The sequence below is a fragment of the Peromyscus eremicus genome, chromosome 8a (assembly GCF_949786415.1).
Source record: "Peromyscus eremicus chromosome 8a, PerEre_H2_v1, whole genome shotgun sequence".
Taxonomy (NCBI): domain Eukaryota; kingdom Metazoa; phylum Chordata; class Mammalia; order Rodentia; family Cricetidae; genus Peromyscus; species Peromyscus eremicus.
This window is the reverse complement of record NC_081423.1, coordinates 50,513,704-50,618,336: the sequence shown is the minus strand read 5'-3', so window position 1 is coordinate 50,618,336 and position 104,633 is coordinate 50,513,704. Positions and strand designations below refer to the sequence as shown.

The window sequence follows — 104,633 nt, the reverse complement described above, 5'->3', positions numbered from 1 at the left end:
TTCCTAATAGAGAATTCGTACAGCTCGGTGCTAACACACTGATTTGAATGTAAAGATTCATTTCACTTGTTTAGGTAACAAGATAATTAATGGAAGGCACGCTGGCCCAGTGCAAGCAGTCCAGACTTCAACATGTGTCAGAACCCTCCAGGAACCAGTTAAAGTAGAGAGCTGGGTCCCAACTATCTATTGTAGGATTTGGTGGGCTGAAAATAGACATTTCTTGCAGGTTTCTAGGTCATGTGGCTGCTGTTAGCCCGGAATGCTCTCTCTGAGAGGCGTTGCCACGTGGTCTTCTTGGTTTAAGCCCTCAAGCTGTCACACCAGGGGTTTTTCAGAAAATAGAGAATCTCCGACTCAATTGAGACAACCCAGGCAGAGCCCGCATTATATGAGGATTCTCTGGGGAGTTTTATGCTTACAGAGAAAAGAAGACCGGGCCGAGAACAACTGCTTAAAGTCCACTTGTGTATAGCACTATCAGATTGGGAAAATGTTTAATTAACACTCACCTTAGCACCCACTGCATAATGTGTGGGTACATATGAGGTCCCCCCCATCCCCTGTGTCATGCTTTTCTATAGTTATCTCTCTTCTTTGGTCTTTCTCTCTATGTGTGTATTTTCTCTTCTTTCAAGCTAGAAAACTCACTTTAATGTCTGAGCTGTGACCTTGTTCAAGCCACTTAAGTTCTCTGGGCTCCTGCCTCATCCTATTAAAAATGAAGAAACAACTCCTGTCTACCACATCCAGGTGTAGCATGAACCTACGACTCCCTTTCCTCCTGTCCACTTCATTCCCTTTCCATCTTTTCTCTCATCTCCTCCTTGTGTTCCCCCAACACACACACACACACACACACACACACACACACACACACACACACACACACATCAACCTTCCTTTCCTTTCTCCCTCCTCTTTTCCTTCCCATCTCATTCTCCTGTGACAGAAATAAAATATAATTAAAATAAAATGGAATTAAGTTACACACACAGCACCCATATGCATCTTCCTGTATGTCTCTTAAACAGCTAATGTTTTAATATCTTTTCCACTCTATGATAAAAGGGAGGACAAGCCCATTCCAGTTCTCTCTCCCCGTTCCGCCTTTTGGGAACTACACTTCATTAGTCACTGTTGAAATATCCTTTCTGTGATTCTGCAAGATGCCGCCTTCTACGGGGTGAAGGATTTGCTTAGCTCTGGGCCTTATTCTGATGAAGTTTCGCTTTAGTTTTATTTTGGCCAGTGGCTCCCTTAAGCTAGCTGTGGCTCGTGGTTAAGATTTAATGGGGAAAAAACCCCTAGGATTTAATATAGTATCCACAAAGAGGGCTCCCAGGCTCCCAGCCATCATGCTGCTTTAAAACGACTTGGTTATTTCCTGGAGAATAAAAAGAATCATAATTTTTCCTTTCATTTCCCCGAAGGGAGCCTCCACAGTTGTGGCTTAAGTGGGTTGCATTACGGCAGCGGTTTTCCAACTTAGTGGTCGTAGGACCCCTACATACTCTCGAAATGAAAAATGCAAGGAGGTGGTATTTCCAATGGGCACCAGATGAGAAATGAGAATTGAGAAAAAGTATGAATTCTTTAAGAGGTACTATCAAATCCCCTATACATAACGTATTTTTGAAAACGGTATTTTTCAAAACCGAGAAATTACAGAGAAGAACAGCGCTCTCTTCCACTTTTGCAATCTCTTCTATGTCTGCTTAATTGTCACGTCTGTTGTCAGATTGGCTAACGTAAATGTAAGTTTTTAAGAGCAGCGCCTTACGTCACAGTATAATTTAAAGAAGGAGAGGAACAACACGCATTTGGGCCTGTCAAACTATCATTTAGTTATCTTTTCAGATAACGTAGTTATTATTCTTCGACACTTACTGTTTTACACTTGACAAGGGGTCGAGTCTCAAAGGCGTCTTGCAACGTGGAACCTGCAACCATCGATATTTTTATTTGATTACATTAGAACACACTGGTCTAGCTTGCACTTTCATTTTTTACTTTGTTTTGAACCAGAGTAACCCGGCTAGCCTCCTGCCTGGGTGACAAAGTGCTTCACCACCAAACAACCTCTCCTGCCCTTAAGTTCTGTTTAATAGACGTTGCAGGCTTCCCATTTCTGCCGCCTGGGTACAGGTGGGAAAAGTTAACAATACCTGGTGGCTGAATTATATTTAGTCTTTCTAGAAAAACTAGACTTTCCTTTCTAGGCCTCAGATCCTTACCAGTTTTCAGATAAAGACTCTGTAGCCCACCCCTTCTACCAGCTGTAGTCCAACTGTAGCTCAAGTCCCGTGTCTCCTCATTGTATCACCTGGGTGAAATGAGTTGTCTCAGCAATATTCTTTTACAGGTGTGGTTGCACACCTTCCCATACAACTTTCCCCATTTCTGACAGATTTGACAGACCAAAGGTACTTAACCTAAAGTCCTTCTATAACTTTAGGATGGTCGATTGTCATCCCAGCTCTTGATAAAGGAAAGAAAACTCCAGCTTCTTCTGCAAGATGACTCTGCCCCTGTCCCTGGCTGTTCGGTGCTCTTCGTAGCTTTACCGTCTCTGTGCTAAGTGGACCCAGTTACATCTTCGTCTGCTTCTTCCATAATGTACTTCTGTATCTCCTTTACTGTCCTAGTCTCTGTACCCAAGTGGACTCCTGTTAATCTCCTCAAGTGTGATATCCAAACCACGTGTCCTCCTCCTCTTCCTCCTCCAGAGCGCCCTCACCTCCCTTGACCTAGGTGTAACGGCTGAGGCGGTGACTGTTCATTGGCAGCCAGGTCACCCCGCTGACTCACCACTCACTGCCCAGCAAAGTCCCTCAATCCTCCCCAGGCATGCGGTTGCTAAGTCAAATCCTCTCCCCATATTTATGCAACCGCGGGCTGAGCCCCAAGTGTAAAACCATTCATTCTTGCCTGGTGAATGTCACCTCCTCAGATCTGACCAAATTCTCTTGGTACATGACTCACAGTGGCCCCCGAGCTCTCCCCTCACAGGGTCCCATAATTAGCCTTTTTCTGTTCTTCCAGCATGACCAGCTCCCACACTGCATAGCTGTGCCCTTTCAGCCACCCGTTCTGTTCCTGTCTCCAAGGGCCTTCTAATTGAGATGTTTGCCCTCCCACCCAATCCCCATCACCACCCCCGAGTGCTCCTCTGTTTGCTTTGGGTGTACTCTGTCATTGCCCTTGACTTATCCTTCTTCTAGAAATTTCTCAGCCAGTTCTTGTTGAGTGGTCCTAACTCAATGATCCTTGCCTGTTTTGCTCCGAATGCATCTAGAATTATCTCTAATAAACAAAGTTTGGAGTGAGAAGGGTTTCATTACTACCTTCGAGTAGGTTTGAATGAACTCTCCTTGTTCTTCCCTTACTGTCTGTGACAACGGCATGGCTGTGTGGATTCAAGGCTTAAGACTGTGCCTAAGGGTCAGCCACAATTAGCCAGTAATGTAAAGAGTGAGTCTTGGGTGTCATGTTCTGGGTCTACGAGGTATATGGACCTAGAACTTGCATACCGAAACTCTGTTCTTGTGTTCAAGGCATTTTTGAGCACAGTAAAAACATGGGAAGCTCTTCTTCCTTCAGTCAAAGTTGTGATTTCGTAATGTCACCTTTAAGAATCAATACTCTAGTGATCAGACTCAGCTCACTGATTTCAGCTTCTTACATATGTGGCAAGGTTGAAAATGTGTAACATGGTGTTTGCCAAACTCAATGACTGCCGTTATGACCAAACCGAAAGTAAAGCTTACCTTGTTGGTTCCCAGAGTGACTCTCAGTGTCCTTCGGGAATGGGATGTCCTCCTGAGGCTGATTCAATAGAGCCAAAACAAACAGACAAAAAAAAAAATGACTACAAGAATTTTTTAAAAATGTAGAAAATATGTTTATTCTGATTTGTGTTCATGTATATGGACACACATTGGAGAGTGTAGGATGAAAAGAAATTTTCTAGTTTGTACATTTTGATTTTGGGTTAACTCATCATTCCCCATGACTGTGTAATCATACCACCTTTTTATTTATTTATTTATTTTTGGAAAGAAACTTGTGGGTGTGGAAAGCGGCATGTAAGTTCCTTAGGAAGTTTAACAAAGATAGAACGTCTCTGACATACGCGAGTTCAAAATTCAGTGAAGGTCAAGAAAAATGCGGAAATAAATCGTGAACCAGGAAGAGTAAGAGACAACTCCATGAGTCTAGGTAAACTGTCCCGGAAACTTGTATCTGGCTAGGGGGCTATGTCCTCTGGGGAAGGATCAAATACTGTAAACTGGATGGTTGAAGCCATCTCAGGAGGGGGCTTGTGCACACTCTCAAGTCTCCTGGGGAAAGTGGAGATGGGACTTCCAAAAAGTCATCTAAGGCCAGAGAATCCCGAGTTTATGAAGAACATCACCATTTTCAAGGAGTTCTCTGCAAAATTTTAAATATCAAACCTGATTTCAACAAACTTCCCAGTTACCGAATACTGCTTAAATGGAGCCAGAGAAAATGTCATGAAATGGCTCGTTGCAGGAGCAGTCAGTCAGGTTTTGATATGCTGGTTGCTTCCTTTATTTTCAAGTCTTTAATAAGCCTCAGTTCTATCTCCAAGTTCACAGAAAGTTTTCAGAAGCATTAGCTCATATGCCGAATCCTTGGCTCAAGAGATGTAAGATGCAGAAGTAAAGCGGTTTCTGTTAAGTAGCTACTGAAAATTCTTTGGATTTTCACTCCTTTCTATAAAATGATACAAGTGTACCAGAAAGGCCTCAGGATTCCTTTCAGCCCTATAAGTCCAAGACAGAAAGTTCTCAGGTAGAGATGATAGATAGCCTGAAATCAAAGCGTCACGAGGCTCCAAAAGCTAGAGTCACCAACACGGCTGCTACTGTACTGTCAGACTAGACCCAGTGAAAATCCACAAGGTTCCCCATGCAAGACTAACACACAAACCAGTCAGTAATAACCAGGTTAGGATGCATCTCAATATGGGTTAACAGTCAAACAGTACTATGGGAATTTTTGCCCTGCAATCCAAGATTTAAGTCATCATAAAACCTCCAAATTGTTCAAGTTAATCACAAAAGTTAACACACATCGACATGTTGTTAATCTATTAATTGAATGATGTGGCGTCTACCTAAAAAAATCAGCTTTATTCTGCAGGTGAGTTTTCTTTTTTTGTCTCCTAATTGTATGAAATTTTGTTTCTTTTCCCCTTGTAAGATCTTCTAGAAGTACAAGGACTTTGGCCATGTCGCTGATCTCACTAGTAAGGGCAACTGCATTGCCCTTGACTGGTAACCCAACCAGGTTAATCATCACTATGTGGGAAAAAAAAGTGGGCACTTCTGAGTGCTTACCTTAGATGCTGCGGTCGGAGCAATTTCAGGAGTGTGGCCCCCAGCTTTCTTTATACTCCCAAATCTGCCAGCCTAGCATTCTAACTTGGCTCTCTTTGGGGGATCACCATTTACTCATTAGATGTAAATGCGTCGTAGTCCTGATCTCTCACTCTTGTTGAATTACTTGGATAAATGACCAGTGGAGGCTTTATTATGCCAAGTCAGCTGCATAGGGATTTTGACGTTGGACACAGATCTTGGAGACTTAGAGAGTCCTAGGGGCTGAGTGGAACTGGAGCAGAGTGTGCTAAGAAGGTCAGGGAAGGGCAGAAAGCTTCTCCTGGTCATTTGTTGTGCCATACATGATCAATAGCATGGGCAATAACCATACCTCATTTAGCTAACATGATACAGGGTGACCTTCATGACCAGCTTCTCATGTATAATTTTAAGTTTGCCTCTTTTTTTTTTTAATCTTTGTTTTGCTCTTTAAAATCTGCTATAGATTGAGAAATAGATTCCAAAACTAGCATCAAGTTAAAACAGGAATAAAAGAGTTTTGGGTGATGTTGTAGCTTCCAATGAGAATATATGATAAGTCCTATGGTCGCTTGAGAATTTTTTGGAGGATGGTGGTGAAGCATAAGTGATTTTGAATATGAGCAGCAGTTCGAGTCCTTCCCAGCAGTACAGTCTGGTTAGAACCAATGTTTACTGAATGCATGGATGATTTAGTATCAATGCCTCCAGATGCTTAGGTAAGCCACTTGTAGAGGACAGGGTACAGGGTAAGTTACATTCTAGAACATATTTGTGAGCAGAGGAGTAGGAGGAAATAGGAAAACTACACAATGTTTTCCCACATAGATCTGACAGAACAAGGGTAAGAAAAATCAACCAGCCGGGCGGTGGTGGCGCACGCCTTTGATCCCAGCACTCGGGAGGCAAAGCCAGGCGGATCTCTGTGAGTTCGAGGCCAGCCTGGGCTACCAAGTGAGTTCCAGGAAAGGCGCAAAGCTACACAGAGAAACCCTGTCTTGAAAAAACCAAAAAAAAAGAAAAAAAAAGAGAAAAAAGAAAAAAGAAAAATCAACCATTCCACAGGCAAACGGCTTATGAGATGTGGCAAACTACCCATTCCCGTCAGAGAGTCACACATTCCAGTCTGTTACAGATCCCTGAAGGCTTTCAATAAAGAGATGTAAACACTTTTGTGTTTTATTTTGGTTTCCTGTGCCTAGAACCCAGGGCCTCGTGTAGACCAGGTAAACACGCTACTGCTAAACTACAAGTCCAGCCCTGACTAGCTTTCTGAGGGACTTGGCATTTGCTACAGTGACTTAATGTCAGAACAGCATCTTATTTGCTCCCTGTTTTATGAAGCAAGAGAAGAATGCCGAGGGACACAACCCTTATAGAAATACTGGACCAGCACCAAGCAGTGGAGAACGAGCTGGCTTTTGCAACTGCTTTTATTCAAGCTACCATGTTCTGAGTTAGCTCAGTGAATGTTCTGTGAATGAACAAACCAAGGTGATTGATAAGAGAATGTAGGCTGAAAGAGACTTGAAGTGATAAGGCAGAAAGATAAAGAAAAAAAAAAGGATTAGATCCCCAGCTTCATTTAGTTATTAAAGATTTACCACGTTCCAGGCTTTCTCCACTCTGGCTCTTGGGAACTTCATAGCTGTTCTATTAGGTTATGTGCTTGCATTATCCCTATTTCAGAATGAAGGAAACCCGGTCTCTGAGAGTTGAAGTAGCTCCTCCAAGGCCGTAGAACTAGTAAGCAACAGGAATGCTCTTCAAATCCTCTCTGGATCTAGAACCCATGCTTCTAAACTCTTGACGTGGAAGCAAGGCACTGCTAAGTGCTCATGCAACATGGGGCTGTGTGCTGGAATGAGGAAGAGGGGTATGAGGTAGGGTCACTGTCCTAAAGTACTTGAGAATGGAAATGGGAGCGGGGTACATAGACATAGAGAGGTTAAGTCATTCTCCAAAGATTAAGTACCCAATGAGTAGGATGCAAAGTGGATCAGATTTATTTCTAAGCATCTGAAAACCATGAAGTGTCTCATACACACACACACACACACACACACACACACACACACACACACACATATATATATATATATATATATGGCATGCATATATATTATAAATATACACATATATGTACATACTATTAAACTGTCAGAATTCTTATTAATGGAGCTGGAGAAGTGACTCAGTAAAGTGCTTGGCATGCAAACACGAGGACCTGAGTTTAATCTCCGGCACCCTTGTGAAAAAAAAGGAGGCTGGAGGTTGGGCACAGGGTTGCACATCTGTTATCCTAGTGCTGGGGAGGCAGAGACAAAAGGATCTCAGGAGATTGCTGGCTGGACAGCCTGGTTGCATCAGCAAGCACCAGGTTCAGTGAGAGACCCTGTCTCCAACAGCAGCAACAACAACACAATCACACACACACACACACACACACACACACACACACACACACTACTAATTATAATTGGAGTGGAGTAGTGGTGACTGTGGATGGGTAATGATCTTTTTGTCATTCACATAAAATGTCTGTTTTGTTATGTTTTGCTATCATAAGAGAATTATACTGCTTATATTCTTATTTATATTCTCATGAACATCCTTGTTCAAATGGGGGGAAATGAGGCCTAAGGGGGCAAGTAATTGTTTATAGACAGTGGATATCTAGAGTTTCTGATCCCAAAGTGACACTTTTATTCTGTCCTTTACCTTACCCTCCAAAGGAGATGACTTTATCATCCTCTCAGTGTCATGGATTAAACTCAGGTCCTTGTGGATTCAGAGCAAGTGCTCTATCATTAAGCCACATTCCAGTCCAAAGGAGGTAGGCTTTATACAGGTTGGAAGAATGAGGATGAGGCTAGGCATGGAAGAGCTGAAGAATCACAGCTTAGAATCAGACCTCCCAGGATGTATTTTAGCAGGCCAACCAGGTGAGGCTGGATGAAGTGCAGGATGGGGTGGATAGGGTTAACACGCAGGTGAACGCTGGAGATAAAGACCAGGCTGGCTTACAGTGGACTTCTAATGCCCAGCAATGGAGCCACTGTTGTGAGATCATAGGGGAACATTTTGAGCAGAATTCATATATTATATACACAACAGATGTTATGTATCTTTTTTGAAGATGACTCTAGAACTGGTGATAGAATATAATGGTAAAAGAAGAACCTGAGAGCCCTAGATTCCCCAAGGAGTTCAGATCTGGGTTAAACATTTCCCGAGCAGTAGGGTGGCCTTCATAGTCTTTGTGTCCTTAGTGGCCCCAAGTTCAGCTGCAGATTCGAAGAGAAGAGCATTGTGTGTCATCATAGGTTGTGGTTGCCATGGTATTCCACTTAGACATAATAAGAAAAGAGAAAAAAAAAAAGAAAAGAGAACCGATTCCCAACAGGCAGTCATGCCATGACTGAAGTATGTTTGAGAATATTAAGTTCCTTATGAGCTTTAGGCTTATGTTTTGAAGCTTTACCTTCATCATGTCAATATATTAAAGTCTGTGTCATATATGTTACTTGCACTGAGTACAAAAATAATGGTGTAAAATGAAGAGGGCCTTGATTAAGATGTTGAAAAGGAAAGAGAACATCAGAGGGCTACCCTGAAGGCAGGACTCACAGGACTTTGATAACTGCAGGGTTGGAAGCAGGAGGAAGAATCAAAGAATGCTACTTTTCACACAGCCCTCCTTTCAGCCTGGTAATCTAGGTCCCTGACATCAGCCTAGAGGAGAAACTGTAGGCGGGGAAATGAGTTTAGATTTTAAAAAAAGCTGGCAGATCGAGACAGGGTCATGCACTCAAACAGGCAGAGGCTGAAGACGCAGGGCCTGTGTGAGGTGGTATCATCAGCATGGAGGTGCTGGCTGAAGCTGTTAAAGAGGATGCACACTCATGGGGAGACTGTGTTGAGGATGTGGGAGGAAGAAAAAGAACAAAACACGGGAGAGAAAGAAATACAAAGGAAGATTGCTCTACAAGGAAGCAAATACCAAAATGAAAAGTAGTTTCCCTTCGTTGGAGTCAGAGGACCCAAGTGAGTCTTCATCTGCTCTGGTTTGTGCCTCCAAGTTTCATGTGTTGGAGGCATGGTCCAAGTGTAACAGTACTGAAAGGTGGCGGGTCTTTAAGAGGTGAGTCTACTGGGTGGTAACTGGCTCATGGCCACCTTTGTGAAGGGATTAATATTGGTCTATCAGAGTGAGTTAGGTCTCCCAGGAGAGGATTAGATCACAAGGGTGTTTTCCCACTTCCTTGACTTTCTTTCTCCATCCCTCCTCCCCTCTCTCCTTTCTTTCCTTCCACAGTTGTATTGGAATTTGATCAACATATAAAAACCCACACATGCTTAATGTCTACAATCAGATGAGTCGGATCTATAGACGCAGCTACTAACCTATTGCCACAATCGAAGTAATAAAAACCCATCTCCCCCAAGAGTCTCATTCGGTTGGAAGTCTTACCTTTATCCCACCACTATGATCTCTAGTTTATAGCTTCCACATCACGCCACTCCTCTTCTCTCTCATATCTGAAAGGAGCTCTGGGAATGAAGGGTTTGTCTAGTCTCCTTACAAAATCTTTCCTCACTCTGTGGCGTAGGTAACTTTATTATTGGAGCCAACAAAGAAGTCAATGGCGGTAACATATTCAAGAGGGAGTATGTGAAAAAGGCTATTTAAAGACGCCGAAAAAGAGAGGATCAGGGATAGGGCATTGTATTGGTGCGGAGGGTGACCCGACAGTGACATTGGCAGGATGCTGAGGGTGGCAGCTTAGGCTAGGGATTTCAGAGCGAACAGGTGTTGAGGAGGAAGAAAGCATTTCCCTGATTTTCCCAGGAGAGGCTAGCCACCATTTAGAATGGAAGGTGCAGTCGGAGGAAATGGAGATCCAGACAGTGCAGTGGGAAGGACAGGAGGACCTGAGCAAGGCCAGCGGGAGAGGACTAAGGGGAAAGCGTGGTCAAGGTCATCCCTTACAGGGACACGTGAGAAGAAAGGGCAATTAGCTGTGCGGATAGTGGGATCATGCTTCACTCCTCACAACTCGGGCTAAGAGCCTATGAGCCAGATGGAATTTCAAAGAGCGGCAGGGAGTTTCTCAAACAGGAACAGAAGTTTCTGGATGAATGCCTTAGGACAGGTAAGTTAGTGAACGACACTAATTCATGTTCGAATTGCCCAGTGGAAGAGTTGAATGACACTATTGGATAGTAAAGGGAGCCTGGAACATTTTCTCTTCTATCTCTCACCTTACAGAATCAGAAGCTGAGGATCTGTAAAGGTCACCCAATTGGTGCTAAAGGTAAAAATCTCACGCCTCTTCACCCTACTGAAATCCAAGAACACAAAGTTCAAAACTTTGAAACGTAACACATAGCCCCTCCTCACTGCAACCGTGCAGCCATTTACTTACTGAAATTTGACAAGACAGAAAATTTATTTTCCTTCTTTTTTCTTTTCTTTCCTCCCTGTGCCTTCCCTTTTCTGAGCCAAGACCTCACATTGCAGTCCATAACAGCTTTAAACCCATGGTGATAATGCTGCTCAGCCTCCCAAATGCTGAGATAGAGTTATGAACCGCCAACCCAGCTGGGCACATAGACATCATAGTTTTGTAAGAGGGAAACAGGCTTGGTGAGGTTAGGGGTCATTTATAGGTAGTAAGCGGCAGAGTGGGAATGCAAACAGCTCCCCTTGGACTCCAAGTCAGTTTTGCCTTTTTTTACTACGAGGTAACTGCTTCTGGCTTCTGCAAGATCCTCTAATACACGGGTGCTTCAGAATTAGACACATTTTTCAGAATCACAAGCAAACCAGGTGACTTTCTCTGAAGATAATAAGGGAGATCGGGTGGCTTGAAGCATTCTGTTCAGAGAGGAAATCTAACCAGCGAGGTCTGTTTTGTAAACTGGAGGCTTTTGGCATGGCTTCAGGCCTGTGACATAGACCTGTCAGTTTTAGAATCTTCTTCCATTTGCCTTTGGTTTGTCTATCAGCTGTGATTTGGTACTTGGGCTGTTTAAAGCCTTATCAGAATCAAGGTCGACATAATAAATTGATACTAGTTTCCACCTCTGGGGGTGTAATGTGTCCTTTTGGAAAAGCTAGGTCTTGGGTGAACACAGTCAAAATATGGACTTGCAGCATTAAAATCTACATGATTATGTAATAACCAAGAGTGCATCTTAAGAGGTGAAATTCCAGTCTATCCAATTCTCACCCTTTAAGGTAGGAGGACTAAGCAGTAACAACCTTTCTGAGTCTTAGTTGAGTACTCATTGAAATGGTGGAGTTCTTGTGGCAACTAAACGAGTTAATGAATGCATGGTAGGGCACTGCTCGGAAGTAATGATAGTTTAGGAAAGGCAGAGGGGTTGGTGCCATGGCAACAGAAGAACCTGGGGTTTAGGAATGATGAGCTTCAGGAGAACTGGCCAACCACCGCCAGTGGCAGAGGCCTCTGGAAGCTGGGTCAGCGGCGTCTGTGCTCACGTCCTTCCTGCTGTTGTGTGGTGAGGTCAACCAGATGGCCCAGCCTGTCCATGTCTATCAGTCCTCCAGTCCTACTCACTGCACACAGCTAATATTCTCTTCCCACAGCCCTGGAGATTTTTCATCTGTTACATAGCTCTCTGCGGCAGTAGAGGAGAGGGGAAGATTGTGAGCTGATGCTGGTGGTAGGGCGGTCTCCCACCTCGGTTTGAGGGAGTTCTTGAGATTTCCAGTGTAAGGATGGCCAGGGCTAGGAAGATGGCTCAGTGGTTAAGAACACTTGCTTTTCTTCTAGACGACTTGAGTTCTGTTCCCATAGCCATGTCAGGTGGCTCACAACCACCTGTAACTCCAACTCCAGGGGATCTGACTCCTTCTTCTGGCCTCCTCAGACACCCACATGCAGCTAACACACACACACACACACACACACACACACACACACACACACATTTTAAAATCAGGATAAACTCAGCATTGTACCTGAAAGGTGGATGGAGTATAATGGAGAAGTCCTCAAAGATGGGCTCTAATGGGCCAGTTTAAGATACTCCCTCCACCCCCACTGGGATGATTTTTAAAAATTGGGTCTGAAACTGTTGATTCTAACATTTACTACAGTAATTTCAAAGTTGTTACATGGCTCGGTGGAGAGCCAACAACATAATGAGAGCATGCACTCATTCCATCATTTATTCATCCACCGTGTATTGAGGACCTACTATGTGATAGGGAATTTTTATGATTTTTATGGACAGGACTCTATAGCAAATGTCTGTCATGGGGCAGCCTACACACTGACATGTGATATCACTTAGTGACAAATACTCTGGGGTGGAATAAGATGAGGAAACAGTAGATGTGTGATGTTTAAATAGATTGAGCAGCGAAAATCTCTCAGAGATATTATCTGAGCAGACACCTAATGACTTGACTGTTCAAGGGGACAGGATTCCGGGCAGAGGAAGCAAGAGCCAGGGATGGCGGAGACAACGTGCCTGCATGGGAACAGACCAAAGGCCAGGGGGACAGAGAGAGCCAGTGGTGGCCATGAAGGGGAGAGGACAAACAGCCCATGGCCCTGAAAATGAAGAGGAGAGCTTTGAACAAATTCATTCATCACTTAATTACTTTTTTGTGGTGCTAGGGACCAACCTGGGGCCCTGCATGTGCTGAGCCCACATCCCATTACCGATCGGCCACTAGTGACAGGACTTGGCTTTAGAAGTCAGCTATTATTATAAAGCTGATTTCATTCTCCTTGAGAATTGGTTCTAGTACCTGCCCTCCTTTAATTTATCTATTTTATTAAACCGTTGGAGTTGTATCTGTTTATGGAGTATAGCTTGGTGTTTTGGGGCATGTACATATGGATATTGGAGAAATCAGAGCAGTCAGCATCTCCATCACCACAAGCATTTACTATTCACTTGTGATGAGACCGTTTGAAATCTTCTAGCTATTCTGAAATCGGCACTGTCTTATAGTTAACCACAGTCTGTTGTGAAATAAAACATCAGAATTTATTTTTTCTTATAACTTTATACCTGTCATTCCCACACTTCCCTTCTCTCCTCTCCCGTCTGCCCTTCTCTCATCCCTTCCTCTTCTCTCTTGTTCCCTTTCTTCTCGTCCCCTCCCCTGACATTCTGGTAACCATTAGTCTCTCCACTTTGAAAATATTGCTCATCTCTCTACTTCTATGCATACAACACTATTTTGGGAGCTGTGCATGTGCTGAGATCCGATCAGGCTTTGTGCATGCCAGGCAAGGGCTGAGCCACAAACCCACACCTTAAAAACTCCCTATGGTACCAGGATCTTGTGGTTATGATTATTTTATGTTCAGCATTGCTTCATTTTGTCGTACAAAAAGACTATATTGAATGTCTCCATTTTGTTTAACAAGTGACTGAAAACAGTCTTCTGGGCTTTGGGTATCAAAAGTTGTCCTTTGAAACCTCTCAGGGTCTAATTGGCCAGGGCCAGGTCTTCAAAACGCTTGAAAAGGTGGGAGGGGGGCTTGAGAGAGAACCACCCAATCATATCCCAATGGCCCAAAGGTGGAGGGAGTCACTTCCTATGCCTCCCAGAACACCTGGGAAGGGGCCAGACCGAGAGGAGGAAGGGCAGGAAGTGATGTCTACAGAGTCAGGACGGCCTGGCCTGTATGTGAGATCAGTGAGGGCGCACCAGGGTGGGCCTCATCCTTCCCACTGGGCAGTTTCAGACCCAGTGAGGGTGTGGTGCAGAGTGTGTGAAATTGGTGTGGACAGAGGAGGTGAGGACTGGTAGGTGACCTGACTGAATATTTTGGAAATTCTGGTGTTGTACTGTGCTTTCAGATGAGTTTCCACTGGGCTGCCCAGGCTGCACTCCAGCCATCCTTCTGCCTCAGCCTCCTAAATTCTGGGATTATAGCCATACCATTCAGCAAGGCTTCAAAACTGTCGCCCAAACCCCCATTTGAAAATTTCCAGGCACCTTATGTTGGTCACTTACACAAAGACCCATATTTAATGTCATAGCAAGTTAGGCCTGGGTACTGAAATCTGTGAATTATTTGAATTGTTAGAATAGTGGTGGTGGTGGTGGTGGGGAACCCCCACAGCAATCCTTGCCTAGAGCACTGTCGTCCTTATCCACTCTGTGAGCAGAATTTCTCATAATTTGAAGCTCACACTGCTGAGTCCCACGTTCCCCAAGAGTGCCCCGAAGGCACAAGCCATAGCTTCTGTGACAACCTTCAGAACACAGCCTGCCCTCTGCTTGTGAAGGTCAGCCTGGCAGAATCTAAGAAAAGCCCTGTTTTGGGTGTGATCCCTAAGGCGGGATGTTTTTCTCCTTCATCACGCAGCAGAGGCGTTCATTTGTCTTTGCAGCCTCAGGAAGCTGCATCTTGGGGACTGACTGCGGCAGCCAGGAGAGAGGAATCAAGCTGGTAAATTCCACTCTTAAGCAGGGCTTAAGGATCTGCCCCCGGCTGATTCTTCAGCTTCCCGCTTAGGAAAAAGTGACGGATAAGTCTGTAGTGAGGGTGGTTGGGGACACTGATACTGGTAACATGTGCCCAAAACCTCTGCCTCAGCCAGGAGTCAGAGTGTAAGTTCTACCCCTGACAGCTGCTGGGTCTTAGCTCTGGAATCTTAATCCCCCGCTGAAAAGCTTGCATGAAAGGCAACAGCTTCTAGCAGCTGTGCTAATGGTCTCATCCATCAAATGGCGCTCTCCTCAGTCTTTCTATTGTCTGCCATGGCCCTCTCTTTGATGAGAAGTGGATATAAAATCTTAAGGGGCAGGTTATTTTTATTTATTTTAATAATATGAGCCTTGGAAAAAATTCCAAAGTAATACACACTTGGAAAAGTAGGATCAAGCATGCTGAAGGGAAATTCTATTCAGTAAAATTTGTTGGGCTGGGGAGGTGGCTCAGTAAAGTGCTAGCTGTGGAAGCGTGAGGACCTGATTCTGTTTTCCTCAGAACCCACGTGAAAAAGCTGGACCTGGGCCCAGGGACACCTACTTTCAATTTCAGTGCTGGGGAGGTAGAGAAAAGATGATGCCCTGGGCATCCCGGTCTAGCCAGTCAGTGAGCTCCGAGCCAGTGAGAGATCCTTTCTCCCCAAAATAAGATGGATGGCTCCCCACACTCAGCTACACCACCCAAAAATTTACTAACTCAAAAATAAAACATTTAATTTAAAAATTGACCAAAATGTGTGTTTATTAAGAACAATGTATTTTGAAGTGTATGCATATATATTTATTTATGCATAATCTCTTCGGTAGGGTTATTATTGCCGTGAAGAAACACCATGACCAAAATCAACTTGGAGAGGAAAGGGTTCATTTGGCTTACATATCCTGAGCCACAGCCCACTGAGGGAAGCCAAGGCAGGAACTCAAACCAGCAGGAACCTGAAGGCAAGAGATGATGCAGGGCCCATGGAGGGGATGCTCCTTACCAATTTGCTCCTCGTGGCTTGCTCAACCTGCTTATAAATAGAACCCAGGACCACCAGCCTAGGGGTGGCACTGCCGCAGTGGCCTGGGCCCTCCCTCATCCATCACTGATTAAGAAAATACCTAACAGGCGTGCCTACAGCCATCTTATGGAGGCATTTTCTCAATTGAGGCTCCTTCCTCTCTGATGACTAGCCTGTGCCAAGCTGACAAAAAAATCAACTGGCACACACATATATATGTACATGTATAGGCATGTGTATGCATATATGTATTCATAATTGTGTGCATGTATATATAAGTCTACATTTATGCATATGTGAACATGTGTGTATGCATATATACATACACGAGTATTTAAACCTAGCTAATTAACAAATGCATTAACTTCCATAGTTACTTTGGGGTAAGAACACTTGCTACCCATTTAGCGGTTTTTCAAGAATACTAGATATTGTCACTAGCCATACTTATCATGCGGTGTGCTCTTTTGCTTTCTGTTGCTATGATAAACATCATGGTCTAAAGCAACTTGGTCAGGAAAAGACTTATTGTTTTCCCATGTCCCTATTACTGTCCATCACTGAGGGAAGCCAAGACAAGGAATTCAAGCAGGGCAGGAACAGAAGCAGGGGCTGCAGAGGAATACTGCCTGCTGGTGACTTGCTCTCCATGGTTAGCTCAGCTTGCTTTTATATACAACACTGAACCACCTGGCCAGGGGTGGGACCTCCCACAAGGGGCTGGGCCTTCCCACATCAATCATTAATCAAGGAAACGCCCCCACAGACTCGCCTACAGGTCAGTTTACAGAGGCCTTTCTCAGTTGAGATTGCTTTTCCCAGATGAACAACTTGTGTCAAGTAGACAGAAACCTAACCTGCACACTCTATGTTAAGACTATTGAGTTTATTTCCCCTCGTTGGCTCTAATTTTGTATCCTTTGACCAAAAATTGCCCAGAAATCTCCTAAAATTTTAGGATAGAAGTCTTTATCTCGGTTTCAATGTTGTTACAGTTTCTTCCCAAGTTTGCATGCACCCTAAAGACGTATAATCCAGATATGGATCTGTAAGCACAGTTTTAGATTTTGCTTTTAGGCGTGTTTTGAAACTTTCTCATGGTAGCAATCACAGATGTCTCACAGAATTGTGATGGTCATACTTTTAAATTTTTAATTTATAAAAATTTAATGAAGTGTGAAAGCAAAGCCCATTATCGTTGAAAATGGACTTTGAATTTTGATCATTTCCTGGACTGCTGTGTGGTACATTGCCCACTCGTGACCCTGGTTGGCCCAAAAATCTCAATGGAAAATAACCGGTACTCTGAAGTTCTCTAATAGGTTAGGTGTATCAAGTGTATTTTTACTTTAGCAATATTTTTGGCTAATGATAGGGTTTCCTGAGACATAGTCTTTCCTTGCAAGCTGAGGGAAATCTGCATGACATCATTTAGAGTTGCTCAGGGGCGTGTATGTACGTGAAGGAGATACATATGCTAAAAGCTCCAGGATGCTGGTGAAGAAATCAAAGCTCCAAATAAATGGAGATAGGCTGTAACCATGAATTGGGAGATATGACCAAGTTGGTAGGTTTGTTGTAGTTCCTATAGAAAGAATTCCCTTGTTTTTACATTCAATGTACACTATCCCATTATGAATTTTCCCAAAGTTTTTATAATTGCAGCATTTCCCTAGTGAAGAATTTATTTTTATTCATTAATTTATTTTTTAAAATCACTTTATTGTCATGAACTCCCAAATAAAAACATCACACAGATTAATAAAGCTACTCAAACAAACACTTGCCCAGTCTCTAGTGTCTGCATCCCAGTCTCAGGTGTGTGCATCCCATTCTCCTCAGGTGTGTACATCCCAGTCTCCAGTGTGTGCATCCCAGTCTCCAGTGTGTGCATTCCAGTCTCAGGTGTGTGCATCCCAGTCTCAGGTGTGTGCATCCCAGTCTCAGGTGTGTACATCCCAGTCTCAAGTGTGTGCATCCCAGTCTCAGGTGTGTGCATCCCAGTCTCAGGTGTGTGCATCCCAGTCTCAGGTGTGTGCATCCCAGTCTCAGGTGTGTGCATCCCAGTCTCAGGTGTGTACATCCCAGTCTCAAGTGTGTGCATCCTAGTCTCAGGTGTGTGCATCCCAGTCTCAGGTGTGTGCATCCCAGTCTCAGGTGTGTGCATCCCTGTCTCAAGTGTGTGCATCCCAGTCTCAGGTGTGTGCATCCCTGCTCAGGTGTGTGCATCCCAGTCTCAGGTGTGTGCACCCCAGTCTCAAGTGTGTGCATCCCAGTCTCAGGTGTGTGCATCCCAGTCTCAGGTGTGTGCATCCCTGTCTCAGGTGTGTGCATCCCAGTCTCAGGTGTGTGCATCCCAGTCTCAGGTGTGTGCATCCCTGCTCAGGTGTGTGCATCCCAGTCTCAGGTGTGTGCATCCCTGCTCAGGTGTGTGCATCCCAGTCTCTGGTGTGTACATCCCAGTCTCAAGTGTGTGCATCTCAGTCTCAGGTGTGTGCATCCCTGTCTCAAGTGTGTGCACCCCAGTCTCAGGTGTGTGCATCCCTGCTCAGGTGTGTGCACCCCAGTCTCCAGTGTGTGCATCCTTGTCTCAGGTGTGTGCATCCCAGCAAACTTCTGCACAGTTCCAACAGCCATTCTGAAGCCATAGAGTTAGGGTTTTACACCTTCACTGTCAAGTATATCTTTGTCGTCTTATCTACCACAAAAAAGAAAAACAAAACAATGACAGTGTGGAAACTAGAAGACCAATCAGCATTGTATTTTCTTTCATGGGCTGAAGAGATGGGTCAGTTGCTAAAGGCTAGGCTCACAACCAAAAATATTTTCTTTCAGGACTCATGTGTCTTGTCGCATTTCATTCTTCCTCATCACCTAGTATTCCCCTTTCTTGGGGGTCACTTCTCGTTTTATTTTTAATTTGGCACACATGCTTGTCAGGCATGAGTGTGGCATTCAGAGGCCACCTTGCAGGAATCTGTTTTTTCCTTCTATCACGTGGATCTGGAGAATTGAACTCAGGTCTTCAAGTTTAGCAACAAGCGCCTTTACTCTGTGGTGCTATCTTGCTGCTCCCCAAACCTTGCACTTTTACGTGTAACTTCAAACTTCTACAACTGAAACTATCACCTCCATCAAGATAATGAGCATGTTTACTAATCCCTAAGGTTTCCTTCTGCTCTTTTCGAACTGCACTGTCTGTCTGTGAACTGTACAAGCCCTCCCTTTGCATTGATAACCACTGGTCTCTACCACTGTGGTTTACATTTTCTGGGAAACTATATATTTGTGATGTGAACCTATGCATATGAATGAAACCATGCTTTGGGTGATAAGGCTGAGTCAGCACTGGTATCTTGAGACTTACTGTTGTAATTTCACTCTATCCTTTACTGTGGGATAAGAGTCACTGTACGGATACACCACAGCGTGTCTACCCATTTACCTGGGGATGGACATCTTGATTCTCTCCTGCTTTGAGCTTTTACAACTTGTGCTGTGTGCATGTCTGCGCAAGGCTTCGTGTGGCTGATACTCTCGTCTCTCTGGGGTAATTAGTAGCAGAATGGTGGTGCTATACGGGTTAGTTCCTAACTTAAAAAAAAAAATGCCTGACTGTTGGGTCATTTCTCACTGACTAACAGCTATGATAGGTCCAGCTCCTACCCCTGGACCACACTTGCAGTCATTTAACAGCTGTGCGGTGAGGTATCCCTGGGGTTTGTGCTTTTCCTAGGGCCCACGCTGCTGAGCTGTTTCCAGCACCTATTCGAGTGTCTATGTAAACATCGTCTTAGTGTGTGGCTTCTCTCCTCATTCTCTCTAACAGTGGCTTTCAAAGACAGAGGCATTGCAGTTTGAAGTCCAGTTCGTATTTCTTCCCCTTTGTGGCTCATGCTTTTGGCGTTAGAGCTGAAAAAAAAATCTTTGCCTGAGCCAAGATCACTATGATTTCCTCTCCTTTGCCATTGGTCATTTTTATGATTTTTATTTCCTCTGTGATCCAAATTTGTACTTGAGAAAATGATCGGTAATTTTTTTTCTCCTTTTCTTTCAAGCTTTTGCTGTTACTGTAGACATACCTGAGACTGTGGCTTGTGCCATTTATATTGTAAAAATTGACGCTGATGGGGTGAGGGGTTGGGCAGAGTAGATGCTAGAAGGTGGAAGGAGGGAGGGCTGTGGGAAAGGCAAGCTTTCTCTAAATTGCTTTTTTTTTTTTTTTTGCTCTGCTGCCTCCACACTGTCTGGATGCCAAACCCGGGCTGCACTCCACCAGGCTGCCTTCCCTTTGTCACTCTTCATAGCTCCTTCTCTTGCTCTCCCCCCCCCCTTTCCTCATCCTCCCCCCTTCCTCCCTTCCCTCTCCCTTCCTCTCTTCCCTCCTCCTTCCTCCCTTCCCTCTCCCTCCCTCCTCCCCTCATCTAGCCCATTCGAAAGTCCCCTGTGCTCCCTTCAGTAAATATAGAATCGTCGTTTTAATTATCTCCCAGTGCTTTTCCTCTGGTTTAATCCCTGGCCATTTTACGATCTTAGGTTTCACAGAGGTTCCTCTCTGGTCTGGTTTCTACCTGTGTTCCCTCTGTGCTGTTTTTCAATGCACCAGACAAAGAGATCCCTTTAAAATGCATGTTAATATCACTTCACTGCTTAAAACCTTCTCAGGCTTTCCCACTGGCCTTTGAGTAAAGCCAGGAGGAAGGCCTTGAGGGCCTCCAGGGCCACAGGAAGATGAGCCCCTGGACCTCTCATATTGGCTCTCTCCCTCTCCTGCAGCCACAGCCAGGCTGACTTCCTCACACCTGGAGCAGCTACAGTTCCCTGATATAGGATCTTGCCATTTTCTGTTCTTTCTGTCTGGAAAGGCTCGGTCCCCAAACACTCAGTATGCCTTGCTGTCTTGTTCCTTCAGGTCTTGAGGTCTTGCTTGGATATGTTCGAATGGTAAGATCGTCCATGACTATGTCTCTGTAAAATGCAACTGTTTCCCTCAGTGTCTAGATTTTCCACTTGCACTGATTTGATACATTTCACAGTTACTTGTTTATCATTGTCTTTCTTTCCTTATAGAGTATAAATTCCCTGAGGACTGTTTGTTCTCTGAGACACCCACAGAATTTAGGACAGTGCCTGGCTTATGATAGATGCACGATATCTAGAGAGTGCGTATATCATTGAGTCTTTCTAGAAAGCCACCCTCAGAGAGGGGCCTTCAGAGAGGGATTTCCTTAATACTTTGTAGCAATCCAGAAATATTTATTAAAACAAGATCTGGGCAAGCATGGTCCTGCAGTTTGTACTCCCAGCAGGAGGGAGGCTCAGGCAAAGGGATCTTAAGTTTGAATCCAGCCTATGAAGCATAGGGAGACCCTGGCTCAAACAAAAAGCTACACAGGACTGATACTGTGTGGGAGGGAGCTTCCGAGGTCGAAGTCCAGAAAAGACTTCTGGGTGGCAGAAAGCTTCTTGTGCCCATTAGTGCTGGTCAACTTGACATGAACCAGAATCACCTGGGAAGAGAGACTCTCAGCTGAGGAACTGCCTCCATCTGATTGGCTTGAGGGCATGTCTGTGGGTGGTTCTGGGTTGTTTAAGAAAGTAGGTAGAGTAAACCATGGGGAGCAAGCCAATAAGCAGGGTTCCTCCATGGTCTCTGCTTCAATTCCTCCCTTGACTTCCTGCTCTGGCTTCTTTCACTGATGGACTGTGAACTGTAAGCCAAACCTTTTCTTCCCCAAGCTGTTTTTGGTCAGTGTTTTATCATGGCAACGGGAAGTGAACTAAGACAGCTCCACACAACCAATATAATAATAATAATAATAATAATAATAATAATAATAATAATAATAATAATAATAAACAGCAGCTAGGTGAAAACTGGCTTTGCCAGTAAACAATTTTGCAAATAAAAAGGAAGTCTGGTTTGATTTGTAAATGTGCTGTAGTTTTTATTTAGTCAACAGTAGGTGAAAACTCAACACAGTGAAGCGAGTGGCCCGAAGTAGCACATTCTGCGCATTTCTTCAGCCACTCTGCAGCCTCGGGAGGAGGCGCTTACTCTGCACTGATTTTGGTGTGAACCTCTCGGCTCTTCACCCGCAGCTTGTTGACCTGGGACTCGGCGATGTCAGCCCGCTCCTCAGCTTCCTCCAGCTCATGCTGGAGCTTGCGGAATTTGGCCAGGTTAGAGTTGGATTGTTCCTCCTGAGAACAGAGAAGCGTTCAGGCAGTTAGATGCCGTGGACCTCACTACATGTGTCACCAGGCCAGGTCGTCTACAATCACATTCCCCTCTCATGTGCTGTTGGTCGTGTCCGACCTCCAACCTCAACCCAATCTGTAACTCCAGTGACAATTTTGACTTAAAGGAAGGAAAGGAGAAATTGTTTTCAAGTGGAAGAGACCAGACTTTTGTCAACCTGCTTACACCTCCCTGTTTTGTTTTTTTTTTAAAGATTTGTTTTTCTTTTATGTGTGTAGGTGTTCGGCATGTGTATCTGTGCAACACATTCATGCGGTGCCCAGGGAGGCCGGAAGAGGACATTGCCTCCCCTGGGAATGTAGTTAGATATGGTTATGAGCCACCAAGTGTGTGCTGGGAATTGAACTTGGTTTCTCTGAAAGGGAGAAACAGCCAGTGCTCTTAACAACTGAGCCGTCTCTCCATCCCCTCGCTTACCTTTTTTGGTGTGCCTCTTGGGTGGAAAGGAAGAAGAGACCCAGGTACCCTCAGAGACCTCAGTAAGCAAATGCTAACAAAGAGCTTTGGAAATCCCACTAGACACGGCTTTCCCCTGTATTTTAAGACTGATACAGAAGAGAGAGGAAAGTGGGCCGAAGATAATAGTTGCCTCTTTTTGTGTGGCTGTTACTATTTGTGCCCTTTCTTCCTTCCGGTCACATACATCTGGAGGAGTGGGGGCTGGGCACCGTGGGGGTGGTGGTGGTGGTGGAATGCAGCTGGAGAATCTTCCAGCATCATTTCTTTGTTGTTTGGTCCTACAGAAGCCAGGGCCTCACACCACTAGCTGGACCTCTAGCTCTTCCATCATGTTCTTCTGGTTGCTGGGATAGAGGCGGGGAGGAAAGCCTCACTTATGGAGTGAGTCCACAAGTCAGCTGGGTGTGGAGAAGTCAGTGCTTCACTTTCGGGAACACTTGAGTTTGTGTATGTGGAGAGACAGGAATTGTTCATCCCGGCATTAGTGATTCTGTTGTGTGTTTGTTGCTACCGGTTAAGGCTGGGTATTTGGAGCTTTCTCCTTCCCCAGCCTTTCTGCCTAACAATACACATCTCCTCTTGAGGCTGAGTCTACAATTAACATGGGAGTGTGTACATATATATTTATAAGGTTGCAGCCTTCGGAGAACACATGAATGGTGGATTCTTAGTCTGTGCCTTTCTTCCTCACCGATACATATTTTGTTTTGTTTTGTTTTGTTTTAAAAAAAACACGTTTCTCCCTGACAGAAGTCTGCTTCTTTCTCCAAACCTCAAAGACACTTACAGCCTCCTCAGCTTGTCTCTTGTAGGATTTCACCTTCGCCTGCAGCTTGTCCACCAAGTCCTGCAGCCTGAGCACATTCTTGCGGTCCTCCTCTGTCTGAGCATTTGATAAAAAGATACACAACTCAGTCCAAAGAAATATGTTTACCTGGTACCCAAATAAGTCGCCGATATGCCAGAAGGGGGTCCTGTATGCCGGCAGGGGGACCTGAGGATGAACTTGACCAACTACGCTGTTCTGTGTTGTTTTGTAAAGGCTCCCCTCACCATCCTAGCTTGGTGTCTGCCTGTGATGAGCAACTCTGCCTTTATTCTTTACATACGTGCAGTTAACACACACATCTGAGAGTGCCTCCGGAGGAGTCACCAGGGTCTCCCTTTCCCTTTGGGCATGATGCCTGTACATTCTAGAAAACTATTCCTCTTACCTGATAGGTTAGTTCCTTTACTCTTCTCTCATGTTTACGTAACCCTTTAACAGCCTCAGCATTACGTTTCTGTTCATTTTCAACCTCTCCTTCAAGTTCACGGACCTGTAACCAAGAAAGAAAGCTGTATCTCTTCCTCTCCAGTCAGTGCTTGGGATGTTAATTAGCCTAGGGTCTATTGCAGGTGTGGCCAGGGTGTTCTTGACCCCATGATGATAAGAGTGTGCCCCTTTTGCCCTTCCCAGAATTAGGGATGAAGACACCCACCCTGGCCTCCAGTTTCTGGATCTGCTTCTTGCCACCCTTCAGCGCCAGCTGCTCGGCCTCATCTAGACGGTGCTGCAGGTCCTTCACCGTCTGCTCCAGGTTCTTCTTCATCCGCTCCAGGTGGGCGCTGGTGTCCTGCTCCTTCTTCAGCTCCTCCGCCATCATGGCGGCCTGAAAAGCAAGTAAATCAAGAAAATAATGAGCCCTGGTGGTGGCAGGCAACACAGGTGTGAAGAGGATATGTGCGTGACACTCACATCAGTAATGGCTTTCTTGGCCTTCTCTTCTGCGTTGCGTGACTCTTGAATCACTTCTTCTACTTCACCCTGGAGTTGTGAAACATCATTTTCCAACTTCTTTTTGGTGTTGATGAGGCTTGTGTTCTGTTAAAAGACATTGGAAATTTATAAGATTTTCAAGTTTCCCAGTTGGGATTTACAAATGTTCTATTTTTGTCTAACCCAGGAGACCCGATGCCAACTAATGTGAAGTATTCTGTTTGGTGCAAACTTGTAATCATTTGCATGGCTGGAACCTCTCTCCCTGTACCCAGTCCTTTACTGCCTATCTGACTTACATAGGATGACCTCTGAAGTTTTAGGAGTGCCTGTATTGACAGGGTATGATGGTACATGCTTGTAATACCAGCAGTCTGGAGGCTAAGGCACGTGGATCATGAATTTAGGGCCAGCCTGTGTTGTATAGGAAGACCCTATCTCAAGACAACAACAATGAATGCCCGTATTAGTAGTCATTTGTTATTTGTTCTTTCTTTTCTTTGATTTATAGAATTCTATTTAAAAGGTTGGGAATAATAGTTTTTTTGTGTGTGAGTGCATGGCACTGGAAGTCTATCAAAAGAATTGTGAGTGTGTGTGTGTGTGTGTGTGTGTGTGTGTGTGTGTGTGTGTGTGTGTATGGCAGGCAGGGGAAATCTTGTCCTTTGGGGGGATTCTGAATTTGTATTATGAAAACATTTTCTTAAAAATTTCAACCCAGTATTCTCGAAGGAGAGTACTTGGAAAGGCTAGAGGGTGGTTATTTTGGTGTCACAGAGATCTTACGAGGGGCTGCTACTACATTTAATGCCTGAGCAAGAAGGGATGCTAAGTGCCCTGTGAGGCATGAGAACAGTAAACACAGAGCAGCTGAACTCCAATGTGCCCCTGATAAGTACTTCATGAAATATGTTTAAGTTTGGAGTCAAAGACATGTTTTCTCAGTGTTATTCTTCATGATTTTAAATAACCCCCAAAGCCTAACCTTGTTTCTAAATGTATAAACCTTTTCTGGTAGGGAGTCTAGAAAAGAACTAGAAATGCACAACAAAGGCACCTCTCGCCCTGTCATAACTGCAGTGGTGGTTTAGATACAGCCCCACCCCTGGTTCTATGTACATACCTACGCTCTCGGCTCCTCCCTTAGCAGCGCACCAGCATTTGCTCACCTGGGTGTGCAGGAGCTGCACGCGCTCACTGGCATCTAGCAGCTCCTGCTCTGCAATCTTCCTGCTCCTCTCTGTCTGCTCCAGCGTGGCCCGCAGCTCCTCAATCTCAGCCTGCAGCAGGTTGGCTCTGCGCTCCACGATCGCCAGCTGTTCCTTCAGGTCCTCCTGGCCCCGGAGAGCATCATCCAGGTGCAGCTGGGTGTCCTATAAGTTGAAAAATATCTTGACTATTCTGAAGAGGAGATGAACACCTAGGAAATGAGCTCCAATGGTGTAACTGAGCCAGGAGCAGGAGGTGACTTGCCTGTCATTTGTATGAGCTTAAGGATAATGGTGGCATTTGCTTGGTGTGTGAGCAAATTATCAAGAGACAGATTCTCACTCTGTCTCTACCTTTATCTTGTTGACTATCACATACATGTCACTGTTCTTTATCACTTATAGAGCATTTTCTGTATACCCCACATAGTACTTGACATCTGCTGTTTTATTTGGTCCCCACTGCCATCCTTGGGGTGAGAAACTTACTCTTACTATGTGTAAGTAACTTGCCTGAAGTCAGAGAGCGACAAAACTAAGATTCACCCTCAGGCCTGGTTTGTGGAAAGCCTGTGTATTTTCTGTCTCGCCATTTCTCCATCATTCAACTCCTGTTTGTTGTCTATACATAATTTCTGGAAATTATTATGTTTTAGACACTTTTTAATTGGCGTCCTTGGTGCATTCAACTGTATAATTTGGTAACTGGGAGGGGGTGGCTATGATAGTCAGTGTTCATTGTCAACTTGACAGAATCTAGAATTACCTGGGAGAGGACAATGGGCATGCCACAGGGGGATTATCATGATTATGTTAATTGATGTAGGAAGACCCACTGTAATCGTGGGCAGGACCATTCCCTGGGCAGGGATCTTGGACTGTATAAAATGGCCAGCTGAGCACTAGTGTGAGTTCATTTCTGTCTGTTCCTGATTGTGGGTCAATGTGACCAGTGGCTTCAGGCTCCCCCTGCCTTGACTCCCCTGCCATGATGGACTGGACCAATGACCTGCAAGCCAGAATAAATACTTTCTCCTCTTAGTTGCTTTTTGCCAGGATGTTTCATCACAGCAGTAGGAAAAGTAGCTAAAATAGATTGCTTAAGAAGTTAACTGTGAGAACGGAGACAGGTGTGTTCTGTGACTCAGCTGAGCAGCCAATGGATGTCTACCTTCAGGATGCCCTGAGTGTTCCTGTAGTTCCTCAGGCTCTCAGCAGCCAAGCGGTTGGCGTGGTTCAGCTGGATTTCCATTTCATTCAGATCCCCCTCCATCTTCTTCTTGACTCTCAGAGCATCGTTCCTGCTCCTGATCTCTGCGTCCAGTGTGCTCTGCATCGTCTCCACAACTCTAATGTGGTTTCTCTTGAGCTGGTCGATCTCCTCATCCTTCTCGGCAATTTTCCTGTCAATCTCAGACTTGACTTGGTTCAGCTCCAGCTGGATGCGCAGGATCTTTCCCTCTTCATGTTCCAGAGATGCCTTAAGGAAACAGTGATCAGTCAGCACTGAGTGGAAGAAAACTCGAGTGGTTGGTGTCTACTCTGAGTTTGTGAGGCAGCCTCTTATTGCTGTACTCTGGTTGAATTTTAAAGTTAATGTAGTTGTCCTAAGAACTTACAATTTTTTGTTTATCTGGTCACAGATTATATAGGTCAGCTCTGTAATAAAATACTTTGCACGATCTAAAGATTCATGACAGTACTAACAGAGTTATCTGATTAATTTTATATGTAATATACATAATGTTCCATAAACTATAATCTTCATGTGTAAAAACACTAATCTATCATAGAAACTATAAGTTTTAAAAATAAGTTTTTTTTCTGATTATATATTGCATACTCATTGTACAATGTGGGGACAATGTATAAAAACAGTTTCCCGTTGTTCCTCACGGAGAGACAACTATTTTAATGAGGTACATTTTTTATACTAAGGTGTTTAGACAGGCTGTCTTGCTTTGTGGTTCAGGCTGGCCTTGGGCTCATTCACGATCCTTCTGACCCCCCCTATTTCTATCTAATTGAAGTTGCATATGCAAATATAGGTCTTGCTTTTTAAAAGCAAATATTTGTGTCTATCACAAATCTTTCCCCACATTAATAATACTTTTGGAATCTTTTCACTTATTCATTTGATCAATAATTCAAAGAGGGTGAGAGAGAACACAAAGGTCAGAGATAAATCTGTGGGAATTTGTTCCTCTCCTCCTACCATGTGGGTTCTGGAGACTGAGCAGAGGGCATAAGTTTTGGTGGAAAGTGCCACGGAGCCATTTTGCTGGGCCCTTTTGGTCTTTTAGGGTGAGATTTTGCTATAAAGTTTTGGCTGGCCTGGGTCTTACTATATAGACCAAGCTGGCCTCAAATTTGGGGTAATCTTCCTGCCTCTACCCCCACGTGCTGGGATTTCAGGTATGGCCTATTAGCCATACTTAATTGTTATTTGGAATTCTGCTGTTCTACAGTTTGCTTACTCTTTTATTGGACATCTTTGTCTTAAAGTTTTATCTCCTTTTAAGATGAGTTTCTTGTGGTAAATTCTAAGAAACCGAATTGATGGGTTAGAGAATTTGTGTTTTTCTCAAATTTATTTTTTGCATACGTGTTTGTGTGGGTGTGTGACATGTGTGTGTAGGAGCTCCTGGAGGCCAGAAGAGGGTGTCTGATCCTCTGGAGCTGGAGTTACAGGTGGTTGTGAGCCACAGATGTGGGTCCTGGGAACTGTACTCAGGTCTTCTGGAAGAGCATTAAGAGCTCTTACCAGCTGAGACATCTCTCCAGCCCCAGTGTTGGCATTATTAATCACCTAATTGCCCTGTAAACAAAGGTCCCATATTTAAATTGTCTCTGCTCTATAGTAACGTATTCAGTTCATGGTACCATTACTCAGCTTGATATTTTTGTAGTGTTTGTCTTTGATTCCCCCCATAACAGAGTACCATGTACCTCTGCTTCCTCTAAGGCGGCCTGGATCTCACATTTCTCTTGTTCTACTTGTTTCTTTATTTTCTCCAGCTCATGGATATGCTTCCCTCCCTCTGCAATCTGCTCCGTCAGGTCAGAAATCTCCTCTGTGGAAGAAGAGATGAGAGGAAGTGGTGGGAACGGTGGCAACATGGGAGGGTCCAGCCAGGGCTGAGTAGGACTGGGAAAGTCAGCAACATGGGAGGGTCCAGCCAGGGCTGAGTAGGACTGGAAAAGTCAGCAACATGAGAGGGTCTAGCCAGGGCTGAGTAGGATCGAGAAGGTCGAGACTCACGCTGGAGATTCTTGTTTTCTCTCTTCAGAGTCTCGAGTTGATCCAGAGACTCCTCGTAGGCATTCTTCACCTTGAACAGCTCAGTGCTGAGGGAGCGGGACTCTTTCTGGCAGGACTCAAGCTCAGCCTGAGTTTCCTCATACTTCTGTCTCCATTCTGACAGAACCTAAAAAGCCATAGATTGTCAGCCAGGACAGGGAGAAGAAAGGCCACATCAAATTTTTGTAAAGTTTAAGCAGGTTAGACTACCTTGTCGAAGTTTCTCTGCTTCTTGTCCAGGGCAGCGCAGGCCGCGTTGGTCCTCTCCACATCCAGCATGAGGTCCTCCACCTCATTCTGCAGCCGCTGCTTCGTCTTCTCCAGGGAAGCACACTTGGCGTTCACGGCTTCCACGTGCTCCTCAGCCGCCTGCAGACGCTGAGCCAGCTTCTTCCTGAGAAATTAGCTAGACTGTCAGGATCTGGCCAAAGCCAGGAACAAAATGATAACTGCTGTGGTTCCTTCTCGCTGTCCTGTCCTATATCAGCAAAACCATCTGCCCTCCAAAGGAATGGTCACCAGACTCCTATTCATGAGTAACAAACTGGTAGAAGTCCAAAATGGTAGATATTTGGACTCCATGAAGTTCTGGGAATGTTACTGGAGTCCCACAGGCTGCTATCAGCGCTGGATGCCTTTATACATTCAGTGACCTTCTGATTCCTTTCATGATCCCTGTCCCCAGAGAATAGCTAATTTGTTTAAATAGTGGATGTTTGGACAGTCTAAAGAGAGAACACAGTTGATAGATAATCTGGACAATTCATGCAGCAGAAGCAAAGGCAAGTTTGACTTTCATTTGAATGATCTATATGCTTGCTTCATTCCCAGTGGTGTGCCAAGGCCACATCCTTAAGACACAGAAAACTCCTTTAAACTTGACCCCCAAGAAGGTGCATTAGACCAATCCTAGACAATTTGTACAGTTTAGAAACTTGACTGTACGTCTTAAGAGGGATGTCTGTCCACTCAGAGCTTAAGAAGATGACCTCTGGAATCAGAACACCAGCCGTCTCTCTAAATAAATCTCTTTAGAAAAATAGTGACAGTGACGTAACATTGCTATGACAGCTAAATGAGTGCATGGATGTGAAGCAGGTGGCACAGGAATGGAGACCACTAGGAAAGGCAAAACTTCAGTGCACACCACATACTTGGCCTCCTCCAGCTCCTCCGTGCGCTGGATGGCGTCCGTCTCATATTTGGTCCTCCACTGAGCCACCTCACTGTTGGCCTTGGACAGCGCCCTCTGCAGCTCAGCCTTGCCTTCCTGCTCCTCCTCATACTGTTCCCTCAGCAGGTCACAGTCATGGCGGGAGGACTGCAGGGCGTGGGCCAGTGCGTTCTTGGCCTGCAGAAGGGAAGGAACCACTGATTTCAATTCATAGATCCTGTAATACTTACACACCTCAAGTAGAATATAACTGGGCATTCTCAGGTTTAGTTTGTCAAGAAAAATCTTTGGTCAAAGTCACCTTGGTTTCTTCCTCAAGCTGACGCTTCAGCTCCTCGATCTGCTGAGTAGATGCCTGCTTGCTTCTTGACAGCTGAGAGACTAAGGCGTCTTTCTCATCTAACTGTCGGGAATACTCACCTAAGAACAGTAGAGTCGGGAGAACTCATGGTATAGCAATGAGCCATGTGTATGTGCATATATTTTTTATTCATTTCTAGACATTGTTACAGAAATGGAAATTAGCAAAAAATAAAAGTCAAAATGCAGATTTGCAAGCCGGATTGCCACAGGAACATAACAAACCTGTCTTTTTATTTTTGCCTCCCTGCACCTTTGTGGACTGACTGCCTTGAAAAATTCTGGCAGTTTGTTGATTTCCCTCTAAAAATGAGGGTTTTGCTGCATAGTGAGAACCCCTTTCGTGCAGTGCAGCATGTGGGGAGCCGGAGAAGGCATCCCTACCTGCTTCTGTCTGCAGGCGGGCTCTCTGGGCTGTCAGCTCGTTGATCAGCCGCTGCTGTTCCTCCTCCTTGCTTTTCAGCTCACTCACCTGATCCTCCAGAGTGCGGCACATCTTTTCAAGGTTTCCCTAAGGATCACGTGACAAGGAAGGATCAAACACTGAATATCGGCAGAAAAAAAAAAGATAAACCACAACTCTTACAGTAATTAAGATGTTTTAATATTAAAAGAATAAAATGTATTTCAAAAATCGGTGAGATATGAGTAGAAAGTTATGATATTGGTGCTTTGGCATGTGCCAGAACTCAACATACATGTTACATTGATTGTTGGAAGCTATCCATATATCCCAATGATGTTGACACTCACTTAAGTGGTTTTGAAGTCATCTTAGTGGGTTATAGTCAGTACTTTTAGAAAACGAAACTACAGGAATATATTAGGATGGAAAATATTTGAACAAATACTATAAAATGCTTGCAAACCATGTTTGATGCCAAGAACAATGGATACTTTTTTTCTGGCTCATTGCCCTTGTCTAGAGATGGTGTTGGGTACCTTGGCTTTGGCGATCGCCTCTGCATTACTACTAAGGTCATCGATCTCCATCTTCAGCTCGCTCTTCTCCTTCTCCAGCTTCTGTTTGACCCTCTGCAGGTTGTCGATCTGCTCCCCAAGCTCCGCCATACTGTCTGCGTGCTTCTTCCGAAGAGCAGCTGATGTGGCTTCATGCTGCAGGGTGGCCTCCTCCAGGTCTCTCCGAAGTTTCTGGAACTCAGTTTCCCGCTTCTTGTTTAGCTCCACCTGAGCCGATGTGGCCCCGCCGGCTTCTTCCAGCCTCTCGCTGATCTCCTCTAGTTCCCGGGAGAGGTCAGAGCGCTGCTTCTCTGCTTTGGCCCTGGAGGCCCTCTCTGCCTCGATTTCCTCCTCCAGCTCCTCAATGCGAGCCTGGAAATCAAGCAAGTACACTAACACATCTCAAATTCATTTCAATTTTAGTGTTTTTTGATGTGTAGAAAAACAAAAAGATGAGGGGCTGGGCATGGTAGTCCATGCCTTCTATCCCAGAACTCAGAATGCTGAGGCAGGAGAATTGTGAATTTGAGGTCAACCTGGACTACATAGTGTGACCCTTTTCCAACACACACACACACACACACACACACACACACACACACACACACACACACGTGAGATAAATCACCTGCAACTCTTTGATCTTCTTCTGCAGCTGGATTTCTACCGCTTGCTCATCTTCAATTTTGCTTATCAAATTGCTGATTTCAAACTCCTTCCTTTAGACAGAATAGCAGACATATTAATATTTAAATTATTTGAAAGACGGCATCACATAGAAGTCTTTCTGGAGCCCCTACTTTTTAAGCTTCTCATCAAGTTGCTGTTTGTCGTTTTCTATGTCCATTGTGGATTCTTGGGCCAGTTTGAGGTCCCCCTCCAGTTTCCTCTTGGCTCTTTCCAGGTCCATCCTCAGTTTCTTTTCTTGCTCTAGCGACCCTTCAAGCTGATGGGGAAGAGAAATCCATTACAATTGAAATGCATTTAAAGAAACACTTCAAAAGGACATTGAAAATGCGCTTACATCATCCACTTGCTGTTCAAGCTTGCTTTTGGCTTTGCTCAGAGTGTTGACTTTGTCCTCCTCTGCCTGCAGGTCATCCAGGGTCTGCTGGTGGGCCTCTTGGAGGGCCTTCTTCTCCTTGGTCAGCTTGGCGATGGTTTCGTCCAGGCCTGCCATCTCCTCCGTGAGGTTTTTCACCTTAGGAAGCAAACATGCTTTGCATTACATGTTATGTTTTAATAGACTGGCTCTTATGTTTTACTTCATAATGACCTTTAAAAGGGTCATAACTTTCCATGTATATATCTTATACCTTGTTCTCTGTGGCATGCTTCTCCTTCTCAACCTTGGCCAGTGTCAGCTCAAGGTCGTCGATGTCTTTCTTCAGCTCTGAGCACTCATCCTCCAGCTTCCTCTTCTTGGCGGTCAGCTCAGCATTGATCTCCTCCTCATCCTCAGCTCTCTCTGTCACCTCCTTGATTTTGGCCTCCAGCTGGATTTTGTTTTTGATCAGCTGTTCACACCTTTCCTCGGCGTCAGCCAAGCTGTCTGCTTCCTGTGGATTTGTTAAGACACTTAGTCTGTTCCTTATTTTGAAACTTACCTTTTTGCACAAGGTGTTTAGTGTTCATCCGAATTCTATTGAATTTCTCAGCGTGAATATGAGAGCACCTTTAATTGAATGTTTTATCTGACTTAAAGCCATGCAACTAATTAAAAAGTGAGCCTGGATGTTTAGAAGCAAAGGACCGTACACAATGATTGGGCCGGAGAAGGTATGACTGTAGAATTGTGTGCAGAACAGGAGAAAGATCTGCAGACAGGGCAGTAAGAAGCCTGAATTCTCGTCTCCAAACATCCATAGGTGTTGTCTTGGGCAAGTTGCTCTCCTCCAGTTTTTCATATGTAAATAAGGAGGTTTTAATAAATCATTTCTGAGAGCTATTTAGTTGTTAGAGTAAGATGTTGATTTAGTGACATTGGTTAGTTTTGATCTCAATCATTTCTATTTCAAAGTACTAGTTGTCAAATAGAATTAAAATAATAATAAAAATAAAAAGTAAATTAAATACATTTTCATGCAGTAGCATTTTTAGTTCATTCAAACGTTTATGATGGTCCATAACAATACTACAATGGTTTGAAGTTTCCATTTCTATTTGAAGAATTACCTATTATCCTCAAAATGAATTTCAGAGTGTATAAGAACAAGTAATTCTGGGAAATTATACTGCTCCATAAAATTTTATAAGTAACTAATTAAAGGACTCAAAAACTCAGCCAGGAATTTACTAGATTCCCCTGCCCTGGGACTTTCTCTACCTCCTTCAGTGTTTGTTTTAGCTGAGTGTTTGAAGTGGCTGAGCCCAAGGATGTCTCAGGTTCTTGTTTTTATCTTTAATAGTGATACACTTGTTAGTATTTACTCTTACTGATCTACCATGAAGAGAGACAGAGAGGATCCAGTCTTAAGCATTTGAAAAATTATCCTCACAATTTCTAACATTGTTGGGCTTGTTGAGCAAAGAAATGGGAGGTTATGTCTGGCTGAATTGCTGTAGCTAAATTCTCTTCCCACCTGGCCTCCAGCTTCCTCCTGGACTCACCAGCAGTGACCTTCAGAGACTCCTTCACATTAATGGAAGAGTTGGGGAGGATGCCCTGCCCTGTCTTCCAGGGTAGCAGTAGTTCAGCTCCAGGAGATGTAAATATGTATATTTATTAAGTTAAATCTCAAGGGTTGAGGATAGGAGGGATGGTTATCTTGATTTCTTTTTTGGCTCTTTGAGACAGGGTCTCTCTATGTAGCCCTGGCTGTCCTGGAACTCACTATGTAGACCCACTGGCCTTAAACTCTCAGAGATTCACCTGCCTCTTCTTCCAAAGTGCTGATTATCTTGACTTATAAGACAGTCTTAAGCACTTGGACTTATTTATTTATTTATTTATTTATTTATTTATTTATTTATTTATTTATTTATTTGAGACAGCGTTTCTCTTTGTAGCTTTGTGCCTTCCCTGGAACTCACTCTGTAGCCCCGGCTGGCCTTGAACTCACAGAGATCCGCCTGCCTCTGCCTCTCGAGTACTGGGATTAAAGGCATGCGCCACCACTGCTTGCACTTGGATTTTTAAATAGAACTATCCTGGCAGATTTTATTGTTGTTTTTGTTTGTTTGTTTTGCTGTCTTGTATCAAGCGAGGGACTAAACCCAGAATTTTGAGCAGATGGGAAAGTGCGGTTGTACTATTGGGTTATATCTCTAGCCTCTTTTTTTCTATTTTATTGCTGAGGCTGGCTTTGAACTTATAGCCCAGGCAGGCCCTGAACTTGGGACCCTCCTGGCTCAGCCTTTGGAGTAGCTGACATTAATGGCCTGTACTAGCAGGCTTAGCTCAGAATTATATTTTTAAGGCTGGGACAGTGCAGCTGAGCCAAAGAAGCAAACTATTGGAGTAAGACTTGGGGATTTAGCTTTGAACTACTTTCTTCCAAGTTGTTAAATTTTGTGATGTGATTGAGTCTTCCCTTTCCCCTGTATAACGTGGAAGTAATGGTAGCTTTCCTCCTCAACGCCATATTGAAAGTTAAGCAAGCTACTAACAAAATAAAGCCACCACCATCCCCCAAAAGACCTTTTCTTCCTCAAGAAAAGTCCCATGTTGTAAGAGATAGTCTCTGGAAGGCCAGCCAAGAGCCACTATAGCATGGCGATGTGATGTGTTCACATCAGAGCACTCACAGATTGAACTTGGAGTTGCAGGTCATTTTTCTCTTTGAGGAGAGTGACCATTTTTTCCTCCAGCTCCTTCCTCTTTGCCTCCGACTTGGCGAGCTCATCTTTGGTTTTCTGGAACTCTTCCTTCATGGTGGCCATCTCCTTCTCGGTCTCTGCGCTCTTCAGCAGGGGCTTGATCTTGAAGAAGAGCTTCATCCAGGGCCAGTGCTTGACATTCATGAAGGCACGGACATTGTACTGGATACAGAACAGGGCTTCCCTGGAACGTGGGGAAAGATGGTGTAATCGTTCCATTGGCAGCAATGTGGTTGACATTTATGGCAGACAATAGGCTTTTCCTATACCGACACATGTTCATTCTCACAACCAGAGTGATGGAGTCCTCAGTATTGCTACTTGGCTAATATGAGTGCTATTCCTATGGAACAATTGAGTGTTCTCAATCCCTGGTGATCTGGCAAAGACAAGCTGAGTCTGGAGGGTGCAGACTGTGTTGTCTGAGTGACCCCTGCCACAGAAAGAGCACACTCCTCTGAGAGTAGTGGTGGGGAGAGCATGGCCATTGTAATTGGATTCTGCTGACCTGCTGTTGCCACTTATCTGTGAGCGGCAAGGTGAGGGGCCATACAGTTGAATGATTTGCCTCACCCCAGCTCAGCCACTCTTTCCTTGAAACCTTTCCTATTTGATCGCCACTGAATTAGCCACTCTCCTCTTGTCATTCTCTTCAGATAATAAACTGGATTTTCTAAATGCTTTGAGTGACTCAGTCCTGCCAACTCAATAAGTCCATTAACATTGGAAGGCCTTTTTTAGCAATGATTAAACTCCAAAATTGTTATATTCACATTAGAAAATTGAAATGGTAATATTGGTATAGTTCTTTAAATGGTAGCAAGGAGCTGGCAAGGTTTGACTGGCTTATAGCAACATGTAGGCATCTTTAAGTTTATTAGCATGCAGGTTTTATTCCATTTCTATTGGTTCAGTTGCTAGGCATTCTGACCCTGAAAAGGCAGATACCATGACACAAGCTATGATACAGATGAATGAAAAAAAAAAAAAACTCTTGTAATGCCAACCTAAAAAAATACAGATGAACCAAATGAGCAGAATGTGTGTGGGGCTAGTGGCTAGAGCAATGTGTAAAAATGTTGTGTAAATAAGCTGTGTGAAGTTAAATTGGGAAAGAAGAAAAGGGACTTGTGACAAGGTAGACATGAGCGAGGTGCCAGGGTCGGCACAGACATGAGAATAGGAAGTAAACGAGTTGTTTAGTGAGGCTGGGAGAGGCTGTGTGGTTAGGTATGAAAGATATAATGGAGAATAGAAGGCCTTGACAGCCAAGCAAAGCAGCCTGGGTTTGTTGTGGGATACAATGGGGAGCTGGGAACAGAGATGTGGGGTGATGAAAACCACGCTGCAGACTGTTTCTGTGTGTGAGATAGATGGGGGGTGGGGCAGGAGAGAAGTTCGGGGAAGTCTAGCCTGAAGACACTAAGGTTGACGTGTTATAGGGGTGAACGCTCATGATAATCAAAGAATGCAAGTATCAGTGCATGAGGATGGCGGATGGAGAGTCCTTGGGGAGCCTTGTGATCCTGCTGATGTGCACAGCTGTTACCTCCTCTGCAGCATCTTCTGGTACTCCACTCTCATTAGGTATCCCCTACAGACGGCTTGTGTTCTTGTTATAATCTGGGCCAACTTTTCATCTCTCATTTCTTCCAAGAGACCCAGGAGGCCAGCTTTGAAGAAAACCTGGAGGAACAGAAAGTCACGAGTCATCCCCACACTTCAGCAAGACACAGAAATGGTTGTGAGTACATGGATCGGGTGTACAGGAGTCACAGCCATACCTTGGTGTGCCCAAATTTATACTGGGTGTGGTCAATATCAATAGAGCCCAGGAGCTTCTCTGAGGCCTTCTTGCTATCGATGAACTGTCCCTCTGGAATAGCACTTGCATTTAAAACTTTGTATCTGTTCAGTTAAACACAGAAGGAATGGTCAGGAAGGTGTAATCGCTTACCCAGCTGTCACCAAAAAGAAGTACCTGTTCAAATCCCAGAACAAAAACGGAAGTAGAGATCTGACGATTCTCTAAGACCAGATTGTGACCTAGCCTATTATTCTATCCTCTATCACAAGACTGAATTATTTGATTTCTTATTTGTGTAATTATACTAAGTAGGAGACCTGAAATATAATGGGCAAAGTACAACTAAGATGATAAATACCGATAGCGTTCAGCGTCATACAGCAAAGAGGACTGACCTCTGTTTAAAGTCCCCGTACAAGATCCTGCTGGGGAACCCCTTCCGGCAGATTCGGATGCCTTCCAGCACCCCGTTACACCTGAGCTGGTGCAGGACCAGTTCGTGCTCCATGGCACCTGCAAAGAGAGAGACAGAGTTAAGTCCCGGGCACTGAATTTTCAGATTGGTCCTAGTTTGTTGTTAATGCTCTGTGTCTTACCGGGAGTTTTAGTTTCATTGGGGATGATACATCGTACGAAGTGAGGGTGTGTACTCCTCAGGTTGGTCATCAGTTTATTTAAGTTCTCCTAGAAAGTGAGATAGAAGGGTCTTGAGAAAGTTGTGTTTTGAGTTTCTTTTTCTTTTTTTGGGGGTGGGGGAGGGGTGGTAAAAATTATACAGCACACTCTTAGCTACTGGACATAAGCTTATGAGGCTTTAACTGCTGTGTATTTTGAAGGCTTCAGTATTTAACCTGCTAAATGGCCAGAAGGCCAAAGTACTAGAAAGAAGTTCGGATAACCAAGGTATCCATTGTAACACCTAGGTCCAGATAGCGAAGTCAGTAGCCTCCATACACAGGCAGAATTCTCAACCAGCACCAGAAAACAAAGACTACAGGCTCTCTCTGCCACTAGGGAGTCAGCTGACCCTATGCCTGTCCAGTCTCCCTGGGCCTCATCTGAAAACAGGGAAGATGATCTCGGTGGCCTCTTCCATTTTTCAGCACTTGTAATGTTCACAGTAGTTATCAATTCTCAGTGAAAACCTGGCTTAAATCATTCCAATTTTTGCTGTTCTTCTTTTTAAATCATTCACAGTGTCTTCTAATTTCTTGTTTTGTTTTTTTGAAGAGTGTAAAAGTGTGAGACAATATAATTTTGTGTTGGTGGATCTTGGGTGCCTGAAAACATTTTCCATCTAAAGTATATGGGGGAGTTATTCTAAACAAATGAAGTAATTGATTATGACAGAGAATGTTTCACTCAGCCATGGAGAACACACATGCAAATATCTCTTACATATGCTTTTCTCACATCTCAGCCACTAGGAAATCAAAACAACACGACTATCTAAGCCTGAAAACACCTTTACAGACAAGTTTACAAAGCAACCATCTGTTTTGTTAGCTAATGCAGATTATATTGAGATGGGAAAAGGGTAAGAACAAATTTCTGGGGTAGGTCAAAGGTCATAGATCACACCTGCATTTTAGTTTTGAAAGCAATGAGGCATAAAAATCCTCACAAGCAGTCCTCAGAGTAGACATCTTACATGCATCCCTCAAGAAGAGCCTTGCCATGGAAGAATTATACTTGCATTATGGAAATGTGCAAGTATATAATGGAAAAGCTACACACTATTTTGTAAATAGAAGTATTATTCTTTTGTAGCTAACTGTCCATTCAGCTCACTAGGCTCAGTTTTAGGTGGCTTTCATCTTTTCTAAAAATGTCAAATCCATCTCAGGGAGAAACATGTTTTGATGGGAGAATGTTCTAAAGAATGCATCTCATGTTCATTCTTAAAGGAAACTTAAATCCCGGCAAGGTAGCACATGCCTGGAATCCAGCACTCAAGAGCCCGAGGTACTAAGTTCACAAGTTCAAGGTCAGTCTGGCCTACATAGGAAGATTCTGTCCCAAAGAAAACAAAGGGAAACTCAAGAACATTCTTAAACAATACTATTAGTGAGACAGAAATACAGCCATCACAGGGATAACACTGAGGGTCAGAAGTGCTTCCTTAAAAAGCATCCTTATTATTGATATTTGCTCTGTTCTCTCTCTCTCTCTCTCTCTCTCTCTCTCTCTCTCTCTCTCTCTCTCTCTCTCTCTGTGTGTGTGTGTGTGTGTGTGTGTGTGTGTGTGTGTGTGTGTTTTGTTGTGTTGTGTTGTATTGTGTCCAAGAAGCTTCTAAGGACATGTTGGCAATCCTGAATGCTTCAGGTAATCATAATAAGAAATAAAGAAGAAAGCATCTTACCCAAGTATTGATTTAGATCCATCCTGATGAGAGTGAATATCTAAAGTGATTCCTGTCGCCATTCCATTCCCTCCTGATTCATTCTAAATCCTATTCTAAATGCATAGAATCTGAATGTATTTTTGCAATTTAAACCTATACTTTACCCTGAAGAGGGCCGACACGGTCTGGAAAGAGGAACCCTTCTTCTTTGCTCCTTTCTTCGCACCGCCATCTGAGACAAAAAGAAAAAAACCCATCAATAGAGTAGACTCCCAGGGGACATAGCAGTGTAGGAACATTTGGAGGGGATAGTTTGACAAAGGACATAGAAAGTACCTGCTTCAGCACTGGCATATGTGGAAAAGAGGCTGGCCAGAGTTTTCATTGCGGACTTCTGGTACAGCCCCACCACGGTGTCATTCAGGGGGTCCTTGTTCTTGTCCAGCCAACCAGTGATGTTGTAGTCCACAGTGCCCGCGTAGTGAATGAGGGAGAAGTGGGCCTCGGCCTTGCCTTTGGCGGGCTTGGGCTTCTGGAAGTTGTTGGACTTTCCCAGGTGTTGGTCATACAGCTTGTTCTTGAAGGAGGTGTCTGTCGCCTTGGGGAACATGCATTCCTCTTCCAGGATGGAGAAGATGCCCAGTGGCTGAATTCAGAAAAGGAGACCTATGTCAACCTCCCTTTCTTCAGTGAATGTAGACACGATGGCTGTTGTTTGAGCACCCCCAATTAAATATAGACACAGAAGTCAGGCTCTGGGCTCAAAAGTCCCTTTGTCATCCCTAGAAGGACTTTCCTACCATCTCATCTATCATTCAGTCTGTAGCATTAGGGTCAGTTAAAAGAATAGCTGGACGCGAATTCCAAGGAATTTGCAGGTAATTTTTAAAATATTTTTTATTACCATATTTCCCCTCCCCAACACTGTTCAATGAATAAATTTGTTGTCAAAGTTTTTTTTTTCCCTCCAAAAAAATGTACTGGAACTGGGAAACTAACTCAGTGGGTAAGAATGCTTGCTGTGCAAGAACCCACATAAAAGCTAGGCATGGTCACATGTCTACCTGTAACCCCATTGCTGTGGGGCAGGTAAGAGGTCACCAACCTAGTGGAGGCCTTGTCTCAAGAGAACATGACAAAATGTGATAGAGTAAGACACCTAGCATCCTTCTCTGGTATTCACATGTGCACAGAAGATGTACCTGCATATGTCTGAGCGTGCGCATCAGCTTTCATTTAGAAAAGTGTTTATTTCTATTGATGACATCCTGGACTATAATGGGGGCAGATTAGAACTAGCGAGAGTGGTTCTAGCGAAGCTGACTGTCATGATGGAGTGCTCACAACTGCCTTTAAACTGGATATGAATCGGTATTAGAATAAAATGGGGGAGGCACGAAATGAAGCTAACCCCTTCCAGACCCGTCTCATGTAAGAGTTGTAAAGAGGAAGTGATTTCTAGATAGTGCTCTTCCAATTTGTTCAGATCTCAAGCGACAGGAAGGACAATAATACTTTGTAGAATTCTTTAAGACATCTGAAGAATCATCTTCATAGACAGACCCTTCCATGAAATTCATACAAACCTTCTCGATGAGCTCGATGCAGGCGGCCAGGTCCATCCCGAAGTCGATGAACGTCCACTCAATGCCTTCCTTCTTGTACTCCTCCTGCTCCAGCACGAACATGTGGTGGTTGAAAAACTGTTGCAGTTTCTCATTGGTGAAGTTGATGCACAGCTGCTCCAGGCTGTTGAACTACACAGAGCAGTAGAGATTTCCCAGGTTAAGTGGGTATTTATAGGAGCATATTCTGTTAATGGAAATATTCTTTATGGGAAATAATCTGAAGAGAGTGATGAGATTAAACTTAGGTATTTAAGCTGATTGCTGTTTGTTCATTATCCCCAGGAATACATGCTTTTCTCATGAGTTCTGGGCAGTCTTTAGGTACTCAGGTATCAATTACACTACAATTTTTCCTTCCTTCCCTCCTTTCCTTCTTACCTTCCTTCCATCCTTTCTTCTTTCCATTCTTCCTTTCCCTTCCTCCATCTTTCTCTCCTTTCCTCCCTCCCTCCCTCCCTCCCTGAATCTCTTTCTCCTTCCTTTCCTTTTTGAGACAGAGTCTCACCAAGTAACTCTGGCTGTCCTTCAACTCATTATATAAACCAGGCTGGCCAGGAACTCACAGAGATCTCCCTGTCTGTTTCTGTCTCCTGAGTGCTGGGATTACAGGTGTGTACCACCATGCCTGGAAAATCCACCTTCCATTTTTTATTTTCCTATCTATCTAATCTATCTATCTATCTATCTATCTATCTATCTATCTATCTATCTATCTATCCATCTACCTACCTACCTACCTACCTACCTACCTACCTACCTACCTATCACAATACAATTCTAATGGAATTCACTTTCTTTTCACCTGTGAGAATGCAAAGAAAAGAATGTGTATCAAGGTACAGCCATGACCCTGTTTTATGACTTTTACAGCTTTATGACTCTGATGCAAGAGAGAAGGGGGATGTGGTTTATTAGAAAAGCTCACTAATAGAGGTGGAAGCCTCTAGTCTCTAATTCTAAGAGAGTTTGCACTCTTACCTTTGGTCATCATGTTATTAAGGGAAAGCTATGTTAAGACATTTAGTTGATGTGTAAAATGAAATAGACAGTTTAGTTTCTCTTCTGCTGACAACAAATACCCTCTTTTCTGATCCTATGAAAATAGAAATCTGGTGTAGTATAGCAGCTGAAGATCTGAGAGTCTTTGCAATCACTTACTCTCTTACTTTACCAAGGAAAAAGCCAAAACCTATGGCTGGGCTCCTACCTCTGGGCTTTCTCCCTGCCAAGCCCAGGTATCGATCCAAGATGCCTTGCATAGGTACCAATTGCTGCTGATAGATCCTATGTTGGCTTTGTGTTACATGCCCATGGAATCTTTAGCAGACATTTGATTTTCCTTCCATATCCAATTTGTGTTGTAATAATAATGGTAACATTAATTTCTCCATATTGAAAGTTAAATAAGGCAACATTTTGAGGTCTCTAAAATAGTATCAAAAATATACTGACTGTTCAATAAATTAAGCCATTATTGTTACTATTTTTCTATTATCTCTTAGATATTTGGGGGCTAACTCTTGTACTAGGTGCAATGTTGGAGCAAATAATATGCACGATATAAATGATTATCACTTAGGACATCGAAGTTCAAAATTATGTCCCTCACTTTTTATTAATGTGAAGATAACTCACATCAAAGATCTCAAAGCCAGCGATGTCCAAGACCCCGATGAAGTACTGCCTGGGCTGCTTGGTGTCCAGCTGCTGGTTGATGCGGGTGACCATCCACAGGAACATCTTCTCGTAGACAGCTTTAGCTAGGGCACCCACCGCATTGTACACCTTTGCAGATATAGTAATATTTGTTAGTGTTATCAAGCCATGCCATGGAGGACTTGGTGTGTGTGTGTGATTCATGGAGGACAAGCACTTACTTGTTGCACAGTCTGGCCTTTGGTGACGTACTCATTGCCAACCTTGACCCTGGGGTAGCACAAGGCTTTGAGCAGGTCAGCAGAGTTCAGACACTGGAGATAGGCAGCCTTGTCAGCCACTGTGGTGACACAAATCAAGAAATGGTTAGCATTTAATATTTATCCTCATCCGGTTGTCTTTCTCTTATCCAATTACTCTGTTATTGGTAACAGAAAGGTTAAAAAACTTTAAGTAATTTCAGAGAAAGTCAAATAAGATTCTTCGTATGTATACTGAGGCGCCTGGTTGCCACAGAATGGTTTATCATTTATCCTGGCTTTTAGTGACTTGTTGCAAGTAGGATTTGAGAACACCTTCATTAACCATAGACTTGTAAACAGTGTTTATTGTGACATTCTGTTCAAGGTTTGAGACATAGCCCTGCTTCCCCCTTTAAGACTTCAGGTATTGCCAGAAGAGTAAGATAAATGCACCATAGCACTCACTGTCAGGGAGGGTAAAAGGCCGAGTATGGGGACTCTTATGCAGCTTTTACCTCCCTGGATTTAACCTGACTGGATCAAAGGTACTTACTTGTTTATCTGAAAAAATTGGGGATAATTAAACTGGGTGATCCTCTCTAAAAGCATGTGTAATGCTATATGTCAGTCTCAAGGTAACATCTGGAGAAGATTGAGGGGAAAAGGGAGAGGGAGAAGAATGTCAGACTAGGTTGTTGGGGAAGGGTTTGGGGCAGGGGAATAACTGGGTAGTGGTTCCTACATACTGAATGCTTTTTCATATGCAGAGCACGTGATTTTTCTTTGTCAGTTCTTTTTGTATCTTACTTGCTCGCTGCCTTTGAGAGATTTATATAGAGACAGCACATGCATACATACAGATGTGCCTAGGAGTACCCTTCACCTCTCACCCTATGCAAAGATCCTCTAGTGCTAGGTCCTAGGCTTTCCTAGCTAATGCTAAAACAATATGTAACCTCATGGTGTATACCTACTTACTTTTGCCAAGACAAAGTAGGAATATTATTCCACCTCATTCTATCTACATCTCTACAGCTCTCTGGCCCTCAGTTGAGCTTTTATGTGGCTTTGGGGTTTTTTATAGCTTATTTGAACTGGTAGTGATGATGAAGTGATGGAGATATGAGAAATGAGGGTGGTGAGGAAGGAATATGTATATACAACTAGGCTTTCGTCTTCAGAAGTACAGACACAAGAAGATGTGAGTTTAGGGTGGAATTAAAAGTGTTTCAGTTAGAAGATTCTGCTATTTAAACTGAGCTAGAGGGTCTTTGGGTACCTTCAGTGCCATCCGGCTCAGCCTGCTCCTCTCGCTGCTTCTGCTTGAACTTCATGTTCCCATAATGCATCACAGCCCCTGTGAGCTTATAGATGGACACTTTCTCTTCAGGTGAGAAGCCCAAGATGTCAATGGCACTCTACCAGGAAAGATGAAAGGGCAGAGGTTAGGGTAGAAGACGCTATTTATGAGAATTTATAATTACACCAAGGCGACTACACCTGTGTGGGGTTTGCTGCTGCCATTCCCACACATAATGGGCTTTTGAAAAGGTGTGTGTAAATCTTATGACTTACATCTGTGGCCATCAGCTCTTCTTGGTCATCAATGCTGGGCACTGTGATCTCCCCCTGACTGACAAAGGCGTAGTCATATGGGTTGGTGGTGATCAGGAGCATTTCTGGGTACACAGAATTCTTGTTTTAACATGAGAAATTGTTAATATAAAATTTAACCTCCACCCACAAATTTAAGTTCTTTTTTACCAATTAGTTCTGGCTTCTTATTGGAAGTGATCTGATAGAAAATGTGGTAGCTTCTTTCAGCTTTTAGCTGGAAAGTGACCCGGGACTTCTCCAGAAGATCTGGAAAGAAAGATATTGAACTAGAAAAACTATCCACTCTTTTGACATATTGTAAATGTTAGTGTCTTTGGCCAAAACTGTGGACACTACATTTGATTCCACTGAGGTGTCGTCAGGATTCTCATCCTGTGGTTACATATTAGAACCAAAATGCACATGGTAGCTGCCATGCGCCTTTCCATGTAGGTGCAGCCACTGAAGTATCCTTCCCTGGGACAAGTTTCAAATGTGGAATTCGTGACCTCTATGTGTTAGCTGATTTCTAGTGCCCTTGAATCAGCTCACATGATCTGTGGTGAAAGTCTACCTCGGAAGGATGGATACCTTTACCAAATCAGAGCTAACCCCTAGATAACCATGGGGTGGAGATTAGACTTGCTTCTGAGGTTTGGAAGTCCTCTGACATGTGAGAGGGGACCATCAGCCTTAGACTGAGATTTGGGGTACAGATAGTGAACTATGGGTGAGTCTGGCATTAGCCCACAGACAGCTCTGGTGGTAGACTGCTTCTCTGCAGGCTCCTTACACAGAACGTGTTGCAGAACGTCCCTGCAACCAAACTGGCTTGCTTCCGCATTTAGATTTTCCCACAGTTTAGTTACTCACATGTTTCAATATCAGCTGATGCCAGCTTCCCTGTGGTACCAAAGTGGATTCTAATGAATTTGCCCTGGAAAAGATAATGATGTGTTTAGTATTAAACCCTGAAGCACACAGAGATAAGAACCTGAAATATTCAGATACAATGACCCCAGCATGTAAGGGCAGAAAGGGTCCCTCTGTGACCAAGAGACTCACAAAGCGAGAGGAGTTGTCGTTCCTCACGGTCTTGGCGTTGCCGAAGGCCTCTAGCAGGGGGTTGGCGCTGATGATTTGATCTTCCAGAGTCCCCTGCATGGGAAAGAGGAATCCTCACATCTGGGGATCCAGACTCCTAGGCACCCTAACTGAGTCTGAATCCTTGTTCTGGCTACCAGGCCCACCTGCATTTTGCCAGACTCCTCCTTCTTCTTGTCCCCAGTGACTGCGATTGTCGCAAAGTACTGGATGACACGCTTGGTGTTCACAGTCTTCCCGGCCCCGGATTCTCCGCTGCCAAACACAGGGGAAAGGAGATCAGAACCATGACACATCGGGGCAATGGTTAAGACAGTCACTGCCTACCCGGAAGAAGAAAAAAGTCACATACGTGATCAGGATGGACTGATTCTCACGATCTGTGAAAGGAATAAAGACCACCAGTCAAAACAAAACAAAGCAATGTATATTCAACAGAAAGCAATGAAGTCAGGTGAACTCAGACTTGGCCTCTTCAAAGATGGCACCCGTGATTTCAGCTTTGGGTTTAGTAGAGTAAAATCTGTGAAAATGAGAGGGAAGGAATCATCTACTTTCTTTTTCTCACTTTATTATTATTATTTTGGTAAAATACATATAACATGATATCTACCACCTTTAATTTTTGCGTATGTTTCTGGTGTGTCTGTGTGTATGTATATAAGTGCATGTAAACCTGTGCGTGTGTATACACATAGAGTCCTGAGACTGGTGCAGGGAGTCTTCCTCAATGGCTCTGCACTTTATTTATCGAGGCAGGGTCTCTCAGTTAAACCTAAAGCTCACAGATACAGCTAGTGTAGCTAGCCAGCTTGTTTGGGGGAATTTTCACTCATGGCTCCCCAGCACTGTGATGACAAGCAGGCCTGGGCCCAGGCTGCATTTGCTTGGGTGCTAGGGATCCATATTCTGTTCCTCTATGTGGCAAGCACTTTATTCATGGAGCTGTCTCCTTGGTTAGATTCACACCATTTTAAGTGTGTAGTTCTGTGGTATTACATTCCCTCATGTGCATCCATCAATACCTTCCACTTCCAGACTCTTTTCATCTTGTAAAACCTACCCGCTGTATCCAGTCCATAGTGGTTCCCTTGTTCATCCCATTGCTCAGGACCTGGCAACTACTTGTCAGCTCTCTGTTGACGAATTTGACTACTACTATCAAGCCCTCACACAAGCAGAATCACACAGTGTTTGTGGTTTTTCTCCCTTAATGTGTCCTCAAGTTCATCTATGTTGTGGCACTGTCAGAACTGACTCTTTTTAAAGGAAGAGTAATAGTCCATTGTATGACTATACCACCCTTGGCTTAACGACCCATCTGCTGGTGGGTGTGTGGGTAGCTCGCACATGTTCGCTGTTGTAACTGATGCTGCTGCAATCATGGCCTACAAAGAACTCTTCGAAAGCCTGCTTCAGTTCGTTTGGCTCTCTTCCCAGAAGTAGGGACCATGGATCAGACTCTAATTCTATTCCAGTTGCTTGAGAACCTCTTTTACTCCTTTCTGTAGCAATGGTGCCGTTTTACATTCCCACCACAGGGTACGGTCTCCTCATTTCTCCACATACTTTCTAGTACTTTCTATTTTTGTTTCTTTTTTTCATAGTAGCCGTTCAGATGTGAGGGGGGCATGTTTTATTATTTTTTTTAAGTTATGTTATTAGAAAATTTAAATACACGTAAGAACAGAGACTATACTAATGAGACGCCAGATGCCCATCTTACAGAGAAAGAGTCCTAAGTACTTGGCCAGTTTCATGTCATCTCTGTGCTCTTTTAATTTTACTGGATTATTCTGAAGAAATCCTCAGGCATCAGGAGATTTTTTTGTTGTAAGAAATACGAGTCACAGGATTGTGAGGTCATTAGAGACCTGAGATGTTGCTTAGATGAAGTCTGTTTACCGGAGAGGAAAGCTGAGATGTATAGAGGAGGAAATAGCTTTTTAAATATGAATTGCAGACTGAGACAAGGCTGCAGATAATCAGGTCTTTGGGCTTCCAGTCTGTGTATCATTCAACTCCTTGTTCTCTGTCCAGCTTTTGCTGTCACTCATTTGATTGCTGGTGATGCCAAATAAGAGATGGTCTGAAGTGGTACATGTTCGTTTCTATTTATTTTTGATTTTCCTCTTAATATTATAGATGTTTACCTATATATTAATAATATATTCGTATCAATTTCCTAGTTTATTAACTCTGCAGTCCTGTAATGCTAGAGTGTGGATTTTTGAGTTTAATTCTAAGTTTAAAAGTATTTCCCCAGAAAATCGATACAAGTCTAGACGTTATTTAGATGTTTATACAAACTTTGACTTTAAAAAAACTCAGGCTTCTGTTCAAGGGAATGGGTATGAAATTTGATTAATCAGATTGTTTTCTTTTTCCTAATATGAATAAAATCGTGGACAGCCATATTGCTTCTCGTAGGAGAACAGACAAGAAAAACATCTCCCGGTCTTCCGGGTGATGTTCAAATAACACTAAGCACGCCAATGCCATGGTTCTGTACAGCTTTGTATGAAAAACGTGTTTGGGAGCCTAGATGACTTTAGATTTAGGGTAGTCCCAAACCTGGAGAGTCATTTAGGGGTGGTGGCGTACATCACAGCTGCTGACTATTGAAGCCTCTGACCAGAGCCAGCCTCCCGGGGTAGGGGGAGGTGGCTAGTTTCTTCAGACAACCAGAATACTGCTTTTAGGCACAGAATCCTTGTGAAAGTTCAAGCCAGTTTGTCACAGGGGGTCCCTGTTGTGTCCCTTCCCCCTCTCCTCCATTTTAAATGACAGCTTACAAACAAGCGCAGCAAAACTAACAGGAGAAAAAAAATGTTCCCCAGCAACCCAAACTCCACAGAGCAGGGAATGAGGGAATTAAGACTGTGTCAGAGGCAGAACATTTGGTGTGTGAAGATAAAAGCTTTTAGTGCTCTACTGGGACCTATCATGAGTATACTTTGATAAGGTGGGACTAACAGACTTGGATAGGAGAACGTTTCACCGTCTGTGGGAGAAATTTTATGGGTCTCTCTGTATCCACACTGCACCTCCAATTTACTCATGCCCAGTCCCCAAGGCTGGCAACATCCACAGAAGAATTCAGAGTTCTCTAGATACGGCTGAGAACTCATTCCTTGGACCGCTGAGGAGGTAAATGTTTTTTTTTTTTTTTGTTGTTGTTTGTTTGTTTGCTTTTCTAAGATCTATTTGAACTTTTGTATCCAAATCAGAAGAAAACATGGGAAGTAACTAATCTGTTTTCAGAGACCTGCTCTTTGCTTCTTCTGAGCTTGCATTTGCTCGCCCTGTTGGCTTGGGCAGGCCAGTGAATTCCAGAGTGTCACTGTTCACATCCTAAAGTGGAGATGGCTGCCGGAAAGAGTAAATGTCATGGCTGTAGTTGTTCTTTGGAAATGGCAAGTCCCATGAGGCAGGGGTGTCTTATAATAAGACTGGGGTGAGCTCCATTTGTCCATCCCAATTGTGTGTGCACATTCCTATAAACAGATGCTTCACTCACCCGTCAGCATGAACTGGTAGGCGTTGTCAGAGATGGAGAAGATGTGGGGCGGGGCCTCCTGCCGCTTTTTGCCTCGGTAGGCCGCCACCACCTCAGGGTTGTACACCGGCAGCCACTTGTAGGGGTTGACGGTGACACAGAAGAGGCCCGAGTAGGTCTGGCGAAGAAATCAGAAAATTCAATATAGTGCCTCTTGCTTTGTTTTTAAGAGAAATAAATGGTCTAAAAAGGGCTCTCACATAGATCATCCAGGCTGCATAACGCTCTTTGAGGTTGTACAGCACTCCGGGCTCATGGAGGTGGGTCATCATGGCCATGTCCTCGATCTTGTCATATTTGGGTGGGTTCATCGGGAAGACTTGATCCTCCTTGACAGTGAGAGTCTGGCACGGAAGCAGGCCAGTCAGAGATAGGGTTAAGTCTGCTACGATTGAACACGCTTTCCATTTTATAATTATTCAATGCCTTTTAAAGGCATGAGCATATTTGTTTCTCAGGTCTGATGCCAAGAAAGGCTGTTTCCTGTTATAATGTAGGGATTTGTACTTTTGTGAGCATATTTTAATTGTACAAATTCAGAAGGTTTAGCATGATTGTTCTTCATACACTCATGCAACGTGGGTTGATGGAATCCACCTATCCCTCCATGATCCAGCTGCCATTACTTTCCTGGTTGTAGAGCCAGAGAAAATGAAATCAGCATACAGAAGAGAGGCCCAGAGACCCCTGGTTATTGCAGCACTACTCATGTTTTAAACAAGATTTTTTTTCCTTTCCTTTTATACTCATTTTGCTAGGTCAAGCACTTTTAATTTTTTCATACTCATCACAAGAAACTTCTTTAACTACATCAATACTTTATGGAACTAAATAAGTAACCCAGGAATTTTTGTGACAGAAGGGGGTGGTTTTATTTTATTTTATTTTTCAGGCTTGGAGATTTAGATCTGGAAGTAGGGAACTGAAGGGAGATGGTAGAGGCCATAATGGGCTGAATCCTGAGGGAACCTGGGAAGGGGGAGATGCTGGAGTCTGAATTCCTTTAATTCCCAGATCTAGGACCACACACCGGGAGGAGACTCTGACAGTGGCTGTAGGCTCAGGCAGCCCTAGCCAGGGAGAGCTGGACTCTGGACTGAGCCGGGGAAATGAGCCCAGAGCATTCTCACTTACTGCTCCACTTTCTGTCTTCACGGTCACTTTGCCTCCATCCTTGCTCTGTATGACGCTTTTCACGTAAGATTCCTTGGGCTCTGCCACAAAGACAGACGTCTTGGCATCAAAAGGCTTGTTTTGGGCCTCAATCCGCTCCTTCTCCGATTTTCGAAGGTAAGGAGCAGCTTCGCCAAAAATAGCCATCTCAGCATCCGAACCCGTACTCATGGCTGCTACTTATTTAGCTGAGGTATCTGCCTTGGGGAACAGGGAGGGAGAGAGAAATAGAAAGCAGAAGTCAGACATGTGATGAGGATTTGAAGTGTGGTCTTCAGCTCAGGCTGAGACCCTCCCTTCAATCTGGCATCTTGGCTCACGTTCTAACACTGTGTGGAGGGTTAGTTAGCAGTGACAAACGTCATTTGAGGACTCAGTTTTAGAACTTGGCAAATGTCCTTTCCAGAATCTTGACTCCCAGGAGTAGGTACCTACATCTTCAATTGCCATGAAAACCTTTTCACCCCACTCTCCCCCTCTGAACTAGAGCGATCTCTGTCGTTAAAGCTGTTGAGGGATTGTTTTACAGCAACTGTCATGACTTAATCCCCTTGTCTCCTGCAGAATGTCTGCATCTGCCACAAGCTAGGACAGCCACCTAGTTAGGAAGGAAACGTTGCTTTGTGCACATGGAAGTGGGTATTTTCAAAGCTACCAGAGACACTTTCTGATTTTTTAGATGATCACTGTTTCTCAAAACCAAATGAGTTTTCATTCCCTTGGCATTTGGTGTTTCACCTCTTGGTGGACTGTTAAAAGTTCCTAACCAATTCTTGTTCTGGATTTTCGTCCTTTGGCTTGGGAGCAGGAGACTTAGCACTGCCCTGTCCTCTAAATCTCTTTTGATGTGAGAGATTTCAGCTTTCAGTTTAACTGATTTAACCACAGAGCAGTGAGTGCTTCCGTGTGGAGGCTTTTCTTCCCACAAAAATTCTGTGGGGTTCTTTTCTTTCCACTCAGGGAAAGAAAAGCATTAAGAGTTTGTCATACGCACAAAGGTTATTGACTTAGGATCGATCAGTGAGCCTCTGCTGTGGAGGCATGTTCAACTGGCAGATGTTTTGCTTTACTCTCAGGTAGTAACTTCCTTAGGGCACAGCAGAATGGCTCCTAAATTATGCATGGTATTTAGCACTCCAAGGCTGGAATACCTGCAGCTTTACAAAAGGACAGTATTTTTTTTTCTCACTAAAATTAAGTGAATCCTTACAAAATAACTCAAATATGGTTTTAACAAGATGTTTATGTCTCCAGTGTCAAGTAAGACTTTCTGGAGTGTTAAGACGCTGTCTATAAAGTGTATGTGTGTCCAACGCTTTGCAGTAGAGGACTTGGCACACAGTAGTTTATTGCCACTGGACAGTTATAGCTGCTAACTCACTGTCAAAACTCATCCTGTCCCAAATGTCCCTTTATTTTGGGCTTCAGTGAGGCTAAGAAGTCTCTGAGAATAAGGCCTTGTGGAAAGATGATTTCCAACATTTATAACCAGTCACCCCCAAACGCTTTCTGCTCTAAAAACACGGAAATGGTGGATAATTAAGAACTACAGTTCCCTTAGGTTAAATCCCCTCTGTCATCAATAAAAGAAGAAATCCAAGTCTTACCTCTAGGGTTTTGGATGAAAATGTAGGGTCACAACTGTCCCACACTGTAAGACATGAAATTTCCTGTTAGTGATGCTCAGCAATCCTGGCCTAGAGTTCAGAATAAAAAGTTCCCCTGCCCTGAAACTTCAAGGCTAAGAGGAACTGGTTCATGCTCAAACAGCCACAGGGTCCTTGCTGTTTGCCCCCAGGGTCCTTAGTGTCCCAAGTCATAGGGTCCTTGTTGTTTGTCCCCAGGTTCCTTAGTGTCCCAAGTCTCCCATCACTTACCTCTGGGCTCTTGGCGGAGATAAGGCTTGAGGGGCAGCCCTGCTTATATAGGAACTAAAGTGCTGATGCTGCAGCTACCTCCCCTTTGTCAGGACAAGGCATTTGGCAACAGGAACCCTCGGCGTAGTTTGTAGCGACATTTGGCATGTTCGGATATAATTAGAAGTATTCATATCATTTAGAGTATGTGAACCAATCTCCTATAAATAATTTGACAAGGACCATTCTGCCCTCTGAGAATGCTTTCTAGTGTGCTGGGAGGGGAATCTTTGACAGTGCCTGGTGGGACTTCTCATAAGTTCATTCTTAAGAGTTATATTCAATTTGGCAAACTGTCATGCACGCCCATCCTGTGCTGCCAAACGATCAGATGCCCAGCAACGCACTTTCCTTATTTGTTCCCACAGGAGCCCCCACACAGCATTCCCTTGGGTCATCGCCAGGGCTCATCCTTGGAGTCTGACTTGGGCAGCAGAGCCAAATCAAGAAGAGCCTTTATGCTGAGTCTCCACCATTGGGCCAATGCCCACCCAGCCAGCATGCAGAGGAACTATTATTAGAAGTTAATGCCTTCATCGTAGGGAAAAATATAGGAAAGAAAAGAGAAAATGCAGCTAGACTCCAGTCTGCAGAGATAAGATGGGGGAATGTAAGTGGGGCCATACTTTATATACAATTATGTCTTGCAACCTGCCTTAACATTCGTGTAGCTGATTTTCATGCTATTCATATAATTCACATCCTTATTTTTAAAAGAAATTATTTTGTGGCTATGCTTTTAAAATTAAAGCCTTTCTTTTTGAAGTCATCTATATTGAGATATAATTTACATATCGCCTAGCTTACCTTTATAGGTGATAATTATGATTTTTTAAGCTTCACAACAGAGTTCACTTTCTTTGTCATATTTATGCATGCACATCTTCACCTAACCACCATGAAGTGTAGGATGTGGCAGAGCTGAAGTTCCAAGAGTTTTGCTAAGTGTATGTAATTCTGTAGCCTCGTGAATCTTAACGACGTGAAAATCAACATTTTATAGACTAGGCTAAATTTCCCTTTTGATAATTCCCTTCTCTCAATTCTAGTTTGGTTTGTAATAGCCTAGACTTTTGGGGGTATATTTTCTTATGGATTTCCTGGGAAAAAATAAATTAGTAAAATTGGCCTAAGAAAATAAGCTTATAGAAAAATGGGTGCTATAAATGTTTAAAATGAACTTTAGGTAACATCGAAGCTTATATATTTACCAACTTACTTTTTTTTCTGATCTTGGTTCATTTCTGTCATTAGTACATAAACAATATGGAAACACTTCATAATATACAGAAGTATGTTAGTCTAATGAACCCATGGTATTTCTGATTGGTAGTTCACAGTCCACCTTATTTCATTTGTGGCATCATCCACCCCCTGATTACTAGACTATTTTGATGTTACTTACTGTAAAATCTGTGTGGGATTTCATATGCTTGAGATACAGTTTGCTTTTTCAAAATGTGGGCAATTTCTTATGGTCTAATAATGGTCTTAACTCTGCTGGAACATCTCTAACTTCTAGTATTTAGATCTTCCAGAAGACCTAAATTTTTAGGCAAAGTCATGAAAATATTTTCTTTATGTCTTTGCTCTTCTGTGTGTGTTGTAAAAGAATTTCTAAAACTCTGGGACTCGGGATCATACATACATTATTTTATATTTTCAAACTAATGATATTAAGAAAATCTTAGTTTTGTAGTGTGTGTGTGTGTGTGTGTGTGTGTGTGCGTGCGCGCGCGCGCGCGCGCGCGCACGCACTCACACGTATGAGAGATTCCATACTTTTCCCCATATTCCCATGCAAATAGCACAGACTTTGACGTCTATTGGGACAATTTTTTTCTCCTTCTTTATTTATTTCAATGTCATTTTGGTGGCTTTTAAAGTCTATATATGAGCTTTAGAATCAGTTTTTCAGATGTGAAAAAATCCTGTTGGATTTTGATTTGGATTAAGTTGATTTAGTAACTTCATTGGGCAAGAATTGCTAAAGTAGTGAACCCTTCCTTCCTCAAGTGTGATGGAGTTTCTGTTTTCTCCAAAACTTTACATCTCTCCTCTAGTTCTTTTCCAGGTCTTAGATATTTTTGACAATTTTTGTTGTTGTTGTTGTTGACGAGGTCTATTTTTCCTCGTATACTTTTTGCTAGTTGATTACTGACATGTGTCAGACATGTTTGCACACTTGGAACTAGAGTTTTGTTTGTGGGAGCAGTTTGCCCAAATGAAGTATTTGTTTCAGGATCCTTTGCACACAGGGAGGCAGATGACACTGTCTGGGGTAATAAGACGCCAACAGAAGTTGCTGTGTAAGGCTTCCGCAATGGCTTTTTATAAAGAGAGAGCGGACTCCACACAGCACCTTTTCCTTCCCCGTCCTCCCGTTTCCTGCATAGAGCACGGGTGAAAGTGTGGGAATAGTACTGAAAGAAGCATCGAGAGAGTTTCAGAGAGCTTAGTCTTGATGTTCCTGAGCTGACTGTTTCAGAAAGTCCATTAATTCCTTTTGTCATGCTTCTGTGTCTTTTACACCTCATGGCTTCTTTGACTGGTTGGTTTTATGACAGGATCGCTTGGGGACCAGGCTAATTCTGAGACTTGGTTGCAGCCAAGGCTGGCCTTAAACTCCTAATCCTCCTGCCTCCACCTCCTGAGTGCTGGAATTATGGGTACAAATCTGGCTTTGCTCCTTAATCAGTTATAACATTTTTTAAAAAAATTATTCTTTTGGATTTTCGGTGCATCCTGTACAAATCATCACAATTTTGTGTTTTCTTCCTCTCTTAATTTATGTTATTTCATGCTTCTCTTATTGCATTCTTTGTAACATTAAGAAAAATGTTGAGTATTATTAAAATATATTGTTGCTGCTGGGTGGTGGTAGCACACGCCTTTAATCCCAGCACTTGGGAGGCAGAGGCAGGCAGATCTCTGTGAGTTCGAGGCCGGCCTGTTCTACAAAGTGAGTTCCAGGAAAGGCACAAAGCTACACAGAGAAACCCTGTTTCGAAAAACCAAAAATAAATAAATAAATAAATTAATTAATTAAATTAAAAAAATAAAATATATTGTTGTAGTAATATGGTATTATTATATTGTCTATTCTTCAAACTTGTGACATATACTGCTCTTGCCTTCATTTTTATAAAATATTTTATTTTACAAGTTTTATTTTTGATTGACATAATAGTTGTAAATTTTCATGTGAAATAATGTATCTTGATAAATGTATATTTTATTTATAGCATCTGATCTTATCTAGTACAATATTTGTTGTATATTTTATATTTAGTTTGATAATAATTTTAATAACAAAATAAATGAAATAATTCCACTTCTAGGTATTCATCCAAGAAAATTAGATGAATGTTTTTAAATATTTATTTTATTTTAAATTATATGTGTATGTGTGTCTGTGTCTGTATCTATATGAACATGTGAGTACAGGGTAGCCAGAAGAGGATGTTGGCTGTCCTGGACCTGGAAATTACGGACAGTTATGAGTTGCCCAATATTGTTTTGGGGAACCAAACTTAGTTTCTTCTTAAGAGAAGTACATGCTCTTAACTTCTGAGCCATTTCTTCTGCCCTTGAATACAAGTTCATACAAAAGTTTGTGACTGAAGACCACAAAAACACTATCTATCATGGCCCACAGCAGAACTGATCAAATGCCCATCACCTAGCAGGTACATAAGCAAATTCTGGTATGTGTTTGATGGGACGTTAGCTCTGTAGAAAGGAATGGAGTAACAGTAGGTGCTGGAATGTAGATGAACCTCAAAGGTCCTATGAAAGGGGAACAGAGTTAGACACCAAGTTCCCATATTTAATGATTTTATTTGCATAAAATGTAGCAAAGGAATACTACCATCTTTATACTTTTTTAAAAAGGTATTTTTATTTATATGTATCAGTGTGTGTCTGTATGAATGTGCACCAGGGGAGTGAAATGCCTGTGGAGACTAGAAGGTGCTGGTTTCCTGGAGCCAGAGTTACAGGCAGTGGTGAGCCTGCCAGTGTGAGTTCTAGGAACTGAACCCAGGTCCTCTGGAAAGGTGTGAAGTGCCCTTAGCTGCTGAGCCATCTCTCCAGCTCCTCTTTATTAGTTTGCCTCAAATAATTATTGTAGGATTTTCCCATAAAATTAAATACAACTGTATTTTGCTTTCATTGATCTACAGTATTATATGATAAATACTATTATTTATTCATTCAACTGTGGATGCATTTTTTGGTTATTAGGGTATTTTTTTGCTAGAACTTCAATTTTACTTAATTTGTTTGCTTTTATTTTTATGTGACAAATAGCAATTGCCATTTGTGTGATGTTTAGAATTAGTTGAGATCCACCTCCTTAATGTTCTTAGTGAACTTTTGCATGCATTGAACGTGATCTGTTGTAAGAATACACAGAATTTGGTAGACTCAACACAATTGTACCCCTCTCTGGCAACAGTCTTAAAGCACTGTCCTTTAGAAGTTCCCAATGCTAATTTGAGATCTTCAACCCTTAACCAACTCTTTGTCAGTACCGTTTGGCCTTTTCTGGAAATTTCACATAAATGGGATTCTGCAGTGGAGCTGTTTGTGTCTGGCTCTTCTGTCCATGCTCTTCCATGTCCTCACAGTGCATCTCTCTTTGTTGCTGGATAGTAGGCCACTGTATAGAAGAGCCACACCTCGCCCTGTGTGGACTCTTCCCACCACTGTGAATACACTACAAATTGCTGGGTGGATATTTGCTTCCATTTCTCTTCCCGCAGTAGCTGTAGATTTATCAAGGGTTATTGACAACTCCCAGATCATTAGGACCAGGGAGTTGGCTCAGTGGTTAAAGTACTGACTGCTCTAGTGGAGGACCCTGTTCAATACTTAGCACCCACGTGGTGGCTCAGAACCACCTGACACGCCAGTTCCAGGGGACCAGCAGTGAACAAGGGTTCCGATTTCATTCCCTGTCACTTCTTCTTCTGCTGTGTTTCCTTTGATTATGTCCAACCTAGTGGATGTAAAGTACTCTCTCACTGTGGTTCAGATCTGCATTTCCTGAATGGACCATGGTTTGAACGTTTTTATCATGCTGCCATTTACCTATTATACATATATATGCATTTGCGATCTCTAAATATTTAGCCTGTCATGTTCTTATTATATCAACTGCTAGTCCTTTAGAGGTGCTTTATCTATGAGTCATTTACCAGACAGATGATTAATGACTATTTCTTTCCTATCTGTGCAAATCTTTCAATTTCCAAGTTAATAATGACAGTTTTTCAAAGAAGCTCAACTTGTCAATATTTTCTTTTATATGCCATATTTCTGGAGTTAGCTCTTCCAAATTTTTGTAATGTAAAGTCATAAAGATCTTTCTTCTAGCTATTTTATACTTAAAGTTCTTTCATCTGTAACCACATCCTCTTTCGAGGTAATTTCTGCTTATGGGCTGACAGCTTAGTCTGTTTCACCTGTGATCTCTAATGGTTGGTGCTATTTGTTGAAATGGCCCTCCTCCATCAGCTGATGTGCCTTGGTAACTGCTGAAGTGTTGTATTGTGTTTTCTTATTTCAAGATAGAAATGATTTGCTTCTTTAATTTTCTAGATTTGTTTATTTTATTTTATGCATCTGATTTGCCTGCATGTATGTCTGTGCACTATGTGTGTGCCTGGTCCCCTGGAACTGGCATTTCATGTGGTTCTGAGCCACTCTGTGGGTGCTGAGAATTGAACAGGGTTCTCAGTACTTTAACCACTGAGCCAACTACATGGTCCTAATGATCTGTGTGAATATATGTATATATTTTAAAATTCCAGAAGCACAGAATACACAGTGGAAACTAGCCTTGAGCTTTCCTGGTACTCAGTCCTCAGAAGTACAGGATGGGTATCAGATCTTGAGTCTTTCAAGAAGTGTTGTAGGTAAATAAACAACACACATATTCTCCTCCCACACTGCAGGCATATGAATAATATTTTGTGAGAACTTTAGATGGTGCTTTAATTTTTTTCATTATTATCCACTGAGGAGGGAATAACCTAATTAAATTAAGAAAAATAATTAAAATCTAATTAGCTTTAATTAAGTTTAATTTCTGTCTACAAAAAGAAATGAAATACTAAGGGTTAAGATTTAATTATATTCATTTAAATTTAAATTATCCTCGTAGAGAGAAATTAAATGCTAACTAATAAAATTTCCCAGTTAGTTGAGCTTCGGGAATAGGGCATAAGACCAACTATTATAATATCTGAGATTATTTTTATTCTTTCAAGAACTAATTCTCACATCTTTTCATAGGGTCAGCATCATTCCTAGTGAAATTATGTGTGTAGATATGTAGAGAGCATTTAATTTCCCTTATTAGTGCTATGAAGTTTTATATTTACCTTTTGAAAAGATTTATTCTATGTGTGTGAGAGTCTGCACAAGTGTGTGAGGGTAGAGGGCGTTGGTGTCCCCCAAAGTGGCAGTTACAGGTGGATGAGAGCCAGCTGCCTGACATGAGTTCTGGAGATCTGAACTCTAGTCCTCTGGAAGAGCAACAAGTACGCTTAACAGCTAAACCACCTCTCAAGTCTCCAAATTTACTTTTTAAATTGTTACTTGTGTTACTGAAAGTATATATGTCTTAATTTGGGGGTAGCTGGTCTGTTATTTTCTAGTGGGCACAAGTTTGAAATCCTCCCTGTTATTGTCAGATATTAGATTGGTTTGTTTAGTTCAAAGATACGTTAACCTTGTAGAAATTTCTGCTTGTTATCTCTGCCTGGTAGATTGAGTCGTTTAAAACTCAAGCATGGACTGTATTTGCTTTGTACTTGTTTTGCCTTGAATTCTATTTCCTCTGGTGTCAATAGTGCTTTCTTTGCCTTTATACTTGGCTATCACATATACAAACTTTTTTTTTTCTCCTTACCTATATTTTCAACCTTTCCGAGTTACTTTATCTTGAATCTAACTTTTAAGAATCCAACCAGCCAGTATGGTTGGATCATAACAAAATGTCTAACTTTGCATAATTAATATGTGATGATAAAAATAAAAACTGCTGGGTATGGTGACACTCCCCTTTAATCCCAGCACTTGGGAGGCAGAGCCAGGTGGATCTCTGTGAGTTTGAGGCCAGACTGATCTACAAGGAGAGTTCCAAGTCACCCAGGGCTACACCAGGTGACCCTATCTCAAAAATAAATAAATAAAATAACCAAGCTATGACTTGGAAAATCCATCGTGAGATCCCAGTAGTAGGTAAGTTTTGGAAATCAAGCTGGCTTGTGTGCCTTTTATGCTGTGTCCAGTGGTTGGTTAAAAAATCAATGTAACTGAACAGGTATCATTTTCTATGATGTTATTCAGGGCCACCTAACTTCTCTAAAGCTGAGCCTGTTTATCTTTTAAAGAAGGATTTGTTTTGCTTTTCTACCCCATTTCATTATTAATTTATTTAGTCACGCACACACAAAGTACTTTAAATAGTACTTGGCAGTGCTGAGTGTACTTACTAAATAGTGTGTTTAGAATCATGTGAAGGAGGGGCTGTGTCCTGTGGGCGATGGATTATTGGTGCCGTGTTTTAAATAAGGAACTGACTTAAGATTTGTTTTAGGCACAGCCGTGCTAGCAGCACAGAAGATGGATCAGAGGACTGAAACAGAGATGGAGGACCCACTTAAGCAGTTGTGCTATTTTAGGAAATGAGCTGAGGACCCAAGCTAAGCCGTCAGATTCTGGGGGGCAAGAAGAGAGAGACGCAATATTTAGGTTGTAGACTTGACTGACCTCTCTGCTAGAGAAATAAAAATAGTTCTAGATTTTCAGAAACCACTTGAATTGGTTCTGCTTGAAGATAAAAGAAATTTCCTTGGGTCAAAGGAAGTACTTCCCATGGGAAGAGAACAGACCTGGAAGTAATAGACAAAAAGTAGAGATTTTTCTGGATGGAAAATTGCAACGGTGAACTTCCCCCAAAAGAAAACAAGTTCTCAAGAATAAGATTTTGCCATGTCAAAACAGATTTCTTTTTAAATGTGGGGTTTAAACAGGATGAAGTTACCGTGAAGGCAGGTTGCTAATTATAACATGGTTTCTTATATGTATGATAAGTTAGTACGTGACAAAAGCGGCCATTTGTGTCACTGGGTGAAAAGGACAATTTAGTAAGCAAGGTTGAGATTTACCACTTAAAGGAAAATAGTTTCTTCCTTGCTTGCTACTATTTCTGAAAGTCAGTTATAAAGGGGTTGAACTCTTAGACCTGAAAACAAAGAGAAAAATGGTCAGAGCAGATGAGGAGAGGTAGCTTATGCCTTGAGAGGAGAGACAGCTTTTCCTTCAGGGCTAAGGATGCAACTACATCTTTTCACACGGTAGGCAAGCTGTAGCCACTGCGCTACATGCTCAGCTCAGCAAGGTCTTAAATAGGGCAAAAGTAGCTTCTATTTATGAAACTGACACTCTCAAAAACTAAAACTTTTCATTGAGTCAAAAAAAAAAAAAGGCCATCAACAAATTGAAAGATAAATGGCCTCCTGGGGGAAACTATTGGTGATGTTTATCTAACGGAATATGTGTGCACTCACATCCAGAAACAAGTCAAGAAGAAAGGGAGACCCATTTAAACAGGGAGCAGAGGTATAGGACAGAAAAGATGGCTTTCTGAACAGGAGAAGCTAATGACTGGTAAATTAAAACATACTCAACCTCAAGACATGCAAGATCGAATGCTAGAGCATGAGTGTGTTTTACCAATCAGGTTGACAAAACAAAAGAAAAAAACCAAAAGTAGCAAATGGTGGCATGTGAAGGGGTGTAAGTTCTCATCTGCTGGAAATAAAGGTGAAATAAGACTTCCAGGGCAATTGTATCGTTGAAATCTAAAGTTACATAATTTTACTTCTCATTCTCTCCTATGAAAGGACATTGTGATTAAGGCAGTACACTTAGCATTTCTCCTAAACAACAAACTTTGGGAGACAAATATCTCTTCAGTGACTTTGTAAGTTTAATTAGGTGACCACCTGTTAAGTGATGGCGCTGATGATGTGGTCAGTGGTTGGAACTTGACACTCATTTTAATCTGAGATTTGGACCGTCACAACACATTTTCCACTGATTCTCTGAGCTACAATACTGAAAACTAAAAGCCTTGTAAATAGTCCTAAACCATGAAGGAGTTCTAATGGGTCTCTACAAGTAAACAATATACCGAGATGTGTTTTGTTACCAAATAATTGTTGTTGTCTTTCTAGCCCATCTCCAATCACAAATAACTTCTACATGGGTCCTGTGTGGCAGCTCTTTTATTTTAAGTTAGAAACTCTTCCAAGGTCTGGCGCACATCCCTGTCCTTGCTATTCTTGCTAGTATCCACTTACAATTAAGCCCAGGGTAAGCGTCAAGTTACTGTCTCTAATGATCCTGAGGCTTTGAGAGGCACTACCAGACATCAGCTTGCAATTCCTGAGATTCCCTCTGCCCCAAGAGTTCCTCTGTTTTTCTCCGTCCAGTGATGAGTAAAAGTAGAGGGATCACAACCATTTCAGACATCTGTATGTATTCTGAGGTAGAAATGGGAAATTATCTTGTCTTCAACTAAAGGAAACAACTGGCTTTTCAAATGCCTCTTTGGCATAGATGTTACTTAGATATATCTGTGTTCTTGAATGTACCATTGGTTTGTTTTTCTGTTGGTGAGTAGTATTCCACTGTGAGGGTATACAATATCTTGTCACCTCTTCTGTCTCACTTTAAGTTTGTTGTTGGCTTGTTTTGTTTTAGTTGTGAGACAGTCTGACTGTATTGCCTATGATAGACCTGAATTCAGGACGCAGGAATTGTGGACTTAAGTGATCTTAATCTCCCCAGTAGCTGGGACCATGTGCGTGTACCACCATGATGAGCTTGTTCATACATCCCCTTGCTGATGAATATTTCTATTACCTTTCTGTGAAGTTATCTTTCATTTCTGTTGCTTAAATAAAAAGAAGTGAAATCTATAGATAAAAGAGCTAGAAGTACATTTGTAAGAAATAAGCTAACTTTCTTTTTTGAAAATGAAGTTTTCCACTCTCCTAACAAGCAGTGTCTGTGGGGTGTAGAAGCTCAGAAGCCAGTCCAGCATCTGCTAGGGTTAGTCTTTGTAAATTAGTCATTCCTGCAGGTTCGTGATGGAATCTCCTTGGGATTTTGTTTCCCTGGACTGATGATACTGAATGTCTTATAATATAGTTATTAGACCTTACAATATCTTCTTCACGAATTGTCTCTTTTGCTCAGTTTTGTTGGATTGTGTTCTTTCAGTTTTTTTCTATGGATTCTTTCTCTGCCAGTCATTGGTTGAATACATGTACAGCATATATTTTCTCCCAGCCTGTGACCTGCTGTTTTTGTTCTCCCAACAGTGCCTGGATGAGCACACACTGGGAAAGGGCTTCACCACTGAGCTCCAGCCCAGTGATAGCTTTAATTAGTCATATTTTTATATTTCATATTTGTGTACAGTGTGCTATTTTGGAGCTTTTGCCTGTCATCACAGAGATGTGCATTTGTGGTTCTTCTAGGAGGTTTGTCTTTTTAAGATTTTCGTGAAACCTACTATTTGTCTTGAAATAGTCAATTATATTTATTTTCCCACATAGATATATACAATCGATTCAGTATTATTTTTTGCAAAGATTTTTTTCTTCTAGAGTGAGTTGAATTAGAAATTTAGTAAAATGTCATTTTCATTTGACTATATTAGTTCCAGTTATATTTCTAAGCTCTCTATTTTGTTGCATTTATTGTTTTTTCAGTGTTTATTTCTGTCAGTATGTGCCTTGATGCACAGTGACAAATTTATCATGTTATTACAAAATGTCCATCTTTATTTCTTTTTTATTTCCATCTTTATTTCTTATAGTAGATAATTTTAAAGGCTATTTTGTCATCTATACACAGAGCTATTTTTCATTTATCATGTGGCCATTGTTTATAATATGTATATTTCCCCATTCTTTTATGTTCAATTGCTTGTATTTTGGCGAATACAGATGACCTTTGTGAAGCTTGAATTTTCCTGCCTGGCCCACAGTCAGGGCAAATCTCTGTCACCTGCCAGTCCCACAGCCACTCAGACCCGACCAAGTAAACACAGAGACTTATATTGGTTACAAACTGTATGGCCGTGGCAGGCTTCTTGCTAACTGTTCTTACAGCTTAAATTAATCCATTTCCATTAATCTATACCTTGCCACAGGGCTCGTGGCTTACCGGTATCTTCACATGCTGTTTGTCATCATGGTGGCGACTGGCAGTGTCTCTCTGACTCAGCCTTCCACTTCCCAGCTTTATTCTCCTCCTTGCCCCGCCTATACTTCCTGCCTAGCCAATGGCCAATCAGTGTTTTATTTATCAACAAATTAGCAACACATTTGCCGTACAGAACTTCCCACAGCACCTTTGTTTGGATCATGATTTTTAAATCCAGCCAGACAACCTCTATCTTTTAATTGATTGTTTAATTCATCCACATTTAATGTGTTATTTAGATGCTTTTTTCTTGAGTGCTTCATGACACTTTGGTTCTTCTCTTTTCTTTTGCTTCCTCTTGCACTGTTTTCTAATATAATTTTCACATGGTGTTGTGGATTAAACAAGGATCCTGTGCATGGAGGAAAGTACTCTATCACCGAGCTACATCTATAGTTTGTAATACAATACTTTAACTTATCTAATGACTTTTTTTATTCTTTGAGTTATATGTTAACGATTGCTCTGTGATTCATCATATGTGCCTTAACTGATCGGCTTTAGGTTTTTATTAGTTTGGTTCTTATAATGATATTTAAGAGTATTGCTCATACTGCTCTATTCCCTTTCCTCTAGTTTGTCATTTTATTTTATATGTAATATATCTCTTAACGTTACAAACTCAAAATCACATTGTTAGAATTCCTATTTTACTCTCTGTATTCATTTCCTGGCTCAACACAGCTTTGCTCCCATAAGCCTCTTTTGTGCTGTATTGCCGAGTGCATTATGTTTATTTATGTTGCATGTATTTATGACATCCATTTATGATTGCAGATCCAGTAATACATTACATGCATATTCTATTATAGTTTTTCTTTAATTAGGTAAGAAAGAGGAAGTGAGTATCCATATAGTCTTTTGGTGTGGATGTAGGAGGGAAACTGTGAGGTGGGGATATTCACACTTATGGAGGCCAGAGGAAAATGCCTGCTTTGTCAGTTCCTGCCTTATTCTTTGGAAACAGAGTATCTCACTGAATCTGGAGCTAGATTGGGGACCCAGGAAGCCTCTGTGAGCTTCCTGTCTCTGACCCACACAGCACTGAGGTTACAGGCATACACAGTCACGCTTTTTACATGGGTGCTGGGGATTTGAACTTACATAGCAAGTGCCCTTTTCTCCATGAGTCATCTCCCTTAGCCCTTAGGCAGTCTTTATTTTGCAAGTGTGAGTTACCTTTTCTCTGTTCAGTGTGAGATTTTCCTGGTGTGGTGGTTGATTCCTGTTGAAACTGGGGAGTTTCCCATTATGCTCTTGGACTCTGGATCTTATTTAAACCTTAAGCTGCAGCATTTCTGTTGTGAAAGAAGGAGAGTGGTGCCACTGGCTGCTCCCAGGGTGGAGGAACAAGTCCTCATTCCCTTCTGTTGACACAGAGGGGTCCACCCGCTTCCTTTGGACATGGGTAGTTGTCTTACTGCTGGGGAGAGGCTAAGATGATAATCATAATAGAACTCCAGCAGGAGGTCAGGAGCTTGTTGTTCTCAGGTGGTGGGCAGGAAGAGTCACAGTGTTGTTGCCTGTGATGTCATGTGACCTGTTGCTAAGCAGCCGGGATGAATCCCATCTTCCCCGTTGGCCTCCTGTGACAGCACTCCACTGGTATGGAAGTACCTTGTTCCAATCCCAAAAAGGTGAAATACAGGCTTTGCATTGGACTTTTGCTGGGAATGGGTGGAAGCGTGCTTTTGTTTCATTTGGTTTGTGTAGAACAGTTCTTGGCTAAAAAGGTTTTTTTGCTTTGCTAGGCTGCCCATTTCTTTGTTCTCTACCAAGAGAAAATGGCTTCTGTTGAGCTTTATTCCCCCTTTTTCTTCCTTTACCTCCTTTTTCAGTACCCATTGGTTGTCTGCTCCCTTACCACCAAGTCTAGGTGTCTGATGAAATGCAGAAAAGCCGCAGACCTCGCCATTGTGCCAATCCGAGAGCCTAAGGACTTTCATACTCCATCTTTACTCTGTCTGGCAGAGTCTCCTATGTTAGTGTGAAGGGGAGTATCTGGGGGTGTTAGTTGTACTTATCGGGGGGAAAAAAGGTAAAGAAACAAACTATTCCATCTCCTCAGAAGGGAAAGTTTTCCTTACTAAATGTATGAGAGAGAGTTAAAATATCCACTGCTTTTAGGTTCATTTGTAGTCGGTACATGTATAATTTAGCACTGCACACTAGACAGAGAAAATTCTTACTAAACTCTTTCATTCCTTCTGTAAGCGTTTCTTAAACATTTATTATGGGCCAGACAACGCCTGACTTACCACATACTCAACAATAAGCCAAATGTGTTGTCTGTCATTGTAGAGCTTATATTTTAGCAGAAGACAGATGAGTAATTGATCTTGTAGCATGACCGAAATAAAGCAAATCAAGGAGATAAGAAGTATGGAAGTCAAGGTAGAGGCACCAGATTCTCCTGGAGTTGCAAGCCATTGTGAGCTGCCTGTCCTAAGTGCAGGGAACTGAACTCAGTTCCTCTGCAAGAGCAGTACATGCTCTGAGCATCTTTCCAGCCCCAGGATCTTCTCAGTTGGTTAGCCAGCCACTTCAGATGAAGTGTTAATTGTAATGAGAACATTTGTATACATTGAAGTTTCAATGCAGCCTGCTTTTCACCTGTACCCTGTCTTGGTTCAGGAAGGTGTAGAATGAATGAAAAGGTGAAGAGTGTCATGTGAGCATTCTAAGATGATAAGGTGTGGCTTTATTCTAGTAGATACAGAATGGAGGCTGAAACCCACCTAATCTGTGAGGAAACTGAGGAAGAATGTTAACCAGAATAACTGTGATCTCCAATCTTCCTGCTTTAGGGTGAGGCAGAAAAATTGACCTACATATAACAGAACCCACTCTTAACTCTACTTAAGCTGTCACTTACATAGTCGGAAGACAGAATAATATGGCAGTTGCCTAGTGCTGTGGGGGTCAATAGGTTAACTCTATAGAGGTTAATTAAAATTTGATAATAAATGCCTCCTCTATGCAGGATACTTCATTAGTCTTCATCACGGCTGAGGTGAGATATTCCTCATAATTATTTTCTAGGCTTTTAAAATTCTCTGCTGCTGAAGCAAGCTCCTCATTACTAATTAGGTTTCTCAGGCAAGAGAAGACAGTTTCTCAAAGTGGCCTCCTCATTAGAACGGGATGTCTGCCACTAGGAAAAAGAGAAATTGACCCTTTACTACCTCATTTTTTCAACATCTACCCAATAAAATCAACATTTGAAGTTACAAGAAAGAATTAATGAAAAAAATCGCTCAAACAACAGCTGTGATAAAATGTTCTCCTTTTTTGACATTATAAAATGAATTCCCTTTCTCCTTCCTCCTTAAAATGTGTAAGCTACTAAGGAAAGTCAAGTTCTGTAGAAAAGCCACGAGAATTCTTCTAAGTGTTCTAGCAGTTCTTCTTGGAAGGGGAAGGGGTTCCAAGGAAAAGGATTTCTCCTGAAATGAAAGAAAAACGGATAACCAAAAAGTAACCTGATGTTTTGAACGTCATGAAACTGACCTCTTCCATGCTTCTGTACTTCATCTGTGCCAGAATGAGAACCCTGCATTCATTCTGCTTTCTTGAACATCCCACCACCACTGCCTTGAGTCAGGACTATGCCTCCCGAACAGCCTTCACAGACTCCAGTTTTTCCGAGCCTACTCATTCCTCCCCCTGCACCCTTACCAGAGTTGGCCAATTGTCTTCCTTGTGAAATTAGAGCAGATTGATGCATGCCCTAATCCTTCAGTACTGTATGAGGGACCATATATACCCTTCACTGTCATGCCCTCCCTTCTTATGTCTGGTTTCATCTGCTGCCTTTTGCTCATGATGTCTGTGGTAAAATGACGAATCTCATACTTGCTTTCTCTCATGGCGGCCGTCACCTTTTCCCTATTACCTGATAACTGGCTGCTCGTCTTTGAGGAAGGAGCTCACAGTCTCCTTTGAGAAGTCTCTCTGGACCCCTAGGTATCACTTTATATCCTTGCCGTGCATTATCTTTAGTCTTCGGTCAGAGTATGTATACCTTTCCACATCTGTCTGAAGTCTTTGTCCCCCACCCCCTCAACTGAGTTCCTCAAAGACAGGGATAACATTTCTTTGGTGACCATTTTAGTACCAGACATGTACTCAGTGCTCAGTAAAGTTGGTTGAGTGCTAGTCATGTCCCTGCACATAGTAGGTACTCAACCAATGTTTAAGAAATAAATTGGTCCCCAAAGCATCATGAATCTTCTAATTAAAAAACAAATGAGCTTTTAGATTGCAAAATTATCTGCAGATTTTATTTAGTTGATATACAGGATAGTGACAAAGAACGTCACATTTTGTGATTTCTTCTGTCACCTTTCAACAGAAGAATGAATTATTCTTCACTGATGACTTTGGTGTGAACCTCCCGGCTCTTCACCCGCAGCTTGTTGACCTGGGACTCAGCAATGTCAGCCCGCTCCTCGGCTTCCTCCAGCTCGTGCTGGATCTTGCGGAACTTGGCCAGGTTGACATTGGATTGTTCCTCCTGTGAACGGGAACGCATTGGAGAATACAAGATTTGACATTTTCTACTTGCTAATTGCCTTTGTTGCTAAAAGAAGCTACAGGATTTGCTTCTTGAATAAGAAAGTAAAGGGTCCTGTCAATTGGTGGCATTCTTGTTTGGGGGCAGAGCATCCCACGGATCTAACTACATGAATGAGTGTTCTTGCACACCCCTCCTTTGGTCTCCTTCACTTGGCTCTTTTCCCGGCAAACTGAGGATGCTATAGTGACTACACAGAGGCCAAAGAAGCAGGGATCTGAGTTAAACTTGTTTCTGCAAAACAAACTTTAAAGAGAAGACACAGTAGTGACATTGGAGACAGAGAGCCCCAAGGAAAAGTTCAGAACTTTCAGAATGAGAAAGATTAATTTTTTTTGAAGTTCAGAACCGTATTTAATCATAACGATAAGTAAGGCTTAGAATAATTCAGACCCTCATTTGCATTGCCCCTATGAATGCTGGGAATTTGGAATGTTCTAGATAGTGAGTATAAGTGCAATGGTGAAACATTTCTGTGTTAACTCGTTTGAAACCTTACTTGCTGCAGTCTCCAAGAAATCAACTAGCATGTCTAAAGCTCTAATAATTTGTAGCAAAATTTTAGTTTTCCAAATAAGTACTCATTTTCCCACCTAAGTTTGGGCTCCTGGTTTGATCATTGCCTTAGAAGAAAGCCCCTTGGACGTAAGGGCCTTGGGTGCTTCACAGAACCGGACATGGTCCTGGAGCATCCTTTTTCTGAGGAGATACTCACAGCCTCCTCAGCTTGTCTCTTGTAGGCTTTCACTTTAGTCTGCAGCTTGTCCACCAAGTCCTGCAGCCTGAGCACGTTCTTGCGGTCCTCCTCGGTCTGAAAGACGCAGCAAGCGGAGGGCGTCGTTAGCTGACACTACCCTATTCTATTTTCTCAAGGGCTGCAGGCCTGGTGGAGAAGGGCAGGCCAGTCACCTGGTAAGTGAGTTCCTTCACTCTCCTCTCATGCTTGCGAAGACCCTTGACTGCTTCAATGTTGCGCTTCTGTTCATTTTCAACCTCATTTTCGAGCTCCCTCACCTGGAAGAGAAAAGAAGGGTTAACAGTTTGCCTGCAACTGTTCACACACGCAGGCCAGGAGCTGAGGGGACACGGGGACACTCACCCTGGCCTCCAGTTTCTGGATCTGCTTCTTGCCACCTTTCAGCGCCAGCTGCTCAGCCTCGTCTAGACGGTGCTGCAGGTCCTTCACCGTCTGCTCCATGTTCTTCTTCATCCGCTCCAGGTGGGCGCTGGTGTCCTGCTCCTTCTTCAGCTCCTCTGCCATCATGGCAGCCTGGTGAGTGATAAGACAGAGTTGGATAAGGGCTGGCAAGGTCTGGCAGAATTCAGATTTGCCATGTCCATCTTGCCCTCTGCTCACATCAGTGATGGCTTTCTTGGCCTTCTCTTCTGCATTGCGGGCTTCCTGGACGATGTCCTCCATCTCTCCCTGGATCTGGGAAATGTCTGTCTCCAGCTTCTTCTTGGTGTTGATGAGGCTGGTGTTCTGTTGTAAATTAAAAAAAAAATAAGAAAACTACGTTTAATTACATTTATAACTAGTCTATTAAGTCCTAAATTGTTGATAATTAAAAATGTTCAGAATAAAAATAAAATCAGAAGTTATTTCCAAGCTTGTGTCTTTTTCTAACTATATCCTTGGTCATAAAACATAAATGATTCGATGTAAAATTTAATCTCTAGTGCCAAAGGTATTTACTTGTTATCCGTGGATGCTTGTAAACACAAAGTAAAGCCATCCCGCTTTAGAATGCTGTGTACCACACAGCTGATAAAAAGTAGCTCATTAATTTTAGCTGTTCATCCATATTGGTTGGCTCTATGTTATAAGTTCATAAATAGCATCTTTATTAGTACAAATGATTGACCAAGAATGAATCCCCATGTTTTTGGAAAGTTAACAGTATTTGAAATAGTCAATCAATTCTAGATATTCATAATTAATAAGAAAAGTGTTATATATTAATAAATTTGATTAAAAAATTACAATATTGATTTGAACATTTCCATAATTGCTGATTTTATATATTACAATGTACAAAGATTATGTTACATAGGTTTATTATTTAAAAAGTAGAGGGCATGCAAATTAGCATAAGACAAAAAATAATACATGCTTAGTAACCAGAGACAACCATTAATAACACTTTTGCTTATGCTTTTGAATGTTTCTTGTATACTTTTTTTACAGAAGAAAGCTAGGGGATCCCTCACCTTAATTTGCTTTATTCTTTTACTGTTTTGTGACTGTCTTTCTGAGGTAGTGAATGTTTCATATGATCATTGCAAGAATATACCACCATTTACTTGACAAATGCAGGGTAGAACACAAGTACACTAATGATGACTCCATGGATTTGAACCCAAGAGCTCTTTATATATCCCATGAGGTTAATTTTAGGTTCGCACATGATAATAAATATCATGATGACTTGTTATTTTTACATTTTTTTTTTGCCTATTTATTTGCTGTGTAGAGTTTCAAAAGACAAGATGGCTACCAGTGTTGTATACATATCTCCTCATGGGTGGTCTTCTGTGCTTCTTTATATAAGTTTTAAACTCTAGATCCTTTCTTGTCCACAACTGCCCCAGCCCATAAGTGGACTTGTAAACTGTCTATGTCTTGGTACATACTTAGATCCTTCTGTGCATTTCCCAAAACCCTGGGAAAGTTTCCCTGCCAATATTACGTGTACATCTTGTGAACATCCCCTCAGGCTGCCTTTAGCTTCAGGGAGTGCCTTTGATAAGCCTGGTCCTGAACCTCACCTGGGTGTGCAGGAGCTGCACACGCTCACTGGCATCCAGCAACTCTTGCTCCGCCACTCTCCTGCTCCTCTCTGTCTGTTCCAGGGATGCCCGCAGCTCCTCGATCTCAGCCTGCATCAGGTTCGCTCTGCGCTCCACCATGGCCAGCTGCTCTTTAAGGTCATCCTGGCCTCGGAGAGCATCATCCAAGTGTAGCTGAGTGTCCTGCAAGAAATCAGAGAAACTCTTACTTGTGTCCCAGTGAATGTGGATTCAAATTTACCATCAGGCTCACATCTGGATCTTACGAACTCCGAGTCTGATTAAATAGAAGCATCTACAAGTGTTGGTAAGGACGTAGTCCTGGAACCCTGGTGCAATCCATCAATGTAAAAGCACATAATGTTTTATTTCAGATCCCAAATCATAAAAACAATCATGGATAAATCTATGAAACTCTGTGTCAGGAATCCTTAAAAATCAGCTAAACTGATTATGTTATTTTACATATTTAGGAAGGGAAATCCAGGATCTGGATTTGGTGGGTCATGCCTACAGTCTTCACACTTGGAAGGCTGAACTCCTTCATCCTCTGTCTTCACATATTAACCCAACATTTTGTCTCAGATGACAAAGCAAATTCTCTCTTGGACCTTTCAGACGAAACTTAGTTCCTTTCCAAGATACTTTTTTTTTTTTTTAATCTTGCTACCACATTCCTTTGACAATTTATGGCCTGTAATTTTCCTAAAATTTTAAGACTTGAGCTCTACAGTAACACATAGCCTGCTGAAACAGCGTGTGTTCACCCCAAGGTACCTTGAGCATTCCTTGTGTGTTTCGGAGGTTCCTGATCGCCTCTGCAGCCTGGCGGTTGGCATGGTTCAACTGGATTTCCATCTCATTGAGGTCTCCCTCCATCTTCTTCTTAATCCTCAGGGCATCATTCCTGCTCCTGATCTCCGCGTCCAACGTGCTCTGCATGGACTCCACGACTCTGAGGTGGTTTCTCTTCAGCTGATCTATTTCTTCATCTTTTTCAGCAATTTTGCGGTCAATTTCAGATTTCACCTGATTCAACTCAAGCTGGATGCGGAGAATTTTGCCCTCTTCGTGTTCAAGAGATGCCTTAATAGAAGCAACATTTTGGTGACCTGACTATGGCGATTTCTCAAGGAGGCATTTAGCCCTCCTCCCCAAACTTTCACACATCTCAGCTTAGATCATTGATTCTGCATTTGTGAGACATACATGTCAGGTTTTCCCTTGATAGCATGCATTGCCCCCCTAAAGCTTACAAAATGGTAGACCTCAGTTGCCATTCTCTTTTCAGTTTGTTTATAATGGTCAGCTGCGCAAACAGCGTGTGTACCTCTGCTTCCTCTAGGGATGCCTGCAATTCACTCTTTTCCTGATCAATTTGTTTCTTTATTTTCTCCAGCTCATGGATATGCTTCCCTCCCTCTGCGATCTGCTCCGTCAGGTCAGAAATCTCCTCTGTGGAAGAAGAGATGAGAGGAAGTGGTGGGAATGGTGGCAACATGGGAGGGTCCAGCCAGGGCTGAGTAGGACTGGGAAAGTCAGCAACATGGAAGGGTCCAGCCAGGGCTGAGTAGGACTGGGAAAGTCAGCAACATGGGAGGGTCTAGCCAGGGCTGAGTAGGATTGGAAAAGTTGGGACTCACGCTGGAGATTCTTGTTTTCTCTCTTCAGAGTCTCGAGTTGATCCAGAGACTCCTCGTAGGCATTCTTGACCTTGAACAGCTCGGTGCTGAGAGAACGGGACTCTTTCTGGGAGGCTTCAAGCTCAGCCTGAGTCTCCTCATATTTCTGTTTCCATTCTGCTAGAACCTGGGAGGATATCATTAGTTAAAACTCTGAACCCGGGTATAATACCTCTTTCCCCTAAGAGGGACACTTCACGGATCATGTGGACTACCTTGTCAAAGTTCCTTTGCTTCTTATCAAGTGCCGCGCAAGCAGCGTTAGACCTCTCCACGTCAATCATGAGGTCCTCCACTTCATTCTGGAGCCGCTGCTTCGTCTTTTCAAGAGAAGCACATTTGGAATTCACAGCTTCTACGTGTTCCTCTGCATCCTGCAGACGCTGAGCCAGCTTCTTCCTGAGGAGTTGGTCAGTGTGAGTGACCAAGAGAAGAATCAATTACCACAATGAACTCTGCCTAGCTGCTGATTAGGAAAGTCTATTTTCCCCTGAGATCTTTTATTTCTGTATGCCCACAGGTTTTCCCAGAATTACTTCTTAGAGCCCATTTTATCTCTTTCTGAGTTCTGATTTCCCTGGTGAGTTCCTCTTCATTTCAAATGTTATCAAACATATCTACAACACCAGAGAGAAGGAGGAAAGGGGAGGACTCTGAAGCTGAGTTAACCCAGACAACTCAGTAGAGGTACATTTCCTCAATAAGGTTATAATTGAATGGGATCCTAGACATTGTGCAGATGGTCCTCTTAACTGTATAGATATGGAAGTTGTGAAATTATTTGATGATTCACCATGGCATGAATATTCTTTCCTAGTTTCCCTTCTTTTTTGGTTTCTTTCTGTTTAACTCATTGAAACTCATACTTGGCCTCCTCCAGCTCCTCCGTGCGCTGGATGGCGTCCGTCTCATATTTTGTCCTCCACTGGGCCACCTCACTGTTGGCCTTGGACATGGCCCTCTGCAGCTCGGCCTTAGCTTCCTGCTCCTCCTCATACTGTTCCCGAAGCAGGTCACAGTCATGGCGGGCTGACTGCAGGGCGTGAGCCAGTGCATTCTTGGCCTAAATAACCCAAAATTATATGATGTGAATTTGTGTTCTGATCACTGATAGCCTCTTTTGAAGTTCAGTGGTGTGTCAGGTTGCCCCGTTTCATGAATGAAAGTATCAGCTGAGGATTCTCACCTTTGACTCCTCTTCTAGCTGTCTTTTTAGTTCCTCAATCTGTTGTGTAAATGCTTGTTTGCCTCGGGAGAGCTGAGACACCATAGCGTCTTTCTCATCCAGCTGTCGGGAAAACTCACCTGAGAGAGAAAATATGAATGATTGAATTCTTTTGTCTCGGCAAAGAGTGAAGTGGAATAGCATTGGACCCTCCTATTTCATATAACGCAAACTATGTCTCCAGAGTGGTAGCACGCTGCTTTCTTTGGTATTTTAGGACTGATGTAACAAAACTCTTCTAAACCCAAGATATTAATCTCCCCCTGCCCTCAGGTATAGCTTAGAGTCATTGCTTTGTAACAATCTTATACTCTAAAGGTGAAGGAGTAAAAACCATAAATGTGCACACGCTGGACAAGGTGTGACCCATGCTTCACAAATGGTCCCGACCTTCCATGCTTTGCCGTTCCAAAGGTAGTGATGCTCACGGACTGACCTGACTCTGTGTGCAAGCGGGCCTTCTGAGTCGACAGCTCATTGATCAGGCGCTGCTGTTCCTCTTCCTTCGTCTTCACTTCACTCAGCTGATCCTCCAGGGTGCGGCACATCTTCTCAAGGTTCCCCTGGGGTGGGAAGTAGAAAATAAGACAAGATGACACATTTCTACTCTGAAGGCTGAGATTTAAAGATCTGGAACTATGTATGACAGGCACAGAGTATTATTTATGTTGCTGTCAAAGCCTCGCACCGTGCATGGGAAGCAGTGGAGGAGCATAGGTGACTGATTGAATGAATGTGGAATTCCTGTCTTTGGGGAAACATGAGCATCATTTATGGCCCGCATCATGGAGAGGGGACTCTTCCTTGTCATTGCATTACTACTGTGGTGGCCATAGCAACAAAGTTTAAGGTGATTTTAAAAAATAAGATGTGTAAACTTGAGGGCTTCTATTCAAAACAGTGATGTCGATCAGAAAATCTCAGATGGCATGCAGTGTGACTAGCTAGAATCACATACAGTATATAGTCACTTTCAAGTATTTCAGATAAAGTTGAGAAGTTAGGAAAGACCTTGGCTTTGGAGACAGTCTCCATGTTACTGGCGAGGTCATCAATCTCCATCTTCAGCTCGCTCTTCTCCTTCTCCAGCTTCTGCTTGACCCTCTGCAGGTTGTCGATCTGCTCCCCAAGCTCAGCCACACTGTCTGCGTGCTTCTTCCGAAGAGCAGCTGCTGTGGCTTCATGCTGCAGGGTGGCCTCCTCCAGGTCCCTGCGCATCTTCTGGAACTCAGCCTCTCTCTTCTTGTTCATCTCGATCTGGGCTGAAGTGGCCCCACCGGCTTCTTCCAGCCTCTCACTGATCTCCTCCAGTTCCCTGGAGAGGTCAGAGCGCTGCTTCTCTGCTTTGGCTCTGGAGGCCCTCTCTGCCTCAATTTCCTCCTCCAGCTCCTCAATGCGGGCCTGGGGGTGGTGGAAAGTACAGACTCAGCTTCTTGGGTCAGTCATTTTTTTCCCCCGATGAGTTAGACTGATGGAAGTCATTTACTTACTTGCAGCTCCTTGATTTTCTTCTGCAGCTGCATGCCAAGGGCCTGCTCATCTTCAATCTTGCTTTGCAGATTGCTCATTTCAAACTCTTTCCTAGTTTAACAGCAACACATTAGCTTATGGTCAATTCTTCCCACAGCCCCATCTATGTATAACTGAACTTTTTCATACTGATGGCCTTAAAAAAGAGAGCAGCACGTGTTTCACAAGTCACAATGTGCCATTCTAATTAAATAAAAAAATCAAAGTTGCCATTGTTTATTTTACCCCAAGTGTCATGAGGCAATAATTGGGAAACATTTAAAGACATGTTTCATCTGCGCTGACTCAGTGAGAAGCCAGAGCTGAATTCCATCACACTTACTTTTTGAGTTTCTCATCAAGTTGCTGTTTGTCATTTTCTATGTCCATTGTGGATTCTTGGGCCAATTTGAGGTCCCCCTCCAGTTTCCTCTTGGCTCTTTCTAAGTCCATCCGAAGCTTCTTTTCCTGTTCCAGTGATCCTTCAAGCTAAATTATAGTGGATTTTGTTTAGCTTCTCAAGTATTGAACCATATGCTGTTAGCCAGAAACTCAAGAAAAAAAACCATATAAGAGAACAAACAGCATGAAGACCCAAAGCCTGACTTTCGAGGCTCATGGACAACACTGATGGCCTCATTTCACCATTGTTTATTTCATTCCTTCTAAGGAAGAAGATATTTTTCAGACTCACATCATCCACTTGCTGTTCAAGCTTGGTTTTGGCTTTGGTCAGGGTGTTGACTTTGTCCTCCTCTGCCTGCAGGTCATCCAGGGTCTGCTGGTGGGCCTCTTGGAGGGCCTTCTTCTCCTTGGTCAGCTTGGCGATATTTTCGTCCAGGCCTGCCATCTCCTCTGTGAGGTTTTTCACCTTTAGATTTGAACAGATGGTAGGAAAGCTGATGAAAACATGCCATCTTGACAAAAATGCGTAATAATGCAACATCTTAGGACAACATCATCCTGACAGCAGTCAGAAACCAAGGTAGGCCATGTGGCTGAACACAATGGGAAATTAAGGTGAAAGCAAACAGATGTCGTGGTTGTGACTTTTTTCTTTCACTTTCAGTAATTTTTAACATTTAAGGTTCAGCACTAAATGAACACTTGTAAACACTTTAAAGTGAATAATAATTGTACCTTGTTCTCTGTGGCATGCTTCTCCTTCTCAACCTTGGCCAGTGTCAGCTCAAGGTCGTCGATGTCTTTCTTCAGCTCTGAGCACTCATCCTCCAGCTTCCTCTTCTTGGCGGTCAGCTCAGCGTTGATCTCCTCCTCATCCTCAGCTCTCTCAGTTAGCTCTTTGATTTTGGCCTCCAGCTGGATTTTGGTTTTGATCAGCTGGTCACATCGTTCCTCTGCATCAGCCAAGCCATCTGCTTCCTAAGGGGAGGAATAGTGCATTTTCATTTGTGTGGGCTCTATCTGCAAACACATACTCACGTGTTAAACGTTGGGAATGGATGACCACCACTTGGTCAATGGATAGGCCGTTAAATTACCAACTTTTAAAGAATTAAATGGACAAAGTGCAAAAATCTTAATCCTTTGATCAAGTAGAGTAACATTTCCTCTAAATATCCATGTGTGGAAGATAAAATCAGGAAAAGATAGCTTTGTTGCAAAAAATATATGATCTACTAGCCCTCAGTCCCTTGGAAAAGTAATTTACTAATTCTTGGGTTCAGTTTTTTTTCTACATTCAATTAAGGGCTTAAATTAGCCTTTTTTCTGCTCTGATAAAAAACAATGTACTTTCTAGTTAAATTTCAACAGTATTTATGAAAGAGAATATTCTAATATAAGAAGGTGCTCCATACAGAAAGGAAAATACCTAGAGATATTTTCATGACTTTATTCACTAGTGACCAGACTGTGTAGAAAGCACATATGAACATAAGCATCATGAATGTGTCTGTAGGATACACATGTGAACATAAGCATATTGTGTGTGTGTGTGTGTGTGTGTGTGTGTGTGTGTGTGTGTAGTATGCACATATGAACATAAACATCATGGATGTGCCTGTGTAGGATGCACGTATGAGTATAAGCACCAGGGATGTGTGTGTGTGTGTGTGTGTGTGTGTGTGAGAGAGAGAGAGAGAGAGAAAGAGAGAGAGAGAGAGAGAGAGAGAGAGAGAGAGAGATTTGAAAATAAACATGAATGTCTGTGTAGGATGTACATATGAACATAAGCATCATGGATGTGTGGGTAGGATGCAACATGAACATAAGCATCATGGGTGTGGCTTTGCAGGTGTTGTTTCTTTGGGTCTGAATCTTAGTGTTTTTGAAAGGCAGGAAACCACAGCAGATTCCTGCATATAAATCATTTACTCTGAAGCCTGTAATTCCAGTCACATCCTGATTAGGTAATATGAAAGGGCTCTGTGCAATGCATGGCACTCACAGCTTGAACCTGGAGCTGCAGGTCATTTTTTTCTTGCATCAGAGCTACCATCTTTTCTTCTAGCTCTTTCCTTTTTGCCTCTGACTTAGCCAGATCCTCCTTGGCCTTCTCAAAATCTTCCTTCATGTTGGCCATCTCCTTCTCTGTCTCCGCACTCTTCAGGAGAGGCTTGATCTTGAAATACAGCTTCATCCAGGGCCAGTGTTTCACATTCATGAAGGCACGGACGTTGTACTGGATGCAGAAGATGGACTCTCTGTGGAAGGAGAGAAATAGATAAAAATGGGCAAAAATGTGTAAAGTGACCATCACAATTGCACTGAGTTCAGTGATGACAGTGGTGGGAAGGGCAAAACGCTTTCTTCCTCACCTCCTCTCCATCATCTTCTTGAACTCCACCCTCATCAAATACCCTCTGCACATGGCTTGAGTGCGGGTGATGAGCTGAGCCAACTTGTCATCTCGCATCTCCTCTAGAGTTCCCAGCAGGCCAGCTTTAAAGAAAACCTTGGCAGAGGACAGTGAGATTTGTTATTTCCACTCAAGCAAAAGCTCTAAAAGCGCTAAATTTATGTCAGCAATTTGGACTTGGTGGTACCTTAGTGTGACCAAATTTGTACTGGGTATGGTCGATGTCAATAGAACCCAGAAGCTTCTCAGAGGCCTTCTTGCTGTCAATGAATTGACCTTCTGGGATAGCACTTGCATTCAGAACTTTGTATCTGTCGAAATGAAAAGTATATTTAAAACATAATTTTTTCTTCACCGAGAAATAAAAGTTAGAACAGTAGTAGCTACTATTGAAAAAAAAAAATGGATCAATCAAACAATGGCAAACCAAATGGCAATAAAATTTAACACTGCTCTATATAAAACATTGGAAGATGTGAGACAAACCTCTGCTTGAAGTCTGCATAGAGGATCCTGCTCGGGAACCCCTTCCGGCAGATGCGGATGCCTTCCAGCACCCCGTTACACCTGAGCTGATGCAAGACCAGTTCGTGCTCCATGGCACCTGGAAAGGGGAACACATCTTACAGCCATCTAAAGAGAAGCCACATTGAGGTTGCTCTGCGCATGGTAAGTGTCTTACCAGGAGTCTTAGTCTCATTGGGAATGAGGCAGCGGACAAAGTGGGGGTGGGTGCTCTTCAAGTTGGTCATCAGCTTGTTTAAATTCTCCTATAAAACCGTATGGAGAGATTTAGAATAACGTGTGGCTGTAGCTTTCCTCTCTCACATTCTAACAAGCTGTCTCAAACCATGATGACCAAGAGAAATCCTAGGTCTGGAAGGTGGATTTCTAGAACATTCCTGATTATACAAAAGTAGTCCATTTCAGTTTGTTTTTCTCAAACCGTGCCAATCAGAAAAGTTTTGTCTTGAGACTTTGATCATATGGAATTGATGTAATTGAATACAGTGGGTGCTTTTTAAAGAGGGCTTGATTTTATGTAAAATCTCTCTTCTACCAGATCTCTTGTATTTGAAGCTTGGGGAAATACCTCGTTTATAATAATAGGCTTTGCTGTAAAAGAGATGTAATATGCCTTCTTTTTGTTAAAAATTTCCTGAAGTATTTTTCAGATTTAAAAAAAAAATACAATACTACTTTTTTCACGTTTACTGTAAGCATCCTTTAAAACCTCTCATTAAGGACAGTTTAATTATCTTCTAAGTGTAGGATTATATATACTGTACCCTGAAGAGAGCTGACACCGTCTGGAAAGATGAACCCTTCTTTTTGCCACCTTTCTTTCCACCACCGCCACCCTCTGAAAAACAGAAACGAAAAATGGAGAGGGGATTACTAGCTGCAGCCTTTGAGTCTTCTTGTGTCCACCAGCATCAGGATGGCCACGTTTCCTCAAGAGCCTGTGGTACTTCTTCCCTTTCTTCCTTCCACAGCTCATCTATCTCAATTCTAGATGAAGATACAGTAGTCACTGCATGGTTATAGATACCCAGGGAACCAAAAAAGTATGCAGAAGTTGGAAGATATGGGTAGGTGGTAGGACTCCCTGACTCCATCCAGATCAGCAGTGTCTGCTTCCTGCAGGTTCCACCCAGAAGACAGAGGAGTAAGGTCCTGCCAGTGCACACATCCCCTAGAACAGGCGGAGTTGCATGCTTGCTTCTAGGTAGTTGAGCTTGGCTCATCAGCAAGGACTCGTAATATCTATTTTCCTATGTCCCCGTGTTGTTACTTGTACATCAGGACTTCAGATACTTAGGAATGAAATACAATCTCTTCAGTTACCCTAATGTTGTGCCCTGGTGAAGGGTTTCCTTATGACTTAGCTGGACCCTTGATAGAAGCAGTACTATTGATGTGGAAAAGTGGCTGGTACAATCATCAGCAAATCACTGAACCTTCTAAATTTACATTCTCATTGATAAACAAGCTATGCACCGAATGATTCCTGATGCCTGTGTACCATGGTTGGTAATACACTTTCTTTCATTTCGTTCACATTAGCCTGAACTCTCACAGTAGATTTTGCAACACTTATATCAGTACTTTTCAACTTCCTAATGCTTTGATCCTTTAATACAGTTCCTCATGTTTTGGTGACTCCCAACCATAAAATAATTTTCGTTGCTACTTCATAGATGAAATTTTTCTACTTTAATGAATTGTAATGTAAATATATGTGTTCTGTGATGGTCTTAAGTGACCCATGTGAAATGTTCATTTGAGCCCCCCACCCAAGGGGTCACAACCCACAGGGTGAGAACCACTGATCTATATTGTCTCTGACAGATCGTATATTTCTATGGTGTGATTCTTAGAACAAATTGATACTATCAAAAATTACCTGCTTCAGCAGCCTGTCCCCCAGAAAATAGGAAAGCCAGAGTCTTCAAGCCAGACTTCTGGTACAGCCCCACCACGGTCTCATTCAGGGGGTCCTTGTTCTTGTCCAGCCAGCCAATAATGTTGTAGTCCACGGTGCCTGCATAATGCACCAGCGAGAAGTGGGCTTCAGCCTTGCCTTTGGCGGGCTTGGGCTTCTGGAAGTTGTTGGACTTTCCAAGATGCTGTTCATAGAGCTTGTTCTTGAAGGAGGTGTCTGTTGCCTTGGGGAACATGCACTCCTCTTCCAGGATGGAGAAGATGCCCATTGGCTAAGTATTAAAAAGGGAGAAGATAGTGATGAGTCCTTTAGAAGACTGTGCCCAAGTAGTTTGTGTGATTAGTGCAAACCTGAAAAGAAGGCATTCCAAAAGAAGAACGTGGAAGTATGTATTAAACAGATGAGAGCCTACCTTAGTACTCCCCTCTTCTGACAAAATACGGCAGTCATCATCTGAAGACTGCATAGGGTATATGTTGCTGAAAGACTTAGTTTAAAAGTTCATCTGTACCATCTGGCAAATGTTGTGTTCAGTGAGTAAAATTAAATTCTAAAATTACCATCTCAAAGCTCAATTTTTATCCTATGACTATATATACTCATATATGCTCTGAATACTTCTTTCTCGCAGTATAACATCCTTCACCATAACTCTAGACATGGAAAAGAGGTGAGAAGGAGAGACTACATTCCAATGACCAAAAATGAAACTTCATCAAGTGCATCTCCTGTTGTCTCATGAAAACTCTTTGTACTTTCAGCCCTGCTTCTCCCCCCCACCCCACCCCCACCCCTGCCTCATCTCTATGGAGTTAAGCATTGGTAATCCATCGGTTTTGCTCATGAAGCAGTTTGACTTTTCTGAGACAAATTTGATACAAAAGATTGAATGCAAATTCAGCATTGGTGATTATACAAATTCACAAATTTATGCTCAAAAGTCATTTTGATAATCCAGAAGTTGAAATATTAGTGAAGGAAATAAATACTTTTTCTAGGGACTATATAGTTTTGCTAAGCAGTGGCACTATTACATCACCAAATTAACATATTTTCATGCATCCTAGGTTTTTTTTTCTGTTCTTTTTTCATATTTTTTGTGAGTTTTGATCTGAGTATTTCAAATTTTCCCAGCTGGCAATTGCATTTTATTTCTACTTTATCATTGCTTCAGGAGATTTCACATAGGTTCTTTCTTTCTTTCTTTTTGGTTTTTTTGTTGTTGTTGTTGTTGTTTTAGGTTTTTTTGAGACAGGGTTTCTCTGTGTAGCTTTGCACCTTTCCTGGAACTCACTCTGTAGCCCAGGCTTTCCTCGAACTCACACCAATCTGCCTGCCTCTGCCTCCCGAGTGCTGGGATTAAAGGTGTGCACCACCACTGCCTGGCTCTATGTTCTTTCTTGGTAACATGATAAGATCCAAGTGTGTGTGTGTGTGTGTGTGTGTGTGTGAGAGAGAGAGAGAGAGAGAGAGAGAGAGAGAGAGAGAGAGAGAGAGAGAGAGAGAGAGAGAGAGGGAGGGAGAGAGGGAGAATATGCACATGCTTGTATATGTTTGGAGGCCTGTGGAGGCCAGAAAAGGATGTAGGATCCCTTGGAGGTTGGTTTACAGGTGTTTGTGAGCCACTTGATGTGGGTGCTGGAATCAAAACTCTAGACTTCATGATAAAGCAACAAGCACTCTTAACCACTGAGCCATCTCTCCAGTCACAAGATCCCAACAGTTTTGAATGTTTAAATTGCTTAATGATTTCTATCTAAATATGATACATCTGTTGCTCTAACCTAATTAGATTGATTTCCTTAATTACTAATTCCCTTAATTACTAAGGGGGAATTCAGAGCACATTCCCAGGGTAAGGTCAAATAGAAGCTTAGGTATTTACTTGGTAGTAATCATGAGAAGGAATGAATTGATGAATTTAACAGTTAACTGTCCAACCTTAAGCATCTTACTTTGCACTGCCTTGTTCTACAGTACATAAGGGAGGATGCATATGCAATGTACCAATAGCCACACCAGGATTAATTGACTATTCAAAGGACTAGCTGTACTTTCATCCCTTTCTTCCATGCCAGTGAAATCACATAGTAAGAAAAATGAGGAAGAAAGAAGCCCACGGTACACGCCTTTAATCCTATCACTCAGAAGGATGGAGGAGGAGAATCTCTGTCAATTCAAGGTTGGCCTAATTTTACGTAGTGAGTTCCAAGGCCAGCAAGGATTACATTGTGATACCATATGTCTTTAAAAAACTGAGAAAGCATAAAATTATAAGAGTTGAAAATATAAATCAGCTGGGCAGTGATGGCGCATGCCTTTAATCCCAGCACTCAGGAGGCAGAGGCAGGCGGATCTCTGTGAGTTAGATACCAGCCTGGTCTACATACCAGCCTGGTCTACGGACTAAGTTCAAGGACAGCCAGGGGTACACAGAGAAACCCTGTATTGAAAAACCAGAGGAGGGGGGAGGATGTGACTCTGTGTGTTTTGTATGTGTTATAGCTATTTTCTAGAGACTACTTTACTTTATTTCTTAGTAACAGATTACCTATGATATACCTGAGAACTAATCAGAGCACACAAGCATGTCATGAGATATTACTGATTACTGTTTGAGAACTGGGATTGAGAATTGGCATGTAAGTAAACATAGGAAGAGGGACAAATTGGTCCTGTTTTAAAGTTTGAAAAGTCACACAAACCTTCTCAATGAGCTCAATGCAGGCAGCCAAGTCCATCCCAAAGTCAATGAACTCCCAATCAATGCCTTCCTTCTTGTACTCCTCCTGCTCCAGCACGAACATATGGTGGTTGAAAAACTGTTGCAATTTCTCATTGGTGAAGTTGATGCACAGCTGCTCCAAGGTGTTGAACTATGGGAAGAGATAAACATAGGAAATTGGTCATAAAGTCCGTATTTGTATCTATAACACAGCTAATACATTTTCTTAAAATTTTGAGACATTTTGGGTTATTGTATTGAAGATTTAGACCTTCAGATCATCTCTTAAAGGTGTTATAATTCTAAATCAAGAGTTAAATCCTCAAATATTTTCCAAGGAACTATATGAAATCTTACATATTGGGCAAAATGCTGTTAAATAGGAGATCTTTGAAATAGTAATTGAGAGTGACCTAAGCATGCATTTCTATCCTCATGTGCTTGAATCCAAGATCAATTTTAAACAAGCTTTCATGACCAACCTTTGAGACTCTAGTCCTGAAAACACAGCATTCTCTCTTTTCCTATTCAAACCCTTGACTTGTGTTCAGATCCCTCCAATGACCCACTTTAGCAGGAATTTATACTTTTTTGTCAATCATATTTTGTATTTTGGGAAGCGTATTTCCAGGGCTCCAAGAAGATCAGCCAAGTGACTGCCAATGTGCATTTGCTAACCAGTTCATAACTCACATCAAAAATCTCAAAGCCAGCGATGTCCAAGACGCCAATGAAGTACTGCCTGGGCTGCTTGGTGTCCAGCTGCTGGTTGATGCGGGTGACCATCCACAGGAACATCTTCTCATATATGGCCTTGGCCAAGGCACCCACGGAGTTGTATACCTTCAGGGAAAGTGTTGGTTTAGTTGTTTGAGTTGTATACAGTGATGACCTTTTGAGTCTTCAAGTGAATCAGGGGGCTGAAATCACACTTACCTGCTGCACCGTCTGGCCTTTGGTGACGTACTCATTGCCGACCTTGACCCTGGGGTAGCAGAGGGCTTTGAGCAGGTCAGCAGAGTTCAGACTTGTCAGATAGGCGGCCTTGTCAGCAACTGCGAGAAAGAAGCAAGAACAGTGGAACCGGGAGTGACTTACACAACTTCATTGCAAATGATGCTGCTGGTGGCAATGGTTTTACACAAACAGGTACAAATGTTGTGAGTTCTCTCCACTTGTTTATGTTTGAAAAGCACCGCCACTCTTCACACTTGTTCTTAGAATGATAAGTTGGAGCTTGGCGGAGCCCATGCTCTGTGTGATACTTAAAATACAGCAAAAGTACACCACAGATAATAATTTGAGAACCCCTAACCCAGTGGTAGAAAGGGAATGCTGAATTATTCACCAAATTAAATGTGCTTTCATCAAGAAGCAAGTATTTTCTTATCAAATGTGAATGAAGAATGAAGACAGGTGAAGATGTAGTGCAGGACAAGGCCCTGGGTTCAGTTCCAGCACCATAACACACACACACACACACACACACACACACACACACACACACACACACACACATACACACACACCTCACAGGAAAAACAGAACCGTGGAATGGGCAGAAATAATAAAGCTCCTGTAAATTTGCTCAATTATGTGAAATATCAGTGTATCAATGTGTTATCTCCTTTCCCTGAAGCTTCTGTCTTTCATTAGAAAGACAATACAAATAGGTCCCTACCTCTGCAAAGGCTCATGTCAACAGTTTCATCAGGTGGAAGGTGACAACAGGGGTCTTACCTTCGGTGCCATCTGGCTCAGCTTGCTCTTCCCTTTGCTTTTGCTTGAATTTCATATTCCCATAATGCATCACAGCGCCTGTGAGCTTGTAAATGGCCACCTTTTCATCTGCACTGAATCCCAGGATGTCCACAGCAGTCTGTTGAAAGAATTGAATTAGCAACAATTATCACAGTGGCCAGCTTACTCGGAACGGTAGGGGTCTGGCTCCCTGCTTCCCAACCACACTCTGTCATATATCTGACTAATGTTTTGATGGCTTAGGAGTCGGGTTCTTCCCCTCTGATCCACACAGAAACATCATTTGAGGAGTATGGGCACTAAGGACAGCATGTGAGTTATCCACACACTTTCTTGTCTCTAGTTTCCCAGATCATTTCTTCTCTTCCCATGTTGTCCCAACTTAATGCACAGCCCCAAATTACCCTCCCTCCTCAGATGACATGGACAGTCCAGTGGAAAGACTTTTAAGAGCAGCAATGGCTCCCACTGTTTCTCTGATATCAGGTCACAGCTTGGCTGGCCCTGGGGTGCCTGGGCATGAACTTTATTGACCATTCACTAGTCATTCAGGGAAGAGACATTTATGAAGATAAATTTCCTATTTTGTTGAAATGCTTTCTGATCCCCCCCCCATTGGATTTTGGTTACTTTCTCAGTTACCCATGCTAAACATTGACATGGCTTATGGAAGAGACCAAGCATCAATGTAGACACACGAAAGTGTGTCTCTCCTAAGACTTCCTCCTTTCTTCTGGTCGTAGCTCACTGGGGCTACCCAGTCCTGGAACTACATTATTAATAAGGTCCTCGAGTGAGGTTGCTACATTTTTTCAAAACCTTCCAGACTAGACAATGGGATGTGTCTCAATTCCATGTTGTCTTTGGAATATGAGCATAACAATATGTTACAGTGAATAAAATCTGTATCTATAAGATAAAGGCATATACATAGGTTATTAACATTTTTTTAAGAAAAAAGTATTTTTTAAGCACCCTTCAACTCTGTCTTGGTGGGATTGAGTTATCAGTGTTGAAAATATTAAAGTTAAGAATAATTAAAGATTATGCAGAAATTCAAATTTATGTATTTATATATCAAATTTATGTGTAAAGAAAATAAGCTCAAAACATGATAATCTTTACAGAAAAGAGGCAGAGAAGGAAAGAGTCCATAGTTTCAGAAATAAGAATGAAAATTCATGGAATAACCAAAAGAGTGGTTTTGGAGGTAGACAATTCATTTTCCCTAATGATTAATAAGGGCAGGGCTATCCCATTACTGTAGACATTTATTCAAAGCAAAGTTTTCCTTTATATCTAACTATAAAGAACTTGAAAATTTCATGTTCTGTTATAAAAAGTGGGAAACTGTCATAGCTTTTCCAAGATTCCTGGGTCCAGGGGCTGACATAAAGTAAAAAAAGAAATCATATAGGGGGGCAAGTATTGAGGGAAAAGTGACCAACATCATAAAGAGTAAAAAAGATCCAGCTCAGTGAGGGATGCCAGGTACCTACCATTTATTCAGATATTTGAAATGTCAACACGTGTGTAGGATGGCATTTCAATATTCTGTGATTTTTTTTTCCCCAAGTGTAAGAAAGCCTGAAAGATAGCATTGTCTAGCCCACTCTCTGTGCGAGTCCATTCTTCTCTGATGTAAGGAGAGTGTTGTGTGCTAAAAAGGACCTTGCTAGCTCATGGCTCTTCCCTACTACTTACATCTGTGGCCATCAGCTCTTCCTGGTCATCGATGCTGGGCACCGTGATTTCACCTTGACTGACGTAAGTGAAGTCGTATGGGTTGGTGGTGATCAGAAGCATCTCTGGACACATGGGAAAGAGCAGGCAGAGTTACTTTGGTCATCACCACATTTCAGAGGGACAGCATAGGCAGGATGTTGTCTTGCTTGGTGGAAACAAGTCAAGATGCTCCTTACCAATGAGTTCTGGTTTCTTGTTGGACATGATTTGATAGAAGATGTGGTAACTTCTTTCAGCCTTGAGCTGGAAGGTGACTCGAGACTTCTCTAGCAGATCTGGAGAGGCATATCAAGCACATTTTTTAATGAAAAGGCCAAAGGTAGAAAATTAAGCTTTGAAATTCACACAACAGAAATAAGAGCAAGGATTTTCCAATCTGTGTGCCCCCAAAGAAAAGATGCTCAGTCACCAGTGTTTATTAACTCACAGGTTTCAATATCTGCAGAAGCCAGTTTGCCTGTGGCACCGAAATGGATCCGGATGAATTTACCCTTAAAAAGGAAAAGGAGAGTTGATTAAAAGCTGGAAACCATTTCATTAACTATGGACCAAATAAGTGGAAAATGTATTAACACAGTGTATATGGAAGTGTGGAGGTGGTTCTCACATGAGCAGGGTGACCAAGAGACTTACAAAGCGAGAGGAGTTGTCGTTCCTCACGGTCTTGGCGTTGCCAAAGGCCTCCAGCAGGGGGTTGGCGCTGATGATTTGATCTTCAAGGGTCCCCTTCAGACAAATGGAGAAGTAAGATAAAGCTTGGATTATCTGAGTTGCACATACTACAACAATTTCCTATCTGTCCTTCTCTTTCCCTTGGTCACATCCTGTAGCTAGGCAAGGCCTTACAAAGAGGAAGGGAACCCACATGGGCAAGTGGGACATGCCTGTGACATGGTTTGATTTCGGTGCCTCTCAAGGCCCATTTTCACTTCTGAGAAATGAATGTGGGAACTCCGGCCTAGAACTTGCTAACATATCACCTTGTTCATCTCCTCCTCACAAAGCCCTTCTGAGGTTTATTTTCTAAACTTCAGCATTGTGGGCATCTGGTTGCTATGGTTTTGTCACACTTGGAAAAGCCTGGTTTCCCCCATCCTCCCTCAGATGGTCATGCCCACCTGCATTTTGCCAGAAGGCGCCTCCTCCTTTTTCTTGTCCCCAGTGACTGCAATTGTCGCAAAGTACTGGATGACACGCTTCGTGTTCACAGTCTTCCCGGCCCCGGATTCTCCGCTATGAGGACCAAATGAGAAATCGGAATATAAGACAGGAGGCACTGGCCTAGCAACCAAAACTCAGCAGAAAGAAGGATACGGTGTCTACATACGTAATCAGGATGGACTGGTTCTCACGATCTGTGAAGGGAAAGCACAGACAACGGCAAATAAACAAAAGCTGAGACACTACTAAATGTGTGCTCTTCTTTTCACAAGTCTTAAGAACTAAGCGTAAAAGGTGTGCTAATTATCACACTTGTGTCATGCTGGTGTTATCACTCATGTGAAGGGTTATGGATTATGGAATGCACAAGTTTTCTCTTTTACCAATGAGAATCAGCCAAGAAGCAGGTGGCTTCACAGTTTCATGTCCCCTTCACTCACCTGGTTCATAGTTCAAAATCCTGTCATGTTGTAAATGTTCAGGCTGCATTTCCTCTAGTGCTTGTGAAATTTCAAAGCTTACTTTTTTAATGAGATTATACAGTAGGTGTAATTAAGACGCAGAGTCGATACCTAGCTTTGATTAACTTTGAACTGGAATTAGCGTCAACAAATTTAGATTTCTAGCATAGATAAATGAGCAAATTTCCCTATGCTTTTGGAATTGGTGCATCATAGTCTAAATCAAATTTTCCACTTTTATCATTGCGATTATCACATGTATGCAAAACGTTTCATTCCTAAGGTGCTGGCCATATGTTGTCTCTGCTATGACTCTTCAAGTGTTTTCTAGAATTTGTAGAGGCTGTGATTATTGATGCACTCACCTGTCAGCATGAACTGGTAGGCGTTGTCAGAGATGGAGAAGATGTGGGGCGGGGCCTCCTGTCGCTTTTTGCCTCGGTAGGCCGCCACCACCTCAGGGTTGTACACCGGCAGCCACTTGTAGGGGTTGACGGTGACACAGAAGAGGCCCGAGTAAGTCTGTGGACAAAGACAAAGTTGCTCAGTTAGCAATCACTTCATTACTCCAGCTAAGAAATAATGCTGGGTGAGCAAGGGGAGAGGAAATAAGAAAGTGCTGTTCCTCAGGAGGTTTCATTCATTGGCTGTTTCCCTCGGCTGGCCCATGCGGCACCAACGCTCTGGATAGCCAGCTAACGCAGTTAACCAGAGAGCTCTCTCTCTGCACATGCAGCTTTGAAGACACCATAATTTACAGCGCTGACATAATGAGGCGTTTCAACAGCAGAAAGTACACGGATTTGATGACATACGACAGGGGCCACTCACGTAGATCATCCAGGCTGCGTAACGCTCTTTGAGGTTGTACAGCACAGCGGGTTCGTGCAGGTGGGTCATCATGGCCATGTCCTCGATCTTGTCGTACTTGGGAGGGTTCATGGAGAAGACTTGATCTTCCTTGACTGTGACAGTCTGTTAAGAGTGGAAGGATCCAGTTAATACCAGCTAAGAAGCAGAAAAAGATCGTCTGTGCTTCCCCACCTTTCACCCTCTCGGTTTGACTTACAGCTCCACCTTCGGTCTTGGCCGTCACCTTCCCCCCTTCCCTGCTCTGCACTGTGGCTTTCACATAGGACTCCTTAGGGTCCACCACGAACACGGACGACTTGGCATCAAAAGGCTTGTTCTGAGCCTCAATCCGCTCCTTTTCAGACTTTCGGAGGTAAGGAGCAGCCTCCCCGAAAACGGCCATCTCGGCGTCGGAACTCATGGCTGCGGGCTATGGGTGGCAGCTCAGGGCCAGGTGCACCTAGGGGAAGAAATGGACATAAACGACAACCCTGGCCCATGCGTTTCACCTTAACAGGCTTTGTTTACTCACTCTCCTCTTCCTCCTGTGGACTGTGCCGGGGAGCTAAGCGAAGACAAGAGGACCTAATAGCCCTGTGTGGGCAGTTTAATTTTCCTGACATGTTAAGCTTTTGGTCTTCCTTCCCTATTGTAAACCACAGTCGAGAGATATGGAGGGATGGATACCCATCCATCTGCACTTGTCAGGCTACAAGAGTGTTCAGAATCTTTGTTTCTGTGCTTTTCAGTTTCTGTTTGTTTGTTTGTGTTTTACCCCATTTCCTTTCCCTACCCATCTGTCCCATGTGTGTGTTGTGTGTTTGTTTGACATTGTGGTGATACAAAGAAATGGAAAGTAGTTTTTCTAACCTTATCGTGTTAATGAATCTATTTTTAAAAACCCAAATATTGCTGAGTGTGGTGGTGCACACCTTTAACCCCAGCACTTGGGAGGCAGAGGCAGGCAAAGCTCTTTGACACCAGCCTTGTCTACAGAGTTCCAGGACATAATAGAGAGATTCTGTCTCAAAAAAAAAATATTTAGCATTTTCCTCTATCACGAACTATTAAAACTGAGTGTAAAAATTATTGTTTGTATGTAAGAAGAAAATCTAAATTCAGGTTGAATATTTAATACATATAAACTCCTAGTTAACTGACAACTGTTAGGTAAGTAAAGGAAAAATAAACACGATGGCTATTAATAAAATATTAGCACAAGGAAAGCTGTAAATAACAACAGATTATCTTGTTCCCGGGCAAAACCAAGTCCCTTCTGTCAGTTTTTAAACTCTGCACAAGTTGTCACTGTTATCCAAGCAAAAATAACTCCAAAGGATTACTTGAGAAAAACAGGCACCTAGATTTTAATAAGACTCCCTGGTGGTCACATATTAGTCTGCGCTTCCCTGAGGTTTCACTGGTTTCAGCATCCCAGATTGGCCCTTACTGTGTTAGGCTTACGACATCTCTCTCTTTCTCCTACCTCCTCTTTGAAAATGTCACATTTCTCATTTCTCTCCTGAGACTAACAGCCAGTATGAAGTTTCAAGCCAAAACTAACTGACATTTTAAAAAAAAAAAAAATCAACTGACAATTCCTGGTCACATACAACAACAGAGGCTCTGTGGAGTGGAGGAGGAGATGGTACAGAGGGCAGTATGTTGGTTGTTAGGGTCAATGATGACAAGAACAAGCTTAACCTTTTGTAGACTTTCCAGAAAGAGTCTTGGTCTCTTGTTATACACAGTGATCTTCTCAATTTGGAGTTAGATATGAAATCTCCCACACACTGTAGCTTACTTAGAATCAGTAAAAGGTTTATGGTGAGACATGGAAGCTAAGACATGTTTTCAAGGGACAGATAGTGAAACATTAGATATTAGCATTTGTCTCTTCAAATGCTATTTTATGACATTGTTTTTGCGTTTTTCCATGAAGCACTTTAAAATCAGCTACACGCTGTACCTTAATGATTGCTGCTAGGCAGTAGATCCTGAAAGGATATCATCTCTCTACTCCTATCTCAGCGGTCCTTTGTCACAAGCCTTCAAGGAGCCTCTGATTTGGTGTGTGGTGTTGGGATCTGTCCACCCAGTAGTAATTGCTTCCAGTGTCAGCCAGTGACATTTATTTCCTTGGATGCAATACATTCTCTACCTTTTTTTTCTAAATTGTTATTACCTATTATGTTAAATATAAACTCATTTAAATCAATTATTTAATACATAGTAGGTTTTCTTTATTCTATATGTTCTTCCCATGATTCTTAATCACACCTCTGCACTTGCATATGATGGGGGACTCACTGAGTGCTTTGATTTGGTGGAAGAGTCCTTGGCAACCATGGCCACCACGGGCTTAGGTTCTAGACAGCAAGAGCCGGGGACATTAGCAGCTGACTGAAATCTGTCCTTTTGGTTTTACTGATGAGGAAACTAAGGTTCAGCAAGGTAAAGGGTCATCTAGGATCACCAAGGTGGTAAGTGACAGTGGAGAGCTATGAGCTCGGCTATCTAAATCCAGTTCTAGTGTTAATTCCCTTGCAACACATGTGTTTGAAGACACGGAAAAGCTAGCAGGCTTGACCCCGGGAGCTGGAGTCAGTGAAAAGCCTGCATTGGCACCTGGAAATTTTGACTTCTGGAACAGTACTTTTTTATTTTACCGTGTAGCCTCTTTCATTGGTTAAACTGTACAGCAGTTCACATTCAATATTCATGAGGGTTGCCTTCTTAATGAAGTTCCAACAAAATGTAAAAGAGAAATTACATAAAATTCTGTTTGAGTAAAGGCTTGAAAAGTCAAAGTTTTGTGAGAAGCTGTTTTTAAAGACCAGTTGCTCCTATGCCCAATTATAAACTAGAAAATAAATAGTCACTCATTAAAATGTAACACTAGAGAGAGCCCTTTGTTCTTTGGAGGGTAATAATAAATTTCTCTTACCTCTTGTGTTACCAGATGAAGAAGGAGGCAAGCTTGAGGCAGTCAAGTACTGTTGAAAGAAAAAACAGAGATGCTGGGCATTTTCTTTTCTTTCTTTTTTTTTCCTTTTAATCACAAATACTAGAACTGTACTGTATGCTATGTCTTTCTCAGGGATGTTGACAGTAAAACTTGGGAAGGAATAGCCATCGCCCTTAAATGGAAACTCACTCACATCAGGGGTGCACAGCTAGCCATGTGTTCTGCCACACATACATACCTTTAAGGATTTGAGGAAGGACGGGACAGAGGCACCCCAGCTCCACTTTTATAGAGACCGTTCTGCAAACACAGCAGCCACCTCAGCTGTCCTAGCTGGGGACCTACTTGGCAAAACCATTTTTGGCAATCTCTTTGCACAATATTCACTGACTGTGGCTGTGAATGGATATAATTAGAAATATTTCTTGCCACCTATAAATAATTTGACAGAGGATGATCTAGGGTTCTTTATAGGCATTTGATAGGGGATGGGGATCCAGGGCTTTCAGAGGCTGTTGCTCCAGCTTGGATGTTGTATCATTCATCACGGAATTCAAAGCCAGGTTCCTACTTACTCTCGTGCCTATAAAGCTGTTTTTGACAGGATGAGCCTGACGTGAGGGGAGCAGGACTAATTGATCTGTTAGTGCTTGGAGCCATGAAGGAGTCTGGATTGAACTTCAGCTCTGACACTGTAATTGGAAGCACTGAGTGATGGATATTAAGATAAAATTCCTAGGCAAGCCTGGGTGTTAGAAAGATGGGTGATAGATTCTTTTGAAGTCTGAAAAGTCTAAGCATGAAGGAGAAAGTGAAGTCTTAGGTTAGGCAGTGGTGATGGGCAAAGCGGTGAGGCAAGGCGGGATTAGAAGGGATAAAAACTCTGCTCCCTTTCTGGAGGATTTGCCGTGGATGTCTCCCACTCATGTTTCCACAGCAGGGGCACCAGGCTGCTGTGTGATAGCCCATGCATGTTTCTCCCGCATCACGGAAGGAGATACAAACACAGGTTCCTAGGGCGTGGGCAAATGCTCAAGGCTAGCCGTAGCTCCAATGAGGTGGGTACTACATACTTTTACTTAAGGGGGGGGGCATGCTGTCCACAAAACTCTCCCCGTAGACAGAGAAGGTGGGTGGGTGGCCCCCACAGGTGCCCTTGAAAGGCAGAAATTGGATTTGGCTAACTTGATACAGGCACAGCTGTTGCCGAATATGACAGGAAATGTACTCACTCTGACTGTCCCTGTGATCTGGCGTGGTATTTTCAACTGTTGCCTCCTGACTTAAATTGCTAATTCAGGAGATGGCCGTTTTGTAATCCTGTTGTGTGGAACTCGCCTTTCACATGCCGGCAGGCCGAATCTTTTATACTTTTAAATTATCTTTGGATGTAATGCTATGAAATAAGTGATCAGGGTATTTTGTTGTTGTTGTTGTTTTGGTTTTTTTTTTTTTTTTCTTTTTTAACCTTCACGGCAGTGACCCACACAAGTAAGCAGCTTACTCAAAGTGTTAGGCTCTACACCACCAAGAAAATTGTTCTGATTCTCTGAGATTTTCACAGCTCACTTTTTCACACCTCTTTTGGAAGTTCTCATCACTGTTACAGACGTAATAACTATTTATTAAATCTATTTGGAGCTGGAAGATGAAAGAAGGAATTTTGAATGAGACCAAGGCAGAGAGTACATTAGTAGCTAAAAGAGACAGACTGTGTGCCTAAGTACCAGACCTTTAATTAGTTACAATCTTGAGAACCCTGAAACACGACAATGACAGCATAGTGGCAAACAGCCGGGACCACAATAGTAGACATCAGAGAACACCATGAAGCGTGGTGGGCAGGGCGAGAAGAGAAGAGAAGCCGAAGGAGGAGATAACTCCTTTGGGCTTGCTTGTCTAAGGGGTGTCTAAACAGAGAATAAGAAATTCACCTGAGCTCCCTTGTACTCATGTGGTTCCTTCTGACTACATATGTGTGGGAAGGACCGCCTTATTCCAAAATAAAGTATATTTTGAATGCACTCTTCAACAATCTAATAAACACATTTTGCTGGCAATTTTTCTCCCATATCCTGACAGATGAGGAAATACATGTTTCTGAGGCTTTGTATTTTTTTTATCTATTGCAAACAAATCTGGGAGAAATTTAACAGTGTTTTAACCTGACATGGTCATAAAAGTTAATTACATATTGTACATTATTGTGTTAAACTATATCATTGTGTGTGAATTGCTATATCATCTCTTTCCTGCACGCACGCCTGTAATCAAACTCTCAGGACAGCGTCACTAGGGGGCGCAAAGGTACACATTCCTCCTTTAGGGAGGCAGGTTACAGCTGTACCGGGACTCCTGAATCTTCAAAGGAGTTAAGGAGGTCGTAAAGGACTTTAGGTGCTTAGGAAATGTCCAGTAAACAGATTATTTTCTGGGTTTGATATAAATTTTGTAACAGAATTGAAACCTGGACCTAAAATATTCATAGCCTAGTTTCTGTGGTGTCCAGCCATGACAGCACACCAATAAAGCTTCTTCAAATCCAGCAAATCCAATTGGTATTTGTTTTCTTTTAAATTGCTCTGAGACTCCCACCACCATCACTACTGGGGAAAGTTATGGATCCATTCTTACGTCAGTCATTTATTGCGATCTCCGTTCTTCTTCCAACACATGGTGTCTTGCCTTCACCTCCAGTTTGCTTCCTCTTTCGCTGTTCCGCCATGTTAGGCGTGTACTGCTGTCATATTATGTTTTTGACTCTGAGAGGCAAGATCATAGGCTCTCATAATTCTTCTTCATACACACTTCATTTTGATGAGCCCTTCCCCCACCTCTCTTCTTCGCCTTCCCCACCACTCAGCTTGATATGTTGCTACAACGTCCCATTGCACATACCAGAAATTGACATTTCCAAAGCCAGGAAGCAATAAACTAAAACCACGACGCACAGAACTATGAAAAATACATGAGTCTGAAAGACAGAAATATGTCCAGACTTGCGTTCTTGTGTCGCTGGATATAAATGGGGAAATTCTATCTTGGTGACATAACATCATTTGGCCCCAACACGTGCAGGACTTTTACTCACACATCACTTCCTTGCTTCTCTACACCTTTCTTCTTCCTCCACTATGAGAAGCAGGAGAAGCACCTGCTGGGTGATATAATTAACTCTTAGGCACAGAGCTTAGTAAAATATGTCTCAGGAGGGGAAGAACGAGATGCTTCAACTTTCTGTCACAACCCTGGTCTGCTTCATTCTTTAGGGCCCCACCGATTTTGGGGGTGGTGGTGTGGTATTTGAGAGATTTATCTTATTTCCTCCTCATTGTCTGACGTTTCAGACTTGAGGAATCATATGCTGTCCTCACTATTCAGGCAACATTAATAATGAGTGTTTGAGAATCTAATTTCTCTTGTATTGATGAATTGTAATGAAAATAAATCAACAGATAATTTTAATTATAGCTGCTGTCCCCTTAAATCCTCACCTGCTTAATTTCAGTGACAGCAAGGCTCTCTTTGTTGTGTTGCTCTAGGAGGAGGCCTCGGAGGTTTTAAAAGCCACAGTAACTTTTAGGATTTATTTTTCTCTTTGAGTTTTGGGTATGGCACTAGGGCACCTTTAATGCAAAAAAAAAAAAAAAAGACTAGGGAGCCACTGCCACAAGTGTTGGCAGCTGGCTTCCACCACAGAATTGGAAGGAGAGTACACTATATCCCCAGTGTCAGGATATCCATGAGGAACGGCTGTAAAGAGATAGGATGTACTGCAAGGAGAAATGGAGTCAATATTTTAGTTTTCATGTAACAGTTGTTTGTGGATATGTTGGGATTCTATGAGTTTACTGTGCAAATGGTTGCCAATTGGTTAAAAGTGTTGAAACTAAGAAAATATTAAAGGAAAAAATGTATTTTTCTTAAATGTATGTTGTACTTGGAGAAAATTCAAAAATAAAATGTGACTAAATATAGCTACCTTTATTTAAACAAGTAAAACAGATGTCAGTCTAAAATTTGGACTTGTCTGGAGTAATAGAATAGAGACATGGATGTCACGACTTAAGAGGAGAGGTGAGTTAGGATGGAGCAGGAGAGACAAGACAAGCAGTTATAACTGAATGAGAGAGAAGATGTGGTAATTTGGGGAAGGAGGGAAAGAGAGAGAGAGCAAGTGAGAGAGAAGATGGTGTAATAAAGGGGGGTTAGAGATGAAACAGTACAGAAAGTGAATAGGAGCGGCCAGCTGAAATGACTGGACGACAGAGAGGAACCAATTCAGTAGCTAAGGAGGTGAGATAAAACAGACGTGAGCAAGACAGCAAGCCTGGATGAGGAAGTGAGATGCCAGCAAGCAGTCACTGCACTCGGGGGGTATGCTAGGATGTGCAAGTGAGTGGAAGCCATAGGACAGAACAAAATAGATGGAGAGGAAAGATGAGATGGCTTAGAATACCTGGACAGTAGAGAGAAGACTAGATATAATACACCAAACCAAGAGAACGGACAGGATCCAACAACAGAACAGGAGAGACAAGAAAGGATCTGTGGTTTGGGCCGGAAAGAAAAGCAGGTTGGAAGACACAATCAGATTAGGGTGGAGTAACTCAACCGGGTGAGATTGGAAGCAAGAGCTGAACAGAAAAAAGCATCCAAGTATCCAGTAGCTGCTCTAAACTCCAAGGATAGAACAAGAAAGATAACAAACCTGCACACATGAGGCTTATATTTTCATGTGGCGGAAATATATCATCTGTAGTTCCAGTATATGAGCAATAGACAAAGAAACACATGACCAGGAGAGATGAATTCCTCTTTAAATATTTTATTTTAGTTGCATGATGTTTTGCCTGCATGTGTATCTGGGTACCATGTGTGTGCTTAGTGTTCACAGAAACCGTAAGATGATAGAAGATCTCCTGAAATTGGAGTTAGAGATGGTTGTAGTCTGCCATGTGAGTGTTTGGAATTGAGATCAGGTCTTCTGGAGAAGCAGCCAGCCATGCCATCAACTCTATAGCCTGAGTTATGAACTATTCTTCAGCGTGTACTAAGATTTTCTTAAAGAAATGTAATTCAAGTGAGACTTTGAGCTGTTTAAACCTTAACTTCTATCTTAGTTACTTTTCTGTTGCTGTGACAAAACCCCAATGGCCAAGGTCATTTATAAAACAAGTATTTAATTTGGCTAATGGTTTTTGAGAGTCTATGATTGTGGAGTGAAGGAACAGCTGAGAGCTCACATCTTGATCCACAACTATGAGGTAGGGAGAGCTATCTGGGAGTGGTATTGACTTTTGAAGTCTCAAAGCCCACCTCTACTGACACATCTCCTCCCACAAGGCCACACTTCCTCATCCTTCCCAAACAGTTCCACTGGCTGGTGAACAAACTTTCAAATTTATGAGCCTATTCCATCCATTCTTATTCAAACAATCACAGCTTGTCAAAGCATCAAGGTAAGAGGCAATGAAGGTTTCTTGAAGATGAAGAAACATGATGTGCTAAGTCCCTAATCGATGGACCTGAAAAGTTAGTGCAGCTGAGTCATAAAGATGGAAGAGGAGAGTATCACCAGTGAAGTAAAGCAGTCAAGGACTCTTTTTGTGAGGAGCAAAAGGGTGGTTTTAAACTAGAAAGTGATGTCAAATGTGATTAACCAGCTTCTGTCTACGGCTGCCTGCTGTCAGGTGGTCTCCACTATTATGGATTCTTAACTTTTTGGAACCATAAGTCAAAATAGACTTTTTCCTTTCAGTTTGTTCTGGTCATGGTATTTTGTCACAGCAATAGAAAACCAACTAGTAGAGAACTTGATTTATTAGGTATGGGAAAAATGAAAATAAAATATAGATTTTGAGCATGAGCAACTGTTGTCTTTCACTGTAATAGAATATGGTACTAGATACAATCATGGTTTGAAGACAGCAGAGAAAGGGAACAAATTTATTTTGTCTATTTCAGGTTTGGAATGACTATTAGCAGAGATTGAGCCTGGATCTCAGAGGAAGAAAGAATTAGGCTTGAGATATAAATTCAGATGGTACTAGAAGCCAAGAGAATCTATGAAATTGCTTCTGGAGAAGAATGAAAGTGAAAATGGAGGGGCCTTTGCAGCATCAATTCCATCCTGAGATGCAGAGTGTGATGCCTACTAAAACACACTGAACGAACTTGATTGTGTATGGTGTTATAGTGTATCACTGTGTATGGGGCTGATGCCACAAATTGTTTTGAAGTATAAAGACAAGGAGAAGCTTTCTTGGAGCATACATTCATAATTACTACTTAAAAGATATATTTTACCATGTGAAAGCATCAGAATTCAGCTGATACTCATACTGAGAAAATAAAGGCTGAATTTTACTCCTATGGGTTTGAAAACAACCTACAGGGGAAGGGAGATATTATCCAAAAGACATCCTATATCTTTTTCCAATTTAATCTCATTATATTGATTCTTCTGAATGGCAATAGAGTGAATGTGAACCCTAGAATCAGGATCTGGTTCAAACAGCTCAAATTCTTTACTTGTAAAAGGGAAAAAATACTATCATTTCACTGAGTTATTGTAAGAAGCAAACCTTTGATAAAGTAGTCAGAAGAGTACCTGCCATAGAATAAGACTGTAGCAGCATTCACTTCCATACTAATTAGTCATTCACCCCATACCAACCCATTAACCCATTAAATTATGTCATATTTACAATTATTTAAAAAAATTGAAGGGCCTAAAATGTGACTTGAGTCTATCACACTGAATTTCCAGGAGCATCTGGAGATTTGGCAAAGGAAGACAATAAACTGACAAAGGAGAGAGAAGGGATGTCCAGAGACAAAGATGGCCAGAGAAGATTGGACACCAGGGAAAACAACCATCCAATAGGAAAAGACAGTCAGAGGCATGCTATCTCGGTGAGAAGAGTCAAGTTAATTAAGGACACAGTGTTTGGTTTTGAATAAGAGATCACCAAGGATCATAGAGACATCATTGAAGGAGAGCAGAAGAGCAAGAGCTAGGAGAGCAGGAGTTGAAGAGTAGGGGAAGGTAAGAAAATGAATATGCTATATTGTACATATATACCTGGAAAGGAAAGTTGAGAAAATAGACAGCAGTTGGAGGACAGTAAGAACAAAGAAGAATTTAAAAGAATTCAGTACATTTGAAGAGATCTGGGAAGAAAATAGAAAACAAAGATACTCCACTGCATAAAACTCCCAGGAGGTTGGAGGGGCAAGTCTAGTGCCAAGTAGAGGAGGCACCTCTAATTTGGAGGTGCCTTGTATGAAAGAAGAAAATGGCAGTAGAAATGTGGGGTAATTCCCACTTCTTGGCATTCATTTTCAGCTTTTCTTGTTTTAAAATATTTTATTGATAACAGTTATTGACATTCAAGGTTTACAGTGTCAGTGTGATGATTTTATATGTTAAATGTATTATATATATAAAATGCATGTCCCCATCAATTACCACACCCTAATCAATATGTTTATCATTACACATGCTGCACATTAAATCTTGAGAACATAGTTATCTCTTGAGAGCTTCATACCCTCTCACTAACATTTGTCCATTTCCCCTGACTCTCAGCCCCAGGAAATCACCACTATATTCTCTGCTTCTGTGAGTTTAGCTTTTAAGATTCCATATAGAAATGAGATCATGCAATGTGTGTCTGGTCTATTTGACTTAGCATAATGTTCTGTATTCAGCCACTGTAGCTATAAACGGCAAGGTCTACTTTTTAATGACTTAGAAATATTGCATTGTATGATCTAGAGCAGTGTTTCTTGAATTTCCCCCTCTTCACTGATAAGTGTTTACACAACACTGAATATACAGCTCAAACATATATTGTTAAAGCATTTTATGCCACTGGTACCACATTGTACATACATTTACATTGTGTATCTATTAACAAGTTATTGCATCTGTAGATATTTTTAATACTTTTATATTTTAGCTTATTCTAGAATTAAAAGTTATTTAATTATTACACTATTAAGGTATTCAAGTGAGGAGTAGCTGCTCACACCTCTAATCCCATCACTAAAGAGGCTGATGAAGGATTACTACAAGCTTGGTGGGGCCAACCTGGGCTACAGTGTGAGACCCTGTCTCAAGAAACAAATACAAACAACGATATTAGGGTGTTCTGATGACTGTGTATTTACCTTAAGCAATGAGTTTATAGTTTTACATCTCCATGCTGTGACTTAGAGTTCTTTAATTTTAATGTGAAGGACTCTCTTCATGATTTCTTGTAAGACAGCTCTTACAGTGATGAATTCTTTCAACTCTTGTCTTCCTAGAAAAGTCTTTTTTTTTTAAACAAAAAAAAAGAATAAAGAAAGGTCTTTCTTTCCACTCAATTCTGAAGGATGATATTTCTGTGTACAGCACTCTTGCCTGGTGGTTCTTTTAGAACTCTGAGTATGCTATTCCTCCACCCCCGCACTCTCGCTTCTGGTTTGTGGAGAAGTTCTCTGTTAGCCTCCTACAGAATTCCTCCTACAGGTCCCCAAGAGAAAAGTCACTTTTCTCCTGATGCCTTTAAAACTGTTGGCAATCTGATCATAGCATGTCTTAGAGTCTCCTGTGGGTTACCCCTTCTTGGGATCCTTCAACTCTCATAGTTCTGGATCTACATCTCTCCAAAGATTTGGGGAAATTTATCCACTATATCTTTAAGGTAGCTTTTTGCTCCCTTTTCCCGCTCTTCTCTTTCTAGCACTCTCACGCTCACATAGTTATATGCTTGATGGTGTTCCATAATCGCTTATGCTTTCTTAGTTCTTTTTTTCCTTTTTTTTTTTCTCTTATAACTGGATACTTTCAAATGCTGTGTCTTGGAGTTCACTAGTTTTTCTTTTGCATGACTGAGTTTGATGTTGGGATTGGGTCTTTCATTTCTGTCCTTGTGTTTTGAGGTTAAGTTCATCAGAGAACACACACAAACTTTCATGAAGCTGAAAAGAAAGTCTTTATTGCTGGCTGGTGGCTGCATGGGGAACGTGCCCAAATCATGCAGCCCCAATCCTCACAGTTCTTTGCATTTTATGCACAAAACGCATCCTGGTTGACACCCTTTGGTTAGCAAGAATAGTTAGGGTGAATCAAAAGTATAGAAGTCAAAGGCAAGGATAGTATGTGTGGGGACTTTCCTGGATCCTTGGACTATGGACCAGTCTTTGACAGATGAGGTCTTTGTTCCCATTTTTGCAGGTGTTGGGGCCTACATGCTGGGCTTGAAGGTCAGATTGGTGCCTCTAAATGTGGCATCAGTTGTGTTAAGATCTGGAACCTGTTAAATTTCTATGCTCAGCTCCTGGGTTTTTCTTTTGTTCTTTTTCATTATTCCTTTTAATTATTATTATTAAGCTTTTTATTTTGTTTATAAATTGCTGTCCCAATTTTTTTAGTTGCTTATCTCTGGATTTTAAAAATGTTCTATTTTATTGTTTCTTTAAGGTGATTATTTGAATTCTTATTCAGGGTGTTCATTGATCTCCATTTCTGTGGAGCTTTATGTATCCGTTTCCTAGTGTTGTCCTTGCTTGATCATTATCTGTGTAAACTTACATTAGTGTCTGCACACATAAAAGAATAATTATAAGTTTCAATCTTTACACATGGGCAAGACCTTACCCTATTGCACCCCAGGGCTCAGAAGATTGCCTCTGAATTTGTGGTTGAATGGAATTGGAACTGGATTCCATGACTGCTTTGGGGTCTGTAATGTGATCTGCATTTGGCAGTTCTATTAGCAGGGTCTCAAGGAGATGTGAGTGTCTTTGGGTAGACTGACTAGACCCTGGGACCCTTGGTCAACAGAACTGATGCTTCAGAGTTCACGGATTATAGACTTATTGCTAACAGATATATTTTTGAGGGTCCCTATAAAGGCCCTTCTGGACCACTGAGTAGTTAGTTCTCTGAGAATACAATACTAGCACTGAATACAGAATAGAAGAGTTGGAACTGAATCATGGCTGCTTTGGGTTTCATAGCAGAAGATGGGATACAAACCTGCATCTATAGGCATGTCTCTCTGTGAGTCATTGGATACTTAGAATGTAGCTCATAGGTGCTGGCACTGAATTGCAGTGTTATTCCAGTATCCAGTGTTATTCCAGGCAGAACGTATGTGATTGAGTCTGTCCTACCTGTATCCCTGGTATGTGGTTCTGGTAGCAGAATCAAAGCCAAATGAAGGTATAGCCCAGTTCAGAGGGCACAGAAATGCTTTCGGCCTTATGACAATGTTAGTGAGTCTGCCACTGAACATGTCTACCCTTTTGAAACAGCCCTCCTAGGTTTAGACTCTATCAGGGTTTCACTTCCTACCGTATCCCATAGCTTCTCTATAGCACATTAATTGCTGTGGGGAGACAAGTCTGGGGCACTTCTATTATCTGGTGTCTTGATCCAAGTTTTCCCTTTTACACAGACTATAAGATCATTTGTTAAGGTCAAAAAGGAAAACAGGGTTTTAAGAAGACTGGAGATTTTAAATAAGGAGCAATTTTTAAAAGGGATTTAACAAGCTTACTATATAACCCTAGCACTGAGGGGTTAGTATGCATGAATTTGTAATGGTACCATTTTCTCTCAAATGTGGAGAAGGTAACCACAGGAGTTATCACAATAACTGTCTTTCTACTTGGGTATAATGGGGAGGGGGTAGAGAATGACATAGGAGTTTAGGGACATGTCAACAAAGTGATCATAAAGCTGGGTTATGAATTTTTGCTCACTTGGGAAGAGAAAGATAAAATGGTATTTGATGGATATGGGCCATCTGGGAAAGAATAAATGCCAGAGAGGCCAATGGAGGTGAAAAACTGCTATGCTTGGGATTGTCCAACAAGCCAGCTCTGGTCGGGGGAATGATGCTTGACTTAGTGACTTGGGAGGCTGGGAAGTTTTGATAGTGTGTTCTAGAGTGAGACTGTGGAAGGGGGAGACTAGAAGAGAAGGTCAGTGTATTGGGTACCTTACCCATCAGACACTGGAGTCTCATGGGGATGTGCTAAGAACTGAGTGGGAAGGGAAGACAGGGTCAACATCTTTACTGAAGGAAAAGACAGGGGATGTAGCAATGGGTTTGTGCAACAGGTAAACAGCATGAGCCTCAAAGGAGGACAAACTAGAGGGGACGCAGCACTGGGAAGTTGTCTGTATGTATATGTTTACGTAACAATTCCAATCTAAAAAGCAGAGGCCATGAATTAGATCTTTAAAAATAGTACAGGACGTAAGTCTTAACGTAGCACTGACAATTGATAGAGGTGTTATTTCTAGCTAAGGACAAAGGAGAAGACTGGGAGAGAGGGAGAAGAGAGGGGAGGAAAGAGATGGAGTGGGGAAGAAGGAGAGAGAGAGAGAGGCATGGAGAGAAACAGAGAAAGAGAGAGGGAGAGAGCACATGCAGATTTCAGCTTAAGCTTGTGGGAGGGGTAGTGTCAACAGTATGTAGACATCTTGTGTTTTCCAGCACCATCAGGATTAAGTGAAGGTTCAGCTAATATTTGCCAGCACCGTCAGGTCCTTTGCTCCTTTCCTGCCTCTTTCCTAACATCTGTCCACTTATCTACCCATTTTCCCCCAGTAAGTCAAGAGCTAGATGGAATGGCAATGTGATTACGGCATTAAGTATTAACCTTTGGCAGAGAATTGGGTGGTAAGGACTGTTAAAACAACCTTGTAAATTGTTTTAAAGCCTACCTCAAGATTTAGCATTATAATTACTCATTGGCTCCAAATAGAGGTTCATATCAACCTAGAGAGCATCTTCTAGGAGCTGAGTTCAAGGATGTCGCACAATTTAACCTATTGAGTAATAAGGTTAAAAATGCTTAAATGTGAATTGTTCCATTTTAAACTGGTTATATATTGTTCTCAACATACCTTAGTTATATTTCTAATAAAGCCATTTACTGTTTTATTTATTCATGGTCTGCTAAAATTGACCTAAACAGAAGGCCTGTGCTTATCTCAGCACAGGTAGAGTTGTGGTAGTTATAGTAATGATAATAACAACCGTCATAGCACTAAAGAAAGCGTTTCGTTGATCTGCACTATCTAGTCATTTGACATTTTCAACCAAAATTTTAATTATATATTGTGATTTTTTTATTTGCTGCAATACATTAATTGCCAGAGGTACTTTGGACCTCAAAAGCTAGGATTTCTAAGTCACTATGGGTGTTTCACATAATGAGCTGTTAGTGGTGAGTGAGGTGCTATGTACTACCTAGATTTTTCACATCTGTATAGTATATTACATGTATTTTGTGGTATTGAGGTTCTAGAAAGTTTGGAGTGTCCAACATGCATTTAAGGTATATTTTTAAACAAATATATGGCAATTAAAATATTTAGAGTTGCAGGTATCACATTTCAC

General features: G+C 42.3%; 2 protein-coding genes and 1 long non-coding RNA gene across 7 annotated transcripts; 1 reads left to right on the top strand and 2 right to left on the bottom strand.

The window, feature by feature from the left end:
• Window positions 1–21,823: 21,823 nt before the first annotated feature.
• Window positions 21,824–50,810, bottom strand: LOC131917230 (myosin-8). The gene is made up of 38 exons (XM_059270933.1): window positions 50,254–50,810; window positions 49,320–49,463; window positions 49,081–49,237; window positions 45,913–45,940; window positions 45,707–45,815; window positions 45,522–45,614; window positions 45,330–45,393; window positions 44,625–44,723; window positions 44,436–44,539; window positions 44,140–44,278; window positions 42,840–42,958; window positions 42,598–42,747; window positions 40,921–41,091; window positions 39,671–39,980; window positions 39,499–39,566; window positions 37,587–37,674; window positions 37,386–37,503; window positions 36,968–37,091; window positions 36,733–36,869; window positions 35,112–35,367; window positions 32,681–32,923; window positions 32,389–32,565; window positions 32,165–32,310; window positions 31,993–32,083; window positions 31,347–31,736; window positions 30,789–30,915; window positions 30,346–30,464; window positions 30,025–30,221; window positions 29,081–29,264; window positions 28,832–28,997; window positions 28,519–28,643; window positions 26,741–27,049; window positions 25,531–25,734; window positions 24,341–24,466; window positions 24,084–24,254; window positions 23,817–23,921; window positions 23,390–23,485; window positions 21,824–22,085 (listed from the first exon to the last, which is right to left on the bottom strand). The coding sequence occupies exons 1-38, from the start codon at window positions 50,461–50,463 to the stop codon at window positions 21,936–21,938; spliced, it is 5,814 nt and encodes a 1,937-aa protein (XP_059126916.1). The 5' UTR covers window positions 50,464–50,810; the 3' UTR covers window positions 21,824–21,935.
• Window positions 50,338–52,977, top strand: LOC131917231 (uncharacterized). Its single transcript, XR_009380639.1, has 2 exons — window positions 50,338–50,409; window positions 52,577–52,977. It is a non-coding gene; the product is annotated as an uncharacterized LOC131917231 (long non-coding RNA).
• Window positions 52,978–67,863: 14,886 nt separating this feature from the next.
• On the bottom strand, window positions 67,864–89,676 carry LOC131916123 (myosin-4). 5 transcript variants are annotated; one of them, XM_059269419.1, is made up of 39 exons: window positions 89,473–89,676; window positions 89,235–89,378; window positions 88,769–88,925; window positions 88,109–88,136; window positions 87,900–88,014; window positions 87,415–87,507; window positions 87,209–87,272; window positions 86,958–87,056; window positions 86,740–86,843; window positions 85,015–85,153; window positions 84,211–84,329; window positions 83,968–84,117; window positions 83,255–83,425; window positions 80,511–80,820; window positions 80,145–80,149; window positions 79,393–79,464; window positions 78,786–78,873; window positions 78,590–78,707; window positions 78,291–78,414; window positions 78,063–78,199; window positions 77,693–77,948; window positions 76,423–76,665; window positions 75,977–76,153; window positions 75,626–75,771; window positions 75,264–75,354; window positions 74,785–75,174; window positions 74,210–74,336; window positions 73,735–73,853; window positions 73,415–73,611; window positions 72,764–72,947; window positions 72,510–72,675; window positions 72,197–72,321; window positions 71,644–71,952; window positions 70,846–71,049; window positions 69,434–69,559; window positions 69,176–69,346; window positions 68,986–69,090; window positions 68,792–68,887; window positions 67,864–68,016 (listed from the first exon to the last, which is right to left on the bottom strand). In XM_059269419.1, the coding sequence occupies exons 1-39, from the start codon at window positions 89,674–89,676 to the stop codon at window positions 67,864–67,866; spliced, it is 5,826 nt and encodes a 1,941-aa protein (XP_059125402.1). The 5 variants fall into 5 exon arrangements, with proteins under 5 accessions (XP_059125402.1, XP_059125401.1, XP_059125399.1 ...); XM_059269418.1 differs by lacking the exon at window positions 80,145–80,149 and adding an exon at window positions 80,060–80,067; XM_059269416.1 differs by lacking the exon at window positions 80,145–80,149 and having other exon boundaries at window positions 79,393–79,466.
• Between the last annotated feature and the right edge of the window lie 14,957 nt (window positions 89,677–104,633).

Coding starts and splice junctions, on each gene's coding strand:
- LOC131917230 (XM_059270933.1), bottom strand. CDS start 50,463: ATGAGTACGGGTTCGGATGCTGAGATGGCTATTTTTGGCGAAGCTGCT. Junction 35,368..36,732: donor CAGAAGATGCTGCAGAGGAG/GTAACAGCTGTG, acceptor CCCACGTTCCAG/GGAAGCCCTGTTCTGTATCC. Junction 32,084..32,164: donor CTTGATGAGAAGCTTAAAAA/GTAGGGGCTCCA, acceptor TTCTGTCTAAAG/GAAGGAGTTTGAAATCAGCA.
- LOC131916123 (XM_059269418.1), bottom strand. CDS start 89,676: ATGAGTTCCGACGCCGAGATGGCCGTTTTCGGGGAGGCTGCTCCTTAC. Junction 78,708..78,785: donor CAATGAGACTAAGACTCCTG/GTAAGACACTTA, acceptor TCCCCTTTCCAG/GTGCCATGGAGCACGAACTG. Junction 72,948..73,414: donor GAGGAGCTGGAGGAGGCCAA/GTATGAGTTTCA, acceptor CCAACTCCTCAG/GAAGAAGCTGGCTCAGCGTC.